General features: G+C 45.2%; 1 protein-coding gene across 1 annotated transcript; it reads left to right on the top strand.

Moving 5' to 3' along the window:
• Positions 1–31,170: 31,170 nt before the first annotated feature.
• On the top strand, positions 31,171–98,228 carry bfsp2 (beaded filament structural protein 2, phakinin; the record flags this gene model as incomplete). The annotated part of the gene is made up of 7 exons (XM_084312980.1): positions 31,171–31,614; positions 40,770–40,852; positions 44,210–44,366; positions 54,597–54,758; positions 62,443–62,571; positions 64,664–64,899; positions 98,169–98,228. 7 exons carry the CDS (start codon positions 31,171–31,173, stop codon positions 98,203–98,205), a joined length of 1,248 nt encoding a protein of 415 aa, XP_084169106.1. The 3' UTR covers positions 98,206–98,228.
• Positions 98,229–116,385: the final 18,157 nt, after the last annotated feature.

Raw genomic sequence — 116,385 nt, forward strand, 5'->3', positions numbered from 1 at the left:
ACTAGGTTAGGACATTTGTAGGGGCCAGTTTCGAATTGCAGTCTCACGTAGGTGTTTTTTGAGAGTGTTTTTGAAAGTGGGTAGTGATTCACATTCCTTTACAGCTTTAGGTAGGGCGTTCCACATTGATGTGGCATAATTGCGAAACGTGTTTAGTCCCTTGTTTGAGCCGAATCTGGGTTTTACATGATTTGTGGAGCTCCCTCTGGTGTTGTGATCGTGGTATTCACTGACCTTTGGGAAGTATTTTGACATGTACATGGGTACCTTGGTCACGTAGTGTATCTTGTAGACCAGGCCCATTGCAAGTTGCTGTACTCTGTCGTTTACTCTAAGCCATTCTAGGTTGTCAAAGTGGGCAGGGGTGAGGTGGGTTCTAGGAGTCAGGTCAAGCAGTAGTCTGACTAGCTTGTTTTGAGATGTTTGTAATTTGTTTTTTAGTGCCTTTGAGGTGCTTTGGTACCATGAGGTGCAAGCATAGTCGTAGTACCCTTGAATGAGTGCTCCTGCTAGAGTCTTCAGGGTATTCTTGTTTACCAGAGAGGAGATCCGGTACAAGAATCGCGTTCGTTGGTTGACTTTTTTTATTACATTGGATGCCATTTTGTCACAGGAAAGATTAGCCTCTAGGATGGAACCCAGGTAGGTAATTTCATCTTTCCTTGTGATAATATTGTCACCCACTGTTACCGAGAAGCCGTCGGTCTTGCTGAGTTTGTTATTTGAACCGAAGAGAATGGACTCTGTTTTGCCCATGTGTAATGATAGTTTGTTGTCGGCGAGCCATATGCAGATTTTGCCTAGTTCCGAGCTGAGGGCTTTTTCAACCTGTAACTTGTTCTTGTCAGAGACCAGCAGGGCTGAGTCGTCCGCAAACAGGAACAAGTTGCAGTCACAAGCTGACGACATGTAATTTGCATAAATTAGGAATAGTAGCGGTCCTAGTATGCTTCCTTGTGGAACACCACAGCTCACTGTGAGGGGGGGGGATAGGGTACCGACGCATAGTCATAGTACCCTTGAATGAGTGCTCCTGCCAGAGTCTTCAGGGTATTCTTGTTTACCAGAGAGGAGATCCGGTACAGGAATCTAGTTCGTTGGTTGACTTTTTTTATTACATTGGATGCCATTTTGTCACAGGAAAGATTTGCCTCTAGGATGGAACCCAGGTAGGTAATTTCATCTTTCCTTGTGACAATATTGTCACCCACTGTAACTGAGAAGCCGTCGGTCTTGTTGAGTTTGTTATTTGAACCGAAGAGAATGGACTCTGTTTTGCCCATGTGTAATGATAGTTTGTTATCAGCGAGCCATATGCAGATTTTGCCTAGTTCCGAGCTGAGGGTTTTTTCAACCTGCAACTTGTTCTTGTCAGAGACCAGCAGGGCTGAGTCGTCCGCAAACAGGAACAAGTTGCAGTCACAGGCTGACGACATGTCATTTGCATAAATTAGGAAGAGTAGCGGTCCTACAGACGCAGCGCTCAAAAATCAAACCAATTCTGCTGCTTGTCTGCTGCTTGTTGCTGCTTGTGTGCCACTTAAGTCTACTCAGGTGTTAATTTTCCAGGGCTGTTGGCTGGGGGAACAAAGGGAGGGTAGTTAACTTAAGTGCTTCCCCAGGGAGGGGGTCGGGGGCTACTGCCCTCAGACCCCCAAAATTATTTTTATATGGGCAGTCTGACTTGGGGTACTGACCATATATTAGTGTTGCAATGCATGATAAGTAAACAGTGAAAAAAGCGAAGAAATCTGATGGGGCTGGGACATTTGGGACGAATAAAAATTTAAGATGAAAATCTGCCCAGCCTGTGGGAGGAAGTGGAGGTGTGAAATCTGGCCCGGTCAAGAACAATAGGAGTCACACAATCAGTTTGGAGTGCAGTGGTGGAGGAGTGGTAGAGGCGCATGAGAGGTTTGAGTTTTTAGTGCTGTATCTGTAGTATGCTTCCTTGTGGAACACCACAGCTCACTGTGAGGGGGGGGGGATAGAGTACCGTTTACCTCTACCATCTGTTCTCTCCCCTCCAGGTAGGATTGCATCCAGCTCACTGATAAGCTATCAAAACCAATTGCTTTTAGCTTGTCCATTAGAATGGAGTGATTGACAGTGTCGAAGGCCTTTTGTAGGTCCAGCATGACCATGCTGCAGTATTTGCCCGCGTCCACCTCTTGTTTGATGTGATCGTTCAAATAGAGGAGGCATGTGTCAGTGGAGTGGGACGTTCTGAAGCCAGATTGGAATTCGTAGATTACATTTTTTTCCGCCAGGTACTTTTCGACCTGTTCGTAGACTATTTTCTCCATGACTTTCGAGATGGAGGTAAGAATAGAAACAGGGCGGTAGTTGCCTGGGTCTAATTTGCTGCTCTTTTTGTGCAAAGGGGTCACTCTCGCAATTTTGAAGTCCTTGGGGACGTGCCCCTGTTTTATAGAGAGGTTTATTATGTGTGTGATGACTGGGGTGATGGCGGCTGCTGCGTCTCTGAGGAATTTGGAGGGGATGTTGTCATGGCCAGTGGCCTTGTGGCCAGTGGCCTTGTTAGGTTACATAACTTCTAATGTAATATTCAACCAGTGTATGTAATTAGCCATAGTTCAATACTAAGCAGTCTATATTTGAGTTAAACTATAATAACAGACATTGGCATTTACAGTGATGTACCAACAGCCTGTTTTGCAGTTACTTAGAATGCCTGTAAACGTACATTCTACAGATTGAATAGTCATGAATCTCTATTATGTATTTGTATGGAATACATGATAAACAGTTGAAACAGTTAATACCCCAGAACTCTACATGTATTTTCTCAGAGAGAGATAGACAGAGCAAGATCACACCTATATTCAATTATGTTTTAAGAATAGCCTTTGTCCAATATTCACAGTATGCTTTAAACCCTGTAAAGTACTGAGCTTTATAACTAGAGAATACCTGTTTAACACAGATTATCTTTCTCAGTTGTCTCCTTTGATAGTACAGTTCTACACATTAATGTCCTGTTCCAAAGAGGCACATCAGTTCCATTTCGCCTCCTGTTCACTGATGCAACGCTCACACCCCGGAATGTGGTGCTGTTTACACAACAGAACAGTTGTCCTAGTGGGGGTTTTACGATGTCTTGTAAAGAGATCCAAAGTCTTATCTGGTCTTCTCATCTAACCACCAACTGTCTCCCAAAACGCTTTGATCAGCAGCTAGACCCACACTCTGCTCCAAAAGCACGATGTTATTGCATTGCTCATTGAAGTGAATCATTCCAAGTCAATTTACGATAATAACACACTGATTTCTGTCTCAACTGAGGGGGAAAGTCAGCCGCAGGCCTACAGCGCCATCTGCTGGACCCAGTGCTCCAGAGCAGCAGGTGGGGAGGAGGAGGGAGTTCATTCATTTACACACACATGCAGGGCCGCCTCAGGGGGTGTGCGAGCAGTGCGGTCGCACAGGGCCTCGCGGGAAGGGGGGCCTTGCACACATTTTTTCTTTTTTTTTCTTTTTGCGAGGCCCCCCTTCCCGCGAGGCCCTTTTTCATCACAGACCTAAAATCTAGTTTTGCTTATATGCTTATATATTTCACATTAGACACGTTCCTGGCTCTGAGGCTCTGCAGGCAGCAGAATTGGTTTCAATGAGGGGAGGGGTTACAGGTAAGGTAGCGTCTGTTGAGTTCATTGTGTGTGTCTGTGTGCGTGCCGGGGGGGGGGGGGGGGGGGGGGCGTGAACCGACTCATTGCCAGACGTGAGCGATTCGACTCACGCTCACGGCAATGAATCGGCTCTTATGAACGAGTCGCTCATGACCGACCCATCACTAGCGTCTGACTATTTCGCACGTGCAGCATTGGAGGTTATGCCAGCCAAGATGAAGAGGACATCGTTCGGCAGATGGACTGAAGATGAAAGTTGTTGCATGTTAGACAGTTCAGTCAGGCTAGCCATCCCGGCTAAAGACAGGGACAGCTAGTTAGCTTTAGCTACGTTATAATATTAAGTGTGGTTCAGTCGGGATATAGCCATGATGATGTCGGCTAGTAGCTAGCTTAGCTAAAGGCTAACTAGCATTAGCTAACCAAGAGACAGCGCGTGCAGCATTGTTATGCCAAGATGAAGAGGATGGTCGTTCGGCAGATGAACTTCGTCAACTCCACGCGGTTGTCTCCATCCTCTTGGACGTTTGGTGAGTTTTTAATGCACTCTATTCTATTCCCGCCGTGGATATCTCTCTCTCTCTCTCTCTGGAGCCAAACTGGCCGACTAGCTGTTGTAGTACTAGTAGCTAACGGTGTGTGGCCTGGTGTCAGCACCTGTATTGCTTTTCTCACGTTGTACAGTTTTTCAGTGGTAGCCGCATAGCTTGCTTCTGCGTTAGCTAATGGTTAGCGATAGCCGGGTTGAGCTAACTGTTAGCCAGTTAGCTGTTTAGCTACGACGTTAGCTGCCGGCTGCGCTCGGCTGGGAACGTTAGTTTGATGCTATCAGTTAGCCTAGAGTTAGCTGTTAGCTTGTGCTACGACCATTGACATTAGCCGTGAGAATAGCAGGGGGTTCTGGCACTCTGACTACGAAATCATCTTTGACAGAAGATGTAGTCGGGCCTGCACCATGACAAGGCTCCGGCCATAGCTTCTTTTTGTCCCACCAGCGAGAGGCCTTTCGTCAACGTGGAGACCTGTGTTGCGGCCTTTCGCCCTGCGTTCCTTGGTGCAGGTAAGATGTCATGACATTACCCCACTCTTCCTTCCTTCCCCTCCCGAATGTTGTTAATAACGATGTTTTTTTCCAGGCAAACGCGTTTAAATCTCGCACAGGGCCTTGCATTTCTGCCAGGCGGCCCTGCACACATGTGTATGTGTAACCGGTGTCGTATTGCTCTGCGTTGTGTTTCGATTCGACCCCTGTGGGAGTTGAACCCCGGTCTCACGCGCCTGTACTGTGCAGGGACGCGGAAAGTACAGGTGCTGTGGGTGCTCCAGCACCCCCTGCTAGCGGGGAGTTGAAACTGCCTGCAAGCTGCGTCAAAGGATTTACTAAAAATGTATACAAAACTTAAATTTTTTTAGTTAGCATTTTAGTGTAAGCAGTCTAAAACATGGTTGTTTTTTTAAATGGTTGAAATCCACTATTTGATGCTATTTTCTGTGTATCTGATCGGAGTCTGACGCACAATTGCAGCGTACTGACAGTCACACACACATCGGCAATGCCTACTACGTGAGGGAGAGGGGAGTTGGGAACCGCAGCGGCGCACAGGGGGCCGGAGCCACCCCGCGCTCAGGTTTTATGGTTCTCGTTAAGTCGGGCTCGCCCGGTCTTCCCCGGTCCATCCTTTCGGGGGGGATCAGGACACCGGTCGGGACAGAACCCTGGGGACTACAGTATTCACTCTTGGTCGACGGGAAGGGAAGAGAGGCGCGCGCCACGGCTCCTCAACAGACCCGTCCTCCGTCTACCTCGGAACGGGGGACGGCAGAGGTAGACACTACTAATGTTGATCTTTCAAATTAATGGAAAATCACGAATGATTAGGGCGGCTACGTGGTGCAGTGGGAAAGGCGCTCACCACGAATACTGGAGGCGCTGGGTTCGCCTGTTTGAGCCCAGCGCTCCACATTGCTTTCAGTTTAGCTGGTCGTCCGTACTAATACACATTGGCAGTATTAGGGGGTGGGAAACTGATGGGTGGGGATCGGGCGTTGTGGACAGCGACTCCTACAAGTCGGTTGGTGCGCCTGCGCAGTAGAATCAGGAAGCGATGGGGGCGGCGCCCCTCCAAAGCGCAGACCCCTGACGCTGAAAGATCGCACCGTGCAGGTAAAAAGATGCGACTGCTGTTACCTCGAGTATCGGAGAGGACCCGTGCTATGTACGACTTAGTCCACATTGCAGCCGGCTTGTGGGAGGCAAGAAACAGCGTTCGAGACAGGGGAGGGTTGAATTGGATGATGCGAAATTGGGATGGGAGAAAAATAGAAAACGGGAGAAAAAAAGTGGATAAAAAAAAAAGAAAATCACGAATGATGCGCTTCGCGCATGCATTTAATATGACCTCATTATATTATTTATCTCCGACTCCGACCGCACCCCCAACTCTGACTGACTTCCCGCGGCCCTGCTGTGCGGTGCACTACTGCGCATGCGAGAAACAAAGTAACATATAATATAGGACAATAGAAACATAAAGTAACATACGGAACATAAAGTAACATACAGAAAATAGGACCTAATGTCCAAAATATTTTTGTCTTAAACTGAATATCAATTGGATTACCAGCCCTGCCTGTTACTCTAAGCTTAACCTCTTCTGGATGATGGCCTAAACTTAACCCTTAGACTAGATTCGAATTACTTTACTTAGTTTCTCGCATTCGCAGTAGTGCACCGCACAGTACAGGCCCCCAACGCACAGTACAGGCCCCTCCATAGGCGGCGCGTATATAAGGCTAGGGGGGGCTATGCCTACCCAGAATATTATGCTCGGAATCTTGAAATGTATATAATATATGCGCAGGCTGCTGGCTATTGTGTGTGTCTTGTGCTGCAGCCGGCTGGCCGAGGTGTCAACGACGAAGGTGTCAATCGGTGGCAGCGTTTAACATTCCAGGTACAGGCAGTAACCAATCACGCATAGGCTCAGGTTAAATAATGTAATTTAGAAGCTGCACCGGGCTGGCCCTGGGCATAACTACCGATCACCTGAGGCTGTATGTTGTTTTATCTTGGCAAACAAGGGCTTGCTCTAAGAGGACATGATGAGAGTCCGAGTTCATCAAATCGTGGAAACTTTTTAGAGCTACTGTATGTACATTGTTTTCAAAGCATGATGAGATTTAAATTACGAAAAACGTTCACTTCATTGCAACTTGTGATTCAAGTTGTGAACGGTCTTTCTCACCAAGACGAAACGTCGCATTTATCTGCATTAAGGTAAGACAATGGTTAATATATTATTGAATGCCTTCATTTGAACACTTAATTTGCACTATATATAAATGAGTGGGGCTCGCTGTAGTATAGCCTAGTAGTGTGTGTGTGTATATGAAATCAGAACCTGGACAGTTTGCGTGCAACCAAAAATAAAAGGTCAAATTTTTCACGCTGCGCGCGGGGGGTGTTCCCTTTACAGCCTTCCCACCCCCAAAGCCCACTCGCCGCCTATGGGCCCCTCCTATGTATGGGGCTGCGCATAGGCGGCGGGTATATAAGGCACGGGGAGGCAATGCCGACCCAGTCTGCGCATTATTATAGGCAGCCTAGGCTACGATATTGTGTGTGTGTGGGCTGCTGCAGCCCGGTGGTGACAATACGCAAGGGTCGGCCAACCAAGGTGTCAATGGCAGTAGGTGTGGTGGCCGTTAACATTCCAGACTGCAGGCAGTAACCAATCACGGCGCTTCATCAAACTAACCGATGCCAGTCTGGTCTTCAAAACCCTCCATGGTCTAGCCCCACCCCCACTTTCTGATTTTTCATCTCCAGGTTCACCAGAACTGTTGTACCGGGTGACTTGGCTGTTCCATTAAGGACAAGTACATTTAGCAAAGCAGCCCTCTCCGTGAGAGCTGCCAAGACCTGGAACTCCATTCAAAGTTACATGCCGCCTGGGCATAACACAGATCACCTGAGGCCGAGGGCATGATGAGACTGAGTCAGAGTTAATCAAACCGTGGAAACTTTTTAGAGCTACTATGTACATTGTTTTCAAAGAATGATGAGATCCAAATTACGGAAAACGTTTCCTTCATTGCCGTCGGCACCGCAACTTGTGAACGGTCTTTCCCAATGAGGCGCATCCGAAACTGGCTAAGATGAACAACAATATGAGCCAGGAGAGATGGTCAACTCTGAGTCCGCTTCACATTGAAAGTGATCTCACAGACAAACTTAAAGCAGAAAAGATCATTGATGCGCGAAGGGAACGAACGGAAGGAACAAACCTTGTTACCGCCCCCAAAATCACGGGGTCAAGAGCAACTCAACCCCATGGCAAGGCCGTAGCAGCGGAGCGCGAAGGAAGACCCAGACCCAGAAGGGACTGGATCCCCCTGGAAAAAGGGGGGCCCGGAGAGGCCAATGATGCCACAGCATCAAGACCTCACCAAGCGGTCACTAGTGACACCGCCCCCCACATCGCCAGCGTATTCGGACAGGGCCCATCCAAGAGCAGGCCCTTCCCCCCACTAGCACACCGCCTGACACACTGACCCTGGCATACTCAGGCAGTCAGCATGGCTGTAACTCGAAGCACTCAAGAGGCTACACTACAGCGGGAGCAGGCAGCGCACCGGGGAGACGACCTCCAGAAGAGACCGATCCCTCAATCCAGGCAGCAGGCACTTGACCCGAGCCTGGAGCACTGCGGACGAGACAGGCGCCAAAGGGGTCAACTGAAAACAGCATCCCGGCGGAAGGGGCATATGCTGGCATTGTTGAGCACCATGTCAAAGCCTCCACCAAAAAACCCAGATGCTCTAGAGGGGCAGAGGCAGAGAAGGCTGACACGATTGGCAGACGTCATGAACATGCAGGGGAACACTCAACCGGGTAACCCGGGAGTTGACTCCACTCCAACACACCAGGGAATCAACCACCCTCTTGGTTCCACATGCGGTGGTTGTTCCTATAACCCCTCAGGAAAAAACTCCAAAACACACCTGCGGGTATACACTGGCTATACCGCAGTACAAGTGTTTCAGTTTTCAAAAAGGCGTTATCCCAGGCCTACGGGTCGACAAAAACAACTTCGGACCGGGAAGCACACAGGGATGCCAGAGGAGTTCTATAAAGACCACCTCAACAGCCCCCTCTCAGCCATGCGTAAGCGGGAGAAGAGAGGGGCGAAAAGAATGGAGAACCAAGCCCCTTCATGACAGCACAAGGTACAACATGTACCAAACAACAGTGTCTCCAAACGCCCAACCCTGTGACACCCGGAGAGAGAGCGCCACCTACGTGACTTCGAAGTGGGATACAGTACTAAACCCAGTACTCAACCCAGTACTCAACTCAGTACCCAACCTAGTACTCAACCCAGTACTCAACCCAGTACTCAACTCAGTACTCAACTCAGTACCCAACCTAGTACTCAACCCAGTACTCGACTCAGTACTCAACCCAGTACTCAACCCAGTACTCAACTCAGTACCCAACCTAGTGCTCAACCTAGCACTCAACCTAGTACTCAACCTAGTACTCAACTCCGTACTCAACCACAAGATGAACCCCCAAAGGCCCTATCCCACGCATCACGGCGCCGGGCTAGCGAGACGAGGACCCCATCTATGAGGAGCGAGCGGTCAGGTGTTGGCCCCCATCGTTCATACCCGGCGAGTGAGGCAAGGGCCCCGTCCGAAGGTAGTAGGCCCTCACATCAGTCAACTCCTAGACCCACCATAAGGTCAGGTGTCGACTCCCATCGTTCATACCCGGCGAGTGAGGCAAGGGACCCGTCCGAAGGTAGTAGGTCCTCACACCCATCAATTCCTAGACCCACCATAAGGTCAGGTGTTGGCTCCCATCGTTCATCCGGGAGTGTACACCCACAACATGCTCTCTCACCAGTCCAGGAAGCTATCCTCCAGGAGCACATCCACTCCCTGGAGCTCGAGCAGCTACAGCGCCAGGTACAACAAGACTGCAACGCCGACCTGGAGTGCCAACGCTTACAACGCCTACAGCAGGAAGCACAAGATGCACGAGACCTGGAGTGCCAACACTTACAACGCCTACAGCAGGAAGCACAAGATGCACGAGAAGCTATCGCTACACGCCTCGACAGGCAGAGGCGACTTAAGAAGAAGGAGCAGGAACTTCAAGTAGCCAAAATGGTCACCTCACTTCTTCAAGAGTCAGAGACGGGACCACGTAGCGGTGCATCGTCCCCCAGGGGCTTCTACTCCCTACCAGTGATGCATGCCCGACCTGCCGATGCTCCCGCAGGCTCACCACATCAACCCATCTCTCACCTACACCCTGCACCCCCTCTTGTGCCCGCAGCAGTATCTGAGCCGACCTATCCACCACCTGGACTACAGCACCACATAGTGGCACCTGTGCCTCTAGCACTTCCTACCATACCACAGAACATGCATTCCCCGCCGGCTAATCCAGCCGCCATCACTCCAGTGATGCACCATCCAGCACAGGCGATGTCTCGCTCTGCCGCTCCCCCTGTGTCATGGTACCCAGCTCCCAACATGCCTGGTTCAACTGAGCAACCTACGATCTCACATGAAGCTCCTGTAGCTACACACAGTACCCAGAGTCCTACCTATGGTGCGACCATCTCTACTGCAGCCCCACCATACCAGAACGTGAGTCCTGCTGCACCTCACATGGCTCCTATCCCGCCACAGGTTATATCAGGGCATTTACAGCACCCAGGATCAGAGATGCTGATTACCTCTCCCTACGGCATCCCACAGCCGATGCTGCCAGTCTTTGAACGTGACCGCGAAAGTGACTTTGCTCTACTCAAGATAGCCTTGGATAACTTGATGGGCAGTAACGAGCACCTGCCTGAACAGTATAAGTACCAGGTGCTCCTCGGCCACTTGAAACTCCCCAGTGCTCTACACCTTGCCAGAGCCTACATGTATGACCCTCGACCGTATAACGCTGCATTGCAAGCCCTGCAAGACAAGTACGGTCAACCCAGACAGCTCATCCAATCAGAGTTAGGTGCCATTCTCAACTCACCTCCCATCAAGTTTGGTGACACTGAAGCCTTCGACTCCTTCGCCCTGTCCATCCAGTCTCTGGTGGGCATGCTCGGGACACTTGAAGGTCAAAACGGGTACGAGTTGAGATGCGGATCCCACGTCGACCGGCTCCTGAGCAAGAGGGACGGATTCATTGAATACTGTCTCAGCCACGGCATTCTCCGGACAGGGTCAGACCTGACATACACCCTGCCTGACCTGGCAGCCTGGCTTCAGATGAAGTCACAAGCTAAGCGCCTCTCAAGTCGAGCTGCAGCGCTTTATCAGTGCGACGCACCCAAGCCAGCCAAGCAAGACCAACGTGTCACTCATTATAAGGAGAAGACCACAACCATCCTTCTCAATGCTGGGGAAGTTGCTAGTACCCCAGAGCCTACTCGCTACAAAACCCCTTTCAAGTCCAAACCGTATTGCCCCTATTGTGACAACAAGGAGCACTTCTTGAATGACTGTGATGACTTCAAGACGCTATCTACCAGCCAGGCCGTGAAGTGGATCAGAGAGGGGAAACGGTGCTGGAAGTGTGGCCACAAACACTCTGCCGAAGCATGTACTCTGACGCGCCCATGCAATACATGCAAAGAACAGCACCTTACCATTCTGCACGACTCCATACAGCAGGGTGAAACCACAGTCTGCATGGTCACTACACCACCCACCAAGGTATACCTCGACCGGCCCAACCGTCCACAACAGGTTATGTTAAAGGTCATCAAGGTCATCTTGAGGAACGGGGACCAAGCCTTGGAGACCTATGCCGTGTTGGACGATGGCTCTGAACGAAGTATCGTTCTGCCTCGAGCCGTGCGGCGGCTGAACCTTCCCAGAAAGCCAGAGACTCTCCATCTACAAACCGTCCAGCAGAATGTCGAACAGCTCCAGGGCAGCGCCGTCTCCTTCGATGTTTCTCCATGGTGCACGCCTTCCCAGAAGTATCGGATCCACCAGGCCTTCACTGCCGAAGGCCTCAGCCTGGCCGAACACTCTTATCCTGTGGCCGCACTACAGAAACGCTACAAGCACCTCCACGGCCTGCCCCTACCACCAGTCGACCATGCCCAGCCATTACTTCTGATTGGTTCAGATATGCCACACCTTCTGATCCCAGTACAGCCTGTACGCGCAGGCCCACCAGGCGGTCCCGTCGGTATTTGCACCAGACTAGGTTGGGCACTCCAGGGTCCTACAAACCTTGCCCAGACTACATCTTCTTCACAGTGCCTCCACATTGCCACTGCCTCTCCAGCCACAGAGCTCTTCAGGAACGTCGAGCATCTCTGGCAAGTCGACACTCTCCCTTACATCAGCGCGAAGACAGTCACTCGCTCCAAGCAAGATCAGCAAGCCATGGTCGCGCTCCAAGCACTCACTACCAGGGTCAAGGTCGACGGAGTCCAGCGCTACGCTACTCCCCTGCTTCGGCAAGCAAATGCTACTCCACTACATGCCCCTAAGGAAGCTGTGCTGCCATGCCTCCGCAACATAGAGAGAAGACTTACCAAGGACCCCAAACGAGCTGAGGTCTACTGTAATGAGATACGGAAACTGGAGAAGGCTGGTTATGTGGCAAGGATAACCCCAGCAGAAGCTGACCAGTCTGCAAAATCCTATTACATCCCGCACCATATGGTGACCCACAACAGTAAGGACAGGATTGTTTTTAACTGTTCATTCCAGTACCAAGGCCTGTCCCTAAATGACCTTCTGCTTCCTGGACCTACACTCGGGCCAACCCTGTTTGGTGTCCTCCTCAGGTTTCGTCAGCATGCCGTGGCAGTCAGTGGCGACATCAAAGGTATGTTTCACCAGATCCGCCTGCTGCCTACTGACAAGCCAGTGCTGCGCTTCATCTGGAGGAACATGGAGAGGGAGAAGGAGCCGGACATCTATGAGTGGAAGGTACTTCCATTCGGGACAACCTGTAGCCCCTGCTGTGCTATTTATGCCCTCCAGCAACACATCCAAAACGACACAGAGGGCAATTCCAACTTGATAAAGACAGTCGAGCAGTCCTTCTATGTCGACAACTGTCTGCATAGCACACACTCTGCTGAAGAGGCCAAGCGTCTCGTCGATGAACTCCGCCATCACCTACTGACGGGAGGGTTTGAGGTCCGCCAGTGGGCAAGCAACGTGCCTATGGTCATCGAGCACCTTCCGCCCGAAGCCCGCTCCGAAAGCAGCGAACTGTGGCTCTCCAAGAGTAGTAGTGATCTTCAGGAGCCTACACTGGGCCTGCGCTGGAACTGCCTCAATGACTCCCTGGGCTATAAGCATCGCCCTGTGGAGACCTCAGCACCTACCATGAGGAACCTCTACAGAGTACTTGCCTGCCAGTACGACCCCCTTGGTTACATCGTACCTTTCACCACAAGAGCTAAGGTCATCATACAAGACTTTTGGAAGGAGGAGGTCGGTTGGGACGACCCAATCCGACCCCAAAGTCTGCTCGACAGATGGCGCACCTGGGAGCAAGAGATCCCTCACCTCATACACCTGGAGTTCCACCGAGCCTACGCTCCACCACATGCGAACACCTCTACTTCGACCAGGGACCTCCACATCTTCTGTGACGCGTCCGAGCGTGCATACGGCTCTGTTGCCTATATGCGGACCATGGATGACCAACAGCAAGTCCACATTTCCTTTGTTCTTGCTAGTTCTCGGGTGGCCCCCAGGAAGCAGCTGTCGATGCCCCGACTCGAGCTGAGTGCACCGTCCCCATCCAACGGGTCGTCTTGTGGTCGGATTCCACCACAGTTCTCCATTGGATCAAGTCAGAGTCCTGTAGATATAAGGTCTTCGTGGGCACACGAGTTGCGGAAATCCAGAACCTGACCGAGCCCGATAACTGGAGATACGTGAACTCTGCATCAAACCCAGCAGATGACATCACTCGGGGCCTAACCTTGGAGGAACTGGTACGACCACATCGATGGCACAAAGGTCCAGAGTTCCTCTACTTACCTGAAGACCAGTGGCCTACTATGCCCTCTGCTCATCCCGAGTCTGACGGCCACGAGAGGAAGAAGTCTGCCATAATCTGTCATGTAACCACCTCTCCCAGTCCTCTGCTCCCTGCCGTTGAAGACTTCACTTCATGGAAGGATCTCGTCCAAGCAACAGCCAGGTCCCTTCACGGTGCGGCTGATACCCAAACTACAGATCAGCCTTATGAAGCAGCTGACTTCCTCAATGCCGAGAAGGTCCTCCTTAAACGAGCCCAGCTGGACTCATTCCCAGAGGAGATCAAGGCCCTCAAGTCTGACCGACCTCTTCCCTCAGACAGTCGTTTGGGCTCCCTATCTCCGGAGTACGACAAGGCTACAGGTCTCCTCAGAGTAGGCGGTAGGCTGCGCAGAGCCGAGAACTTGGAGATGGATGCCATTCACCCAATCGGCTTGGACCCACGTCACCCCCTGACAAGGCTGATCATCCAAGATTATGATCAAACTCTTCTCCACCCCGGGCCTGAGAGGGTATTCGCTGATCTTCGATCCCGATTCTGGGTTCTACGAGGAAGAGAAGCAATCCGCAAGCATCAGCACACCTGCCGAGAATGTCATCTGTGGCGAGCAAAGCCCGACATGCCTAAAATGGCCGACCTTCCGCCCTGTCGCCTGCGTCTCTACAAGCCCCCATTCTATTCTACAGGAGTAGACTGTTTCGGGCCATTTCACATCAAGATAGGGCGCCGGAATGCGAAGAGGTGGGGGATTGTGTACAAGTGTATGACTACACGCTGCATACACCTTGACCTCCTAGAAAGCTTGGACTCTGACGCCTTCTTGATGTCCCTGAGGCGTTTCATCTCACGCCGTGGTACACCTTTCGAGCTCCTCAGTGATAATGGCACAAACTTTGTCGGAGGAAACAGAGAGCTGCAGGAAGCCTTTGCCAAGATGGAACCCAGACTGAAGGAACAGTTGGCTAAGCAGAAGATTACATTCCGCTTCAACCCGCCGAGCGCACCGCACTTTGGTGGAACTTGGGAGAGGGAGGTGAAGTCGGTGAAGACTGCCCTCAGAGTCATCTTGAAAGATCAGATAGTGTCTGAGACCGTCCTCCACACAGTCCTCATCGAAGTGGAGGGTATCATGAATGCAAAGCCATTGGGCTACCTGTCCTCGGACGTTGCAGACCCTGATCCCGTTACCCCGAACCTCCTCATCATGGGACGCCGTGATTCGTCTCTACCTCAAGCAGTTTTTACGACTCCAGTGACCTCCTTGGGAAACTTCGCTGGAGGCATAGTCAAGTGCTGGCCGACCATTTCTGGTCCGCATTCATTCGCCACTACTTACCGGGTCTACAGGAGAGGCAGAAGTGGAGGAAGGATGGCAAGGAACTGTCACTCGGCCAGGTGGCCCTCATCGTTGACCCACAGCTCCCTCGGGCACTCTGGCCTGTCGGGAAGGTCACTCAGACGTACCCTGGAGCTGACGGGCGCATCCGCACCGCAGCTGTCCAAGTGAAGGACCGAACATACCTGCGCCCTGTGTCCCGGTTGGTGCAGCTCCCGAGTCTCCCGGATACTGAGGACCCCCGAGACGTTCCCGTTTTAGTTCAAAAGGTCTAAGTAGACTTTTGGGTGCGGCTGTGTAGGAAAGCCCTGTTAATAAGACTACTTTGTTCTGTAATAGCCCTTTAATATGTTGTTGTTGACAGGAAAGGGTAATTGATTTATGCCAGTGTAATCGTTCAGCGTGATGTGCTCCAGCTAGTGTCGCACTCTAGCCTTCTGATAAGGTTACTGGCCCTTTAAGAGTTTCTTCTTCTAACGTGGGCTAGCTGGTCTCCGTGTTGCTGTCTGATGACGTGCAGCAGTAGTTTACTCCTGTCCTTTTGGGATAACGTGTGCGTCAATGAACGTGAGTACAGTACTTATGTTTAGTTCCTGCCTAATTCGTTCATTCAGCTTACTCTGCACTTACAGTATGTTCACATTGATCCATTCCTGTTGACGCTGTTTCTCTCTGTTATTGAAACGCTGCGCCGTTAGCTTAGCTGCACGTTAGCCAGCCTAGGTTGCCCCTGCTATGATATGCTGCTGCGCGGCTAGCTTAGCCGCACGTTAGCTAGCCTAGGCTATATAACTATAACTCACTCACTACCTCTAGTGAATTGAATGTATCTTTACACCTGGTTTACAGCCCGCCTACCTATACTGTTTACATGCACTGCATGAGTAATTCCCTTCATAGGCTATGTAGGTTATATATAGTAACTCTGGTTAAGCGAATGTCTTAGTTACTAGTTGCACTATATTACTAATGAATATTATTGTAGCTATAGACCACATGTTTATGTACGTCACTACTGTGTTACTAATGTATACTGTATTGTATTCCTTTGTAGACAACCACACATGCAAATCAACCCAAATACAACCAGTAACTGCAGCACGCCTCTGTGTGATTCTTTAATCGGAGTTACAACCCCATAGTGTCCGCCAGCTCTATCAAACGCACCCTGTGGAGGCCCTAGCCCTCCGTTTCAGCAATTATCTATTGTGGTAGAATTATCTGCTCAAACTTGTTATAAAATAAGGATGGGAAAATATGATTGAAGTCTGCATTTTCCCAAGACCGGTCAACAAGCTACTGGGAGATTGAAATGGGTATGATCGGTACATCACACTGGATTTAGTCACAACATTCAAATACTAGGAGAGGTCTGTCTGTTAAAAGTGAAGCCCTGGTAGCATTCCCTGTTTTAGATAAGCCTCTGTTCCCCCTGGTGGAAGCAGGTGCAAACAATAGGTTGGGAGTGCCAACTTACCAGTTCAAAGGCCGGTGCTATTGACACAGCCAATGGAAGCACAATAAAATAGAGTAACAACTGAAGACATTTGGTTCCACAAAAAGTGCTTAGTGCTTATCTTCCTGAGCGAATTTACATACAAAGTGTCACAAGCAGCTGGAACAAAGCGCCTTAGGCTGCAGACATCCTGTGGACACGCTGTGGAGACCAAAGGTCTCAGGAGGTGTTAAGGTTCACTACTCCAGTAATTAAAGTACGTTTATATCGTTAAAGAATATTACTGTTATGTTGTGCTAATTATGTTGGACGTAATGATATGAAACATGCGTTGTTTATGACCAAAGAAAGCACCAAAGTTGCCATAAAACTCTTTCTGAACCAATTTGGAGAAAAACCCATAATACTGAAAACTAGCTGCCTATAAGGGATAATGATTAAAATGCAATAGGAGTGTCTTAAAACCAAAGAGAAGATCTTATACTCAAATAATAGGTTAACATAGGTATTGAAATACGGCAAAAGAACTAAACTGTTTAAGTAATTAAAGTTAAGAGTAATCCTTGGATTTTAGTCAGTAAAATGAAATATTGTATACTTTAAAACACGATAAAACAGAACAGTACGTTTGTGCTTAAAATAGATAGGTCTACCTCTAGATTCAAATTAAAACTCCTTATTTGGTGCTGTATGACCACTCAAGACGGCCGCTATGCGCCTTAGCGAATCAGAATGAAGAGGTATTCCCCTCTGACGTAATAATTTAGCACATCCTAAAGGGGAGGAGTAAAAGGCTTTAAAACTAGCATGTTAGGTAGAGAGAGGAACACACGCTTTTTGAACTCACCACCGGAAGCAGACGGCGAAGCGGCTTGAACGAGAACAGGATCTCTTTGTTTCTTAGGAAGAAGACTCGACCACCAAGGGGACCACAAGACCATTCTTTTTTAATTGTATTCTGATTAGTCTGAAACGAATAGACGGTGGCATAGTACCGGGTATATTTGAATCATTGCACAATCCATTTTTCCATTTGAATTAAATCCTTGTTATTTCACTTTTGGACTCTGAAATAAAAGTGGATTTTTAACATCAGCTCAATTCTCAGCTTCCTCATTGATGATTCCTACTCTCGCCGCCGTTCTAAAAAGACCGTGGTGGTTTTTATAAGTAAAAGGGGTTTAACAGACGGACAAGACACAACGCAGGGGAATTATTATAGATCTGGTTTTTAGAGGTAGAACCATCCACCCCTTTTACTATAATTGGTGCCTTGGCCCTCCGCTGAAGCGCTCAAGAATTTTTTTCTTTCTCTCGGCTAATCGGCGTCTGGGAGATCATCACGACAGAATCCTGAAAATCTGCGTAAGAGGTGAGTGGATACAGGCCGTGATGAGTGAAAAAGTGGAGCGTTCAGTTCGAACCAGGGGTTGTGGGGGAGCTCTGCAATGACCTCATGAGAATCTCGGCCAGGACGGAGGAACCGTCGGGGAGAGAGATGATGGGGTGGCAGAGGTGCGTAACGCGCAGTAGATTGTATTGGCATGGTTCAATCGGCCAGCGGGGACGTCCAGGACGGCCACTCGCAAATTGAAGGACCGGGCTGCGCTAGACAAATGGTTCTTGATCGTGGCCAAATTCGTCTTGCGTTCGGGAAGCCCGGTAGGATGCAACCTGGTTTACAGACGGACCCATGTCCTTCCGGGAGGTGCATGATAAGCTGAGATATTTTTTTCGTGTCTGGGCAGTGAGTGGATTATGTGTGTGCGTTTGCTGGGATAACGCTTGGTGTCCGCTTGTTGCCGCATCTCAACGCGGCGGGAAACGGGGGCTGTAAACGTCGGCAACGACGCATATGGTACTTTCAGGCTCTGGTCCAACACTGCAACAGATCACGGAATCAGATGGATATGTAAAGAAAGCGTCAATATGATGGTGTGCGTTACGGGTCGTGGGATATTAACGTAGTAAGTGGTGAAATGAGCGTACGAGAGGGGTCTTCCCAAGCATAACACGTAGGCTTTTGAAAATATCACCCAGACTAGCCGGACTCCGGCTTTATTTACGGGGGGGGGGATCTTCTACTGGGGGTATCAGCCGTTCTAGCCGTAACCGATCCGTTGTTAAGGGTTGGTTGGGGGGATACGAATTTGCTTGTTAGCCAAGAGAAGGTTAATTTCAGAAGGCAAAGATATCGACGAAGGTCCCGGTAGAACGTGTTAGCTTGGGCGCTCATTTCTATACGTTACGCCGTGGCAAAAATTACAATATGCTCTTAGCAACAAATCGTTTCATTATACGGTTTACAATGTAAATGTTTATTGCATGTATTGTTTACTAACGCTCTTAAGCGCGGTAAAAATGAGTGCGGCGAAACTATTGAAAATAGTAACAATGTGTGGTACTGCTAAAGTTAAAGCTAGGATAACACTGAGGTTAACGCCCAAGCTATCGACTAGCTAAAAGGTCAAGATAGTCTTTGGAGAACGGAAGACAACAAAGACTTTGAACCGGAAGTCGTTCTGAGCAATTAGAGTATGAAATGTTTTTATATTGTTTAAACTGTAAAAATAAGCGCTTACGTTGAATTAAAGTCCAGTTAATGGGTGACGTCGTTGTAACGCTGCCGTCGTGGTCTACTATAGGTGCTCGGTGAACGGAATAAGACTGCCGTTTATGCTCGTACCGTTGTTAGGCTAGGCTAAGCTATGATGCTAAGCTAAACTGCAAGCTAACGGGCGGTGATAGGAAGCTAATATAGGCTACTAGCGCATTGTTACTGGATGGCGGCTGCTCGGCGTGGCTCACGGTGGCTAAGGCTACCTAGCTACATGCTACATGCTACTCGGCGTGGCTCGCGGTGGCTAAGGCTACCTAGCTACGTGCTGCATGCTGCTCGGCGTGGCTCGCGGTGGCTAAGGCTACCTAGCTACGTGCTGCATGCTGCTCGGCGTGGCTCGCGGTGGCTAAGGCTACCTAGCTACGTGCTACATGCTGCTGGGACTGTTCAAATGCTGAATGTTGAGAATGAGTGATATTGTTGTGTGACTGATATATCATTAATGTTAAGGCGTCGTGTGAATTACAGTATGATTGTGTACTTTTGATTGATTGATTGGCAATGTAATTATGGTTGAGGCTAGTTGGTAGGCCGTAAAAGAGGCTCGCGCACGCGTACTAGGTTGTGAGTGAAATATGTGTGGTGTGTGAAGGTCGTGGTCAGTGTGGATGGTATGTGGTTAAAAGTGCACTAGGGGGCGGTAGAGCCATGTCTTAGGCTCCCGTCCTGGTTTAGATTACATTCTTTAAGTGTGGGATCATTTGTTAAGAGGTCTAGCCTATTATAATACAATAACTATATTGCAGTGATAATAGTTTCGGCCAATAAGGTGACATATGGACATAGAATCTCTTTCTTCCTTCCTCCCTCCCATCTCCCCCTCCTCTCTCCCCCCCTCCTTTTCCCTCTCCCCCCCCCCCTCCCTCCCTTCTCCCTCCCTCCCTTCTCCCTCCCTCCTTTCTCCCTCCCTCCCTCCCTTCTCCCCCCTCCTCTCTATCGCCCTCCCTCCTTCCCCCCCCCCCTTTTTCTTTTTTTACCTCTCCCTCCCTCCCCCCTCCTCCCCCTCCTCTTTCACTCTCCCATTCCCCTCTACCCCTCTCTCTCCCTCCCTCCCCCTCCACCTCTCTCTCTCCCTCCCTCCCTCCCTCCCCCCTCCCCCTCTCTCTCTCTCTCTCTCTCCCTCCCTCCCCCCTCCCCCTTCCTCTTTCACTCTCCCATTCCCCTCTACCTCTCTCTCTCTCTCTCTCTCTCTCTTTTTTTGTTAATTTGTTTTAAGTTGCTTGATATTACTGGTCACATGGGAAGTTTGTATCTTACATACTCCCAGAAGGTTGATCTCGTTTCCAGACATTTGGGGAATGGGTTCCAGTTCATCAACTGAATTTGTTGTATAACATGCGCTTATGACACACACTGGAATATTTGTCCCATTCTATCTGGGTATTGTATGTTAATATTGTGTACTAGGCTGCCTCACTTCTCTTCTCCAGGGGCTATTTTTTGATTTCGTACGGTGGCTGGAGTGGAGGATCTTTTGTTGAGGCGTGATGTGGTTATGTTTTCAGTTTAATGTTAATGGAGGAAGCTTTAGGCTTGGAACTGTGTCAATTCTACGCAGTTGTGACCGGTTTTGGGTGCTGGTGAATGTTGCTTCGGGGAATGGGGCAGACAGGGTTAGGTTGATGGGTATTGCGTGTGGAGTGGGTAGAGCGAGATGGTGGGTGGATTTGGGAACGTACAGGTGTATTGGGAAGTAGGATGAGGTACAGTGGTACGCGCTCTCTCTTTCTCTCCCTCTCCTTCTCTTTCCCTCTCTCCCTCTCTCTTCCCATTGTAAGCTTCACCAATAGAGGTGTGTGTCACATAGTTGTGATGGGAACTCAACAGCGCTTAGGAGCCACATCGTAGGGCTGAGCGGCAGGATTACTTTAGTGTTGGTTTAGTTAACACCGACAGAATGGTGATGGCGAGTGGGACAGATGCGATGACAGTGGTAATGGCCAGCGTCAGGGCGATGATGTTGTGGCAGCGGGCGGTGGGGCCGTACTCTCTGGCTCTCTCCAGGTCTCCGGCCACCTTCCGGTCCCTTGACTTAACGGAGAAGTGAAGCGCTGCTGACCCGGAGCAACGCGGGTTCAGGTTGACGAAGCTGCATATGGACCATATGATGTGGTCCCTGGGTGGCGGCCGGTCGTGTTGAACCAGTGGCGCTACGCTTTGGTCGGCATGGCGCTCGTACTTCTTCCCTTGCATTTGGACGAGCTCCGGCTGGTAAGGCGGGGGCTCCATGTCGGTGTCTTTTGTGTTGCGTTCATGGTGGTGTGGCTGTAAGTCAAAATGTGCTTTGGCGTTATGTTTGGGACTCTCTGCGCAGATGGACCTGCGTATGGGAGGTCGCGCTGCTCGGCTGCACCTGCGGTTGCGATGTTGGTAGGGATACAGGAGGTTGTGACGGGGGCCGAGCAGGGGTGGGCGTCCCGTAGATGGCGGCATATCAGGAGTACGCCCCGGCTGCCTTTCTGCGATCGGCGTGGTGGACATTCTGGGTTAGAGGATGGTAAGGCCGGGGTGTGCAAGGGGTGTGACGTAGGGGACGTGCCTGGGGCTGTGTGCGTTGGTGGTCAGTGGTAGGATTCTTGCCTGCCACGGTTGTATGTAGGTATATGCGGTTTTTCCATAGTGGGTTGGTTCTAGTTCGGGCTTAGGCGAACGGGGTGTGTAATTTTTTCAATTCAACGGGGTACCGGCTCCCAACTCCCCCACTGAGATGTCGGGGGTCGAGGGGTGCATTTGGGTACGGCGTTGGGCTTTATGTCATATTATGTGTGGGGCTTATGGTAGTGGTGTTTGTTGTTATTAATGTGAATCTGGGGTGCTGTGTAAGTGCAGCAGTGGATGGAGGTTGTGTGAATTTTGGATATCCTTGTGGGGAGCCCAGGGATTCTCTTTCAGGTCGCTACTGGGAGGGATGCCTTGGGCTGCGAATGGCGGACCAGTGGGATATCAGGGGTCTGCAGGGGATTTCAATTAGGAGTGGTGTCTGCGCCTGTGATTTATAAGACAGGTGTGGGCACGAGGTTTTAGTGGTATGAGTCACTGAAGGTTTATTTTTTTCCTCGTGAGATGATGGCGGTTGACGTTTAGCACCTGAGATTAGGTGTTAAAGGGGGTATGTGTATTAATTATGAGTAATTATGTGAATAACTGTTATGTAAAATGTGATAAGATAAGAATACATATTAGGCTGTCTCAGATAGAAATAAATACAGCAACACATAGAAGCTAATGTTAGAATTAAATCTACACATAGTCATTTAAAGGGCAATAGGATTTAGAATATTTTATGAGAAAAGAATTACAAATTCATTAAGGCGAAGAAGACATTTTAATCAACTAAATTACCATATCCAGCACAAATGTTTAGAAATGATAGGCTGTAAAACTAATTCTGATTGTTCAAAGGAAAGGACCATCAACGTACCAAAGAACGGGAGAGGTTGATGTACAATGGGTATTCCGCAGAGTCGTGTGAGAGGATACACGACAAAATGATTGGAAGATCCAGTTTTCCAGATTGGACAAAGGACAAAACGCAGCTAAGGTTGTCGTTATGATTCAAATAAATTGCACTAACTCTCTCTAAAGTGGTATTAGTATAGAGACACGCAACATTTCTATGCTTAAGATAAATAATGAAATGAAAAGCGAATATCACTGGAATTTAAGTGTTTTTTCTTTCTTTCTCCACAGTTGCTCGGGGCGGACTGAGACAGTGCTGACGATTCCAACTCCAGACTGGGGAACAATTGACTGTTAAAGTCTGGGTATAAGTATAATAAGCGTCTTATCGATTCCTGTCTGCACCAGTAAAATCTGAAAGTGTGAGTGAATTTTAACTCAAGTTTGTAAAAATAGTTTTAAATACAGAGAAACTTGTTTTTCCAAACGGTAATATTGTGAGTGCTTGAAAGTGGTGAGAATGTCGAATGCCCAACAGGTTCACCTTAGTGGAACGTTGATAGGAGCAACTAAAGGTTTAGATGCAATAACCATAGCAAAGGTAGACAATCTGTCTATTTCAATGACTGGAAATTTCACAATAAAAGTTAAGAAGCAATGGCCAAAGATATTCAGGCCTTTACAAAACCTTGTATTTAAGTATAGGAAAGGAGGCCGTTATAGATCGCGTAACCAAATTAAAAAACAGAAAAAGAAAGAACGAAGGGCGATTAATGCCGGCAATGCCAATAACCTCTGCAGACACGTCATTGACCGAATTGAGCAGTGACGTTAACCTGATTGATTTGAATATGACTGATTCCCCTCATGAGACGAGCGTGTCTGAGGGACTTGGAAGGATGATTTTGATTCCAACACAGGGGGTCTTTGAGGAGAGAAAACCAGAGACAACTGTTTTACCAGAGCCAATCCACGCTGGAGTGTCCATTGCAGGTGACTGCAATTTAACCAAGGGACAAAGAAAGCGACTGAGGAGAGCGGCATTGTTACATCAGTCCTGGGAAGTTGACTCTGGCCGTACGGCTGGAGCAGAGACCGACAGCAGGTATGGGAAAATACATGAACATTTTCCACAGGCCACCAGATTCCCTTGCCCAGGCTTCCCCCACCCCCAACACCAGCACCAAACTGGGAGGCGTGGCCCGGTGACGAGGAGCCAGTCAGCGAGGGCCAGGGTGGAGGAAGAGAGGATGACATGCCTCTCTCCAGAAAGACAGAGGGCATTCACGGAAGCGTCTGAGAGACATGAGACAGTCCGTAGAAAGCTGGTGGAGAAGCAGCTGGCGGTTGATCGAGTCACCCACGAGAGGGAAATGCTAGAACGGGCACTGGCGGAACAGGCTGAGATCATGAGGGATGTAATTTTAGAAGTGATGTTCCGTGCTGCAGAACTAGGACTCTGTGAACAAGAGATGTTGCGTGCTCCGTTGCCCGGACAGGGAACTGGGCCGCGACAGGGTGTTGAAAGCCGCGGGCGGGGTGAGTTACCAGGCCCCTCCCAACAGCAGGCTCAACAGCAGGGCCCCACAACCGAGGGAACAAGGACAGGCTTGCTGGACATGTGGACTGATAGGTCATTATCAAAGGTCATGTCTGCAGAGGGCATCGGCTGAATAGAAAAATATGGATAGGTATTAAAAATAAAAATAAATTGAATAAAAAATATTACTGATTAGAATAAAAATAGAACAGAAGATATATAGATAGGTTAGAGGATTAGATTAGGTGTGCAAGTTACTAAAATGAATGTGTGACTAACATGGAGAAGTGGAATATGAAGTAACTGGCAGTTGCATGAGCTAATCATACTAACAACAAAATGGTGGTTAAACAGATTTTTGGAACATTTAATATTAGAAAGAGTAATGATATGGTACTACTTCAGTTAGTGACCAGTAGTAAATATCCATGCTTGATCAATAAGTGGATTGGTCAAAGGGTGGACTGCATGATTAAGAAATTAAGAAGATGATATTTATAGGCGGACATTAAGAATCATGAATAATAGATATGAGTTTATTTCTTTTCCTTTTTATTTCCTATTTTTTTACGGGCAATTTCTGCCTCAGGCCGGAAGTTTTCATTTTGTTTCTTCTTTTGATTTTTTTCTTTCTCTTTCTTAGTGTATACGGGGGTGGTTGTGCCCCAGATATTAGGTTGATTTTGTTTCTTGGGGTGTGGTTGAAAAACGACACGCACAATTTTTGGTTATTGTTTTCATTCAGTTTGTTTTGGCATGTTTTGCTTTGTTTTTGTTTCTTTTCTCTATTTTTTCTTAGGAACCTGACAGGCTGGGAGTGATCTCTCACCGGTGAGGATAGGAGGATGGTGACGACACAGCGGGACTGGTAGTATATGTCTATATAGTGGACTGAGAACAAAGTGGATGGACTAGAGCTGGTTCATGATTTTGTTCTCCGCCCATTGAGAATCCCGATTTAGGATCTGGGAGGTTGTGTCGCAGTTTTGTGGGGAGTGTTGGAAAAACATGATTCTCTGTACATAAGCTCTGTAGATTTTGGTCGCCATTGGCCAAATAGCTTTTGTGTAAGGTGTGGACATGTGGAATTGATAATTGGCTTGTGGGGGACTCTGACGGCTTGTTAGAGGCTGACGGAGCGTGTGAGGGATGTGGTGTTTAAAGGCGACTGTGGTTTGTTGCCGTGCGTGTAGGGTCTGCTGGAGGAGGGGTCTCGTCAGTACTGGCTGTCCGAGCCCCGAGGAAGCTGTCCAGAAACGGAGATATGATTGTGAAAATGATATTCCACATTCATAGGGTGGTGGGGTATACTACTGTGTTGAACTTGAGACATTGGTCTAGTAATATAGTACAGCACAAAGTAATGAGAGCCATGTGAATTTTTTGAATATTAACGACAAGGAGCCATGAAATATATAGATAACTAATTTGGAAAACGAATGTATTGTCAATACAGAACAGTAGAGATGTATCTGAGCGAAAATGTGATATTCCAATCAAGTTGTCTGTTAATAACAAATCCAAATAGCAATAACAGGACAGAGGGAAAAATATTTTCCTTCTGTGAAGACTGGAGCAGTACCAAGACTGCCCACAACCGGAAGGAGCAGTGATTAGCACAAGTCCAGAAGGATGTCCTTGACCACAAAGAGTTATCAAGAAACCTCAGGAGGTTGATGAGGGATAACTGGCAGGATGAAAGCTAATGCTAATTGGGATCTCAGTGATCCATGTAGGGAGCAGAATTGTATATATTTTTTGATTTTTACGCTCCCTCTTTTCTTAGAAATGTTTAATCTTTTTGTGCGGTGCAATAATCTTTTTCTTTCAGAGTCAGACACACAAAATAGACATTTGGATATTACAATAAGTATAGTAAAATAAACAAAAAAAGCTGATAAATGGGACGATGTTCTCTTTGTATAGAGAAACGGACCTAGACTGGATGTCAACTTTTAATAACTGATACATGTGTGTGAAAGTGAATAACGAGGGTGATGAATGGATCTGGTACTGTACAGAAATGAACTGTGTTTTAGAATTTTTTTGGTTTTTTAGGTAGTTTTGCTAAAGGTTAGAAAGTTATGGTATCTGTACGGTGTACGACCAGTTTGATTGAGAAGTTAATAGCAGGTATACGTGGGTATAGAAACCCACGACGGGGGAATGTGGTAGAATTCTCTGCTCAAACTTGTTATAAAATAAGGGTGGGAAAATATGATTGAAGTCTGCATTTTCCCAAGACAGGTCAACAAGCTACTGGGAGATTGAAATGGGTATGATCGGTACATCACACTGGATTTAGTCACAACATTCAAATACTAGGAGAGGTCTGTCTGTTAAAAGTGAGGCCCTGGTAGCATTCCCTGTTTTAGATAAGCCTCTGTTCCCCCTGGGGGAAGCAGGTGCAAACAATAGGTTGGGAGTGCCAACTTACCAGTTCAAAGGCCGGTGCTATTGACACAACCAATGGAAGCACAATAAAATAGAGTAACAACTGAAGACATTTGGTTCCACAAAAAGTGCCTAGTGCTTATCTTCCTGAGCGAATTTACATACAAAGTGTCACAAGCAGCTGGAACAAAGCGCCTTAGGCTGCAGACAGCGGACACGCTGTGGAGACCAAAGGTCTCAGGAGGTGTTAAGGTTCACTACTCCAGTAATTAAAGTATGTTTATATCGTTAAAGAAGCTCCAAATTAAACTGCAAATATTACTGTTATGTTGTGCTAATGATGTTGGACGTAATGATATGAAACATGCGTTGTTTATGACCAAAGAAAGCACCAAAGTTGCCATAAAACTCTTTCTGAACCAATTGAGAAAAACCCATAATACTGAAAACTAGCTGCCTATAAGGGATAATGATTAAAATGCAATAGGAGTGTCTTAAAACCAAAGAGAAGATCTTATACTCAAATAATAGGTTAACATAGGTATTGAAATACGGCAAAAGAACTAAACTGTTTAAGTAATTAAAGTTAAGAGTAATCCTTGGATTTTAGTCAGTAAAATGAAATATTGTATACTTTAAAACACGATAAAACAGAACAGTACGTTTGTGCTTAAAATAGATAGGTCTACCTCTAGATTCAAATTAAAACTCCTTATTTGGTGCTGTATGACCACTCAAGACGGCCGCTATGCGCCTTAGCGAATAAGAATGAAGAGGTATTCCCCTCTGACGTAATACTTTAGCACATCCCAAAGGGGAGGAGTAAAAGGCTTTAAAACTAGCATGTTAGGTAGAGAGAGGAACACACGCTTTTTGAACTCACCACCGGAAGCAGACGGCGAAGCGGCTTGAACGAGAACAGGATCTCTTCGTTTCTTAGGAAGAAGACTCGATCACAGAGGGGACCACAAGACCATTCTTTTTTAATTGTATTCTGATTAGTCTGAAACGAATAGACGGTGGCATAGTACCGGGTATATTTGAATCATTGCACAATCCATTTTTCCATTTGAATTAAATCCTTGTTATTTCACTTTTGGACTCTGAAATAAAAGTGGATTTTTAACATCAGCTCAATTCTCAGCTTCCTCATTGATGCTTCCTACTCTCGCCACCGTTCTAAAAAGACAGTGGTGGTTTTTATAAGTAAAATGGGTTTAACAGACGGACAAGACACAACGCAGGGGAATTATTATAGATCTGGTTTTTAGAGGTAGAACCATCTACCCCTTTTACTATACTATTTACATGTATAACTAGTTGCTAATGAATACAGTTTTATTTCCCTTTTTTGTATAGGTAAATAATCTGACTGAATGTATGCTGCTGACTAACTGCTGACTGTTGCTACGACTAGGCTGCTACTAACTGCTAGCTACCAGCTAACTGCTTGCTAATTGGCCACTTGGTGATAATGGCAATACAGTTGTCTAAATGACCGAATGTTTGGACATGGAGTCCTAATAAATCACCATTCTTGCAAAGTCTGAATCGTTTCCTCTGGTTTATATTCTCAGTCGTTCGCCTACGCCCTTCCAATGGCGTCATTTAGTTGACTCATTGACGGTGACGGCTAGATAATTGAACAATTATTTACCGAACGCGCGCCGCCACGGGACGGACGGACGGAACGCAGGAAAGTGCCCGCGTGGGATATCGTTTCAACGTCGAGGTGGGACTGAGACGGAGGGATACACAACGTGGTACATCGGGAGGACGCATTCAGCTCAAGGGAAGTGCAAACGCTGATGTTTTTTCCACTCCCCATTTTTCTATTTTTCTCCCATCCCAATTTCATGTTTCCAATTCTTCCCTCCCCTGTCTTGAACGTTGCTAGACTATGCCTCCCACTGGTCAGCTGTAGTGAGGATAGAAGCCTTGCATCACGTGTCCCCTCCGGTACACGAGGAGGCAGCCTGTTGCATCTTTTCACCGCAACAGCTCGAACTCTCAGTGGCAAGGAGTAACGCGTGGGAGGCTCACGCTGCCCCCGATACTTCCTGTTTCCACCATACCGCCGTCACCCAACTGACCTGTAGGAGTCGCTGTCCACAACGTCCAATGCCCACCCACCGGCTTTCCCACCCTCTAACACTGCCAATTGTGTTAGTATGACGGCCGGCCAAGCCGGTAGCAACGCCGAGAGCTTGGCTCGATACCAGCATCTCCTGCGTTAGTGGCGAGTGCCTTGCCCAAGTGCAAACGCTGATGTTGACTGTTTTCTTGAGTGGAATCGCCGTATTCCAAATGCTGACTCTGCTAGCCGCTAGCCAACCAAATGCTAACTCTGCTAGCCGCTAGCCAACCAATGCTAACTCTGCTAGCCGCTAGCCAACCAATGCTAACTCTGCTAGCTGCTAGCCAACCAATGATAACACTACTAGCTGCTTGCCAACCAGGGAAGAAAGCTAGCGTGGCTAGCTAAATGACTTTACCAGACCGATAGGCTTTGCTCGTCGTATAGTAATACCGACCAGCCGTGGACAGTATTGGTGAGGCACCAACGCTTTGGCTGTGCTTTAACCTATCAATTATATTACTGCTCTAACGCCGTGGACATTATTATTGAGGCACCAACGCCTTTTCAACCTATCAATTATATTACTGCTCTAATGCCGTGGACATTATTATTGATACACCAACGCCTTGGCTGTGCTTCAACCTATCAATTATATTACTGCTCTAACGCAGTGAACTGTACTATTGATGAACTGACCTAAAGTAACCGTGTTTCGACCTGCACCGTACATTCCCGTCACTAACCCCTGCTGGGGACAGTGTCATTATAACCACACTGCTACACAGCAACTATTTTATTACACTTTTTACTGTCCGTTCTATTTTATTATTTTTAGCCTATTTTTAAACTGAATCAAACCGCACTTTTTTACTCTGTCTATTTTTATTTTTTTTTTATATCTTTTTCCCCCTCCATTTTCCTCCGATTTTCTCCCATCCCAATGTTAGTCGTATGCCAATTCCCAGTCCCTTCCTGGTCGCTGCGCACTTACCCCCCACAGTCAGATCATCTGGGAGAGTGGAGGCTACCACGTGCTTCCTCCGACACACGTCCAGCCAATCACCGCTTCTTTTCACCTGGCAGCGCGGATTCTCATCGAGAGGGCGTAGCGTGTGGGAGGACCACACTATCCCCCTCAAGTCCTATCCGCGCTTAGCAGGCGCCCCGACCGAACTGTAGGAGTCGCTGTTTACAACGACCCGGACCCACCCCGCCAGCTTCTCCCACCCTCTAATACAGCCAATTGTATTAGTGCAGACGGCCAGCCAAGCTGGTGACAACCCCGGAGCTGTGAGCTGGATTCGAACAGGCGACAGCTCCGGCGTTGGTGACGAACGCAATCTCCGCTCGGCCACCTAACCGCCTCTACTCTGTCTATTCTATTTTATATTTGTATTACTGAATGAAACCGTAAACAGAGAGGCCTATTGGGATGTTAGATCCTAATGTGAAAAACTGTGATTTACCTTACCTTGCTACCTCTATCTTTTTATGCTCACTTATCCCTGTATTTTTTACTGCTGTGAAGCACTTTGAACTGAAACTTCTGTATGAAAAGTGCTATACAAATAAAGTTATTATTATTATTATTATTACAGAGAGAGAGTGTGTGGATTGGCAGGTATTTAAACCATCAGTGTAGGTGGGACAATGGAGTGTCAGCTAAGCTGTCACAGCTCCACGATGTATGACTTGTCCTGCCAGAACTAGTTTCGCCCATGGAATGTACATTTTACACCCTGCCAACAAACACATTTTTGTCAATAAATTATTAAATTGGCGATTTGTATGAGCCTTTTAGCTAAATTGCTTCTCTTCTTCAAGCAGATTAACCCATGGACATCCTCATCGTATGTGATATGTTTTGTGGTATGTGGTAAAACAACAACTATTGTTTGATTATTTTTGTCTTTTGTGCTGCTTGTACCAATGTTATGCTCGGTTAAACCTGCAAAAAAGGAATACGTTTGAAAACAGATTAGGGAATAGCACAAGCACTCTTCTTGCTATATAGTGTTACTTAATTAAATCAAACCAAATCAAATGTATTTGTAAGGCCCGACAACACACGTTAATGTTCCCGCCAGACACGTCTTCTATAGACAAGTCAAGAAGAAACATCACAATAAATCAAGAACAAAACCAAAAAAAAACACACCATGAAATCCAAAATAAAATGTCAAATAAATAAATACAATAATATTTGTGTTATGGAGTGGGCTATAGGCATTCAGTAATGTGATGATGGCCCAGTTTCCTGACACAGTGCTGGACGCTGGGAGGTGCGGTAGTGAGGTGAAGTGCCTCTTGTCACCAGTGGGGGGAGCTTGTTGGCAGCCACTCCATGGAGTTTGCCCCGACAGGGATCCAATGCTGAGGCAGCCAAAAACAACCTCCCCCAGTATCTACTAACAAAGAGCCCCACACCCACTAGAAGCCAGGCCACCCTTCCACTCACAACACAAACACCACAGGGAACAAAGAGGCCTGGTGTTCCAGAAGGCATAGCCTCCAATAAAGAGCCATGCCCTGCAGCTCCGCGACTGTTTGACACAACAAGCCAGCAGCCGGAGCCTCCCAGCCCCGCTATGCCCATGGGGAACTAGCCTTATCCTGCTCATTGAAAGACTCGTACACCACTTTTTTCCCTGAAAAGATGCCTTTGCCAAGACGCCGGTCCTCCTTCTTGGGGCAACCTGCTGCCACCGAGCGCTCGGGGAGCGGCAACACCTGCACCAGGGTCAGCTCGTCCAATGCCACCACCGGCCCGCGGGGTGTGTTCGTGGGCATGGCGCCCGCCGGCGGCGCCTCGTGTCTGGGCACGCGTGTGTCGCGCCGCGCCCTGGGCATCAGCAGCGTGTTCCTGCAGGGCCTGCGGAGCACCGCGGCGCCGGTGGTGACCCGGACCGGGGACCGCTCGCAGCACGGGGGCTCCCAGGGGCTCAACGGCTGCCTCATGGAGTACAGGGACAAGGTGCGCGCCCTGGAGCATCTGAACCAGCAGCTGGAGGAGCAGATCAGACACTGTCTGGACCGCAAGGCATGCAGCGCGGGCGCCTGGGGCCCGCTGAGGAGGGACTGGGAGGACATCTACAGACAGGTAACCTTCTCTTCCTAACCCTAACCCTAACCCTAACCCGCTGAGGAGGGACTGGGAGGACATCTACAGACAGGTAACCTCCTCTCCCTAACCCTAACCCGCTGAGGAGGGACAGGGATGACATCTACAGACAGGTAACCTCCTCTTCCCTCCCTCCCGGTATCTTCCCAGACCGGGAAATGCACCGTGATTGTATTCCTGATCCATAGTTAGTAGCCTGTGGGGGGGAGGGGGAGCACCATGACACAGTCTATCACAGCCAGGGGAGTACAAAGTACCCAGAAATTGTACTTAAGTGAAAGTATGGGTACCGTCTAAAAATCGTACTCAAGTAAAAGTCAGAGTATCTGGCTAAAAACACACGTGAGTAAAGTGTTTCTACTTTTAAATGTACTTAAGTATTAAAAAGTTAAAGTAAAAACTTTTTTTCTGACTGTCTATTCTTCTGATAGCAGGTGTTTAATCAAAGATCCCCGCTTTCTAGTCTTGCACAAGGACCAATCAGCATGGGTATGGGCGGGTTCATTTTCCATTGATGGGAATTTGATTGGCTGTTTTTAAATAAAGTTTAGGATTAATAACGTTAACGTTAGTTCGGCCAGAGAAACAAATATACTAATTAAAATAGTTGGACCTGCAAGATTTGTACTTTGTACTTTGTAGGTCTGCATTTTAAATGTAAGGAGTAAAAAGTAGGGTTTTCTTCTCTGAAATGATTGAGTAAAAGTATACAAACCTAATAATACTTGTGTAAAGTACAAATCCCCAAAAACAGTACTTAAGTATTGTAACAAAGTACAATTACTCAAGTAATTTACACCCCTGGTTATCGGCCAGTTGGACTGGCAGGGTGAAAAAAAAATCCTTGCAACAAACAAAAGTATTCCTCCTTGATCATTTTGAATACAACGCAAAACACATTAGACACAAGGGTGGATTACTGACCGGCCAGTCAAGGCGCATGCCCTGGGGACCCAGCCCACCAGGGGGCCCGAATTATTGGTGCTACAGAGTTTCAATGTATATATACACTTGCTATATGTTACTAATATCAATTGGAATATAGACCCTTGCAGGCACAATTTCATTAGCAAAATGGGAGGGGGGGGGCTACATTGAATGCCCCAGGACCCCTAGACAGGTGAATCCATCGATGAACACGTAGACGCAACAACTCTTTCTGTGTGCATTTAAACTGGGAGCATTCTTTTGCCCAAACCCATTACTGCCTTATAATATTTATGACAGTTGATGAGCTGAGGTCCTACCATAACCTATATACACCAAATAACAAGAGTCATGATTTTAGAAAAAAATGTAAGGCCCCTCTAAGGGCAATGTAATATATCTCTACTACAATGTAATATATATCTACTACAATGTAATATATCTCTACTACAATGTAATATATCTCTACTACAATGTAATATATCTCTGTATCTCTACTACAATGTAATATATCTACTACAATGTAATATATCTCTACTACAATGTAATATATCTCTACTACAATGTAATATATCTCTATATCTCTACTATAATGTAATATATCTCTACTACAATGTAATATATCTCTACTACAATGTAATATATCTACTACAATGTAATATATCTCTACTCTTTGACATCATAGATCACAAATTCTTACTTAAAAAACTTGAATGTTACGGTTTCTCCTCATCTGCACTATCTTGGATGCAAACTTATTTAGCAAACCGGAAACAAATAGTTTTTTTTAATGGGAGTTACTCAGAAGTTAAAACGGTAAGGTGTGGAGTACCCCAAGGAAGTTGCCTTGGGCCTTTGCTCTACACCATATTTACAAATGACATGCCTCTTGTCCTAAATAAGTCCTATATTTCTATGTATGCGGATGATTCAACGATTTACACATCAGCCTCAACAGCCAATGAATTAAATACGGTTCTAAAGGCAGAGTTGCAATCAGTGATGGAATGGATAAAGAATAACAAACTAGTTCTAAACATATCAAAGACAAGTAGCATCATTTTCGGTTCAAACCATACTCTAAGAACGAACCCAGTCTTGAAACTTTTGATAAGTGATGTGGTAATTAATCAAGTCCAGGAGACTAAACTCCTAGGGGTAACATTAGACAGTAAATTGTCATGGTCACACCATATAAACAATATAGTAGTGAAAATGGGAAGAGGGATTTCTGTTGTTAAAAGATGTGCTCATTTGTTACCACTAAATTCTATCAAACAGGTAATTCAAGCTCTGGTTTTGTCAAATCTTGACTATTGTCCTGCAGTATGGTCGAATGTAACAACGAATAAACTGAAAAAATTACAAATGGTACAAAACAAAGCAGCACGTATAGCGCTTCGCTGTGAGTACAGAACTAATGTTGCAGCGATGCACAGTTGTTTAACTTGGTTACTTGTCAAACATAAATTACTCTGCTCACTCCTTGTATTCACTAGGAATATTCTTGTTACAAAGATCCCCTCAATTTTATATAACAATTTATCAATAAGTCTTGACAGACACAACCATTCCACCAGACATGCTTCTGCACGAGGTTTTACACTTCCAAAAGTGAGGTCGAATGCAATGAAGCGAACTGTCATGTTCCGTGGTATGCAGGAATGGAACTCTCTTCCCAGACATGTTAAGCAGGAGAATAGTAAATGCCGTTTCAAAATCGTGGTAAAACAACATTTTCAACCAAAGAAATTGACATTCCCTAATAGATAGTGTGTACGTAAATGAAAATGTATGTGTCTGATATTTTTATCTTGTATTATGAATTTGATTAGGGTTTTTATTGTTGTTTTAATTGTCTGTATGACATGTAAATGTTGTGAGTGTATAAGGGTTTTTATTGTTGTTTTAATGGTCTGTATGTCATGTAAATGGTATGAGTGTATAAGGGTTTTTATTGTTGTTTTAATTGTCTGTATGACATGTAAATGTTGTGAGTGTATACGTCTGTAACTGTATTTTTTTATGTGTTATGGACCCCAGAAAGAATAGCCCCAGCACTGCTGTGGCTAATGGGGATCCAAATAAACTTAAACTTAAACTACAATGTAATATATCTCTATATCTCTACTACAATGTAATATATCTCTACTACAATGTAATATATCTCTACTACAATGTAATATATCTCTATATCTCTACTACAATGTAATATATCTCTACTACAATGTAATATATCTCTACTACAATGTAATATATCTATTACAATGTAATATATCATCTACTACAATGTAATATATCTCTACTACAATGTAATATATCTCTACTACAATGTAATATATCTCTACTACAATGTAATATATCTCTACTGCAATGTAATATATCTCTACTACAATGTAATATATGTCTACTACTACTACTACTACAATGTAATATATCTCTACTACAATGTAATATATCTCTACTACAATGTAATATATGTCTTCTACTACTACTACTACTACAATGTAATATATCTCTACTACAATGTAATATATCTCTACTACAATGTAATATATCTCTACTACAATGTAATGTATATCTCTACTACAATGTAATATATCTCTATATCTCTACTACAATGTAATATATCTCTACTACAATGTAATATATCTCTACTTCTACTACAATGTAATATATCTCTATATCTCTACTACAATGTAATATATCTCTACTACAATGTAATATATCTCTATATCTCTACTACAATGTAATATATATCTACTACAATGTAATATATCTCTACTACAATGTAATATATCTCTATATCTCTACTATAATGTAATATATCTCTACTACAATGTAATATATCTCTACTACAATGTAATATATCTCTATATCTCTACTACAATGTAATATATCTCTACTACAATGTAATATATCTCTACTATAATGTAATATATCTACTACAATGTAATATATCTCTACTACAATGTAATATATCTCTACTATATCTCTACTACAATGTAATATATCTCTACTACAATGTAATATATCTCTATATCTCTACTACAATGTAATATATCTCTACTACAATGTAATATATCTCTATATCTCTACTACAATGTAATATATCTCTACTACAATGTAATATATCTCTATACCTCTACTACAATGTAATATATCTACTACAATGTAATATATCTCTACTACAATGTAATATATATCTACTACAATGTAATATATCTCTATATCTCTACTACAATGTAATATATCTCTACTACAATGTAATATATCTCTATATCTCTACTACAATGTAATATATCTCTACTACAATGTAATATATCTCTACTACAATGTCATATATCTCTACTACAATGTCATATATCTCTACTACAATGTAATATATCTCTACTACAATGTAATATATATCTACTATAATGTAATATATCTCTACTACAATGTAATATATCTCTATATCTCTACTACAATGTAATATATATCTACTACAATGTAATATATCTCTACTACAATGTAATATATCTACTACAATGTAATATATCTCTACTACAATGTAATATATCTCTATATCTCTACTACAATGTAATATATATCTACTACAATGTAATATATCTCTACTACAATGTAATATATCTACTACAATGTAATATATCTCTACTACAATGTAATATATCTCTATATCTCTACTACAATGTAATATATCTCTACTACAATGTAATATATCTACTACAATGTAATATATCTCTACTACAATGTAATATATCTCTACTACAATTCGGGATGCCCCGATCACGTTTTTTGCCACCGATACCGATCACCGATCGTCTATGAGCCATATCGGCCGATACCGATACAGATCGTTTTTGGTTTTATAAAAAAAAAAAAAAAATTAAATATATACTTTTTTTATAAAATATATATATTATATAATCATACTTGTAGTTGTATTATCTGCGAGGCATCGCCACCACGCAACAAGTCAAAATGCTCGCTATCTGCAAACAGCTCCACTGTCTGTGTGTATACTCAAGTAGCCTCCAGCTGCAGCCAGGATTCTCCGGCGCTGCAGCTGGACCCTATTGGTATACTCTGCTTTGGTCAAATCACATTCAGCATGCCCTCAGCTAGCCCCTTTCGTGACTGCGATGCAAGCCAGGGGCTCGAATACGCATCGAATCAATGTTATAAGACATTGATATCAGGAGCTATCTGTAGCTACTGCTAGCCGGCTAGATAACATTAAGACAACGCCTCAGTGAACAATTTAGTTTACTGGGACATTTCATTTAAACAGTGAGCTAACGTGAGCTAACGTTGGCTACCGAGCTAACGGAGCTATCATGCACTAGACTATTGCTGGAGCATTTGTTGATATCAGGAGCTATCAGTAGCTAGCCAGCTAGATACCGTTAGACAATGCCTCATGTATTAAACTAAAAGTGAATAGTTGACTGGGTCATTTTGTTTAAACAGTAACGTTAGCTAGGTCGCTAACGTTAGCTCACAGAGGTCGCATGCACTAGACTAGAGCAGAGTATGCCGGAGGGAATAGGAGCCTCTGTTGACATGGGTCTGGGAGGGGCAGGGGGAGGAGGGGCAGGGGGAGGAGTAGGAGGAGGAGGAGGAGGAGGAGGAGGAGGAGGAGGAGGAGGAGGAGGAGGAGGAGGAGGAGGAGGAGGAGGAGGAGGAGGAGGGACAGTGTGCTGCAGCTCTGTGTGCCTGAGAGAGAAGTCAGCGAGTGAGAACTCCGCTAAGAATTGGATCATGTTTTTCTATCGGTTTTCACATATATATAAAGCATTATCGGAATTCACCGATCTCATATTTATACTGAATATCGACCGATACCGATCGCTGGCCGATCGATCGGGGCATCCCTAACTACAATGTAATATATCCTGACTACAATGTCATATATCCCTACTACAATGCTACAATGTCCCTAACACAATTAATCTCCATCTGTTGGCAACTGGTTGACACTTTACAAGCTCTCCTACATTCTACTTGGACATTTTGAAAAACTTGCTTTTATTCTAAAGTTCACTCTGAAATCTCTGGGTTGTTTCGACTGAGGTGCTTGATAACCAAGGGTTTCCCCCAGAAGCACGCCAGCATCACATCCTGACATTCTTATTTTACTAGGTCAGCCGATGATGGACAGATTATGTTACCACGTCCAAAATCAAATGCTTTAAAGAGGACGGTTGTTTATCGTGCCATCAATCATTGGCAGGCACGTGCACACATAGAGGCCAAGGGGTGCTTGAGCACCTGCCTTTTTGAGCCTCATCAAAAAAGTGCCCTTTTTGAAAAAAAATTTTTAATATTTACCGTTACGCATATAGACCACCCTTCCAACTGAAAAATTTCAGGATAGAATCAAAATATTAGGTAAAGAGAGAGAGATGCCCCATATTCCATAGCAGTTTGCACGGTCTCCTCACCATGCCTCTCCGCGGACCTATATTTTATGCAGCGTGGGTGGTGATGATGATGATGATGATAGAAACCGCTGTGGCGCATACAGTTGAATGCTGGTATTACACTCATTGAGGGACACGAAGAAGTCAAGTCCGATGGGATTTGGGAATCTCAAATACAAATCGGGATTGGAATAAAAAATGCATTTATATTAAACAATACAGAATATACAGCACTTCTTGGGGTCTGTAGGGTAAGCACTTATTCCCTCCCCCCTGAACATTTATGGAGATGTATGGGCCCTTTAAGTCAGTGATAAAAGTGTCTTTCAAGGATAAGTGAGCTCCTGCACTGATTATTATAGTTCAATATTCAATATTTGATCACCAAAACCCCCCAAAAAACATAAAAAGGGGGCCCCCTGCCCGAAAAGGGCCCTTAAAAATTGTGCTCACGCTATGTGCGCTCGGTTAATATATACACACAAGTGTAGTGCCCTTTTCAGTCTTTGAGCACCTGCCCCTCTAAAGTCCTGTGCACGTCCCTGATCATTGGAATAACTGCCCACTGAACATAAGTAAATTGAATAGCAAAGTGTCTTTCAAGTACCACCCCAGGTGAAAATCTGCATAAAATGTATACCTAGGTAAATGGAACATTGCTCCACTTCTACAAGGGCTATTTGCATATTCTTGGTATCTAGGTACATCTATGGACCTCAGTGAATGTATTCTCAGTGTCAGAAATATTGTGTCTATTACTAGGCTTGCTTAAATTGTGATGAAACAAAGGAAAATATGAATTATGATTTTTCTTTTCATCTTTGACAGTGAATAACACCATGATAATAATGACCAGACTTAATAAAACTGCCACTGACCTCGTTCAGTACCCTCTTGAGATCATGTGTACAAAAGATCTAAGGAAATTAATAAAGGGAAGATGATAAAACCAAAGGTTCTGTATATACAGTACTGAATTCTCCCATCCGGACCAATGCAATTTGAAATATTATTATAGAATATAGAATATATGTTTATACATTACCTTATTATAGCCAATTCGCACATTTATATATATATACATATAGTATCTTTCAAATCCCCTAGTTCAATTTGGATTTAGTATCACCAGGCATGCATAATAACAGATAATATCTATTGTAATCGACTGTACTTTTTTATTTTTCTCATAGTGCAAGCATTTTGAAACTAATTTCAGATCTAGTTGTTCCTATATGCTAACAATAGGGAGGAGAAACTAACTGCGTTTCAATATTTGTCAAATCGTTACCTTTTGTGGCTTATGGTGCGTTCACGTCAGGTGGGAAGAAGCGGAAGAACCAGCTTCCGACTGGGAAAAGCCATTCACGTCAGCCTCCTAGTGGTAATTCCTACTAGGTCATATGGGAGTTTTTTTATATACCCCGATATCTCCCACTTCGCGTCCCGAAATGCGGAAGTATCAACCATCATGGCAGCAAGCTTGACGGCGATGTCGGCAATACAAGGTAAATACAAATCAAAATGATCACTTTGATCACATAATCAGAATAATACAATCATACTGCTGTACTCTTCATATGAAAAACGAGCTATACTTGCTGCTGTTCGTCTACAGTTGATTTTAAAGTAACTTGCTAACGACTTGTAGCAATAGGTTAGCAGTAGGCTAACAGTAGGCTAAGATCGCCATCTTGGATGTGGGCGTTTCCTCGAGTTCAACGCGTGAATGCTTCCTAGTTGTAGCAACGAGATGTCATCTGGTTCGTCCGCTTCTTCCCACCTGACGTGAACGCACCATTATTATCAAGAATAATAACATTTATTGACATATTCCATAATTCAACTCTGAACTTTGAACCCCCATAGAACTTGAAGGGAAATGTAGTTTGAAAAAATGTCAACGCTCATCGACAGCCCTGAGTGCCCTCGACAAAATGGCCGCGAAAAAACTACAATTTGCGTTTTTTTTATTTATTTACAAAATGGTCGCTGGCTCGGATATACTTCTTCAAAATGAGAAGGTAAAACCTTATTATGACACCTATAACCTATTGCTAACCTATTGCCAACCTAACGTTTTACATTCTACATGCTTTTGTGACATCTTTGTGATATTAATACTTGAAAACGGTTGATTTTAAAATCGCAAATGATTTTCATCATTCATAAAAATATGGATCTATGATCATAATGGCAAAAGGGGTCGGTACCGACCCTGAGGGGTGGAACAGGTTAAATATGTGAGCAAAATATTCTGATGTTTATAAAGATGTCTACAATGTTTTACTGTTTTTAGATTATCATTGTTAATTAAGTGAATTGTGATTGTCATGTATCTCATGTATTGTTATGATTTGTGTTTTGTGTTGTCTTTCTGTGTGGACCCCAGGAAGACTAGCTCGCCACTTAGGTGGCAGCTAATGGGGATCCTTTTAAACAATAAACAATAAGACCCATCTTTTTTATTTTTTAAGATTTATTTTTTAGCATTTATTGCTTTTATTCCTGGTCAGACATGACCGACAGATGAGGAGAGGGTGAACAGGAGAAGAGGCGGGAAAGACATGCGACAAATGTCACCGGGAGCGGGAAGCAAACCCGGGATGGCCGCGTAGGTGTGCGATGCACTAACGTGGTGCGCCACGAGGGCGCCCACAATAAGACCCATCTGATTGGTCATAAAGGCCCACTGATTTGAATCAGCAGTAACACTGGGTATGTTCCCTGCCTGCTGTGGAAATGTAATGTAATGTAATGTAATGCCATTCTAACCCACAGGTGAGCGAGGCCATACTGGACAACGCCAGACTCATGCTGCAGACAGAGAATGTGCAGGCGAACGCAGAGGACTTCAAGGACAGGTGAGAACAAAACGCAACCCTGTTATCTAAGGCCATGTCCAGACTAAAACGATTTCGGTCGTATCAGGCAAAGTATTTGATCGTTTGCACCTTTCAGCCACAGGGAACTGCGTTCTGGCAGCCTGAAGACGCTACTTTCTGATACCAGCTTTCAGAGTGCGCAATTCTGAAGACGCCTGAAGACTCCCCCCATTGCGTCACCATCTTTACAAGCGAAACGCGTCTTCTCCTGAACCGATGACGCGATAGCCCACCTCTCCCTTACCCCGCATGTGAAAACATCACAACAACAATGGCATGTACAGCTATTGAGCTTGATCAGGCTTTTACAGCTTTACATATGCTGTACTCTCTCTATCTGTCTGAAGCGGAGCTCTGCTGTGCTTACAGTACACACACTCCCAACCGAGGCGCACACACATGCTATTGAGCTTGATCGGGAGGCTACTGTGATGCAATACACGATACTAACTAGAGATTAGCGTCACATAGCTGGCCTTTTTCTGAAAACCCAAGCACATATTGTTCCATAGCATACGCCTTCATGATCATGACAAATCCTCTCTTACCTTGACGATTAAAAAGCCTCCATAATTTTGTAAATAAAGCTGTAGCCAGCCAGCTAGCATTGATGCTATTCAAAATGCTATCCACATTAGCTAAATAGCTAACCAACTAAATACAATAGACAGTGGTATCCTGAGGTAACGTCATGACAACGTTTGCTAGTCGAAATGACTGGACACACACAGGGACAAGTTAAACATCAATCAATTAATTTATTCCAACAGGTAGTTTGAGCTGCATGTGAGCCGCAGACTTCTCTCCTCTCCTTTGGAAAATGTTACGTTAGCTCAAAAAAGCACAGAACCGGCCGACACAAGTTAAGCTGCTAGCAATAGACAATATAACACTTCCGGTCGGGGATTTTCAAAATAAAAGAGCGACGTCTAAAAACAGAAAAGACATTTATTTTGTAAATTTGTGGCACGCACTTATTATCTTGAGACGGGTTCGTTTTTACGGAAACCTTTTTTTTTTTTTTTTTTAAATGAAAACGAAACGAAAAAGATCAAAATCGTTTTTGTCTGGACACGGCCTAAAAGGACAGGTGAGAACAAACGTCTCTAGAGGCAGACTTATTAATCATGATTAATGAGTAGAGTTTAGGGTGGAGGCAGACTTATTAATCATGATTAAACGAACCGCTGACGTCATCGGACTTAAAAACAATTTTTTTTACAGTAGTACCGGTGGATCTCACGTGATTCGGTACTCGGTAGTACCGACGTGATTCGGTCGGTACTAGGGAGGTTCGATATTGGCTTTTATACAATGGCATGCAAATTTCTCGATTCTGATTGGCTGAAACAGTCAAGTTACACGTGGTTATTTGTCATAACCCCCGCTCGTGGTCCTAGAATCCGCCCACAACCGAATTACGATCACTCCGCCAGTCGTGGATTTAGAAGTGAAAGCAAGATGGCGGACAATAAACGTTATGAATGGATATGTTGACAGCATCATAACGACTAAATCAAAAACGATTCTGTCACGGCAAATGTGTTTGTTTCTTACACAATGTTGGATTATGTAATTGGTGGGTCATGAGTCATTGTGGAACAAAATAAACATTGCGCGAATTGATTGATTGATTGATTAATTGTAAATTTGATTAATGTCCGCCTTGTTTCAAACTGGTTAAGTTTAGGCCCTCTTTCGAAGTTGGTTATGCTTAGAGTTTATCTTTAGAGCAGGGCGATTCCAAACTCTAAGCATCACCAACTTCGAAAGAGGGCGACTTCGAAAGAAACGCCAAGCTTAACCAGTTTGAAACAAGGCGGACAGACAAATTTGCAATCAATCAATCAATTCAATAATCCACGCTCACTTAAAACAGTGCACCTCCCAGCTGCTTCTATAGAAAGTAGGTTAAAAAAATAATTTACCTCCTATAGGGCAAAGAATTTATTTTTTATTTTTTAACCTACTTTCTATAGAAGCATCTAAGAATGAAGTTCTATAGAAAGTAGGTACAAAAAAAAGAAAAGAGAAGTTGGATGTGTTAGTGAGAACAGTTGGATGTGTTAGTTTGTTGGATATGTTAGTGAGAACAGTTGGATGTGTTAGTTTGTTGGATGTGTTAGTTTGTTGGATGTGTTAGTGAGAACAGTTGGATGTGTTAGTGAGAGACAGTTGCACTTCCAAGCTAATTCCACACAGAGGCAATTTCTCTCTTTTTCTTTTGGGAACTACTTTTTCTGCGGATGGTTGTCAATAAATCTTCAATTAATGTGTGTTTATTGTATAGCAATAAGGTTGGATGACATTGTATAAAAGCATTACATCACACGACAGAGTGTGTTATAGAAATTAGATCACGCCTATGGGGGTCTAACGACCCTCGGCTCCGCTTCGGGCCTAACAACCACCCATGGGCGTGATCTAATTTCTATAACACACTCTGTCTCGTGATGTAATGCTTAATTTTACCGATATCGGATATACCGATATTGTCCAACTCTTAATTTCTGATACCGATATCAACCGATACCGATATATGCGGGGTTTCCCCCCCCAAAAAACTGAATAATTTCAGGTAATTAACATTACTTATTACATGGCGTTTTAACATTCGCCGAAATGCTTGATTGTGATTGGTCAATAGCGCTCGACAGAGGTCCGTTATTACTCGATAACGGACCTCTGCCGAGCAATAATGGCCGCTGTTCGCAATCAAGCCCACTGACACACACTGCAGCAGTGCAATCAGTCCACACACCTGCCGGCAATAATAATAACTTTATTTGGGCTGACAGCGGACGGAGCATTTGATCTCGTCTTGTCGATGGTGTAAAATTAATTAGATATATTGTTAGTAAGTTAGCCATGTAATAAGCGGGATAATGTATAGCTATACTCGGTCATTGTCGCAAAATAATTAACCTTCACTACGTTTAAAACGGCGAGGTGCCTCTGTATTCTAAACTCCGTGTCGGTCAATTATTTTGCGACAATGACCTCGTAGCTATACATTATCCCTTACATATCTCTTGTCGTGGAATTAACACAACATTATGCATACTTGTGACAATAAATAAAATAAGAATTTGTTCTTACTTGCTTGCCTGGGTAAATAAAGGTTAAATAAATGTAAAAAAAAATTAAAATAATAATAATAATCTTTCAATTATTTTTGAAAACCCATACCGATCATTTCCGATATTACATTTTAATGCCAATATCGGCCGATAATATCGGTAGGAGTCGGTACCCTTAAAGCACCAGATTCTGTACCCATCCCTAGTCATAGTGCTGTTATGGTTACGCCTCTCCCCCTGCGTCTGGCTCCTGCAGGTTCGAGAACGAGCAGCCGTTCAGGAAGGCGGTGGAGGAGGAGATCGGCTCCCTCTACAAGGTGATGGACGACGCCTCGCTCAGCAAGGGGGACCTGGAGGTGCAGATGGAGAGCATGAGGGCGGAGCTGAGCGAGCTGGAGCAGCACCATGAGGAGGTGGGGACATTGATTGATTGATTGATTGATTGATTGATTGATTGATTGGTTGATTGATTGATTGATTGATTGATTGATTGATTGATTGATTGATTGATTGGACACTTTATTAACAGATTGCAGAATGGGTACAGTACAGTACGGCTCAATACATACAATTGTTAAGGGGATGCAGACCAGAGAAAGACTTTAGTCTTGTTTACATCAGGGTCCCCCATTTTCAATTCATCATAACATATATGACATACACGACATACAGATAGACAGTACTGCTACATCTATACATTTATGACATACCACATTTGCAAATACAGTACTGTTTGTGATACAAAAAGAGTCTAGAAAAGAGAGTATATACATTTGACGTAGAAACTGTACATTGGAGGAGGTTGGGTAGGTGGGGTGGGGGGGGGGGACTGTACATTGGAGGTGGGTGGGGTGGGGGGGTTGGGTTGGGTAGGTTGGGTAGGAGGGGTGGGTGGGGGACACTGTACAACTGTACAAGCAAAACTGTACATTGGAATATTGACAAAACCATACTGTACATTTTAGGGGGTTGGGTTAGGACATTTACAGGGGCCAGTTTCGAATTGCAGTCTCCCGTAGGTGTTCTTTGAGAGTGGTTTTGAAAGTGGGTAGTGATTCACATTTTTTTACAGCTTTGAGTAGGGCGTTCCACATTGATGTGGCATAATTGCAAAACGTGTTTAGTCCCTTGTTTGAGCCGAATCTGGGTTTAACATGATTTGTGGAGCTCCCTCTGGTGTTGTGATCGTGGTATTCACTGACCTTTGGGAAGTATTTTGACATGTACATGGGTACCTTGGTCGTGTAGTGTATCTTATAGACCAGACCCATTGCAAGTTGCTGTACTCTGTCGTCTACTCTAAGCCATCCTAGGTTGTCAAAGTGGGCAGGGGTGAGGTGGGTTCTAGGAGTAAGGTCTGACCAGTAAGTAGTCTGACCAGTTTGTTTTGAGATGTTTGTAATTTTGTTTTTAGCGCCTTTGAGGTGCTTTGGTACCATGAGGTGCAAGCATAGTCGTAGTACCCTTGAATGAGTGCTCCTGCCAGAGTCTTCAGGGTATTCTTGTTTACCAGAGAGGAGATCCGGTACAAGAATCAAGTTAGTTGGTTGACTTTTTGTATTACCTTGGATGCCATTTTGTCACAGGAAAGATTTGCCTCTAGGATGGAACCTAGGTATGTAATTTCATCTTTCCTTGTGACAATATTGTCACCCACTGTAACTGAGAAGCCGTCGGTCTTGCTGAGTTTGTTACTGTATTTGATCCGAAGAGAATGGACTCTGTTTTACCCAGGTGTAATGATAGTTTGTTATCAGCGAGCCAGGTGCAGATTCTGCAGAGTTCTGAGCTGACACATTAACCCTTTCACTAACCGTCGAGATATATTCAACAAATGTAACCTCACCAGTTCCACTTATTTCTTCTATCTACAAATAAGAGCAGCTTTGAAGGCTCACGGAGTCCCATTAGATGTTCCACTTGGGCGCCACAGATTTCACAAATTCTTTTATGACAAGGAGACGTTGAGAGGTTTTGTCTCTGACTTTTATCGCCACTTACTTACGTCCTCATATAAGGTCCTTCCCCTAGACTCGGTTTGGAGGAAGGATATCCCAAACCTGGAAGCAGATTTTGATTGGGATGTAGTCTGGGAAAATGTTCGGCTTTCATCACGCAAACCCAGATCACCAACAGATTAATCTTAACTTTGTTCATAGGATTTACCTGACCCCTGATTGCACTTAATGGGTCTCAGACCGGACTCTCTATGCTCCTTGTGTTCAAGCGATGCTATTGGTACATATATGCATATGTATTGGGAAAATGTCACCACTCAATTATCAGAATTTTTGTCTCTGACCATACCGATACTGCCTTCTGTATTGTTGTTGAATGATGTTTCTCAGTTATCGACCTCTGTACATGTAAAGAGACTCATTTTGGTGGGTCTTACGGCTGCCAAAAAGTTGATAGCGTCACACTGGATTCAACCAGATAAAATGTGCCGGAAGGTATGGATTCTCACCTATCTCGATGTGATTTATCTAGATATATCCACTGCACGAATTCTAGGTGTTAACGAAGCCAGCATTGCAATCTGGGTAGCTGTGGTGGATAAGATAAAGGAACGCAGATAAATTAGGAATATCCTGGTGCTGAATGAAGTAGTGGATGTATAGTCCAAGTGGGGGGTCCTGAGGGGGAAGAGCGAGCAAGAGCCCATGTATTGTATTGTATTTATAATTTTTATGTCTTTTTAATCTTTTAATCTACTTTCATTCTGATTTAATTACTTGTTATTATTATTTCTGTTATTGTCCTGTGATTTATCGTTGATTATTACTTAACCCTTTCACTGCCACACGACAGCAGGTTAACCCTTTCACTGCCACACTATAGAAGGTTAACCCTTTCACTGCCACACTACAGAAGGTTAACCATTTCACTACCACACTACAGAAGGTTAACCCTTTACTATCACACTACCGACGGTTAGTCAATTGTTTTTTATTTTCCCTTTTTTTACATAAAACAAGACAAACAATACAATAACAGTAATAATCAACGATAAATCACAGGACAATAATAATAATAATAATAATAATAATAATAATAATAATAATAATAATAATAATAATAATAATAATAATAATAATAATAATAATAATAATAATAATAATAATAATAATAATAATAATAATAATAATAATAATAATATTATTATTATTATTATTATTATTATTATTATTATTATTATTATTATTATTATTATTATTATTATTATTATTATTATTATTATTATTATAATAATAATAATAATAATAATAATAATAATAATAATAATAATAATAATAATAATAATAATAATAATAATAATAATAATAATAATAATAATAATAATAACCCTTTCACTGCCACACGACAGCAGGTTAACTCTTTCACTGCCACATGGCAGCAGGTTAACCCTTTCACTGTGACAATACACAGAAGGTTAACCCTTTCACTGCCACATGACAGCAGGTTAACCCTTTCACTGTGACAATACACATAAGGTTAACCCTTTCACTGCCACACAACAGCAGGTTAACCCTTTCACTGCCACACTACAGAAGGTTCTATTTCATTATGGCTCCGCTCAGCGTCAGTCTGCACACACTTCACTTCGTGCACGAGCACTGAATAAAAAATTCCACAATGTACCTTTACATCCCAACATTCGTCTGGCCACACCCCTATCCGCTTACCTTCATAAGCAGGTGTGTGGTCACCTACTCGCCTCCTTCTTCACTTTCACCACAAGGAAGTGCCTTCGGTAGATCCCACACTTGACGAGGTTGTTAGCTGAAGAAAGTTGAGACGTGTTTAATTTTTTTTTTGCTTTTTTTCTTCTCTCATATATTTCGAAAGAAAAAAGCTAAGTCATAATGTCTACTTCAAAGGGTCGCGCTCGCAACGCCACTCTTCACCAGCGGTTCTCCATCGCCGCCTCTGTCGTGCGTCTTGGAGCGGGGTTGAGGCCTCTCTCGTGGTCGGCAGCCCTGCCCGGTAGGCGTCCGATGGGTAGTTTGCCTCTCCAAGGAGCTGGTGCACCAGTGCCGTCTCCTGTGCGATGGCCTGGTTCCGGCTCTGGTTCCTCTGCTTCCGGGGAGTCGTCCGCTGTTGGGCGGCCGGCGCCTTTGGTTGCAGGGGATTTGAGACGCAAACCTTTTGCGTCAGCTCGCTCCCGTCGCAAGATGGTGGCTTGCAGACACGAACGGCCTGGTTTTGGTGAGTTACTGGAGCCGGATGAGGATGCGTCTGTCTCTACATGGCCGATGGAAACAGAGGACTACATGATAGAGGCGGACGGGTTCTTGTTTGAAGGCCCGGTGGAGACATGGCTCCTGCCCGTCCAGGTAACACTGGAGGGGGGTGAGATGTCTCCTTGGGGTTCCTCGTCCGCGGATGTTGGGTTAGAACCTCCGACTCGGCGGCGGGATGCCCTGCTATCAGCCACATCAGAATGTGGCTCCTTGACCAGTAGTATGCTGCATGTGAGGGACGCGGGCTCGGAGGAGGAAAGTATGCAGGGGGAACTGCGTGCTTTGTTCCCCGAGCTCATGGCGGCGGCGGCAGTCGCAAACGGCGTTCCGCTGCCGCAGCCACTGCCTGTTCCTGTCCCTGACGATCTCATAGGTCATCTATGGCAACGTCGCCCGGTGAGAGGGGTGGACGTTGTCTACCCATTTTTCCCCTCAATGGGGGCCTACGTCCATCAGGGCGAGGTGGTCTCCCACATCATGGGCCTTACTCCCGCCTACGTGCAAGTCACGCGGGTGGCGGGTTTGGTAGACGGCATGAAGGAGGGCGTGCCACGGCTTGATAGGCAGATGGCGGCGCTCCTTTGTCCTGAGGTGGTGTGGGAGCCGTTACGGATTCAGATTCAGATTCAGATTCAGATTCCTTTATTGAGCCATTTGTGTAAAACACATTGGTAATTGTTGCAGCAATACAGTGTATGCATTCTTTCTTTTTTCACAGTAAACAAACACCAACACAGACAAGAAACGAAAACAGTGCAGTGGGGGATTAATCAATAAATAAAATACATATATATATATATAAAGTGAAGTGTGCAGAGATCCAGTACGGACTAGTGCAGTGCAGTCAATGTCATTGTGCCAGTGTCACTTGGGGGCAGAGGGGGGGGGGGGGGGGGTACCGAGGGGGGGGGGGGGGGGGGGGCCTGAGGCATTGATCAGCCTGGCGGCTGAGGGGAAGAAGCTCAGTCTGTGTCGAGCTTTCACAGCCTTTGGGATCCTCAGCCTTCTCCCAGAGGGGAGCAGGGTGAAGAGGCTGTGACCGGGGTGGGATGGGTCGGTCCCCAAGGGAAATCGGCGAGGCGGTTGGCATTTTGGAGCGACCAGTCATTTATCACCGGAACACAATCTCTAGCTGCCACTTCTAACATCGCGCAGCTGGCGAGATTCATGTCCGGGATATTGACGGGCGGCACGGAGCTGACTGTTTTACAGCATGATCAGCTCGCCCAGTCGGCAGGAGCCATCCTGCATCTGATTCAGCCGCAGGCTATAGCCGCTGGGAAAGTGCGCGCCCTGGCCACTCTGATCCAGCGCCACCTTTGGCTGGAGCAGGCGCGCGTGCCGGAGAAGAAGAGGACTCCCCTTCTGACGGCACCCCTCTCAGAGGCTGGACTATTTGGGTCGGCACTGCAGCTGATGACCTCAACCTGCAGGGAGATGCTGTAGGAGGAGCGCTCCGTGCTCCAGCCTCATTTCCCCCCGCCCGATGTTGCCGGTGGAGTCAGATGGCCGCCGCGTCATCGAGGTTCCTCCGCCGTGGCCGCCGCTGCTACCACCGCCACTGCTGGACCTTCGGCAAAGAAGGCCAGGAGGAGAGAGGGCGCCTCCGCCACTGCAGCCGGCCCATCTACGCCCGGAGGTGACGGTAGGGATCGTCGAGACCAGCCGCCGATCGTTTACCGTCCCTCCGGGGCTCCACGGGGTGGGAAGCCCCGAGCGGCTCGTGGCAGGCGTCGCTAACTTCATGATGACTTTTTCCCTCTGTGGTCCCCCCCTGTTCGCTTCCCGGCCCCTCTATGATTTTTGTTCGAAAATAAAGAGTCCCTCCTAAAGGGGGACTGTATTTTTTGTTAACAAACTGTGTGTTTATTCACCAAACATATGATGGGGATGCAACGTGTGAATCTTTCACTAGTATGGGTTTGATAGGAGGGCTAGGCGTTACTTTCATGTTAGAGCTTAAGCAAGGCCTGCAGCCTACACTCGGTTGAAAAAGGTTTTTTTTTTGTGTGCTCTGTTGCTTAAACAGTGATATTGAGCTGCAACACTATTGTGTTGGTTTGCAGTAATGCTCGTATGAAAATGTACCGCGGCTCAGCCGCTCTCTCTCTCTATCAGATTTTCTGTGTCTTACAACATAGATACGGGTGTCGGGTTCACACACACACAACTTGGCCTTGCTATAAACCCTGTTCACAGATATGTCTGTGGCTAGCGTGCATTGGATTAGCTTGCGCTATTCATTGGCATTGCTACTGAGGGTATCATATGGCTGTTGTTGTTGTCATATGCGAGGGTTGGGCTTGCAAGGGGGTACCGGATAAACCCCTCCTTCCCTCTTCTGATTGGTCAGGGGGTTTCTGGGACTCTCTTTTCATTCGGTCAGTGTCAAGCTGTTAGGCAGCTTGGCACGGGGGGGGGGGGGTTTCCCAGACTCCGCAACTATCACAGGCGATTGTGTCTTGGGTTTCCCCCCGTCATAGCAAACGTCACTAGGCACGTTTCTATTGGACGCCGGCTTCTGTGAGTTTAGACCCGTATGTAGGGTCTGTTGTTGTCAAGTTGTCGGGGCAGAGCGTAGGAACTTACTGTTCTACTACGCTCGATATACGTGTAACTTGAGTCGGTTGGTCACATGACTCAATGTTACCGTGACTTTTCAATCTATGGCTCACGTGGGAAGTCTCGCTGAGGAGTTCCGTCTCTCCTCTGTAGTGAGGGTGGCGGGATGTGAAAATGTAAAAAAAAATTACCCTCGGCTGCGTCACGTGGGATTCATGTCAGTCGGTGTTTCTTTCTTTTTTAATAAAAAAGAGTGGAGAATATGAAGCACGACACCCTTCTTGTCGTTCTCCCAGGCGCCTTGAAGGATCAATATGGGGTCTGGTTAGACTGTCCATTGATATGTTTTGGGTCCCGACACATACATAGTGCTGGCTCGGGGTGTTTCTGTTAAGATTCATGCAGGAGGCTAGTACGCCTTAGTTGCTTGTTATTAAAACAGCGTTTTTATAGGGCAACTGGGATGGGTTTTTTTCCCTCTTCCGAGAGCCTGTTACTGGGTCTCGACGGATTCTCGTTCATATCTGGGGGATGTTAACGGAATAGATCAGAACATAGGTAGAGGGGTCTCATGCCCTTGGGGTGGGCCACTGAGCGCGGTATAAATAGGACCGTCTGGGTGGCGCCCTCTTTTCATGTTTTAGATCAACACGCATTCCTGCCCCCTCTCCTGGAGTGGGCATGTCGGCGTGGTTAGGGCACGGGACTGGTTCTGGTCACGCTGGTCCAGGTCAGTTAACCCGTTGTCCGCCGGGGATGCAGATCTGCTGTTCTGGTACCCTGAGGGACTTGTGCTTTTTTCAGGGGGAAAAATGCCGGGTCGGCCCGGGTGTCATGGGGTTAGGCGTTATGGAGACCCTTTGTTGGGTACACTTTGTACCTGGCACTATTATAAGGGGCTGGTTCTCCTTTCTTTCGCTCCTCTCTCACGCATGGCGAAGAGGGGGCTGTTGGGGTGGTCTTCTGGACCTCCTCTGGTAACCCTGTGTGCTTCCCGAGCCGCCGGGCCCGGTCCGAAGTAATGTTTCGTTGAAACCATAGGCCTGGGATAACCCTTTTTTCTTGAGGGGTTATAGGAACAACCACCGTATGTGGTACCAAGAGGGTGGTTGATTCCCTGGTGTGTTGGAGCAGAGTCAACTCCCGGGTTACCCGGTTGAGTGTGCCCCTGCACGTTCATGACGTCTGCCAATCGTGTCAGCCTTCTCTGCCTCGACCCCTCTGTGTGGGTTTTTTTTTATGGAGGCTTTGTCATGGTGTGCAACAATGCCAGCATACGCCCCTTCCGCCAGGGGGGCTGTTTTCAGTTGACCCCTTTGGCGCCTGTCTCGTCCGCAGTGCTCCAGGCTCGGGTCTACAGCCTGCTGCCTGGTTTCCCCGGTGCGCTGCCTGCTTCTGTTGGTTAACCTTTTTGAGTGCTTTACGGCCATGCTGACTGCCTGTGTTGCAGGGTCAGTGTGCCAGGCGGTGTACTATTGGGGGGAAAGGGCCCGCTCTTGGAGGGGCCTTATCCGAATACGCTGGCGATGTGAGGGGCGGTGTCACTGAGTGACCGCCTGGTGGGGTCTTGATGCCTGGCGTCATTGACCTCTCCGGGCCCCCCTTTTTCCAGGGGATCCAGTCCCTTCAGTGGGTCTGGGTCTTCCTTCGCGCTCCGCTGCTACGGCCTTGCCACGGGGTTGAGTTTGCTCTTGACTCCGTGATTTTGGGGGCAGTAACAAGGGTTGTTCCTTCCGTTCGTTCCCTGGTGGCATGCGGGTTGTGCGTGTGCGTAGTCGTGGGGTCAAGCCACGATCTGCTCACCCTGTGCGTTGAGTTGCTTGAGTTCCTCTTCGCACGGTCAGATCCGTCTCTCTCCCGTCCTCCAATAGGGAGGGTATCCTCCATTAGGGAGGGTCGGGGGGCTTGGTCCTCCCTGGTCTGATGGTTGTGGGGGGCCTCAGCGGGGTACATTTGTCGAGCTTCTGGCTCCCGCTCAGCTCCTCTTGTGCAGACTGACGCTGAGCGGAGCCATAATGAAGTAGAACGTAAGGTTATGTATATAACCAAGTTCTATGAATTATGGTGACGCTCAGCGTCAGGACGCCACTGCGGCCCTTGATCTCACCTTGTGGTGAAAGTTTGGGAAGGAGGCGAGTAGGTGACCACACACCTGCTTATAAAGGTAAGCGGATAGGGGTGTGGCCAGACGAATGTTGGGATGTAAAGGTACATTGTGGAATTTTTTATTCAGTGCTCGTGCACGAAGTGAAGTGCGTGCAGACTGACGCTGAGCGTCACCATAATTCATAGAACTTGGTTATATACATAACCTTACGTTAACCATTTCACTGCCACACTATAGAAGGTTAACCCTTTCACTGCCACACGACAAAGGGTAAACCCTTTCACTGCGACAATACACAGAAGGTTAACCCTTTCACTGCCACACAACAGCAGGTTAACCCTTTCACTGCCACACTACAGAAGGTTAGCATAAATTAATGGAAGCGGATACAGACCAGCTCAGGGGTGTAAAAAGTACCCAGAAATTATACTTAAGTGAAAGTATGGGTACAGTCTCAAAATCGTACTCAAGTAAAAGTCATCTGGCTAAAAACACACTTGAGTAAAAGTCTAAAAGTTTCTACTTTTAAATGTACTTAAGTACTAAAAAGTAAAAGTAAAAACTTGTTTTTATCTTGGGGCAATGAAATGTTCTGTTTCGTCCTCTTCATCACTCGTACTATCGTTTGTGGCCATCTTCTGTAGCTTGTCACTGACTGTCTATTCTTCTGACAGCAGGTGTTTAATCAAAGATCCCCGCTTTCTAGTCTTGCACAAGGACCAATCAGCATGGGTATGGGCGGGTTCATTTTCCATTGATGGGGATTTGATTGGCTGTTTTTAAATAAAGAGCGGCTGCAGGATTAATAACGTTAACGTTAGTTCGGCCAGAGAAACAACTATACTAATTAAAATAGTTGGAACTGCAAAATTTGTACTTTGTAGGTCTGCATTTTAAATGTAAGGAGTAAAAAGTATGTATTTTTTTCTCTGAAATGTAAAGTAAAAGTACAAGTATACAAACCTAATAATACTAAAAAAGTACAAATCCCCCAAAACAGTACTTAAGTATTGTAACAAAGTACAATTACTCAAGTACTTTACACCCTTGCATTTCAAGTTCTTCAAGGTTGAGATTTCAGATTACAAACTCTTCCCATGACCCTTGTGGTTGTAGTGTGTAACATACTGTGGACCAGTTGTGGTTGTAGTGTGTAACATACTGTGGACCAGTTGTGGTTGTAGTGTGTAACATACTGTGGACCATTGTGGTTGTAGTGTGTAACATACTGTGGACCAGTTGTTGTTGTCGTCATGTTGTCGTCATTCAATCCAACTTTATTTGTGTAGCACATTTAAAAACAACATGGTTGACCAAAGTGCTTCACAGTAAAACCCATAATATAGTAAAAAGAACACATAAACACAATACAAAGTACACAGAACTACAAACAAAATTACAGCAGACTACATTTTTTTTTAAAGCTAGGGAGAACAAATGTGTTTTAAGATGACACTGGGACCGTTGGGGCCAGCCTAATGTGGGGGGGCAACTCGTTCCACAGTTTGGGGGCTGCAACCGCAAATACACGGTCCCCCCTGTTTTTTAGCCTGGATTTAGGGTCAACAAGGAGGGACTGGTCAGCAGACCTCAGAGACCGTGATGGGGTGTAGGGGTGCAGGATCTCGGTGAGGTAGGGTGGGGCCAGACCATTCATTGCTTTATAAGCAAACAGCAGGATCTTAAAATACGCGTTGAGCAGCTGAAGTGATCCATGTATCTCCCAACAGGACGTGAGAGTGCTGTACAACCAGATGGCGGGCCGCGAGGTGGACGAGCCGGACGCTCCCATCGAGACCAACCTGGACCAGATCCTGGCCTACATCCGCGGCCACTGGGAGAGGGTCATCGAGAGGAACCGCGCCGAGACCGACGCCTACTTGGAATACAAGGTATGGACGGCTGGCTTGGGGAGGATGAAGTGAGTTTTGCAAACAAAACAAAGGACATAATTACATTGCGAATGCAGTAAGACCTCCAGGCGACAGTGGCTCAGGAGGTAGAGCAGTCGTCTGGCAATCCGGAGGTTCCCGGTTCAATTCCCGCTCCTCCCGGGCAGCGTGTCGATGTGTCCTTGAGCAAGACCCTTAACCCCTAATTGCTCCCGATGAGCAGGTTGGCACCTTGCATGGTTGCCTCCGCTGTTGCCTCCGCTGTTGGTGTGTGTATGTGTGAGTGAATGTGTCAAATGTGAGTAACAAATTGTAAAGCGCTTTGGATAAAAAAGCAGCCATTTACCATTTGAAGCGTACAACATAATAAGGCAGACGGCACAAAAACAGAGTCCATTTTCGAAGATACAAAATACAACATCTCCTCCACCATTGTTGCAATGAAAGTAGAGCTGAACAACAATTGCCTGGCTGACCTCCTGATGACCCCAGCAATCTGAATGCCTCTCACGAGCCACGAGAACAACCATCAAATATGAAAACCAGGAGCTGTTACCCCTGTAGCCTGGTCTGTTCCAGCTGTTGTTTTAAGGCGAGAGACAGTACCCCCTAATAGACTAAACAAATATTTGAATATATATCACTATGAAACTTTCCCAGTTTGTTATGTACATATAAACTAATAGAAAATATATTGCAGGGCGGCCGGGTAGCGCAGCGGACTAAGCATCTGCCTACCACCGCAGAGACACTGGTATCGAATCCGGCTGTCAGCGTTGCCTCCGGCTTGGGCGGTCGTCATACTGACACAATTGGCGGTGTCAGCGGGAGGGAAGCCGGTGGGTGGTAATCTGGTCGTTGTAAACAGCGACTCCTACAGGTCGGTCAGGGCGCCTGCACAGCGAGGGAGGGATCTGGGTGAGGTAGTGTGATCCTCCCACGCGTTACACTTCCCCAGTGAGAGTCCTCGCTGCCAGGTGAAAAGAGGCTGCTGGCTGTCTCCTATGTATCGGAGGAAGCATGTGATAGACTTCAGGGCTCCCTAGACCGGCAAATGTGTGCAACGACCAGGAAGGGGAGGGGGGAATTGGCATAACGTCTAAATTGGGATGGGAGAAAAATACAAGAAAAATAGGAGGAGAAAAAGTGGATCAAAAATGTTTAAATATATATTGCAAGTTTTCTGAATTGTATGTGTATATATGCAAATGAGGCACTTCCTCATTAACACTTTGAGTGCCAACGACGAGATTTCTCATTAGTTCATGCCAACCATTCAGTGCCAGAGAGACGAGAGATCTCGTTTTTGATAGTTTTCTTTTTTATTAGCGATTCCCATTAATATTTCATCAATCTAGCCTCACGTTACCACTGGAACTCTCTCTGAGCTCCATTGGGAAAATACTGCCCCCTATCGTCTCTCCGGATGGTACTGCACCCCTTTGGATTGGATTGAATGAAACGCATGGAGAAAAAAAAGTCCTGCTTCCACATTTTACTTGTCAGACAAGTAACCCGAGACGATCGAAGTCATTGCCGAGCCGCAGAACAGCGGAGAATGTGTGTTTCCAGTACCCAGCGTTGGATCAATAAATATTGGATATTTGGAATGGCGATCAGGAATTGGAATAATCTTTTTGGAGAACATCTGATCTGAGGTAAGGAATCTATTTTACCAGTCTTGGGATAATCAGAGCTTTTTTCACAGATATATCAACGTGGGCCCTATGTGTGTGTGTGTGTGTGTGTGTGTGTGCTGATCAGGAAATGGATAATCGATTTTTCAGCCTGCTTCTATAGCGTGCATAAGTACACATATACTATCGATAATCTAGCGTTTATTTGAAAACGATTCATAAATAGGCTGAAAAATGACAAATTTTGTGTATTCCAGTATATTCCAGTAAAGGGGGATAATCACAGAATCTTCTGAAATGTTCTGAAACTTTCAAGAAACAAGCGTTTTTCAAAATGGTATAAAACGGAAATGAACCGATTAAAAAACAATCCATTGCAGCCACAATGCAAACAAGTCATTGATAAGCGACGGCCATATTATACATATAGCCATAATTTAAGATATAGTTTATGCGTTTGCAAATATGAGAGCTCTATCATTGAAGTGGGTGTTGGCACGGAACAGGGTTCCGGAGCACCCTAATACATAAGTATGCATACATTTTTGCAGTTGAGCAAAAATTAGCAGTTGAGTAGGCTATATGTGCTGTGTTTTTATGTCTTCCATCGCGGACCACCTTGGAAATAAGTGTTTCTTTTAATGAATGCTTTTAGGTGATATCCTCAGGAATACAAATTGGTCAAGATTATTTGTTTTTATGATGTGTTTTTAATTTCCAAGTACAAATCTAATCAAATCAAAAAAGCAGTTTTTGCAGTTGAGCTACAGGTGTTGTATATTATACAGCCTTTTCATGCATCTTTATCAAGGGAACCCTTATCCTAATGATTTTTTAAATAATATTATGATGATACGATATGGACCTAGTATGTACCACAGCCCCCTCTCAGTCATGTACCAGCCCCCTCTCAGTCATGTACCAGCCCCCTCTCAGTCATGTACCACAGACCCCTCTCAGTCATGTGCCACAGCCCCCTCTCAGTCATGTACCACAGCCCCCTCCCAGTCATGTACCACAGCCCCATCTCAGTCATGTGCCACAGCCCCATCTCAGTCATGTACCACAGCCCCCTCTCAGTCATGTACCAGCCCCCTCTCAGTCATGTACCAGCCCCCTCTCAGTCATGTACCACAGCCCCCTCTCAGTCATGTGCCACAGCCCCCTCTCAGTCATGTACCACAGCCCCCTCTCAGTCATGTACCACAGCCCCCTCCCAGTCATGTACCACAGCCCCATCTCAGGCATGTGCCACAGCCCCATCTCAGTCATGTACCACAGCCCCCTCTCAGTCATGTACCACAGCCCCCTCTCAGTCATGTACCACAGCCCCCTCCCAGTCATGTACCAGCCCCCTCTCAGTCATGTACCACAGTCCCCTCTCAGTCATGTGCCACAGCCCCCTCTCAGTCATGTGCCACAGCCCCATCTCAGGCATGTGCCACAGCCCCATCTCAGTCATGTACCACAGCCCCCTCTCAGTCATGTACCACAGCCCCCTCTCAGTCATGTACCACAGCCCCCTCCCAGTCACGTACCAGCCCCCTCTCAGTCATGTACCACAGTCCCCTCTCAGTCATGTGCCACAGCCCCCTCTCAGTCATGTACCACAGCCCCCTCTCAGTCATGTACCACAGCCCCCTCCCAGTCATGTACCACAGCCCCATCTCAGTCATGTACCACAGCCCCATCTCAGTCATGTACCACCCCCATCTCAGTCATGCACCAGCCCCCTCTCAGTCCTGTATACCAGCCCCCTCTCAGTCATGTACCAGCCCCCTCTCAGTCATGTATACCAGCCCCCTCTCAGTCATGTACCAGCCCCCTCTCAGTCATGTACCACAGCCCCCTCCCAGTCATGTACCAGCCCCCTCTCAGCCATGTACCACAGCCCCCTCTCAGTCATGTACCAGCCAGCCCCATCTCAGTCATGTACCAGCCAGCCCCATCTCAGTCATGTACCAGCCAGCCCCATCTCAGTCATGTACCAGCCCCCTCTCAGTCATGTACCAGCCCCCCTCTCAGTCATGTACCACAGCCCCCTCTCAGTCATGTACCACAGCCCCCTCTCAGTCATGTACCAGCCCCCTCTCAGTCATGTACCAGCCCCCCTCTCAGTCATGTACCAGCCCCCCTCTCAGTCCTGTATACCAGCCCCCTCTCAGTCATGTACCAGCCCCCTCTCAGTCATGTACCACAGCCCCCTCCCAGTCATGTACCAGCCCCCTCTCAGTCATGTACAGTACCAGCCCCCTCTCAGTCATGTACCACAGCCCCCTCTCAGTCATGTACCACAGCCTCCTCTCAGTCATGTACCAGCCCCCTCTCAGTCATGTACCAGCCCCCTCTCGGTCATGTATACCAGCCCCCTTTCAGTCATGTACCAGCCCCCTCTCAGTCCTGAATACCAGCCCCCTCTCAGTCATGTATACCAGCCCCCTCTGAGTCATGTACCAGCCCCCTCTGAGTCATGTACCAGCCCCCTCTCAGTCATGTATACCAGCCCCCTCTCAGTCCTGTACCAGCCCCCTCTCAGTCATCTACCAGCCAGCCCCCTCAGTCATGTACCAGCCCCCTCTCAGTCATGTACCAGCCAGCCCCCTCTCAGTCATGTATACCAGCCCCCTCTGTCATGTACCAGCCCCCCTCTCTCTCATGTATCAGCCCCCTCTCTCTCATGTACCAGCCTCCTCTCTCTCATGTACCAGCCCCCTCTCAGTCATGTATACCAGCCCCCTCTCAGTCATGTATACCAGCCCCCTCTCAGTCATGTACCAGCCCCCTCTCAGTCATGTACCACAGCCCCCTCTCAGTCATGTACCACATCCCCCTCTCAGTCATCTACCAGCCCCCTCTCAGTCATGTACCACTGCCCCATCTCAGTCATGTACCAGCCAGCCCCATCTCAGTCATGTACAAGCCCCCTCTAAGTCATGTACCACAGCCCCCTCTCAGTCATGTATACCAGCCCCCTCTCAGTCATGTATACCAGCCCCCTCTCAGTCATCTACCAGCCCCCTCTCAGTCATGTACCACAACCCCCTCTCAGTCATGTACCAGCCCCCCTCTCAGTCATGTACCAGCCCCCTCTCAGTCATGTACCAGCCAGCCCCATCTCAGTCATGTACAAGCCCCCTCTAAGTCATGTACCACAGCCCCCTCTCAGTCATGTATACCAGCCCCCTCTCAGTCATGTATACCAGCCCCCTCTCAGTCATCTACCAGCCCCCTCTCAGTCATGTACCACAGCCCCCTCTCAGTCATGTACCAGCCCCCTCTCAGTCATGTACCAGCCCCCTCTCAGTCATGTACCAGCCCCCTCTCAGTCATGTACCACAGCCCCCTCTCAGTCATGTACCACAGCCCCATCTCAGTCATGTACCAGCCAGCCCCCTCTCAGTCATGTACCAGCCCCCTCTCAGTCATGTACCAGCCAGCCCCCTCTCAGTCATGTTCCAGCCCCCTCTCAGTCATGTACCACAGCCCCCTCTCAGTCATGTACCACAGCCCCCTCTCAGTCATGTACCAGCCCCTTCTCAGTCATGTACCACAGCCCCCTCTCAGTCATGTACCAGCCCCTTCTCAGTCATGTACCACAGCCCCATCTCAGTCATGTACCAGCCAGCCCCCTCTCAGTCATGTACCAGCCCCCTCTCAGTCATGTACCAGCCAGCCCCCTCTCAGTCATGTTCCAGCCCCCTCTCAGTCATGTACCACAGCCCCCTCTCAGTCATGTACCACAGCCCCCTCTCAGTCATGTACCAGCCCCCTCTCAGTCATGTACCACAGCCCCCTCTCAGTCATGTACCAGCCCCTTCTCAGTCATGTACCACAGCCCCATCTCAGTCATGTACCAGCCAGCCCAATCTCAGTCATGTACCACAGCCCCATCGCAGTCATGTACCAGCCAGCCCCATCTCAGTCATGTACCAGCCAGCCCCATCTCAGTCATGTACCAGCCCCCTCTCAGTCATGTACCAGCCCCCCTCTGTCATGTACCACAGCCCCCTCTCAGTCAGGTACCACAGCCCCCTCTCAGTCATGTACCAGCCAGCCCCATCTCAGTCATGTACCAGCCCCCTCTCAGTCATGTACCAGCCCTCCTCTGTCATGTACCACAGCCCCCTCTCAGTCATGTACCACAGCCCCCTCTCAGTCATGTACCAGCCCCCTCTCAGTCATGTACCAGCCCCCCTCTCAGTCATGTACCAGCCCCCTCAGTCATGTACCAGCCCCCCTCTCAGTCCTGTATACCAGCCACCTCTCAGTCATGTACCAGCCCCCTCTCAGTCATGTACCAGCCCCCTCTCAGTCATGTACCACAGCCCCCTCTCAGTCATGTACCAGCCCCCTCTCAGTCATGTACCACAGCCCCATCTCAGTCATGTACCAGCCCCCTCTCATTCATGTATCAGCCCCCTCTCAGTCATGTACTAGCCCCCTCTCAGTCCTGTATACCAGCCCCCTCTCAGTCATGTACCAGCCCCCTCTCATTCATGTATACCAGCCCCCTCTCAGTCATGTATACCAGCCCCCTCTCAGTCATGTACCAGCCCCCTCTCAGTCCTGTATACCAGCCCCCTCTCAGTCATGTATACCAGACCCCTCTCAGTCACGTACCAGCCCCCTCTCAGTCATGTATACCAGCCCCCTCTCAGTCCTGTATACCAGCCCCCTCTCAGTCATGTACCAGCCCCCTCTCAGTCATGTATACCAGCCCCCTCTCAGTCATGTACCAGCCCCCTCTCAGTCATGTACCAGCCCCATCTCAGTCATGTACCAGCCCCCCTCTCAGTCATGTACTACAGCCCCCTCTCAGTCATGTACCAGCCCCCTCTGAGTCATGTACCAGCCCCCCTCTCAGTCATGTACCACAGCCCCCTCTCAGTCATGTACCACAGCCCCATCTCAGTCATGTACCAGCCCCCTCTCAGTCATGTATCAGCCCCCTCTCAGTCATGTACCAGCCCCCTCTCAGTCCTGTATACCAGCCCCCTCTCAGTCATGTACCAGCCCCCTCTCAGTCATGTATACCAGCCCCCTCTCAGTCATGTACCAGCCCCCTCTCAGTCCTGTATACCAGCCCCCTCTCAGTCATGTACCAGCCCCCTCTCAGTCATGTATACCAGCCCCCTCTCAGTCATGTACCAGCCAGCCCCCTCTCAGTCATGTATACCAGCCCCATATCAGTCATGTACCAGCCCCCTCTCAGTCATGTACCAGCCAGACCCATATCACTCATGTACCAGCCCCTCTCAGTCATGTACCAGCCCCCTCTCAGTCATGTACCACAGCCCCATCTCAGTCATGTACCAGCCCCCTCTCAGTCATGTACCAGCCCCCTCTCAGGCATGTACCACAGCCCCATCTCAGTCATGTACCAGCCCCCCTCTCAGTCATGTACCAGTCCTCTTTCAGTCATGTACCAGCCCCCTCTCAGTCATGTACCAGCCCCCCTCTCAGTCATGTACCACAGCCCCATCTCAGTCATGTACCAGCCAGCCCCCTCTCAGTCATGTATCAGCCCCCTCTCAGTCATGTACCAGCCCCCCTCTCAGTCATGTACCAGCCCTCTCTCAGTCATGTACCACAGCCCCCTCTCAGTCATATACCAGCCCCCCTCTCAGTCATGTACCAGCCCCCCTCTCAGTCATGTACCTGCACGACTGGTGGGGGTGTGCTTAGTAAGAGATGTGATTGGGCCAGCCCAGTGTCAGTCAGTACCAATGGGCCACTGTCCCAGCCTAGTAATGGGCCGGTCGTTGACCAAACTTTAAAAAATCATAACGGCCCAAAGATGCGTCGGCCCACCGTGCAAATGCCCGGTATGCCAGATGGCCAGTCCAGGCCTGGCCCTCGCTTCAGGCTAACAGAAAAGTCTGCCCGGAGCGAAGAAAATGTGACACCAAGTCCCTAATATGTGGATGGCCGGGAATGTGTTAACAGCTTGGTTAGTAAGACTTCCTCTGCTGACCTGTTGCTCTGTGTTGACCTGTTGCTCTGTTGACCTCTGCCCTCTGTGTTGCCCTCTGCCCTCTGACCTGCAGCAGGCGGAGTGTGTGAACAGTAAGCTGAGCCGGGAGGAGGAGGAGCTGGAGACTCTGAAGAGTGAATGTAACGATGCCGGCTGCAAGATCCAGAGCCTGCAGGCCGAGACGGAGTCCATCAGAGCCATGGTGTGTTACCCGTTACATACATGTTACATACGTGTTACATACACATGTTACATACACAAGATCCAGAGCCTGCAGGCCGAGACGGAGTCCATCAGAGCCATGGTGTGTTACCCGTTACATACATGTTACATACGTGTTACATACACATGTTACATACACAAGATCCAGAGCCTGCAGGCCGAGACGGAGTCCATCAGAGCCATGGTGTGTTACCCGTTACATACATGTTACATACGTGTTACATACACATGTTACATACACAAGATCCAGAGCCTGCAGGCCGAGACGGATTCCAGCAGAGCCCTGGTGCGTTACCCGTTACATACATGTTACATACCTGTTACATACATGTTACATACACATGTTACATGCACAAGATCAAGAGCCTCCAGGCCGAGACGGAGTCCATCAGAGCCCTGGTGTGTTACCCGTTACATACCAGTTACATATGTGTTACATATCTGTTACATACATGTTACATACACATGTTACATACACAAGATCCAGAGCCTGCAGGTTGAGACTGAGTCCATCAGAGCTACTGTATGGTGCGTTACCTGTTACATACATGTTACATACCTGTTACATACATGTTACATACCTGTTACATACACAAGATCCAGAGCCTCCAGACCGAGACGGAGTCCATCAGAGCTATGGTCTGTTACCTGTTACATACATGTTACATACCTGTTACATACGTGTTACATACATGTTACATACACATGATCCAGAGCCTCCAGGCCGAGACGGAGTCCATCATAGCCCTGGTGCGTTACCTGTTACATACCTGTTACATACATGTTACATGTTACATACATATTACATACACACATGTTACATACACACGTTACATACACACGTTACATACACACGTTACATACACACCACAGAACACTTTTCACCTGGCTTGGTGCAAATGTTTTTGATGATCTAAATCAAGCATTAAACAAAGCTTCCACAGCTATAAAATGCACTAACACTTCAGGTTTAGCTTCACATACTGTCCTTGTATCAAGAACCCAGTTAATCAATTTGAGGTCTAAAAAGAAAAAAGTTCTAATATCCTATTTCGTGTTTTTAAGTAGTGGGTTACCCTTTTGTTTACATTTGGATCGGGATTAGGCTTTTAAACTGTGGTTTGGGAACAATTAAAGCCACATGGACATCTTTGACATTATACTTAACCCTTTCACTACCACACTACAGAAGGTTAACCCTTTACTATCACACTACAGACGGTTAACATCACACACACACAACACATCCTCACTTACACTCTCTCACACACCCCACACACAAATACACTACAAAAAGGTCACTCAAAAAAATAAACAGGGCGCCCCAGTGGGCGACACGGCCGACCCGGGTTCGACTCCCGAACCCGTCGTTATTTGCCGAATGTCTTCCCCCCACTCTGTCTCCCATTCCTCCTCTGTCTCTCACTACTGGACTGCCCAGTAGAAATAAAGCGATAAAAACGCAAAAAATAAAATCTTAAAAAAAACAAAAAACAAAAAAAAAAAACAGATACATATATACTATATATATAAATGCGTATATTATTGCCTTTATTCTTAAGCTTAGCATTGTATTTTCTTTGTATTACTTTTTTTATGAATAAATGAATGCATATTTTTCACAAAAACACACTTGTGTGGACTTACAAAAAGAAAAAATCACAAATATACATATTCAAAGTAAGCTCACACACAAAATCCCAACTCAGTAGGCTGAAGCACAGGCTTATTTTTAGCCTATCCTTTACAATTCTTAAAAACAAAATATATTTTAATATTAAAAAACCTTAAAATATGCTTTATCATGTCTACTTTATTTTATAATTTGTATCTTTGCACAATCGAGGTGGGCAGCGTGGCCACCTCCATCTCACTGCACATCTCGTGTCGGTATGTGTAAATAACGTAATGTAAAAAGGGTAGGCAATTATAAGCTTCGGCTTCAGCCTACACCTTTTCAGTAATTTTTATATATTATTTTAGTTTCTTTTAAATGTTCTACTACTATGCTTTGTAAAAGAAGACCGAAATAAAATCATTCATTCATTCATTCATTCATTCAAACCCCACAGAAGCGCGGTCTGGAGAGCTCGCTGGGCGACGCGAGGCACTGGCACGACATGGAGCTGCAGAACATGGGCTCCGTGATCGGGAAGCTGGAGGGCGAGCTGGGCGACGTGCGCGCGGACGTGGACCAGCAGCGCCGCGACTACGACACGCTGATGGGCAACAAGCTGCGGCTGGAGCAGGAGATTGGGACGTACCACGGCATCCTGGACGGAGAGGAGAGCCGCTACCACCCCGCCACGTGAGTTACATACATGTTACATACACACGCTACCACCCCACCACGTGAGTTACATACACACACTACCACCCCGCCATGTGAGTTACATACATGTTACATACACACGCTACCACCCCACCACGTGAGTTACATACATGTTACATTACACACGCTACCACCCTGCCATGTGAGTTACATTACACATGCTACCACCCCACCATGTGAGTTACATACACACGCTACCACCCCGCCACGTGAGTTACATACATGTTACATACACACGCTACCACCCCACCACGTGAGTTACATACACACGCTACCACCCCGCCACGTGAGTTACATACACACGCTACCACCCCGCCACGTGAGTTACATACACACACTACCACCCCGCCACGTGAGTTACATACACACGCTACCACCCCGCCACGTGAGTTACATACACACGCTACCACCCCACCACGTGAGTTACATACATGTTACATACACACGCTACCACCCCACCATGTGAGTTACATACATGTTACATACACACGCTACCACCCCGCCACATGAGTTACATACACACGCTACCACCCCGCCACATGAGTTACATACATGTTACATACACACGCTACCACCCCACCACGTGAGTTACATACATGTTACATACACACGCTACCACCCCGCCACGTGAGTTACATACACACGCTACCACCCCGCCACATGAGTTACATCACACATTACATACATACGTTACACACACATGTTACATACACACGTTACATACACACATTACACACACATGTTACACGTTACATACACGTTACATACACACATTACATACACATGTCATATACATGTGTTACATACACACATGACATACATGTGTTACATACACACGTTACATACATGTGTTACATACACACATTACATACACACGTTACATACACACGTTACATACATGTTACATACACATGTTACGTACACACGTTACACACACGTTACATACACACGTTACATACACATGTTACACACACATTATATATGTAACGGATGGTATCGTGAAGCGCAGTCAAGAAGGGCTGGGGTGAGTAGCGGTGCTATGGGTTAAACTCACTTTCGCATCCTCAAAAGACGCATAAATACATCACTTAGAAGTGGATTCACCTCTTGGTATAGCGGTCTGTGTTGCTGCCTGCGGTGTGGGAGACCAGGGTTCGACTCCCACTCGAAGTTTGAGGTGACGTTGTCACAACCGTTACATACACATGTTACGTGTTACAAACACGTTTTACATAAATCAAATCAAATCAAATGTATTTGTAAGGCCCGACAACACACGTTAATGTCCCCATGGGCCGGACACGTCTTCTTTAACACAATGGGGACGAACAACGTATATATCCGTGTTTCGATTCCACCCGTTGTGGACAGAAGCACGGATAAATCCGTGGCAAGTTGTTATTGCTTTTATTCCATTTTAATAACCTATTCAAGGTCACCGAGCGGCACTGCAGATATACCCTACTCTTTGAATTCGAGAAGGTGCAATACCGGCCAGATCCTCTTAGGGGCGATATCGCGATAATGCAGTGTTCCCTGTGGCCGAACGGTGGACTATTTTTTTTTTACTTTCAATGGAGTTTTATGTTAGCTCGATTCTGGATCTGCAGCCTGTAGCTTGGATTACGTTTTGCATCGCAGATTTCACCATGCAATAAGGGGATTTATCATCAGCCAATGGACATATCGATCTACCAGATGGCGATCGATAACGGGGAAATGCTCAGGGGGATCCCACCGGACCACGGTAAGATCTTTTTCACGTAAAGTACATCCCGATCGGGCCTTGTTTTGATGGCTAATGAGGGCCTATGAGGCTAATGAGGCTAATACGGTTATTGGTAATCAATAATCAGAAACGACGTCCCCCGCCCCCCCCCCCCCCCCCTTCATGCATACATGCGTGAAGATCGTGCCGATCATATGCAGTTTGAGTTTTAACTGGAGCGTATCTATAACCAAAATGCCATTGGATTTAACGTTATTAGCTATTAGCCCATTATCTCGGCTTCCAGGAAATATACTAGACCAAATTCCGGTATAATGCTTATATTCACGGCGCTATAAAATGAGAACGTATTGATGAAAAAAAGATTCTTTAAGCCATTTTGAAGGGACGGTTTATGGTCTCAATTCACAATGAGAATGGACAGATAGCAATACTATAAAGTATAGATTTAGCTCTACAAACAGCCCCACGTCTGTTTACATATCCCGGTCCTCTTGAGATTAATTAGACTCATCCCAGTGGCCGCGAAAGTGTTAAGGCGAGACAGTACCCACAAAATCGCCGTTTTGCTTTGCGATACTGTATCGATACCAGTGATGGGAATAACGGCGTTATAAATAACGGCGTTACTAACGGTGTTAGTTTTTTCAGTAACGCGTAATCTAACGGATTACTCTTCCAATCTTAATAACGCCGTTACCGTTACTGCCAGAAAATGCTGCGCGTTACTACTGTATGATTGAAGCAGTTTTTTTCATCAGACAGATCTCTGCGCCAACACACACAAACACGCCGCGCATCGCCAACACACACACGGCGCGCATCGCAGACACACACACGGCGCGCATCGCAGACACACACACGCCGCGCATCGCAGAAACACACACACATGCAGCGCATCGCAGAAACACACACACACGTCGCCAACAAACAACAACAACATTCTCCCCCGCTGATCAAATAAAAAAAAGAAACATACTTTTTCGGACTGATCATCTGAGCTCCTCTCCAGTTAAATCCAAATAATCCTCTGCCATTGCTGTAATATGTCATCTGTTCTCTAGTATTTAGTCTCGTGCAGTTAAATCCTCTCTAGAAGGGAAAGTGAAACTTATCAAGCCTATAAGTTGTTAAAGGGGCAGTAGGCAATTAATTTACTCTGGATGCCTGAACACAGAATGACACCAGAATCACTGACTACCACGGCAAGCCTATAGAAAATTATTCTATTTAATAATAATAATTATAATAATGATCATAAATATAATATATTTTAAAAAAGTTATTAAAAAATGTAATTATATTAATCATAATAATTATAAATATTTATTTTCTGTTGTACCGAACTCGTACCGAACCGTGACCCCAATACCGAGGTACGTACCGAACCGTGGCTTCTGTGTACCGTTACCAGTGTTGGGACTAACGCGTTACAAAGTAACGCGTTACAGTAACGAAGTTACTTTTTGCCGTAAATAGTACTCTAACGCATTACTTTTTAAATTCAGTGACGCTACTTACGTTACTGAATGGTTTGTTAGTTCGTTACTGCGTTCTTTGTATGTAGATTCATAGCGAGCGTCCTTATTTCGCCTGTTTCGGTTACTGTAGAGAGCGTCTATTTCTTTCCGTAGCTTCATTTCTGGTTTGCGCATTTCTGATTGGCCACTGACTGACGTTCTCTGACGTTCTCTGGCCAGACAGCGTCAGTCAGTGGCCACTGGCCAATCAGAAATGAGCAAACCAGAAATGAGGCTACGGAAAGAAATAGACGCTCTCTATAGTAAACAACAAGAGGACGCTCGCTATGAATCTACATAATAAGAACGCAGTAATAACGAACTAACAAACCATTTAGCAACTACTTGGAGAGATAATTAATATACAACATGGAAACGAGATAAAGAACAAGTTTGAAGGGCTGCTGGAGTCAACTGGACTAACGTTACATCTCGACCACCGCAGACTGGTGAGTGCAATGTGTTCACTGAAACTCAAGATCAACGGATTTTGACTGTACGAAATCTGCCAGGGAATCTCATAATACTAATCAAACAATATAAATATAGTCCTTTCATGCACAATTGATATCCTAACTATTCTAACGTTGCAATGCTTTGATTGATATCTTAAACAACGCTGCAAGATGGTTATGAATGAATGAATGAATGAATGAATGAATGAATGAATGAATGAATGAATGAATGAATGAATGAATGAATGAATGAATGAATGAATGAATGAATACTTTATTTAACAGATTGCAGAATGGGTACAATACAGTATGGCTCAATACATACAATTGTTAAGGGGATGCAGACTTGAGAAAGACGTTTGTCTTGTTTCCATCAGGGTCCCCCATTTTCAATTCATATAGACATTTATGACATACACAACATACATGACATTTATGGCATAGGGACATATAGGTATTTAGTACTGATAATTTGTGACATAAGCGGTATTCAAATATACAGTGCTGTTACCCCTAGATCCTGACAGAGTATATACATATGATGGGGAGGGGACTGTACATTAGGAGGGGGTGGGTGGGTGGGAGAGAAATATACATACAGCGGGGAGGGAATATATAATGAAACGCTCTAGACCACATTGCTTAGCAGAGTTCGGTGATGTGAATGGAAACTGTCAAGTTGATCAACCGATTTTGAGTATATGGGGCATGGGACTTGAGCAATTTTTTTTTTTAAATAACTAAATAGTTACTTTTCACAGTAACTCATTACTTTTGGGTGTAAGTAACTAGTACAGTAACGAAGTTACTTTGAAATGAAGTAACTATTAAAGTAACTGAGTTACTATTTTTGATCCACTATATGAACATAGTAATTATAATATCTACATATAGATGGCATTTGATTGGAGGCTAGTCTCACTTTGTCCCACAGCAACATTAAAATAGTTTAGATTTGTGCATGTTTATGTAAAAAAATGATTTGAAAGTAACGCAATAGTTACTTTCTGAAGTAACTGGTTACTTTTATAATTTGTAACTGAGTAAGTAATTTAGTTACTTTTTGGAAGAAGTAACTAGTAACTGTAACTAGTTATTTTTTTAAAGTAACTTGCCCAACACTGATCGATACAGGGACGCCAAGTATCGATATTTAATTATTCATAAAAAATATATATATATATTTTTTTTTGTATAAGGAAGTTGCATTGTTCATTTCAATACCTGTAATAGTACAGTAGTCCACACACACACATGTGCATTCAGTTAAGTTGGAATATGACTGTAATATAAACAGTTCAGTTTGTCAGGTACATGCAACACAGATTACAGTGTTTACATCCCTCTGCTTGAGAAAATACCATGTTCTGCAATAAAAATTATTGAAGTGAGATGAACAGACTGAACTTTATTTTATTAGATAAAACATGTTGACAGTTTTACTTTGCAGTTCAATTTTTTTTTATAAAAAATTGATTAAAAAAGAATATATATATATATATAGCATTCGCAATATATCGAGTATCGCGGCCCAAGTATCGTATTGCGAGATCTCTGGCGATTCCCACCCCTATGCAATACGTTTCATTGTTTCGTCATTCTTCTTGAAATTGCATTTCATATTGCAACATACTTCATATTGCAACATTTCATATCAACATGATCTGTCTTGGGGTTGTTTGCGCAACATTCCCCCTTCAAAATATTACAATTCTACCTTTTCAGCAAAGCACAACATAAAAGTATTTACCTTATTTGCTAATATCCAGGCCAGGAGGAGGCTTGGGTCAGTTATTCACCGCAGGCTGCAGGGATCACTTGTTTGGTTTCTCTCCTCAGTAACGACACATTCAACAGAGGAGGCTTGGGCAACACAAGTTATTCACAGCACAGCAGACTGTAGGGATCACTTGTTTGGTTTCTCTCCTCAAGTTTTCAAGTTTCTTTAATAGTTGTCATACAGAAGTACAGAATACTTTTATACAAAATGCTTCTTACTGTTACGCTCCAGAGACTGTGCAAGACAAGATAAGTATGAAATAAAATAACATAGTATAGCATGTAAATTAGAAGTAAAAAAAAAATGAGGTCACAGTGTTCAGTATAGACATATGTACAATGTTCGATGCAGAATAGACGTAACTGAGTTACCATATAATATACAATACTATATAGTGCAAGGCAGAAATGGGATGAGGTGCAATTTAGGTACAATTTACAGTAGGTGTACGAGTTGTAGTGCAAATCCTTTATCAATAAATATAAAGTGTGTTTGTGTGATCTAAAGTGTGGAGAGTGGGTGCTGCAGTGTGTTGTTTGTTTAAGTGAGTGTGTGCGTGTGGGTGTGTGTGCTGTGTGCATTTGATGGTTGTTGCATAGTGTTTATTGTTCGTTTAGCAGCCTGATGGCCTGGGGATAGAAGCTTCTTCTGAGTCTTTCTGTGCTCGCCTTAAGACTCCGGTATCGCTTGCCTGACCGCAGCAGTTCAAAGAGGCAGTTGTTCGGGTGGCTCGAGTCCTTAATAATTCTCTTAGCCTTCCCCTTGCACCGCTTGTTGTAAATGTTCTGGAGGGTGGAAAGCCCCCCTCCAATTGTGCGTTCGGCTGAACGTGTCACTCTTTGTAGTCTGCTACGGTCTTGTGCAGTGCTATTCCCAAACCAGGAGGTGATGTTGCCAGTCAGGATGCTCTCTATTGTACATGAGTAGAAGTTCCTAAGGATCTTCTGACTGACTTGGAACTTCCTTAGGCGCCTGAGGAAGTAGAGGCGTTGTCGTGCCTTCTTCACAACACTGTCAATGTGTGTGGTCCATGTCAAATCCTCGGATATGTGGGCTCCGAGGTACTTGAAACTGTTCACTCTCTCAACCGGTGCCCCGTCGATGCTGAGGGGGCTGTAGTCCTTGACCCCCGACCTCCTGAAGTCCACAATCATCTCTTTTGTTTTGCTGACGTTCAGGGAGAGGCAGTTCTCCTGACACCACTGTGACAGATTCTCTACCTCTTCCAGGTAGGCCCTTTCGTCGTTGGCAAAGATCAGGCCCACCACTACTGTGTCATCAGCAAATTTGATGATGGTGTTGTTGTTCCGCTGTGCTACGCAGTCATGTGTGTACAGGGAGTAGAGGAGGGGGCTCAGAACACAGCCCGGGGGGGCCCCTATGTTGAGCGTGATCCTCAGTAACGACACATTCAACAGAGGAGGCTTGGGCAACACATGTTATTCACCGCACAGCAGAGCAGACTGTAGGGATCACTTGTTTGGTTTCTCGCCTCAGTAACGACACATTCAACAGAGGAGGCTTGGGCAACACGTTATTCACCGCACAGCAAAGCAGACTGTAGGGATCACTTGTTTGGTTTCTCTCCTCAGTAACGACACATTCAACAGAGGAGGCTTGGGCAACACATGTTATTCACCGCACAGCAGAGCAGACTGTAGGGATCACTTGTTTGGTTTCTCTCCTCAGTAACAACACATTCCAGGAAATATACAAATGGTAGAACACTTTAGATGTCTTGGAGTTGAAATATTCCCCACTATATGCCAAACAGTGAAGTATAATTATACAGGAATCCAAGAAAGGATCACAAATGACTTTGACAGGTGGTCAAAACATAAAAACTCAGTACAGGCCCGAGTATCAATAGTTAAAATGGATGTTTTACACAGAATCAACTTCTTCAGCTCAATGCTACCGTTACACCCCCCCCCCCCCCTGCTGGCTACTGGAAAAAATTACACTCCACCGCATATAAATGTATTTGGAACAACAAACCTCCACGAATTAAAAGATCCACCGCACAGAGAAACAAAGCCGACGGAGGTTTAGCATTTCCAGACTTCTACCACTATTTTAAAGTGTACTCTTTAAGACCACTGATCACCTGGTTTGATTCTCAAGCATCTGTATCCTGGAGAACATTAGAAGAAAACATTGTGGCACCACATAGACTGCAGGATGTAGTATACTATACACCAACCTATCAATTAAGCAATGCAACTTGAAATTTGTCCCTCTTATTACACATGTGATCCGGATATGGCATGAAACACAATTTTTTTTTACTAACCAACATAAATGGCATAAACACTCCCATATTTAATAACAATACACTCCTTATTGTACAACAACCTATCAGATTTCCCAAATGGGAAAAGAATGGCATACATACATTGGGAGATATCTTCAACGAACGGGGTTTCTGTAGCTATCAAGATATATTTAACTGGTCTGGGCAAACGTTCGGCTATCGTCACGTAACCCGGATCATCAACAGATTAATCTTAATTTTATTCATAGGACTTACCTAACTCCTATTCGATTGAACCGTATGGGGCTTAAACAAGACTCTCGATGTTCCTTATGTACAAACGGTGATGATGGTACATTTATGCATATGTATTGGGAATGTCCGCCTGTTAAGATATTTTGGGAAGAAATAACCACACTATTATCAGGATTTTTGTATTTGACAATACCTGTAATGCCTTCTGTATTGTTGCTGAATGATGTCTCTCAGTTATCCCACTCTGTACACATAAAGAGGCTAATCTTGTCTGGTATTACGGCTGCCAAAAAGCTAATAGCATCACGCTGGATTCAACCTGATAAAATGTGCCGGAGGGGATTCTTACATATCTTGATGTGATTTACCTGGAGATATCTACCGCACGAATTCTAGGTATTAATGAAGCCAGCATAGAAATCTGGTTAGGGGTGGTGGAGAGGATAAAACATTATATGAACTATTAACCCTTGGTATCAAACGGAATAATGGATGTATTCAAGGGGGGTCCGGTGGGGGGGGAAGAACGAGTAAGAGCATGTATGTGTTTAATAGTGGATTTCTACTGTAAAGGTTTGTATGTCATGTCAAAAAATAAATAAAAATAAAAAAACATTTGTTCAAAAAAAATGTGTTAGTTAGTAGTTAGTTATTAGTTAAAGGGGAATTCCACTGCAAAGCAACATTCAACTAATTTACCAGATTGAGGAATAACCGATTCATTCTCTCTATGTGGCCAAAGGGATCTCTGCTCGGAGACATTGGCCGCAAAAGAGGCTAATTTGGTAGAGCCAGACGCTATAACGAATGTTTTTGCTTTACTACAGAGTTAAATGATCTCACAGGGTTTACCCTTTGTCGTGTGGCAGTGAAAGGGTTAACCTTATGTATTGTCACAGTGAAAGGGTTAACCCTTTGTCGTGTGGCAGTGAAAAGGTTAACCTTATGTATTGTCGCAGTGAAAGGGTAAACAATTTGGTAGTGTGGTAGTGAAAGGGTTAATGCAGACATAAACAGTAGCTAACATGTTACAAATGACACCTGAACACATAGGTTCCTTGATTATAAGTTGCCCTTAAAGAAAATTTATATGAGCTTGGGATGTGCACAAGTGGACTTGTTCATGGTCGGCTCGTTGGTGGGTGGTCTGTGCCCACGTCCAATGGCCTGGGACAGCGTGGCCTAAAGGTTAGAGAAGCAGGTTCCATCCCCCGGACCGGCAGGAAAAATCTGGGCTGGGGAAGTGAATTAATAACTCTCTCCCATACCCTTAACACCAACCGCTGAGGTGCCCTTGAGCAAGGCACTTAACCCCCAACTGCTCCAGTGGAGTTGCTTGATTGATTGATTGATTGATTGAAAACTTTATTAACAGATTGCAGAATGGGTACAGTACAGTACAGCTCAATACATACAATTGTTAAGGGGATGCAGACCAGAGAAAGACTTTCGTCTTGTTTACATCAGGGTCCCCCATTTTCAATTCATCGTAACATATATGACATACATGACATACAGATAGACAGTACTGCTACATCTATACATTTATGACATACTAGATTTGCGAATACAGTACTGTTTGTGATACAAAAAGAGTAAAAAAAAAAAAAAAAAAAGTATATACATTTGGCGTAGAAACTGTACATTGGATTGGGTAGGTGGGGGGGGACTGTACATTGGAGGTGGTTGGGTGGGTGGGGGAGGGGGGGGGTTGGGTAGGAGTGGGGGGGGTGGGTAGGAGGGGTGGGTGGGGGACACTGTACAACTATACAAACAAAACTGTACATTGGAATATTGACAAGACCATACTTGGTAATTTACTGTACATTGGAGGGGGTTGTGTTAGGACATTTACAGGGGCCAGTTTCGAATTGCAGTCTCCCGTAGGTGTTCTTTGAGAGTGTTTTTGAAAGTGGGTAGTGATTCACATTCCTTTACAGCTTTGGGTAGGGCGTTCCACATTGATGTGGCATAATTGCGAAATGTGTTTAGTCCCTTGTTTGAGCCAAATCTGGGTTTAACATGATTTGTGGAGCTCCCTCTGGTGTTGTGATCGTGGTATTCACTGACCTTTGGGAAGTATTTTGACATGTACATGGGTACCTTGGTCGTGTAGTGTATCTTGTAGACCAGGCCCATTGCAAGTTGCTGTACTCTGTTGTCTACTCTAAGCCATCCTAGGTTGTCAAAGTGGGCAGGGGTGAGGTGGGTTCTAGGAGTAAGGTCAAGCAGTAGTCTGACCAGTTTGTTTTGAGATGTTTGTAATTTTGTTTTTAGCGCCTTTGAGGTGCTTTGGTACCATGAGGTGCAAGCATAGTCATAGTACCCTTGAATGAGTGCTCCTGCCAGAGTCTTCAGGGTATTCTTGTTTACCAGTGAGGAGATCCGGTACAAGAATCGAGTTCGTTGGTTGACTTTTTTTATTACATTGGATGCCATTTTGTCACAGGAAAGATTTGCCTCTAGGATGGAACCCAGGTAGGTAATATCTTCTTTCCTTGTGACAATATTGTCACCCACTGTAACTGAGAAGCCGTCGGTCTTGCTGAGTTTGTTATTTGAACCGAAGAGAATGGACTCTGTTTTGCCCATGTGTAATGATTTGTTATCAGCGAGCCATATGCAGATTTTGCCTAGTTCTGATCTGAGGTTTTTTTTCAACCTGTAACTTGTTCTTGTCAGAGACCAGCAGGGCTGAGTCGTCCGCAAACAGGAACAAGTTGCATTCACAAGCTGACGACATGTCATTTGCATAAATTAGGAACAGTAGCGGACCTAGTATGCTTCCTTGTGGAACACCACAGCTTACTGTGAGGGGGGGGGGGGGGTAGGCCAATTGGCTCAGTGGCCAATGGTGTCAGACTGTGGTTGTACTGGGCAGCTCCCAGGTGTGAATGGAACTGTGTGAATGTGAAGCAGGGCGTAGCTGAAAAAGAGCATCCGTGATCAGAGAACCTACCCTGGTAAATAAAGGTAAAACAAATAAAAATGATGAGGAATCTATGAGGAATAGATGACGAGTAAAAACACAATACTCACCGCAGCATCTGGAACACTTCCATGGAACCTACGGCCATCATGCTAGAACCATCTAACACCTAACCATTGTAATGGGAAATATTAAAGGACTAAACGTTGAGCCGTTTACAAATCATTCTGAGTCATTATTAATGATAAGAAAGTTTATTTAACAATAAGAAGAAAGGTTATTTCACCGCGGCCAGGTCTGAAAGGACAGTCTATAGTCAGAGACAATATGTTAACCCACTAGCGTCTGGCCATAGACTGACCGAGAGTGCTGTTTCAGACATATGTTAAATACACAGTTGTCAGTCATAACATAATATCAGATATGATGATGAAGGTAAACAAAAATGGTTCTCAGTCACTGGGAGCAACAACAACTTTGTTATGACTGGTGGGATGTCAGAGTGTGTTCTTAAAGAGACATACACACATTAACCAGTCAAGCTGGTCATACTGAGAGTCAAGCTGTATAACATGATATCTCAACACAGATCTATAAGAACATGATAATATATTTCCACGACAGTTCCCCCATCTGATAATTAATCACAATCATTATCACTTCATAAAGACAACAACAAATATTATCATCATTAAACGAAAAATAACACAAATTATAATAACTCAGCATAAACTATTTTTATTATCTAAAAAACAAAAGGTCCTCTGCATAGACCCCGTGTCACATGCAAAAGAGAAGTTGCCATAACAGCCAACCATCATTAGCGTCTCTTTGCAAATGTCCAGACGTGGTCGGAGGACTCAATAGTACAGTCCAGCCTCTGGTTTTGTCAATGCCATATTTCTCCCACCACCAAGCTGAAAAATAGAATCACAAAAAAAAACACAGGAGAGTATTTTGCAGAAAAATTATTTCCCTTATTCAAAACAAATTTTTTTTGTATCAAAACTCTGTCAGTAGAGCGAAAACAGATTAACACCAAGAACACGTGACTGCAAACTGCACAGTGCTTGGAATCTCCCAGCAGAGGAAAAGCTCAAGGCTATTCCCTCAGATAGCTAAAACAAAACAAAACTACAATTTGCAAAAACATCTCCATTCTGAACAAAGTTCAGTACATTATTACCTAATATTTCTGAGATAATGTAATGTGATGTGGGTCAGACTTGCCTCTTAATCAGTTGTTGAATCTCAGGTAGGTCCCCCCCTCTCTGCCACCAAACGCCCCCGGGCCAATCCAGTCTGATGGTTCCCTCGGTCGTTGCAGATGGTCTGTTCTCTCGCACTGTCCCTGGTTCGTTTTCACAACTGAAAACAGGCTAACTGTCTTATCCTCCGACGTTAAAAGCTTGTTGATGAATCGCAGTTAGGATTGAACTGTCTTAGTTCTTTATCTTCGGCCAATGATTCGGCCAGTGATTCGGCCAGTGATGGCCCAGCTGTGGTCAGCTGTTGGGCAGTGTCTGATGTAGCTCATAGCTGCGTCGTCGTGTCCAGCTGCAGGCCAGAGCAGGCTGGCAGGCATATACCTCTCCGGGCACAGCTTCCTCTCACTGGGCAGTGGTCAGTAGGGCCGGCGGGCATTAGTTTGGCACAGAGATGGAGGACCCCCCCCTGAGAAACTACAAAGGAGAGAGGTACATACATAGGTGTACGTGGGAGAGAAGAGACAAAGGAGAGATGTGAGTGCCAGCTGGCTGTATATCTCACTATTCCAATCTCTTTTTCTTTCTTTCTTTTTTTTCTTTCTCAGCCACACAAAAAAAAAAAAAAAAAAACGTTATCACACATTATAGACAGTTACACACTAAAACGGTAGAAAGGGTCCACTCCAGGTTTTGAAGTTAGGACATTCTATAGTACCTCAACTCAGCTCCAACGCAGTTTCCTAAGTCATGACAACAACAAAAAACAACTGTCTAACTAAGAGTCTCGTCGGCAAACAGGTCATAATGATTTCTGCAGGTCACATGAAATTAGATGATCTCCGTTGCTAGCAGCTACTAAACATGCAAGTACTGAACAGGTCAAAACAGACTGAATGGCAAATGACGGTAGGTCTGAAAAACATAGGTAAATTCTCCCGACTCACAGTCCCGCGTTCCCGCCTCCTTGTGAGAAAAAAAAATCCTTATAGTAAATTTGAAATTTGAAATTTATTTGAAGGATAAACCCCTTGAGATATGCTATCTCGTTTTCGAGGGGGTCCTTAACATAGGATACAAAACATACAATACAATACAATACATAACAAAACAAAAAACAAGACAACAAATGCACTTATACACTGACAGACGCTCTCCCAAGCTCACTCCCACAATCCACACTGATTCCTCCCAAGAGGATCACCAATAAATATATATATGTTCCCTTATAAAACACAAACAAAATTATAATTTGATCTGAAACGACATTTAAGCCCTAACACAGTAAATCAATAACAGGTGCAAGTAGTCTGTAGATGAGTGAACAAAGATATCTTGAATAACCGGTAAGAAGTAAGAGATCTGAGTGAACTAGGCAGTTTGTACAGACAAACAAAAATGGAATTAACCCTCAGAGCACTGCCTCCCTTGTCCATGACCCCATGAGAAAGTACCCTTATACCCTAGTTCTTACCAGGTAAAATAATTAAAGATAATCAACCCCTGTGGAACATACTGTCTCTTTTTCCCTTCACGGCAGGATCACCTATTCACAGCGTTCCAAAAGACCTTTTAAAACCCCAAAAAAATCCTCCCCCAGGACCACCCTTAAACACAGCTATCTCCCTCTGCTAACAGCCCTCATTTACAATCCCACAGCGCAGTCCCAATTCCTGCCCCTATGTAAAAAAAACAAATACAGAGCCTGCAGAGCAGAACTAGCGCTATATATATATAATTTTGAAGCCCAAAAACCCCCACCCCTCTTCTTCGGGATGCAGACTTGAACTCAACATCTTTTATTATACTCGTGGTAGGCCCCCGCACCCCGTCTATAAGGCACAAGGCTCCGGGACATACCAAGATTGAGAAACTATAGAAAAAACCATCGCCAGTCTACCAAGCACAGTAATATACCAATACAATGAAAAAAAATAACCACTGCAGAGCACATAGTAATATACATTTAAAAAATAGCTCTGACCGGCACCATGTTCTAGTTTAGACCTCTAATTATAAATTTAAAAACAAAAAATGTTTTAAACAGAGTGACTCAAAATAACTGAAAACAAACACGTGCACGCCTGTGACAGACGTATAAGTAGGCTGTGCCTGAGATTATCTGATTGGCTAATGCCACCTGCCCAGTGAACTAGTCAATAATCTCCACAAACAGAGCAAGTTTCACACATACACGCATCAAGAAGCTAGATGACTATGAACAAAAACACCCTCTAACTACCAGACGGAGCTGTGGTTCCCAAGTCTTGGTTGATTAGAAGACTCTTATTGGGGGTCGTATTAATTAACCTGACTGTTTGTGTGAGTGTCATACTCCTATTTGGAACTGTTGCCTGAACTAAAAACAATCTCCTAATGTATCCAAAACAAATATGTTCGAGCTTAGAAGTCAAACTCAAACGAACAAATCCAAACAATTCAAACAGGTGCTCCTTACAATCTGATATGACTCACAAATAGCTTCTAAAACCTACACTGCAGCCAAAGAAGGACTGCTAGGCCCACCACATGTCTAATCTAACAAAAATACTTACATCAGGTCCTAACACTAATTATATTCTCCGGTCCCCTAACCTACCTATACTGAAAGCGAATGCACTGTAGACCTAGCTTTCTTCAACCACACCTGCTACCAGCCAAAGATCATATCGACCATATACCCGTCAAGTATATTGTATAGTACAAGACAAGTATATGGTACTAATCCCTTCAATGACTGCCCCAGGGTTACGTGGTACACAGGAAGCTAAACACAGCCAGAAAACAATGAAAGTACCTACTTGTGGTGTCCACTAAACTAAATATTTAAACAGCATATAAGTGGTCAAATCAAATTATAAATTAAGAGCATACTCACCTGTTTGAAGACCGGCTAGAGCCCCCATGTTACATTCAAGCCTAAAGTATGGCTCGTGTAGGCCTTGAATGCAAAGTGGTGGACACAGGACAAGACAGGAGTTTATCAAAAATAACAATATCTATTGGAACAGCTATTTAAATGGACAAAAGGGTGAGAGCTGGGTGTTCCAGACTCCAAAGGTCAATAACAAAACTAAGGCACCTAGGCCAAAATAGAACAAACAGCAAAAAATAGAAGCAGTGAGAGCAGATGAGACTCTGGTGAGCTGACATCTCTTGTGAAAATGGGAGACACTGCAGCCTGCACTCTGCTCTGCTTTGTAGGGCGTGGTGCCTCATCACCACACCTGTGTCAATTACAAGGGCGGCCATTTTAATAACATGGAAAACAAAAACAGGAAGAAACAGTGTGTCAATCAAACCACCAATTAGTGACAACACACTACAACCACAATGTGAATATGCATCACAGACAGTAAGTATCCCTTCACCATGTGAAAGTAATACGTAATAAAGAAGTTGTGCCTGCATTATCCCACTGTCCCCCCCTAGATGGCGGCCAAACTCAGTCTAGAGTACTCTAGCTGACGTGTCACTCTGGTCCCTGTTCCTATCTCCTCGTGGCTCACGGCGGCCATCTTGTCTGCTCAAGTTTTGTTGACATTTCCCCTCATCTCATCTGTCTCTGTGCCTAATGGCTATTCTCTCAAACAAACAGCCCGTGCTCCCTCTCTCTGTGCCCGTTGCCTATCTTATCAGCTTGTTGATGTTCTGGCTAGGAATGTAAACATTCTGCCCTGCTAACACGGTCTTCAAAACAAACAATCTGCCTCTCTGCACTGTCGCCTATTTACTCACCTCGCCATAGCAACGACAGACCCCGCCCCTCTTCTGGTTACTAGGTGCCGCTGCCATGACAACTGTTTATAACCTTTCACACCATTAAACGTTTCATTAAGATGAGCCTCTCTCCCTCCTGCTCTGGGCCTACACTCTCTTATCTATGTGTTCTTCCAAGGAATTCAAAACATTCTCTCGCTGGATATACTCTGATACTCTGATAATTTGGTTCTAAAGATACTATCCCACACCCACTTCTATCCCAAAACTACGTATTGCAGCTTTACGTTAACTTGAGTGGTTTGTCTTGTTCTATCATAGTTACATTTAAACTTGTTGAGTCGCATGTTTTGTTCTATCATAGAACCATAGTTACATTTAAACTTGAGTGGCATGTTTTGTTCTCCTCTCGCTCTGTTCCCTCTGCCCTGCCTCTGAAAGCCCACAACTAGGAGGGACAGCCTTTCAGGTCCAACACATGACTGCACCACACTGCTTACAATATGTAAGGTACATTTTATTTGTTTCCTTATTGTACTTTAACCCTCACCTCAACCTTTCTAGGGAAATAGGATGCGCTGCCCCTGGATTCTTGCTTGCCTGTTCTGGTTGAGAATCTGACTGCTGTCTTTGTATCTTCCACTTGTGGTACTGGTTCATTTGTTGGAAGTGTAGGGACATTAATTTTATTAATTAATTAATTTACCAGGGACAATGCACCTTAATCAACATTTTCAGTTTCCACATAAATGTACTGGAGTTTGCCAATAATGAGTTCATTTTCATCCCTAGTCTCTGCCTCACATGCTTGTCTTTTCTGGTGTGAAGGAAACGCACACGAACAGATACTATAGAAATGTGACCATTAATTTGCTACCGTCTGTTTTAGTAAACTTTAGAGCATATTGCTTTTGACACTGGTGGTGTTCTGCTTATCACCTGTTGAAATGCACGTGTGGCTGCCTATTGCTTAATAACAGCGCTGTAACTGAGGGGTACAATTCCCTGACTGTATTGTTAGATATGGTATTTAATACCACTACCTCTTGTACTTTAACTTCTGGCCATCCAGTACATGATATAAGTATGATGAACACTTTCCCACCTGATGAAACGAAGTCCACACAAATGTACAAATCGAATATTTAATATAGCAAAAGGTATATACAACGTTCACTTGTTTACACTTATGATTTGAAATATGCACTTGTATGGCAAATGAGTATTCGTAGGTAAATCAACATTGAATGTCCAATCTCTGGTTACGCAGGGAGTAAGTATACAACCTGGATATTTAGGAACTATAGCGATGGTACTTAAATGATTATAGCTGGATATACTAAGGGGGGGGGGGTCCCGCTGGTTGTAAGACAGTAGGAGGGGGGGGTTAGAGAAGCCGCTGGCGGTATCCCATCTTGCCGACGATTTCTTGGGAGAATTCAAAGTCTTGAACACGGTGCCCACAGAACCTCGGTCCGCAGACGAATACAGCTGGACCCTCTGGTGGACGGTAGCTGCCGGTCCACAACGGAGAGACGTGAGGCGACCTCACTGGTGTAGAGCGCCGTCTCACCTGGAGTCCTCTCCGGGGGGTAGTTCCAACACTCCGCAGTGTTGGCCGTTATCCATGGAATAATCAAAGCACCCAAAGCATAATCCAAGCCGTGGAAGGCTCGCCGTCGTCCGGGTAGAGTAATCCAATATACAGGTCCAGTCGCCCTGGCCCGGAGCTCCTCGGATGCAAGCACCACTAGGGGTCTGCCCAGCCTGGTTAAGCGTCCAGATAACGTCAGGAACGATGGGGGTACTGATAACTTTAGAACTCTAACCGAACGATGCACCATACATAAATAGACTATTATTAGCTTAATAGAATACGTCCAACTCGACGGTATAGTGCCAAACTATGACTATTCAACTATTAATCCATACGATATCTCAATGCCTATTCTGAGGCCAAGTAGGCCTTACTACACCACACGTGCGTCGTGGGTGAGGCTTCGCGTCTGTCACTCTGTTGGAGGGTAAAGAACTGGACTAAAAGAAAGTTCTACTTTACTTGCGCCATATATATATGCGCTATGAACAAATAGTACCATTCGTATTTCGCCAGACGTATTCCTACGCGGAACCGGGGCTTGCCACGACATGTTGGGCGGCACGATTGAACTTGAACCTAGGGGTATGGCAACCTGGCGCCAGGTTCTCGTCCAATGGTAGAATTAAACTATTATGGGCTGTTTAGTAGACTAAAGGGATATTCAGTGCATATTGTACAAGGAATATACAGGGGATATCAAACGATATACAAACACTATTTAAATATATATATATAAATAAATATATATATTCGGTTTAATCTGATCCTTCACAACAGCCGCCCCCTAATTAGTCCCACCTAATTAGCTAAGCAGAGACAGATTAACCGCACTGTCTACCACTCAAGGTCCGCTGTAAGGGTCAGTCAACTCACAAAGTCATGGGGTCATGGTCATCATCGATAGTATCTGGGAGTCGGGGCAGTTCTATGAGCCTCGCCACGGGTCGTGTGTAGGTGCGCCCTTGGACGAGTACTTCAGCTGCTCGGACCTTGCCATCGGCACCGGTGATCACTTTGCTTACGCGGCCAGCCGGCCACATAGCTCTGGGTAGTGACTGGTCGATAATCATGACGACTGTTCCTTCTGTCAAATTGTCTCTCTCTTTTACCCACTTCTGGCGGGTCTGTAGAGACGGTAGGTAGTGGAGTAGGAAGCTGCTCCAAAACTTGTCGGCTAGTACTTGACTGTACCTCCACATTCTTCGGCCGTTCGCTTCTTCAGGCCTGTACATTGTCTGGGGTAGCGCGGGGTCCAGCCGCGCCATTAGGAGTGTGTTGGGGGTGACTGGGTCGACATCTGCTACATCACTGGAGACGTAACCGAGGGGCTTTGAGTTCAATACTCCCTCGATCTCCGTGAGGACTGTCATTAGGACTTCCTCCGCCACAGTCTGGGCCCCAAGCACGGCGTACAGGGCTGTCTTTATAGAACGTACTTCTCGTTCCCAGGTTCCACCGAAGTGGGGTGCGTTCGGGGGATTAAACTGGAAGTCAATCTGGGATGGAGCGAGGTGGGTCTTAAGTTCTGGGCCCATAGCTTGGAAGCTCTCTCTCAGCTCTCTTTCTCCGCCTTTGAAGTTTGTCCCGTGATCAGACAACAATGTAGACGGTTTTCCTTTCCGTGATGTGAATCTTCGGAAGGCCATAAGGAATGAGTCTGTGCTCATGGTCGGAAGGAGCTCGATATGTATCGCTCTGGTGGTCATGCATTTGAATACAATACCCCACCGCTTCTCGGTTCCTCTTCCTCTCTTTATATACAACGGGCCAAAGCAGTCCATGCCTGTGGAGTGGAATGGCTTGTCGCCGAGTCGGAGGCGACAGGGGGGTAAGTCAGCCATCCGTGGTATGCTGGGCTGCGCGCGCCACTTACGGCAGTCTAGACAGGTTCGCTGGAAGCGCCGCACTGCTTCTCTCCCTTGCAGTATCCAATAACGACGTCTGATCTCCGCGAAGACTCTCTCTGCTCCTGCGTGGTGTACATCCTCGTCGTATTTCTTTATGATCAGCTCTGTGACCTTGTGTCGGCTGTTCAAGACGATCGGGTACTTAATATCATCCGGTAGATCGGGGGCTCTCCGCAGGCGACCACCCACTCTGATGAGATTATGGGCGTCACTCTCTGGTGCCAGGTGGAGCAGTCTGCTGTCTGATGGGACGGGGTTTCCTCCCTGTAGACAGTCTAGCTCATCGGGGAACGAGTCTCTCTGGGCTCGTTGTAGTAGAAGAAGTTCTGCTTCTTCGTAGTCAGCTGCTGACATGTCAGTGGTGGACTGAATCTCTGGGTGGTGCCGCAGGAATGTTCTTTGTTGCGCACTCTCTAGGGTAGTGCAGTCATCTATGGTTCTGTGCACCGGAATGGTGAGTTCACGTTGGATTAACGTGGCTAGATGCGCTCCTGCTAGGGCTGCGCAGAGCTCTAGACGTGGGATAGATTGTTGCTTACGTGGGGCTATTCTTGAGCGGGCCAGGATGAAAGCAGTGTGTATCTTTCCTCCCTTCTCTTGGGCACGCAAGTAGGCCACCGATCCATAGGCTACTTCGGAGGCGTCGCTGAAGACGTGTAGATCAATCTCGCATGTCTCTGGCCTCACTGTGGATGGGAAGTAGCTGCGGCGTATATTGACGCCTGGGAGTGAGCGGAGTTCCGTCTCCCACTCTCTCCATGTTGAGGCAAGGTGTGCGGGTATTGGGTCGTCCCAGCCCTGGTCCTTGTCCCATAGTGCTCGTACAATCATCTTTGCCCTGGTGGTGTAAGGTATAATACATCCCAACGGGTCATATTGTCTGGCGAGTGTTCTGTACACACTCCGTCTGGTGGTCGGTATCGCCGTCGACCTTCCCTGCTCTGGAGCCAAGGGTTTGTGTCTATAGTGGAGCGAGTCTGTTTTGAAGCGCCAGACTAGTCCTAGTGTCATTTCTTGGGCTTCTCCTGGGATGGTCGCCATCCAGGTCTCGCTGCTGGCAGCCTTGTCCGCGGGGGAGAGGCTGCGCAATACGTGCGGGTCACTGCTGGCCCACTGCCTGAGATCAAAGCCGCCTTTGATCAGGGAGGCGCGTAGCTTGATTAGGAGAGCCTCGGCTTCTTCTTGAGTCGAAACGCTTTGTAAACAGTTGTCCACGTAGAAACTGTTCTTCACACTGTGTTGGACCTCTTCATCTGCTGTTGGGTCCTCTGCGACGTGTTTCTGTAGTGCAAATGTAGCACAGCACGGGCTGCATGTGGTTCCGAGGGGGAGTACTTCCCACTGGTAGATGGCTGGGTTCTCATCTCCGATCCTCTCTCTCCATAGGAACCGCAGCAGGGGCTTGTCCTCCTCTACTAGTCTCACCTGTAAGAACATCCCTTTGATATCCCCGCTGATAGCCACCTTATTCCTGGCGGAAGCGCAGTAGCACGCCTAGTAGGGAGGGGCCGAGTGTGGGGCCGGGCAAGAGCTCTTTATTCAGATTTTGGGATCCGATCTGGTAGCTGCAGTTAAACACAATGCGATCCTTGCCGTTGTGATGGACCTTGTGATGCGGCACGTACCATGATTCGGTCGTCTGATCGGCCTCTTTAATGTCAATCTTTGTTACGTGTCCCGCTGTGATTAGCTTCTCAATCTCAGCGCGGTACACACGCTCTTGAGCGGGGTCTTTGGCTAGGCGCCGCTCCGTGTTCAATAGATAGCACTCCGTGGCGTCTTTCTTTGCGTGAAAGGTGGGCATTCCCTCTCGCCTCAGGAGTGGAGTTGCGTATCTCATCACTCCGCCGACTGTGACTCTCTTTGTCCCCTGCTCGAGTAGGTTGATGGCGTAAATGTCTTCTTTAGAACGAATATCTTTCTTTTCGTTCTTAAAGGGCATTGTCTCTAGTGTCCATAGCCTCTCGACATGCTGCAGGAGAGTGGTGTCTTCTTCTGTCGTTCTGGAGTGGAGGCAGCTAGTGCTGCTGTTCGGTTGAGAGATTTAGCGAGGGGGCCTTGTAGGGTCCACCCTAGGCGGGTCTCGACTGCTGCAGGACAGCCTCGGGGTCCTGTATGGACCCGGTCAATCGGGACTATGAGTTCTGCATGGTCGGAGCCTATCAGCAGGGTCGGGGTAGCGCCGTCTATGAGCGGGATAGGTAATTGGCGCAGGTGCACATATTTATCCATCAACTTGGCGACAGGGTAGGTGTACTGCGATAGTCCTATTTCTTGGCTGGTGAAAGCATTTGTAATCTTATACCGTCGCTCTGGCTGCCCATTTGCTGCGATAGTGAAGGAGACATTCTCGCCCTTTATCGTCTTTAAATCTCTTCTTATTGTCCGAATCGTCATTTCGTTCTTGCTCCCCCGCAGTCCCAGCTGGGCCGCAGCGGACGCGAGCAGAAGGGTCTTCTCTGACCCGTCATCAAGGACGGCGTAAGTGTCCATGACTTTATCTTGGTAGCTCAATGTCACACGGACTACCTTTAAGAGCACTTGGGCGCCGCTGCTGCTGGCGGGGTCAATGTACATGACACTTGCCTTGGTGCCGCTCGATGGTGCAGGTGGAGGCCGTCTTCTGTTACTTTCGTGTAGTATATCTAGATGGGCTCCGTCGCACCGACTGCACCTTTTCTTTAGGCGGCATTCGGCTGCCATGTGTGGCCGCGCACATCGGTAACAGCGCCTGTTGGACTTTATCCATTGACTCACTTCTTCTGCATTCATCTTTGTGAATAGGTCACATTGTGACAGCCAGTGTTCTTTCTCACAGTAGGGACACGCTATCTTCCACTTCTCTTTTCTCGAGGGGGTGCTGTGACTCTTACTGCTCGGTACTGACTCTGATTGGTGCATGACAGTCACCGATCTTCTTCCATCATTTATTCTCCTGGGTCCCTCTCTGGAGCTTGGCGTGCTCCGCCCGAATGTATCCAGTCGTAAGCTGCTGACTTCTCTCGCCAGGAAGTCGGCTAGATCAAGGAGGGATGGTTCGGGGCCGTTGGGATCCCGGTAGTCTCTCTGCTGCCTAAAGCGCTCCTGTCTTGCGGGTGGCAGCTTCTCCAAAATCCTCTCGACGTTAGAGTTGGCGTATAGCTCATGCATGCCCTTTTCCCGTTGCGCTCCCAGCATCCCTACCAGGGACTGCACTTTGATTGACAGGTCGTCTAATGAGCGATTGTCTGTGGCTGGGGGTAGGCGATCAATATGCCTTATCTCTTGGATTACGTAATCCCATATACGTCCATATCTCTGGTCCAGCGCCGCTAGGGCCGCTGTGTATGGTGTCGAAGAGGTGGCATAGGCTAGCGCTATATTGTGCGCTCGCGGTACTTTCAGGTGCTTCAGTAATATTGCATACTTGTGGCGTTCATCAGCGACATCCACCATCATTGTCTCTAAGCACATCCGGAGCTCCGTGTACTGTGCTCGACTCTCATAGGCGAAGTCTGGAAATGACGGCGTGGCAATGTATGACGCCGTGGATGGCTGATACATCGGCGAGCGTTGGGGGAGAGACCTCCTGGGCGAGTCCCCTCTTGCGCCTCGCTGTGGGCTGGTACTGACAGGGTACCATGGCCCGCTGGTCCAGGTGCTATTCCTCGGGGCTGGTCGTGCGTCGTGCTCACCCGTGAATAGAGTCGGGGGTCTGTAGCGCAGCGCCGCGGGGGTATAGCCTGGGCTGTACTGGACCTCCTGGTCCGGTGGAGTACTGTGCTGTCGTCGGGCTTGGTTTTCCTCCTCTCCCTCTTCTTCCTCTATCAGATCTTCCAGATCCTGTAATCGTTTATTTAGCTTCTCCGCAGTGTATGCCGCTCCTTCCTTGTAGCTGGGTCTCGCTTGGACCGGTCTGGGAAGGGGGTCTGCGGGGGGTATAGGCTCGGTCTGTTGGTCAAGTTCAGGGTCGCTTGCTCGTTGAGGAGACGCTGCCCTTGACTGTTGTCTCGACGAGTTCCTTGAACCCCTGGCGGAGGGAGAGGGTGTTGCCTTGCGGATCAGCTGCTCCATTAGCTGCGCTTGTAACTTGTCGCGCTCGACTTCGCGCTTGGTGAGATCTGCTTCTCTTTGGGCACCGGCAGCGGCGCGCTGGGCGTCGGCCCGGTCTCTTGCCATATTCTCTTCCGTCTGAAGGCGTCTCATCTCCAGGCGTGTGCGCTCATCTTCGCTCCGTTGCTGCGCCTGGAGTTGTTCGCGCTCGCTGAGCGCCTGTGCTTGGAGACGGTCGCGTTCACCCTGAAGTCGATCGCGTTCGGTAGAGGCTGTCAGGCTGACGAGGAACGCCTGTTGTAGCATCCTCTCCGCTTCGCTGGGGGAAGGCGGTTGTGGAGGTGAGCCGCTCCTGCGTGAGCCGCTCCTGGGGGTACTCGTTGGGGAGTCCTGGAGCTCTATTTCCTCGGCGCTCTCCTCCTCTTCTTCCATGCAGAGTTCTCTCTCTGTAGGGTTGTCTTCCTCCCGGGGGTGGTCGGGGACTACTTCTTTGGTAGTGGCGGGGGGTAAAGGCATGTCAGCTCCCTCCTGGTCCCCACCGTGAGCTTGGTCAGTTACATTAGGACCTACTAGGGCCTCTGTGGTCGGGGAAACCTGGTCGTTAAGGTCAGACATAATTTTACTTTCTACTTTTACAGCGTTTACCGTTTGTCGAAGGCTAGGTAGTTGACTGACAGTGTAATCCTCTAAGTACTGAGGTGGCTGTCGTCTGCGCCGCGGGCGTTCTAGGTTAGGAGGACCGTTTCGTGGAGTGTTCATCATAGGCCATTTCAATATTAATAACACTATATTAATATTACACTAGTTACCCTCCGGCTCGAAGGACCAATTGTAACTGAGGGGTACAATTCCCTGACTGTATTGTTAGATATGGTATTTAATACCACTACCTCTTGTACTTTAACTTCTGGCCATCCAGTACATGATATAAGTATGATGAACACTTTCCCACCTGATGAAACGAAGTCCACACAAATGTACAAATCGAATATTTAATATAGCAAAAGGTATATACAACGTTCACTTGTTTACACTTATGATTTGAAATATGCACTTGTATGGCAAATGAGTATTCGTAGGTAAATCAACATTGAATGTCCAATCTCTGGTTACGCAGGGAGTAAGTATACAACCTGGATATTTAGGAACTATAGCGATGGTACTTAAATGATTATAGCTGGATACACTAAGGGGGGGGGGGGGTCCCGCTGGTTGTAAGACAGTAGGAGGGGGGGGTTAGAGAAGCCGCTGGCGGTATCCCATCTGGCCGACGATTTCTTGGGAGAATTCAAAGTCTTGAACACGGTGCCCACAGAACCTCGGTCCGCAGACGAATACAGCTGGACCCTCTGGTGGACGGTAGCTGCCGGTCCACAACGGAGAGACGTGAGGCGACCTCACTGGTGTAGAGCGCCGTCTCACCTGGAGTCCTCTCCGGGGGGTAGTTCCAACACTCCGCAGTGTTGGCCGTTATCCATGGAATAATCAAAGCACCCAAAGCATAATCCAAGCCGTGGAAGGCTCGCCGTCGTCCGGGTAGAGTAATCCAATATACAGGTCCAGTCGCCCTGGCCCGGAGCTCCTCGGATGCAAGCACCACTAGGGGTCTGCCCAGCCTGGTTAAGCGTCCAGATAACGTCAGGAACGATGGGGGTACTGATAACTTTAGAACTCTAACCGAACGATGCACCATACATAAATAGACTATTATTAGCTTAATAGAATACGTCCAACTCGACGGTATAGTGCCAAACTATGACTATTCAACTATTAATCCACACGATATCTCAATGCCTATTCTGAGGCCAAGTAGGCCTTACTACACCACACGTGCGTCGTGGGTGAGGCTTCGCGTCTGTCACTCTGTTGGAGGGTAAAGAACTGGACTAAAAGAAAGTTCTACTTTACTTGCGCCATATATATATGCGCTATGAACAAATAGTACCATTCGTATTTCGCCAGACGTATTCCTACGCGGAACCGGGGCTTGCCACGACATGTTGGGCGGCACGATTGAACTTGAACCTAGGGGTATGGAAACCTGGCGCCAGGTTCTCGTCCAATGGTAGAATGAAACTATTATGGGCTGTTTAGTAGACTAAAGGGATATTCAGTGCATATTGTACAAGGAATATACAGGGGATATCAAACGATATACAAACACTATTTAAATATATATATATAAATAAATATATATATTCGGTTTAATCTGATCCTTCACAACAAGCGCAGCAGTGCTGCTTTTGCTTCCGCGTTTTCCCTGATTGGCTGCGCCATGCCCCGCGGCAGGCGCGGCAACCGCAGAGCGGAGCGGCGGAGCGGCAGAGCGAGCGGAGCGGCAGAGCTTGCGGAATTATGTAACCGCCCTAGTTTAGAGAGAGAGATTTTCATTCGGCGCTTCAGCTCACCTGGCAGAGCAGCGGTCCTGCGGTCCTGCGGTCCGTTGTTGACGAGTTCGAATCCCATCAATTTTTTTTTTTAACGTGATTTTTTTTTTAACGTGTATTCTTTCGCCGGTTAAGGTTAGGCATGGTTAAGGTTAAGGTTAAGGTTAGGCATTGTTTCGGAGTTGGTTAAGGTTAGAACGGTTAAGTTTAGGTGCTGTTAAGGAGCTGGTTAAGGTTAGAGTTTGTCTTAGAGAATGGCAATATTCTTTCTATGGTTAAGGTTAGGCATGGTTAAGGTTAAGGTTAGGCATTGTTTCGGAGTTGGTTAAGGTTAGAACGGTTAAGTTTAGGCGCTGTTAAGGAGCTGGTTAAGGTTAGAGTTTGTCTTAGAGACAGCCTATTTCCGCACTGCCGCTCTCCCGCGTTGCCGCGGTCACATGGTCAAATTGTCACATTCTTGCACTGCTGCGCTGTTAAAAAGCAACACGCCGTGTGGCTGCTGGCTGTAAGGATGATTTTCATGCTGCCATAGTGAAGCGTCTCTATATATTAGTTTATAAACCAAATATACATTGAAAAACTCTCTGATTCCCCCCCCTATGATTCTAATAACCCCAGAATCATAAATCATTATTTGGTTTCTCAATTAATTATACCCAAAAATAGGCCCCCTCCTGGTTGTCATGCGACGCGCTGTCATGACAAACGCGTTTAACCTTTACACACATTTTCAAAACGTTTCATTCACTGTCAAAACCTCCATCGCGCCCTGTGCTATCTCTGTTGTGTCTTCAATCGGAATTCAAAACAAACACCCTCGCCGGCAGTGTGCTATCCTTAACCACCGTTCTATCACCGTCTTCTAAACCAAGCCATGCACATTTCGCTCTCTCTGACCCGGCACCGTTTTAGCTGTGGTCATCTCCCCCCAATCTATACATCACATACATTGAATAAACCCCGTTTTCTCTTGATGTGTTAATGTCTAATTTACAACAGTAATACATACATCTTATTCCTCTATTTTATTTTATTTTATTTATGTTTCCCTGTAGTCCTACTATAACCACTGTGCATCTGTCAGTGACAGAGGAGAGTAAAGGCGCTCCCATAGTCCAGCAGACTGTACACAGAGCAGACTCCGCGGACGTCCGCGCGGACTCTTGAGCTTTGATCTCAGCGGACAGCAGACCCACAGGTGGGAAGCTCCTATTTTCTGACGCGCGGACATCCGCGCCGCTGACTTGGTGTCACACAAAGACATCGAACTGCATTTAATGTGACGCCGATCTGCATTTTACTCTGAACACTCGCTCCGTGCCAAGAGAGATGTTTGAATGGCTTTTCTAAATGAAGTGTGTAAAATTGCCAGTTTTATTTCGAAATATTGGAAACGGAGATAACATAGAATGTTATCTCCGTTTCCAATATTTTGAAATAAAACTGGTGCTTTTATTTCATGCAATGCGTGTCTTTTCAGCACCACGCGCGCTGTCCACCTCAAGCCTATACGGTACATTGCATCTCGCTGCCTATATACCTGTTATTCAAGTGCGTAAAACTGCCCGTTTTATTATCGAAATATTGGAAACGGAGATAACATACTCTTTATTTTGACATCGGATGACGACGACATGACAGAAGTTGAACAGCGTGGGGACAATTGTGTAAACTGGCGCGTGACATCTAGGAAATTGGTCCACGGAGGTCCGCTCGACTATGAAGGCTCAAAGAGTCCGCGCGGACGTCCGCGGAGTCTGCTCTGTGTACAGTCTGCTGGACTATGGGAGCACCTTAATAGAGCTTTTAAACAATAAACAACAACAATAAACAATATGACTTGCTGCAAAAATGAATCCTTGGCCCATGATTGAATGAGTTTGAGACCCCTGGTCTATCCCTTTAAAAAAAAAATGTACTTTTACTTTTCAGTACTTAAGTACTCTCAAAAGTAGGATTTTTTTTTACTCTTACTCATAAGTGTGTTTTTGGCCAGCTACCTTGTTAATTTGATTGTTTACTATAAAACAAACTGAAACTGGACACAAGCCCTCTGTCTGGCTTTTTGTGTCATCCTTTTAACATGAACATGTATTATTAATGTACCTTGCGCCGCAGTACAATGTACAAAATGTTAATAAAGTGTGAGGAAACAAACTGGAGACTTCAGCACAGGATAAACTAGGGATGGGCAAAAATAATCCAGATCGACCGATCACATGATATGTACTCGAGTACTCGCGGAGGAAAACGCTGTGTTTTAGACCTTTATTTTGAAAACCCACCGCTCCGTCTTTTCCGGTGTTCTAGACTTTTATTTTGAAGCCCACTGACCGGACCGGAAGTATTGTTGTGTGATTATCCTAGCAAAACCTATGCGCGGACCACTTGTCTCTTGTCTCGCCCGGTTCTGTGTTTTTGAGCTAATGATAAAACAAATGTTGAGATTGTTGGTGAACAACTAACTTTAGGTTAGTTTTAACGTTAGCTACTAACGTTAGATGCAGCTACTACAGGCAATCAACGATGAGGAGGAAGCGTCAAACCCGTATATACTAGAACAGTAGCCCTGCGGTGCGTAGGCACGACTCGAAACTACCCGTTATAATAAATTGATTCATGTTTAACTCGTCCCCGTGTCCAGTCCCTTGACCAGCCCCACCCGTTTATTGTAAACAATGATGCATGTAATTGTATTAACGTTATTCTGCGTCGTAGCTCCGCTATACGTTGTATTCATTTTGTTAGCTATTTAGCTAATGTTGTCAGCACTGAACGAGCACCACCAAACATTAGATCTTTAATCTTCATTGAGCAGTCCAGTTTCTCCGGCAGTAGCGAGTAACCACTTGGGTCTAAAAAACAACAAACGTTACACTACCCATAACGCTACTTGGTTAAAAGGAACAACACTATTGAGAAATGTAGTTAAGCTATATGTGGCTGGCGTTGCTATAGGCGAGCTCAAAATCATTGCATTCATTTTAATCATCCGGCAATTAATCGATTTATTTATTGTATGATAGCGCACATAATTCCAGTGGGTCCTTTTAGACCTAGTGTCGTCTCTCTATGTGATACGTGCTCGTATCTCTGACCATATGCCTGTTTTATTTTCCACTGTTGTCCCTCTTTGACTACTTTTCACTCTGACCCACTCCACTTCACCATTGCATGCTAACATGTATTCCCACTGCACTGTATCTGTGCTGTACAAAGACAACACATTCGACCCTAATATCACAGACATGTAGGATAGTTCTATGTATTGATCACAGACATAAGTGTTAATTTATGTAAATATTGATGAGTATTTTGGTGGCTGGTACAATGTGATGATGAGAAAAAACAGTCCTCTTTTGTATTGGGGAGAGGTGATAACAACCCCTGCGTTTATAAAAAAAATAATGCCACATAGCCGTCTCGACTAGGAACATGCATGGATCAAGCCTGTTCTAAATAAATCTGATAGGGTTTTCTTTTTCCCAATGGAAATATCTAATGAGATTCGTCCAACCAGAATAATGAGAATATTTCAACCAAAATAATGAGAATATTTCAACCAAAATAACGAGAATATTTCAACCAAAATAACAAGAATATTTCATCCCCTGTCACAACGTGCCTGTATGTAACCATGTGTGTGCGCTATACTCTGCCTGCCATCATCATGTCCTCAGGTCGATGCCTCCCCGCCGTGCGTCCAGTCAATGCGCTGAGGGCTCCGTCCCGCCTTGCAACTCTGCTCGCCATTGTGCCTTTTTCCTCTCAAATTCCTCCCTATAGGCACAATCCTTATGCCAATGACCGTCCTGGCCGCATATAAAACAAACACCAGCAGGTTTGCGCTGCCTCTTTCTCGGGATGCCCCTCGGGATGCTCTGCCCAAGCTGTGAGACAGTTCTCACCAGGGCTAACTGTGATTGTCCGACCGTTGTTATCAGCGACAATTGTGACCGCTCCGTCAGCTCCTGAGCATGCAGCCTCAGCATCTCTAATTGCCTGGCCAATTCATCTGCTGTTATTGATCCAGCCCCGTGTGTGGCCGTTGACACAGGCCAGACCGTTGCGGGTGGTGGTCGCTCCGGAGTTGATGGTCGTCGGCGAGGCCGTTGACGTGGCGGGACAGCCGGTGACGCACACGGAAAGGCACCGAGCCCGGAGTCAATCCCCGGGCACACCGCCGTGGGAGAAGAGAAAGAGAACAAAGTGTTAGCTTCTTCCCTCACACCCCCACAGGCCGCTCCCTGCTCCTCTAAATTGTCCACATCCTCCATTCTTTTTTTTTGATCCACTTTTTCTCCCATTTTTCCATATTTTCTCCCATCCCAATTTTCGTATCATCCAATTCAACCCTCCCCTGTCACGAACGCTGTTTCTTGCCTCCCACAAGCCGGCTGCAATGTGGACTAAGTCATACATAGCACGAGTCCCCTCCGGTACTTGAGGTAACAGCAGTCGCATCTTTTCACCTGCGCAGCTCGATCTCTCAATGTCGAGGAGTAACGCGTGGGAGGCTCACGCTGCCCCCGACACTTCCTGATTCTACTGCGCAGGCGCACCAACCGACTTGTAGGAGTCGCTTGTTCACAACGTTCGATCCCCACCCTTCAGTTTTCCCTCCCCGTAATACGGCCAATGTGTATTACTGCGGACGACCAGCCAAACTGAAAAAAAATGTGGAGAGCTGGATTCGAACACGCGAATCCTAGCGTCTCCACACTGGTGGCGAGTGCCTTGCCCACTACACCACCTAGCCGCCCTCACATCCTCCATTCTTTAACACGCTTATTTTCTCTTAACAGACAAAAACAAAACAAAAATAAAATATGTGGCCCCCAAAAAATGTGTTTCCTCTAAGCACTCGGGGAAAAAAACCTCTGTGAAACAGCATATTAACAACGCCCTATCCTATTTCTTTTCAGAAAAACTGCAGTTTGACCAGATAGGTGGTAGAAACTAATCACACAACACAGCACCTGTCTCCCCTCTTGGTATTCCCCACGCACAGACTCACTTCCCGCCTCCTTGTGAAAGAAAAACCAAAAAAAAAACAGAATCAGTGCCTAAAAAGATAACCCACGCCTTGTGTCTAAATAGTGGGACTTATTGCATGAACTCCCGTAATTCCCAACATGCTCACAGTACACTTTGTACACACCTACAATATCGGATACAAATGTAATTCTCGCTAATTACCAGAACGTACCCTTTAAATCCAAGTGATCAGAGGAAACAAGAGGGTTACACACAAAAAGAAAAACTATGTTCTAATGTTAGACACCCTCTAGACCCAGAACCCCAAAAATAACTTCAAACTCCCACTCGCATCCCCATAGGTTTACCTGTCAGAGTTGACAAGACAGCCGTAGACAGGCGTCCCCCTTCTCCTTGTTTTTTTCTCAGAGGATCACCACTCTGTGTCATACGCTATCTGGTCAATCTAGACGCCCTAATCTAATCGTAACCTAACTACTTTATAGATGCAAAACAAAACCGCTTTAAACAGAATGCCAACAGCTCACCGAATGTTCCCCACGCATTCCCAAGGTTCAAGCCGGAGGTGACAGCCAAACGGACGGCGCAGCTGGTTCTCTCCCCCCCCCCCAGTGCGCGGAGGAGTTTGAGACAGGGCAGCGCTTCCCTGGAAACCCAAGATTCACCCTGTCTGCAGAGTCCGTTCCGCGGCCACCTCGACTCCCATCGCTTTAAAATCTAATAAACTAGTTAAAAAAAATATCCCATAATTTCACTCGTCGCAATCTGTAATGGGAAATATTAAAGGACTAAACGATGAGCCGTTTACAAATCATTCTGAGTCATTATTAATGATAAGAAGAAAGTTTATTTAACAATAAGAAGAAAGGTTATTTCACCGCGGCCACGTCTGAAAGGACAGTCTATAGTCAGAGACAATATGTTAACCCACTAGCGTCTGGCCATAGACTGACGAGAGTGCTGTTTCAGACATATGTTAAATACACAGTTGTCAGTCATAACATAATATCAGATATGATGATGAAGGTAAACAAAAATGGTTCTCAGTCACTGGGAGCAACAAAAACTTTGTTATGACTGGTGGGATGTCAGAGTGTGTTCTTAAAGAGACATACACACATTAACCAGTCAAGCTGGTCATACTGAGAGTCAAGCTGTATAACATGATATCTCAACACAGATCTATAAGAACATGATAATATATTTCCACGACACCATCATGCTAGAACCATCTAACACCTAACCATCATGCTAGAACCATCTAACACCTAACCATCATGCTAGAACCATCTAACACCTAACCTTTTTACATTTCTTTTTTCAAGTCAACCTTTTGGACACGGTACGACAACTCTGGTCCACGTATCCCACTAGTACAAGTTCAATTCATATTTGCATGCAGGCCAGAGGCCAGGACAGCACTCCAAACTCCAGTGGATTTGTTGTTAGACACATGTTCCTCCTAGTGGCTGGAATTGAAAATAGCTTTTCAGTCAACACAGTTCCACCAATGACGCTGCATATAAAATAAAATATAAAGAACCCACAAAACATTATTTGGTGTTTATGACAACATCCCTAATACTAGCTGCTTGTTTTGTTCTCTGTCAACCTCTGTCTGTGTTATAGGCCTTTCGGCAGGGGTGTAAAGTACTTCGTTACAATACTTAAGTACTGTTTTGTGGGATTTGTACTTTACTCTAGTATTATTAGGTTTGTATACTTGTACTTTTACTCAATTACATTTCAGAGAAAGAAAACATACTTTTTACTCCTTACATTTAAAATGCAGACCTACAAAGTACAAATCTCGCAGGTCCAACCATTTTAATTGGTACATTTGTTTCTCTGGCCGAACTAATGTTAACATTATTAATCCTGCGGCCGCCCTTTACTTAAAAACAGAAACTTTCAGACTTTTACTCAAGTGTGTTTTTAGCCAGATGCCACTCTGACTTTTACTTGAGTCAGATTTTGAGACGGTACCCATACTTTCACTTAAGTATAATTTCTGGGTACTTTTTACACCCCTGCCTTTCGGTCAACCTGTGCCTGTGTTATAGGCCTTCCAAATCAAATAACTCCATAAGGGTTTTGTAAAGTTCAAATTGCTCTGTTATTTGGAACAGTCACTTCATTATAAGCTAAGCCTATAGGACAATATATGTAAGTGCCATCTTCATGACATTATTTCTATCCCAGTTAAAGAAAAAAAGATTTTTTTGTTGTTATGACATGAACAGTTTTGGCTGTACTCCAAAGTGCTTACATTTCGATGTACAGATCTGGCAACAGCCAAGATGTGTTATTTTATACAGTTTACAATAAGCATAAACATGAAACTATTGTTTTTAATGTTATTTGATGATTTTGAGACAACATGTCATGCACATGGCTAAGATGGGAAAAGACGACAAAAATACCTTTTAGGAGCCTTTAAAAAATTATTTGTAACAATTGTTCTGCCTCAACAGGTGCAGCGGTCACTCTGCCTCCGGGGGAACTTCATAAACCTGCTTCCAACGACGCCAAGAGCAGCTCTGCTTCAGGAAGCAGCGCGTATTGATGATGATGATGATGATGCTGCTGCTTCAGGAGAAGCTCAAAGCTGATTTCATCTGGAACATTCAACGCAGAACGACAACATGATCCTGCAGAAAACCAGATCATCTTCCGTCTCATTTTGTCTAAAAGTAGAGTGGATTTAAGCAGAAACAGAACGCTTTAACTGAAGACAGAAACCATTATGCCATTGTGGGGAGGCGTTTATCCAAATCGCCTTACAGCACAATGAGTGCGTTTTGTATGGACGGCCCCAGTAGGAATTGAATCCTTAAGCACAGCAGTATTCGTGCCACACTACTATAAGGGGAAATGGAAGCTCAATTGGCTCCAATGAAAGTGGAAGTATGGGTCAGTGTTTTCAAGAGTCCAAGAGTGGTGATGCGAGCGTTGGTGAGAATGCTAGCCAAATGGCAAATGACGGTGAACCGATTAAAGTGTTTGAAAATCTTTTTAAGATGACATTACCACCATACTTACTATTAAACTCTTATTTAAATCATGTCTCATGACTTTACATCAAGTTGCCCATTATTGAAAATACGTTTCTTGCCCTTGTAAACGGTCACCGACTTTGTTCTCTACATTGCCAGCAAACAATGAAATACTTTTATGACATGTGAAAGGGCATCAAATAAAAAAACAAAATAAAACGTTATTATTGCTTATTGCAACATGTGCTTTATTTATGAATGAAATCAATGGGGATAAGGAAACTGAGGGAAATCAATCTGGGTTATTTTCTATTATACAACAGGTAGGTCCGACCACGCATTGTGATTGGTCGAGTGTTCTAAGCCGTGAGTATATCCAAGATACACTCACGGTTAGATCACCATGAATATACCACTGCGCTGGCTTTAGTTAAATCACCATGAATATACCACTGCGCTGGCTTTAGTTAAATCACCATGAATATACCACTGCGCTGTCTTTAGTTAAATCACCATGAATATACCACTGCGCTGTCTTTAGTTAAATCACCATGAATATACCACTGCGCTGGCTTTAGTTAAATCACCATGAATATACCACTGCGCTGGCTTTAGTTAAATCACCATGAATATACCACTGTGCTGGCTTTAATTAAATCACCATGAATATACCCCTGCGCTGGCTTTAGTTAAATCACCATGAATATACCACTGCACTGGCTTTAGTTAAATCACCATGAATAGACCACTGCTCTGGCTTTAGTTAAATCACCATGAATATACCACTGCACTGGCTTTAGTTAAATCACCATGAATATACCCCTGCTCTGGCTTTAGTTAAATCCCCATGAATATACCACTGCGCTGGCTTTAGTTAAACCACCATGAATATACCACTGCGCTGGCTTTAGTTAAATCACCATGAATATACCACTGCACTGGCTTTAGTTAAATCACCATGAATATACCACTGCGCTGGCTTTAGTTAAATCACCATGAATATACCACTGCGCTGGCTTTAGTTTAATCACCATGAATATACCACTGCACTGGCTTTAGTTAAATCACCACTGCGTTGGCTTTAGAATGTTGTAGAAAGTTTCAACTGCCATTCATCAAACGGAAACTGTCAACATGACCTACTCCGCGGACGTTACGTTTGATTTAACGTACCCGTTAAATACGTCTCCATTATAATTGCAACTCTACAGTTTTGCGTTTCGTTTTGGACTAATCCATCCAAACCTTTGTCACAGACACATTAAAAGATACATTTGTATTAAGAATGACATCTGGAAGACTTGTCGATCACTGGAATGTATGAATAAGGTGAAATTACAGAGAATAAAACAAAGTGAACTCCAAAAGCAGCTGTAAAACAACACTTTATAAAAAGATGTTTTGAATCCATCTACACCCATTATCTTCGTTCACAGGCTTTCTCCCACTCTGTTCATTTAGCCTCCGAAAGCAGTAGTTTTGAGGATGAAAAGCGAAGGGTACTTTTTTTAGTCAGTTGATGACAAGCTCTCTCCACCAGGGGGCAGTGCGGGGACACGACTCGGGTGTTTCACTTTTCTACAGGTCCATTCATTATTGATTGATTGATTGAAAACTTTATTAACAGATTGCAGAATGGGTACAGTACAGTACAGCTCAATACATACAATTGTTAAGGGGATGCAGACCAGAGAAAGACTTTCGTTTTGTTTACATCAGGGTCCCCCATTTTCAATTCATCATAACATATGACATACATGACATACAGATAGACAGTACTGCTACATCTATACATTTATGACATACCAGATTTGCAAATACAGTACTGTTTGTGATACGAAAAGAGTCCAGAAAAGAGAGTATATACATTTGATGTAGAAACTGTACATTGGAGGAGGTTGGGTAGGTGTGGGGGGCTGTACATTGGAGGTGGTTGGGTGGGGGGGGGGGGGGGGGGGGGGTAGGAGGGGTGGGTGGGGGACACTGTACAACTGAACAAGCAAAACTGTACATTGGAATATTGACAAGACCATACTTGGTAATTTACTGTACATTGGGGGGGGTTGTGTTAGGACATTTACAGGGGCCAGTTTCGAATTGCAGTCTCCCGTAGGTGTTTTTTGAAAGTGGGTAGTGATTCACATTCCTTTACAGCTTTGGGTAGGGCGTTCCACATTGATGTTGCATAATTGCGAAACGTGTTTAGTCCCTTGTTTGAGCCGAATCTGGGTTTAACATGATTTGTGGAGCTCCCTCTGGTGTTGTGATTGTGGTATTCACTGACCTTTGGGAAGTATTTTGACATGTACATGGGTACCTTGGTCGTGTAGTGTATCTTGTAGACCAGGCCCATTGCAAGTTGCTGTACTCTGTCGTCTACTCTAAGCCATCCTAGGTTGTCGAAGTGGGCAGGGGTGAGGTGGGTTCTAGGAGTAAGGTCAAGCAGTAGTCTGACCAGTTTGTTTTGAGATGTTTGTAATTTTGTTTTTAGCGCCTTTGAGGTGCTTTGGTACCATGAGGTGCAAGCATAGTCGTAGTACCCTTGAATGAGTGCTCCTGCCAGAGTCTTCAGGGTATTCTTGTTTACCAGTGAGGAGATCCGGTACAAGAATCGTGTTCGTTGGTTGACTTTTTTTATTACATTGGATGCCATTTTGTCACAGGAAAGATTTGCCTCTAGGATGGAACCCAGGTAGGTAATATCTTCTTTCCTTGTGACAATATTGTCACCCACTGTAACTGAGAAGCCGTCAGTCTTGCTGAGTTTGTTATTTGAACCGAAGAGAATGGACTCTGTTTTGCCCATGTGTAATGATAGTTTGTTATCAGCGAGCCATATGCCGATTTTGCCTAGTTCTGAGCTGAGGGTTTTTTCAACCTGTAACTTGTTCTTGTCAGAGACCAGCAGGGCTGAGTCGTCCGCAAACAGGAACAAGTTGCAGTCACAAGCTGACGACATGTCATTTGCATAAATTAGGAACAGTAGCGGACCTAGTATGCTTCCTTGTGGAACACCACAGCTCACTGTGAGGGGGGGGATAGGGTACCGTTTACCTCCACCATCTGCTCTCTCCCCTCCAGGTAGGATTGCATCCAGCTCACTGATAGACTATCAAAACCAATTGCTTTTAGCTTGTCAATCAGAATGGTGTGATTGACAGTGTCGAAGGCCTTTTGTAGGTCCAGCATGACCATGCCGCAGTATTTGCCCGCATCCACCTCTTGTTTGATGTGGTCGTTTAAATAGAGAAGGCATGTGTCAGTGGAGTGGGATGTTCTGAAGCCAGATTGGAATTCGTAGATTAGATTTTTTACCGCAAGGTATTTTTCGACCTGTTCGTATACAATTTTTTCCATGACTTTCGAGATGGAGGTAAGGATAGAAACAGGGCGGTAGTTGCCAGGGTCTAATTTACTGCCTTTTTTGTGCAGGGGTGTTACTCTCGCAATTTTGAAGTCCTTGGGGACGTGTCCCTGTTTTATGGAGAGGTTTATTATGTGTGTGATGACTGTGGTGATGGCGGCTGCTGAGTCTCTGAGGAACTTGGAGGGGATGTTGTCATGGCCAGTGGCCTTGTTAGGTTGGAGGGCACTCAGTTTTTTGAGTACCTCATCTGTTGTTACCATTTCCAGTTTGAAGTCGTCTTTGTGGACACCCCTAGGTTCTTGTAGTATGCTACTATGTGTTCTACCCCATACTGCCCTGAGTGGGATGGTAGTTTGTTTACCAGTGTTGTGGCTATGTTTGTGAAGAAACTGTTTAAGTAATTGGCTACATCCAGCTTGTCTGTGATGAGCGTGTTGTCCGTCTTTGTTTAAGTTTGAGAATCTAGTTTTAAGTTTTTTTTTACTGCAGCCTAGTTGGTTATGGAGTAATTTCCAAAGTTCACGTGGTTTGTTTCCGTTTTCCTCGGTTTTGTCATTGATGACATATTTTTTTGCTGTTTTGATCATGGAGTTTACGTCATTTCTTAGTCTTATCAATCCTATGCTTCTCACTTTTCGGAAAAACAGAAAACCACATATTACATGACGCGAAGTGCTCACTGCTAAAGCTACAATAGGGTGGTTACGTCATTGCTCAGTTTCCGGCCGGTCCACCTCGAAAAATTGCAACATATTTCCCCATTTCTAAATCGTCTCGTTTAAAACAAATAAAGCATGAACATTTGCTAGCCAAATGGCAAATGACGGTGAACCAATTAAAGTGTTTGAAAATCTTTTTAAGATGAAATTACCACCATACTTACTATTAAACTCTTATTTAAATCATGTCTCATGACTTTACATCAAGTTGCCCATTATTGAAAATACGTTTCTTGCCCTTGTAAATGGTCACTGACTTTGTTTTCTACATTGCCAGCAAACAATGAAATACTTTTATGACATGTGAAAGGGCATTAAATAAAAAAACAAAATAAAACGTTATTATTGCTTATTGTAACATGTGCTTTATTTATGAATGAAATCAATGGGGATAAGGAAACTGAGGGAAATCAATCTGGGATATTTTCTATTATACAACAGGTAGGAACGACCACGCATTGTGATTGGTTGAGTGTTCTAAGCCGTGAGTATATCCAAGATACACTCAGTTAGATCACCATGAATATACCACTGCGCTGGCTTTAGTTAAATCACCATGAATATACCACTGCGCTGTCTTTAGTTAAATCACGATGAATATACCACTGCGCTGTCTTTAGTTAAATCACCATGAATATACCACTGCGCTGGCTTTAGTTAAATCACCATGAATATACCACTGCGCTGGCTTTAGTTAAATCACCATGAATATACCACTGCGCTGGCTTTAGTTAAATCACCATGAATATACCACTGCGCTGGCTTTAGTTAAATCCCCATGAATATACCACTGCGCTGGCTTTAGTTAAATCACCATGAATATACCACTGCACTGGCTTTAGTTAAATCCCCATGAATATACCACTGCGCTGGCTTTAATTAAATCACCATGAATATACCCCTGAGCTGGCTTTAGTTAAATCACCATGAATATACCACTGCGCTGGCTTTAGTTAAATCACCATGAATATACCACTGCGCTGGCTTTAGTTAAATCACCATGAATATACCACTGCTCTGGCTTTAGTTAAATCACCATGAATATACCCCTGCGCTGGCTTTAATTAAATCACCATGAATATTCCACTGCTCTGGCTTTAGTTAAATCACCATGAATATACCACTGTGCTGGCTTTAGTTAAATCACCATGAATATACCACTGCGCTGGCTTTAGTTAAATCAGCATGAATATACCACTGCGCTGGCTTTAGTTAAATCACCATGAATATACCCCTGCGCTGGCTTTAGTTAAATCACCATGAATATACCACTGCACTGGCTTTAGTTAAATCACCATGAATATACCACTGTGCTGGCTTTAGTAAATCACCATGAATATACCACTGCGCTGGCTTTAATTAAATCACCATGAATATACCCCTGCGCTGGCTTTAGTTAAATCACCATGAATATACCACTGCTCTGGCTTTAGTTAAATCACCATGAATATACCACTGCGCTGGCTTTAGTTAAATCACCATGAATATACCACTGCTCTGGCTTTAGTTAAATCACCATGAACATTCCACTGCTCTGGCTTTAGTTAAATCACCATGAATATACCACTGTGCTGGCTTTAGTTAAATCACCATGAATATACCACTGTGCTGGCTTTAGTTAAATCACCATGAATATACCACTGCGCTGGCTTTAGTTAAATCACCATGAATATACCCCTGCGCTGGCTTTAGTTAAATCACCATGAATATACCACTGCACTGGCTTTAGTTAAATCACCATGAATACACCACTGCTCTGGCTTTAGTTAAATCACCATGAATATACCACTGCACTGGCTTTAGTTAAATCACCTTGAATATACCCCTGCTCTGGCTTTAGTTAAATCCCCATGAATATACCACTGCGCTGGCTTTAGTTAAATCACCATGAATATACCCCTGCACTGGCTTTAGTTAAATCACCACTGCGTTGGCTTTAGAATGTTGTAGAAAGTTTCAACTGCCATTCATCAAACGGAAACTGTCAACATGACCTACTCCGCGGACGTTACGTTTGATTTAACGTACCCGTTAAATACGTCTCCATTATAATTGCAACTCTACAGTTTTGCGTTTCGTTTTGGACTAATCCATCCAAACCTTTGTCACAGACACATTAAAAGATATATTTGGATTAAGAATGACATCTGGGTGACTTCCGGTATGGCGGGCATGGAGTGAGACGTGTTTTCCCTCTCTCCCTCATGTTTCTTTTTATTTCCGTATTTTAACACTCCAAACGTTCACAGTTCTTTTTATATTCTATTAGCGATACAGCTAACTAACCAAAAGGCTTCACAAAGATGACGTCCAAGACTCCAAAGCCAAAAAGGGGCGATGTTCACAGAGAGGAGGAAACTGACGAAGTTGTTAGCAAGGCCTGGCTAGCTACCCTGCTTGAAAATCCATTACCACTCTGGAAAATAAACTTGACAAGATTCAGTCGGACGTGGCCGACAACGGACAGAGGGTCAAGTCATTGGAGGAGAATGCGGAACTTGTAAGCGAGAGAATGGTGTTGCTGGAAGCTACATGCGCCGAACTGAGCGCTAGCCATGCTAGGCTAAAAGCTAAAGTCGAGGACTTAGAGGCCCGGGGGCGTCGGAACAATCTCCGAATCATTGGACTACCAGAGGAAATTGAGGGCCCAAGACCAACACCCTTTTTCGCTACTCTTTTATCCCAGGTTTTGGGAGCAGAAACCCTCCCTCCGGAGTTGGACCGTGCACATAGGTCGCTGGCAGCTAAGCCGAAGCGTGGTGAAAGGCCTAGACCCGTTATAGTCAGGTTCCACAACTACCAAACCAAAGAACGGGTGATCCGGGAGGCCAGAAAGAGAAGGGCAGAGATGCTGTACAACGGTCAACAAATTGCTTTCTATGAGGATTATACCCCGGCTGTGTTGGAACAGTGAGCACCGTACCGCGAGGTGATGGCACAACTTTACAAATGAGGGCTGAGGCCTAGTCTTCAATATCCAGCCAAACTGATGATTACGGAGGAGAATGGGGACAAATTACGCTTGATGACTGTTGGCGATGCTGAAAAGTACCTCAAGGCTAAGCTAGCCTAGCGTGGACGGCTATCTAACGAATACCTAGGGGTAAGCTAACCTGGCGCCGGCAGCAATGGACAAGGAATGTAGAATGCGAGACTGAAACTATAGACATTGGTTGGGCTAAACTGGTCAGTCACAGTAGACCTGACACTTACACTTCATGGGGAGATGCTATTGTCATTAATCGGACTGGCTTTTGAAACAGAACTTTATGCTTCCCATATAGCCAACGCTGATTCTATTTACACTTATTTTTATTTATTTTTTAATTCTTTATTAGCTCTTCTTTTACATGTGTCTCTCTCTCATTCAAATTAAGATAAGTAAAAACAACACAGGCAGTGTAAACAATTAGGTCAATATAATTTACCATCTAACTAGCTGAAAAAAAAATATTCACATTATTCACAGGTTCACATAAGGTGCAGTATGCATAAGGTAGTGTTATAATTTACTATCTACTGAGTATACATTATTCACAGTATCCACTGAAATATACATTATTCACAGTATCACAGTATCCACATAAGGTGCAGTATGCCTAAGGTAGTGTAAGTTGTCCTCCTTGGGTTCCTATAAGTCCCAGGTCAATGTCTGGTAGCAGTCGCTGCCCCCTGTTGTGGAGCCTGGAGGCTGCTAGTCGCTGCCCACTGTTGTGGAGCCTGATGGCCGCTGGTATGAAGGACTGTCCGAGGCGGTTAGTTGAGTGTCGGGGGGGAATGAGTCTGTGGCTGAATGAGCTTCTCATCAAATTGTAGACGCTCCCTCTGTTTAGAGGCTGCAAGATAAATAGATTGGGCCAGTTTGACTAGATAATGAAGGTTCTATGTACATGTTTCAGTAGTACTCAATGCGCTGATAGAAATGTACAGAGACTGGGCTTAAATTTATTAGACCATATACCTAGGTCTAACAGACACCTCGGGGCCAAATGAAACCAACACCAATAGCAATAGACATAATTACGACATATTAAATGTGCGGCTGAACTTATAGACTTTGGTTGGATTACATTGCCCAGTCACAATAGAGTGGCCACCTATACCTCAGAAGGGTAATATTATTAATGTCAATCAGAGTGACTCCTTTAAAGGGAACCTCATGTCACTCAGGTGGCTATAGCCATGACCTTGTGACTAATAGTATGCCGTTTTCTTCTGCTTCCTATTTTGTAACTTTTGTTATTGCCTTTTTATATATAATTTCTTTTTTTTGTGTGGATTTTTATACATGACTCTCTATGCAAGATGAGCCTATTCAAGTTGCACATGCTCCTCTTACTGTTTGAAGGTCTCAATACAAACAAGCCGGATAGTATTTACTGGGTAGTGGGGGTTTTGTATGCATGTTTCAGGAAGTACTCAGAGTACTGACTGAACCGACCCAAGTTGTACATGCTTCTTTTTACTGTCTGAAGATACAGGTCTCGAATGTAGCTAAACACACTACCTTTCTATACATATTTTAGGTACATATTGATGTCCCTGATTCGTGTAACCCCTGTAACTGCATAGACCTCTTAATTATTATTATTTTATTCTTTCATTTTTTTTTATCTTTTTATTTTAAAGAAAAAAAGTTGTGTGCCTCTTTTTCAACTCTATCAAGGTTTCGCAATTGTTATATCCCTAGTTGGCATGATAGCAGGGGCTAAAGACATTCTCTTCGAGCTGTTATAGGTTGGAAGCGGGCTTTGCTTAAGTCCACTGAAGTATAGGTTAACCTAAGCACACTGAAACGCCTCAGTATACTCGTTCACTCTCAACTTTTTATGGGTCACACTCCTTAGTGAAAGTCATCAGTAGCGCTTTTACGTCCATGCTCTAGTGGATGAGCCCCGAGTCGTGTTGCAAATATCCTTCATTGTTATTTTAATTTTTGAATTTGTTCAACCTTTTTTCTTTTCTTTTTTTTGGCTGTTTGAATGTTCTTCAAACACAGTTTAAAATGTATCCATAACTATATTGGAGACTGTTTGAAATGAACGGGAGAGAAGGGAAAATAGGAGTGAGGATGAAGTCTCCACCGGAAGGAGCGTATCCTGAGAGGTACAAAGGCTGTTACTGTTCCCTTAGGGACCAAGGGATGTACCCCCGGGTGAGTATGTTTGTGTATGGTTGTGTGGGTGCATGTGTGTGCGTCAACACCCCCCCCCCCCCCCCCCCTACCTTTCTCCCTTCTTCCAATGTTTCATCTTTTCAACCCAGGTATATATATACTTAACAGAACATGGCAGTGACGGGCAGGAACATCCGCTTCGTCTCATGGAATGTCAAAGGGATGAATAACTCTATCAAGGCGAACAAGATACTTAACCACCTACGACATCTCAAGGGTGACCTTTGTTTTTTACAAGAGACACATCTGCACCTCAGATATCCCCCGCATTAAGAGAGCATGGATGGGACACATTTTTCATTCTAAATTCTCTGCAAAAGCCAGGGGAGCTGCAATTATTATACATAGGGATGTACCCTTCGAGCCTTCCACCATTTTAGCTGACCCTGACGGAAGATATGTTATAGTGTCGGGCAGGCTGCAGAACATTCCTGTGGTTTTGGCCTCAATATATGCACCAAATTGGGACAATGATAAATTTGTATCCAACTTATTTTCCTCGATACCCAACCTTAATGATCATCACATAATTATCGGAGGGGACTTTAACACTTTCCGTGCCACTCACGAGATATCTCGTGTTTTTTTATAGGTGGTTGAAAGCCACTCACGAGATTTCTCAGATTTTTTATTTTTTTTTTTGCAATCTGAAATCATATTGCATCACCCGAGCCTACCCGAGTATAGCCGAACAACGCCGGCGATCATTGTGGAAAAAAGCGCCCCCTGTCGTCTCCCAGATGACATAAGTGATTTTGGAATGGACTCAATGAAAATGGATGGGGAAAAAAATCCGGTACTCCACATTTTCCAGTCCACTGATCCAGCCGGGGTTACCACAGTTCATTCTGGAACATCAGAGCCCCGCTGATCATGGAGTTCTACTGTATCGCGTTGGATCCATACACTTATCGATTTTTTCGAATGGTGATCAGGAATTGGAATATACCAGTTGGATACCATCTGATGTCAGGTAAGGACTCTATGTTATCAGTGTTAGGATAATCAGAGTAAGTTTGATGAAGTTATAAGCTGTTTTGTGAAATGTCCGCTTTCGGTTTCACTGTAAAAGTCAGAGAGGAAATCAACGGGGCGATTATCCGTGCGCGGCTCGAATGTGCTTGCGTGCACGTATAATATTGATCATCTAGCGTTTATTTGAAAACGATTCATAAAAAGGCCGACGAATATCAACGTTGTGGAATATTCCAGTAAAAGACGATTTTCATAGAATGCTCCAGAATGGGCTGTTTATCTGAAAACGGGTGCTTTTCTAAATGCTCTGAAACGGAAACGACGCGATAAAAAAACAATCTGCCCTGACAGCACTGACTGGAAAATAGTCTTTGATAATGCGATGGGCAGATTAGACACATAGCCATAATTTAAAACATAGATTAGGCGATATTAACGTTAACATTGGCGCCGATGGTGGCATTCAGCGGGTAAAAAGGAAAACCCGGCGTGGCGCTCAAAGTGTTAACCAGGTCCAAAACATAGAACTTGACAGATCTTCGGATAGACGTACTACCATCTCCAAAGCAGCTAACATCTTAAAATTTCACATGGAACAGCTTGGCCTTATAGACCCTTGGAGAACAAAATGTATACCGATAAACTTTTCTCCTTTTCCCATGTCCACCACACGTATTCGAGGATAGATTTCTTTTTATTGGATGAAAAACTACTACATAATGTAATCTCTACTAAGTACCATAGTATAGTCATTTCCGATCATGCCCCGACATCCGTTGAAATTAACTTCCCCCAGGGTAGAACACCCTCTAAATTTTGGAGATTCAACTCCCACTTACTATCTGAACCTGAATTTAAGGATTTCGTTCATACACAAATAAAAATCTTCTTTGAGATAAACGACACGCGTGAAATTAGCAGCGACATACTCTGGGAGGCCTTTAAGGCATATCTCCGCGGACAGGCTATCTCCTTTACCTCTCATTTTGGGAAGCAGGAACAATCCAAATTAACGGGTATATCAGATGAGATTAAACAATTAGACATCCAGTATTCGTCCAAACCCACCCCTGCTCTATATAAAAAACAACTCCAGCTTCAATCACAATATGATTTGCTCTCAACTAGTAAGATCGAGAGACTACTCCTGCACACCAAGCAACGTTTTTTCGAGCAGGGGGACAAGGCAGGAAAATTGCTTGCGTACCAAGCACGAGTGGCAAGTGCCTCTAGACTGATTCCCAGGATAAAGTCCCAATTAGGTGTCACTACAACAGACCCTACGGAAATTTCTGAAATTTTCTCTGACTATTATTCTAAACTTTACACGTCGGAGTCTTCCCAGCAGGACTGGGATCGCCCAAACCCCCTCAGGTCTCTCAAGTACCCTCAAGCGAATAAAGCGGAAGCTGAAGAGTTGGGCATGCCTATAACCATCTCTGAAGTGACTGAGGCAATCAAATCTTTACAAAGTGGTAAATCACCCGGGCCAGATGGCTATACTACAGAATTTTATAAAACGTACTCCACGTTGATTGCCCCTTTTCTACTGAGAGTATATAACGACTCCCTTCTAAAGGGCCAGATGCCACCCACGCTATCAGAGGCGTCGTTGTCCCTGCTGCTCAAAAAAGGTAAAGACCCTCTCCTTTGTAGCAGTTACAGACCAATCTCCCTCCTTAATGTGGATTGTAAAATATTGGCTAAGGTCCTGTCGTGCCGTCTCCAGAAGGTGGTTCCGTTCCTGATAGACCCGGATCAGACAGGTTTCATCATGGACAGGCAGTCCTTCTTTAATACCAGAAGGCTGTTAAATATCCTTTTCACAATCACGACTGGCGCACCAGAAATGGTACTCTCCCTAGATGCTGAGAAAGCGTTTGACAGAGTGGAATGGAGATACCTGTTCCATACACTTGAGAAATTCGGTCTGGGCCCGGGTTTTATTTCATGGATAAAACTTCTATACTCGTCCCCGGTGGCCTCGGTTAACGTAAATGGTACCAAGTCGGGCCAGTTCTCGCTTTATCGTGGCACCCGTCAAGGATGCCCGCTTTCTCCCTTGCTCTACGCGCTCGCTGCGGAACCGTTAGCCATATGGCTTCGCAGTGAGGACAGATTTGACGGGATTGAGAGGTTCGGCCTGGTTCATAAACTCTCATTGTATGCCGATGATCTTCTACTCTATGTCTCCAATCCGTCATCGTCCATCCCTGTTATCCTAAATATTCTTGAACAGCATAGGCAGCTCTCTGGGTACAAACTTAATCTCCAGAAAAGTGAATATTTACCTGTTAATGCATCTGGGGAACGGCTTCCTCCGTCGCTTTTCCCCTTTAAAAGGGCCGTGGAAGGATTGACATATCTAGGGATTTTCATGGCCAAATCACAGACGGAGATCTTCGCAAAAAATGTCCGTCCTCTGCTAGATCGCTTTAAGTTAGATCTGACGAGGTGGTCTTCTCTCCCCCTCTCACTTCTGGGAAGGGTTAACCTGATAAAAATGGTGGTCTTACCCTGATTTTTATATGCTTTTCAGCATATACCAATATTTATTAATAAAGCCTTTTTCACCTCGATTGATCAACTTATAAGTTCATTCCTGTGGGGTAACAAAAGAGCACGTAACAAGAGGACAATCATGCAACTTCCCAAATCAGAAGGGGGTTTGGCTTTGCCTAATCTTCGCTATTACTACTGGGCATGTAATATAAACAAACTCCTTTACTGGAAGACCAAAAGGGAGGAAGAAGAACGGCCCCAATGGGCTCGGATGGAAATCTCCTCTTCAAAATACTCACTCTGGTCTGTGGCAACATCCCAACTGCCCATCTCAATCCCTATTAAACAGGTGGCTCGGAACCAGATCGTAACGGATACTTTGAAAATCTGGAATCAGTTTGGTTAAAGGAAAACTCCAACATTTTGGGAAATTAGCTTATTTAACATCTTCCCTGGAGTTAGACAAGAAGATACATACCTTTTTTGTCTCTGTGCATGCATTAGGCTTAGGGAACAGTCGCTCCGTTAGCATAGCTTAGCTTCATCACTGGAAGTGAGTAGGGGCCGGAGCCTGGCGTTCCCACACAGTGTATAGTTTGATTGATTGATTGAAAAGTTTATTAACAGATTGCAGAATACACTCCAAATACAACTCCAAAACGTTCATGTAAACATGTTGTGACCTGTGTATTCACCACGTGGAGAAATAAAAAATAATTGAATTAGACAATTACGTTTATAAGCAAATATACTTGCCCAACCACTACTGTATGAGCGCAGCCAGTGATTTCAACGTGACGGCGTGTTTGTTTACATTCTCATTCATTCAAAAGATCCGAACCGATTGAAGTTTATAGATACCATGACTTGAAATCCTCTTACCTTGACGAGTAAAAGCCTCCCCAATTTAGAAAACAGTAATCCAATGGCTGGTATTGATAATATACTACTAACGCTCGGAGCTAACCAGCTAACCAGTTATCAAGCAGATAACGAGAGCAATGACTTCCTTTCTGGGGGGTTTCAAAATAAAAGAGCGACGTCTATAGCAGCGGAAAACGTTTATTTTGTACATTATCTAACGTTAACACGAACCTAAACTAACTTTAGGTTAGTTGTAACGTTAGTTTAGGTTCGTGTTAACGTTAGATAATGTACAAAATAAACGTTTTCCGCTGCTATAGACGTCGCTTTTATTTTGAAACCCCCCAGAAAGGAAGTCATTGCTCTCGTTATCTGCTTGATAACTGGTTAGCTGGTTAGCTCCGAGCGTTAGTAGTATATTATCAATACCAGCCATTGGATTACTGTTTTCTAAATTGGGGAGGCTTTTAATCGTCAAGGTAAGAGGATTTCAAGTCATGGTATCTATAAACTTCAATCGGTTCGGATCTTTTGAATGAATGAGAATGTAAACAAACACGCCGTCACATTGAAATCACTGGCTGCGCTCATACAGTAGTGGTTGGGCAAGTATATTTGCTTATAAACGTAATTGTCTAATTCAATTATTTTTTATTTCTCCACGTGGTGAATACACAGGTCACAACATGTTTACATGAACGTTTTGGAGTTGTATTTGGAGTGTATTCTGCAATCTGTTAATAAACTTTTCAATCAATCAATCAAACTATACACTGTGTGGGAACGCCAGGCTCCGGCCCCTACTCACTTCCAGTGATGAAGCTAAGCTATGCTAACGGAGCGACTGTTCCCTAAGCCTAATGCATGCACAGAGACAAAAAAGGTATGCATCTTCTTGTCTAATTCCAGGGAAGATGTTAAATAAGCTAATTTCCCAAAATGTTGGAGTTTTCCTTTAACAATTTGGCCTACACGCTCCGTCTGGGCTAGCTCCAATCTCTCGCGATCACCTATTCCTACCGTCCTGCTCCGATCCTGTATTCAGAATCTGGGCAAACAAAGGTTTGCTAACCATTAATGACCTCTACTCCGGAGGTGTGTTCTCCTCGTTTGCAGAATTATCAAAAAAATGTGGTCTTCCAAACTCCCACCTTTTCAGATCAGACATTTTGTTCAGAACCAATTCCCACAATTCCCTGGCAGTCCTCCAGACTCGAGGACTGACCCCCTCCTATCGCTCAGCACTGGGCGAAAAGGGCTCGTCTCAATTATATATGATAAAATATTTTGGATAAACCCAACTTGCTTAGACTCCCTAAAAGCCAAATGGGACGAAGATCTGGGAATTGCCATTACAGATGAACAATGGGATCATATATTAGACCTTGTACACAGGGGCGTAGCTGGGGGGGGGGGGAGCTTAGGATGATTCCAAGGGCCCAGCACTGAGGGGGGGCCCAAATTTTTTTTTTTTTTTACTAGACATCACTCAGGTGTATTATTGATGCTCTCATTGATACTATGTTTGTTTCTGAAGTGTGTGTGTGTGTGTGTGTGAGATATATAGAGAGAGAGGGGGGGCTTTGGTAGACTATTGCATTGGTCCATTCATTGAAGATGAACGCAATGCGACATCCTTTACTAGGCTCACCCACCAACAGTGCAGGTGCTGAACTGCTGATCCGAATGTATAGGTAAAAACCATATTATGCGTTTTCATCAATAAAAAAATGGCCAAAAGAATTTCCGCTTACGCGCGCTCGCATTCACTGGGGGCCTACAAATACATTCTTTCATGGGGCCCAGAATCTGGAGCTACACCCCTGCTTGTACACACCTCCTCTATATGTGCAAGACACAGTTTGCTGCAGTGTAGGATCCTGCATAGGGTTCATTACACCAATGCGAGGTTAGCAAAGATATACCCGGATAGAACGGATGCATGTAATAGATGTAAGCAATCTCCAGCCGATTATATGCACATGTTTTGGACGTGCCCCAAACTCAGAGTTTTGGACTGCAATATTTGATACACTGAGTAGGGTCCTGGGTGTGACGTTAGACCCAGATCCACTCACTGCCTTTTTCGGAATCCCGAATACCCCTACAATCATCTAGGGCTGCAAAACGAGTTGTGGCGTTCACTACCCTCCTCGCTAGAATTATTCTCTTTAAATGGATACACCCTTCCCCACCCACTCACAACAATACATGAAATACTACATTGCATTAGGCTTGAACGAATCAGATTCTCCCTAAAGGGCTCCCTTGAAACATTCCATGAGACCTGGCAGCCTATTCTTTAATTGGAGCCGAAGAGTGCTGCGGAGTGCTTCCGCGTTTTCCCTGATTGGCTGCGACACGCCCCGCGGCAGCCGCAGAGCGGAGCGGCAGAGCTTGCGGCATTATGTAGCCGTAATCCCAGATGTTTTTCCATCGACGCTTAGCTCAACTGGTACGCCGCCATGCTGTGGAGCCTGCGGTGCGGTTGGTCACAAGTTCGAATCACTTCTATTTTTTTTTCTTCTTTTTTACGTTTATCATCTCTCGCTATAAACGTGCATTCTTCCGCTGGTTAAGTTTAGGCATTCTTTCGGAGTTGGTTAAGGTTAAGTTAAGGTTAGGCATTATTTCGGAGTTGGTTAAGGTTAGGGTTAAGTTAAGGTTAGGGAGGGTTAAGGTTAGGCATTCTTTCGGAGTTGGTTAAGGTTAGGGTTTGTCACAGAGAATGCCTGTCTGTCTTTCTTGACGTGGAGGATGCAGCCTATTTCCGCACTGCCGCTCTCTCGCGCTGCCGCGGTCACATGGCCAATCAGAGAAACGCGACGCACTCTTCGGCTGTGATAAATATAGACGCAACCTGGCAACCATTTCTGCAACACATCGATACCTTGACCAATGACTATCAATGAAGAGACTTAGAAAGGTTAGAGCTTTACACCTCTAACTGCACTTTCATATCTTTTATCATTATTTTATTCCTATTGTTTACTGTCCCCCCCCCCCCCTTCCTGGTATGTATGGGTGTGAATGAGAGCCCGGGGGGTGGGTGGGTAATTGGGGGAGGGAGGGAGGAATGGGGGACACAGCTGCAGAAGATTGAACTATTCAAGAACCATCACAACACTATAATTAGGGATGGGGAAAAAAAGTGTGAAATGATATCATTGTTGACTTTCTTCCACAGTGTTAGGTTTTTTTTTGTTTTTAGTTTTTCTTTATCTAACTATTTGTGCATACTGCAGATGTGTCTGATTGATAGTATTATTGTGTTTCTTTTCCAGCCACATCTATGCTAAAATCTATATGTTTGAATGTTTTGCAGATGCGTTTGTCATTAACCTCGGTGTGGGGGGGATGGGGGGGGAAGGGGAAATGAAGGGGGGAAAAAGATGGAAATGTACAATACTTACAACTGAAATTTTTTTTCCTGTAATAAAGAGATTAAAAAAAATAAAATAAAAAATGACATCTGGAAGACTTGTCGATGACTGGAATGTATGAATAAGGTGAAATGACAGAATAGAACAAAGTTAACTCCAAAAGCAGATGTAAAACAACACTTTATAAAAAGATGTTTTGAATCCATCTACACCCATTATCTTCGTTCACAGGCTTTCTCCCACTCTGTTCATTTAGCCTCCGAAAGCAGTACAGTTTTGAGGATGAAAAGCGAAGGGTACTTTTTTTGGTCAGTTGATGACGAGCTCTCTCCACCAGGGGGCAGTGCAGGGACACGACTCGGGTGTTGCACTTTTCTACAGGTCCATTCATTATCAATCCTATGCTTCTCACTTTTCGGAAAAACAGAAAACCACATATTACATGCCGCGAAGTGCTCACTGCTAAAGCTACAATAGGGTGGTTACGTCATTGCTCAGTTTCCGGCCGGTCCACCTCGCAAAATTGCAACGTATTTCCCCATTTCTAAATCGTCTCGTTTAAAACAAATAAAGCATGAACATTTGCATGGTGTACCTTTCTGTGCGTAGTGCAAGTCAATGGGGTATCAAACCATTCATCTAAAAATTTCATACAAGTCCTTTTTAAACCATTATATTACTTATCAGTGCCATTACTACAGTTTAAACA

The sequence above is a fragment of the Notolepis coatsorum genome (genome assembly GCF_963971535.1).
Source record: "Notolepis coatsorum genome assembly, chromosome: 4".
NCBI lineage: Eukaryota > Metazoa > Chordata > Actinopteri > Aulopiformes > Paralepididae > Notolepis > Notolepis coatsorum.